The 144,179-nt window shown below is 41.0% G+C and overlaps 1 protein-coding gene across 2 annotated transcripts; it reads left to right on the top strand.

The window, feature by feature from the left end:
- Window positions 1-56,999: 56,999 nt before the first annotated feature.
- On the top strand, window positions 57,000-119,181 carry si:ch211-247n2.1 (calcium-activated potassium channel subunit beta-2). 2 transcript variants are annotated; one of them, XM_060834136.1, is made up of 6 exons: window positions 57,000-57,081; window positions 82,793-82,903; window positions 109,505-109,594; window positions 114,343-114,510; window positions 116,110-116,305; window positions 118,563-119,181. In XM_060834136.1, the coding sequence occupies exons 1-6, from the start codon at window positions 57,029-57,031 to the stop codon at window positions 118,854-118,856; spliced, it is 912 nt and encodes a 303-aa protein (XP_060690119.1). In that variant the 5' UTR covers window positions 57,000-57,028; the 3' UTR covers window positions 118,857-119,181. The 2 variants fall into 2 exon arrangements, with proteins under 2 accessions (XP_060690119.1, XP_060690120.1); XM_060834137.1 differs by lacking the exon at window positions 109,505-109,594.
- Window positions 119,182-144,179: the final 24,998 nt, after the last annotated feature.

Genomic DNA, 144,179 nt, shown 5'->3' with positions numbered 1-144,179 from the left:
AGTCAATGTCTTGTTGTAGCCTGCAATAACCCTCGACACAATCTATAACAACACCAACCCTTGTGAAATCGGCAAACTTACTAACCCACACTTCTACTTCTTTATCCAAGTCAATTATAAAAATTACAAAGAGCAAAAGCCCAAGAACAGATCCCTGCGGGACACCGACCTCCAGGCAGAATACTTTCCATCCTTTACCACTTGTTGTCTTCTTTCGGCCAGCCAATTATGTATCCAGACAGCCAAATTTACCTGTATCTCATACCTCCTAACTTTTTGAATGAGCCTACCATGGGGAACCTTATCAAATGCCTTACAGAAATCCATTTACACCACATCCACTGCTCGACCTTCGTCAACTTGTACCATCATATTCTCAAAGAACTCAATAAGACTAGTGCAGTATGACTGCACTATTCGCTGAGTCCATCATACCAGTGTTATAACGCGGCGGTAAAACCTTCTGCTAATTACACCAAATACCCAGAAAAGCTCACCTTGCTTCATAATCTGTTAAAATGTGAGTGACAGAGAACTCCCAACTTGCACTATTTAAAGAAAAAAAAATCAATTTATTCTTTAACTCTAAAAGTGAACATTAAACAACAATTTTTTACAACTCTAAATCTTCTTTCTTCTAATGGCTTGATATCTGCCTCCAACTCAAAAACAATATACTGTTCCAATAAACGCCCCTATTAAAATTACATCAACTTAATTACATCAATTTGCTAAGATTTGCAAAAGTGCTACATCTACTTTCAGATTGGAATATTTATCGGCTCTCCAAGAAGTCTTAAACACTTTGGAGCTAGGTTTTTCTTGTCCTGTGCACTCAACCAGCAGCTCCCTCTGCCCTCTATCTATCACTCCCACCATCACCATCTGTTACCAATGTCTCATCTACATCATCATGTGATGGATTGCATTTAAAGCATGTTCGCCTGACATGGCTTGAATCTGTTGTTATTTCTGAGTTTCCAAAACTATCATAGGCTAGATTGCTATTTGATGTGGACAACATAATGCAGAGAAGTGGAGGAGGAACATTACCCACAATTGAGATGTTTGTGTCATGACCACACTGAGTATATTCACACAGTAATCCCTGATGCAGCTGTCACCTCCGATGTCTGTCTTCCTCTGTTTGTAGATCTCCCTGGGTCGGCTTCAGTCTTTTGCTGCAAAGATGTTCCATATGAAAAAGTACCTTTGATAAAGAATGTTTTGCTAGCAGTTATTTGGACAGTGGGAGTTGATCACTCTCTCTGGCTAACTCTTGAAATGTCTGCTTCTTTATATACCAAACATCAGATTGTCTCATTGGTTCAATATCATCAAAAACAATAAATTCAAATTCAACTAGGCTTTAGTATCTTGGGGCATAATTTAAACTGATTTGTTAAATTCGAACAGTTATGAAAACATAGCAACCAAAACTCAGGTATTTGTTTCACAGCTAAATGTTACATATTTTAAATTTTCCAGTACACTCTGAGGCTGCTAGTCAGTCAAATGACAGGTGCCTGCAAGCTCTCAGTGCAAAACAACCTTCACTCTCTCTTAGAGGTACAGTACACACCTTCAACTTCATAACACCAGCAACATCCAACTTTTTAACTATGCAGGTATCACTGCTGCTGAATCCAACCTTAAGTTTTCAACTGATTTTCATATTTGGAAAGAGCACCTGCAAGCAAATATCAGATTGTAGTGATATCAGGCTGATCTGTAATATACTAACATTTGATCTTTAAGATGATAATTTTGCTGGCCATTTTTTTTAAACAAGAGCATTCAAGAAACTGCCAGGGGCTAAACAAACTATACAAATTCACAGCTCAGGGATTACTGTGTGAATATACTCAGTGTGGTCATGACACAAACATCTCAATTGTGGGTAATGTTCCTCCTCCACTTCTCTGCATTATGTTGTCCACATCAAATAGCAATCTAGCTTATGATAGTTTTGGAAACTCAGAAATAACAACAGATTCAAGCCATGTCAGGCAAACATGCTTTAAATGCAATCCATCACATGATGACGTAGATGAGACATTGGTAACAGATGGTGATGGTGGGAGTGATAGATAGAGGGCAGAGGGAGCTGCTGGTTGAGTGCACAGGACAAGAAAAACCTAGCTCCAAAGTGTTTAAGACTTCTTGGAGAGCCGATAAATATTCCAATCTGAAAGTAGATGTAGCACTTTTGCAAATCTTAGCAAATACACCTGCCCACACAATTTCAGTGTGAAATTTCAATGTGATAAGGTCTTTCATCTCAAAGCATGCCTTGTATTTGCTTCTATGCTGTTTCTTCTTAGGGATAGTCTTTAATAACTGGGCCCCTAAATTGCTTCCTGGATATCGGACTTTATTTATTGCTTATAATCTTCCAGATCTCCTAATTGCCTGTGTGCTCTGGTCAACTTTAACATTTAATTCCCTGCATATTAAAATATTGTACAAAATGTACAAATTATAATACAAATATAGATTTTAAAAATTGCATAATGACACTATTCATTGACTGCTGGTGTGAGAGGTTGAAGTTTTCAAATTGCTTGTAGGGTACATATTCTTTGGATTGTTGGATGAGACATGGCTGGGCAGGCATTTTGCAATGCAGAGTGATGCCAACAACATGGGTTCAATTCCCACACCCATGAGGTTACCATGAAGAATTCTCCTTCTCAAACTCATCATCTGTGTAAATATTGTTGACCAGCATAAGCATCTTGTATATTATTTGCACTTTTAAATCATGAAAACCCATGATCCAGAAGATCTGACAACAGAATTCATAAGGAGTCACATGACACTCTCCATTTTACCCTAAATTAAAGTAGCCATAGTCATACCAGATCATAGGACTGCTATGTCACCAGAGAGAGAGATGATTGGCGATGGTTTAACCTGGGGGTCACCATGCCTCAGTGAAGAGATTGACAAGGAGATCCTTCATAGTAACTGCAGCCAATGTGGGATTTGAACCAATGTTGTTGATGTCACTCTGCATTGTAAACCAGCCAACTGAGATAACCAACTCCCAAACCAACTGCAATGAAAATAGAAACATGGTCAACCTAGAGGCAAATAACTTCCTTAAAGCTTTCAAAGACCAATCTGCTTCCTGGAAATAGATCGATTATTCACCTCATGTCCTATCTCTGGTAAAACTAGAAGCCTGTGGTTCAAATTGAGTAGAGTTTCTGTTTCAGATTCATTTCCACCAAATTCAAACCCATCACCATTACCTTCAGAACTTACCAAAAGAAGGTTTCTTAGAGGTGTCAGCAACTTACATAATTAGATTTGACATTATATGGAGGGCAATGCTAAACTAGCTTTGAGGGTTTTTTTTTACAGAATCTTTCAGATCTTCTACACATTTTCTGAACAGATTTCCTCATCATTCTGTCTGAGGAGTTGAGTCTGTGCAAGTGTGTCTCATGCTTGCAAGGATCTCTTTGCTTGCCCATAGACTGGAACTTAGTTCATTTATAGCTATGATAGTGACAGCAGTGTTACACACTGTTTAGCTTGTAGCTGGCAGTACAAAGTAACTACAGTGTAATTTATAAAATGCATTTCTTTGTGCTTAAATACAAGCAGTACATTATGATCAGGTTACAACTGAAAAAAAAACTGATTTGCAACAAGTCATTAAATGCAACAAAACCAAGATTTGAATTTTCTGCCTCAGTTGGCAACGATTTTGTTCTATCCTACACAGATCTCTCATGATGATCTAATGTGAAATGTCATAAGGGGATCTACTCATCCTCCTCAGCACCACACACAAACTAATTTATTCTTTTGGTTATTGCTTTCAAACAGGACAGCAATGAGTCGGGATAAAGGTTAATTTTTCCATAAATCTTGCTCTCAATTTTAGGCAAAGATTTTGACCTTTATTGGGAGTGTATGGTTTGTTAAAATTATTGCTTTCTAGATCTGGACATCAAACATAGCCAGTTCTGGCTTTGGATACCATTTATCTAGTCCAGTTTGGCAGGTACTTATTGGTACTTAACATCCTTACGAAAGATTAATGAGATGCTTTCAAATTGAATTTTCCTTAAGTTTAAAACTAATGGTTCTGATATTTATAGGAGCTACTCTTAACAGTGGTGACCACGGTAATCAGCTTTCAGTCAGAAAAAAATGAAACTCCAGAATTGCCTGCTTCCTCAGATAGTGAGGAGTTTGGGGGATGGGGAGTGCTGCATATTATCTCAGTGGGCCAAGGGTGCAATCTGGACTAAGAATGGGGAGGTCTAATCGTAAGGAGTGTTCTGCTCATAGAGAGATCCAACCTTGAAAAAGTCTAATCTTGGGTTGTTCTGATAGTAAGGAGGAGTCTGGTCATAATGGGTTGTGACTACAAGGTTGGGGATGTGTTTACTGTTAGAAGTCAGTTCCAATAACAGGGTGCTCTGACAATTTTGGAGGGTGTGTTTATAGCAGAGTGGTCTAATCATGAGGTGGATATGAGACTCAGGAATTGATTCTTAGGGAGATTCTTCAGGCTCTGATTGTGGAGTCTGGTGTTTTTGCATGGTGTGGCATGATCTCTAAGGAAGGACTCTGACCAAGGATGGCAATTTGATTGCAGGGGCCTGATCATTGGATGGATGCCCCTTCATGATGAGGACAGTTTCAACTGCAGACACATTTGATCATTGATTGGGAGATTTGTGATTATGAGACAGGAGTCACTGATTGCAGGGAGAGACCTATATATTACAGAGAGTGAAGTTGTCAGAGAGGGGCATTTGATGACAGAAATGATCAGAATAGTGTGAGCAGTAGTCTGAACATACAGGTGGATCTCAACTTGTGGGTTTTTCTGATCATAGAGGATCTGATCACAGGTTTTCATCTAATTATAAAGGCTGTAGGATCTTCGGTTGAGATTGGAGGCTGTGACTTTGTTGGCTCTCAGCATGGAGGGTGAAGTCCAAAGGTTGGCAGGGAAGCAGGTTAGCCAGTGGCTTGAGGTAAAGGTGTTTAGCCTTGATCATATTATTGCTGGAAAAACAATTAACTCTTTCTTGAAGCTGTTGGGTTTCTTGAGGATTAGGAAGCCCAGCTGGCCAAGGTTAGACCTGGAAAACAAATGAGAGATGCAGCTACATTATAACATTTAAATGGCTGATCTACTTACCGTGAGCCATTGTTGTTTGCCACCACCCCATCTCATTTCTGCAAAAACCAGGAATATGTTGATAAAAGAAACACCAATTTTCTCCAGTACAGATTTTTCAGAGCTTTATAAAACATATTATCTCAGTGGGCCAATTTCATATGGACATTTAAGCTTGTGTTTGCTACATCTAAGTAAAAGCTCACTTATTTCAGCTGATGTCTCAGCTCCCTCTGATAAACATCTGCCAAAGACTGCATCTGTGAATATAGCTTCTTTTGTCACACGGGAATCTTTCAAATTTACATGATCAAAATAGGGGGATAAATGTGTTTGACAGCATGTCACAAAAGTAGGGCATTCCATATCCAATGCAGTAATATCAGCTGTGATGGAATCAAAAAAAACGTACAAGGGTGAGGTATTCAGCAAACATATCCACAGGAAAGAGGTGCATAGAAGATAGGCTGAAGTCGCAGGGGGTACCACCCACATCACAGGATTTACAAACAATGGTTTAGCTTCTGCAGTCTGCAATGCTTCTGCCAACAGAGTCTTTCACATCAGGAGATAACAAATGGCTGCAGTCTTCAGGAAGGAGATCTGCTCACTGACAGATATGCATTACCAGTGACTGGACATCAGGGTCACCCTCAACTGTTTTGCTTTGGGTTCCCTCCACCGCAAAAGAAACATCAGCCTAAACTTTTCACTGGCCAGACAGTTGTCATTTCCAGTGGAGGTGAGAGTTGTGCGAGGGGACTATGTAGAAATTTTCCACCAGGCAATTCTTCTAAGCTACGATCTCTCTGAAAGTCGACAATTTAATCCAAGAACCCCACTCCTAGTAGCACTTTGATTGGGGGTAGATGTTTGCAGGTAAAGGGACAACTAGAAAATGGGAACCCTTCAGAAATGAGATAACAAGAATCCAGACAAACTATACTCCTATCAGGGTGAAAGGAAAGGCTGGTAGGTATAGGGAATGCTGGATGACTAAAGAAATTGAGGGTTTGGTTAACAAAAAAGAAGGAAGCATATGTAAGGTATAGACAGGATAGATCGAGTAAATCCTTAGAAGAGTATAAAGGAAGTAGGAGCATACTTTAGAGGGAAATCAGGAGGGCAAAATGGGGACATGAGATAGCTTTGGCAAATAGAATTAAGGAGAATCCAAAGGGTTTTTACAAATATATTAAGGACAAAAGGGTAACTAGGGAGAGAATAGGATCCAATAAAGATCAGCAAGGTGGCCTTTGTGTGGAGACACCGAAAATGGGGGAGATACTAAATGAATATTTTGCATCAGTATTTAATGTGAAAAAGGATATGGAAGATATAGACTGTAGGGAAATAGATGGTGATATCTTGCAAAATGTCCAGATTGAGGAGGAGGAAGTGCTGGATGTCTTGAAACAGTTAAAGGTGGATAAATCCCTATGACCTGATCAGGTGTACCCAAGAATGCTGTGGGAAGCTAGGGAAGTGATTGCTGGGCTCCTTGCTCAGATATTTGTATCATCGATAGTCACAGGTGTGGTGCTGGAAGATTGCAGGTTGGCTAACGTGGTGCCACTGATTAAGAAGGGCGGTAAAGACAAGCCAGGGAACTATAGACCAGGGAGCCTGACTTTGGAAAGGCAAGGACTGATTAGGGATAGTCAACATGGTTTTGTGCATGGGAAATCATGTCTCACAAATTTGATTGAGTTTTTTGAAGAAGTAACAAAGAAGATTGATGAGGGCAGAGCAGTAGATGTGATCTATATGGACTTCAGCAAGGCATTCAACAAGGTTCCCCATGGGAGAGTGATTAGCAAGGTTAGATCTCATGGAATAAAGGGAGAATTAGCCATTTGGATACAGAACTGGCTCAAAGATAGAAGACAGAGGGTGGTGGTGGAGGTTTGTTTTTCAGACTGGAGGCCTGTGACCAGTGGAGTGCCACAAGGATCGGTGATGGGCCCTCTACTTTTTGTCATTTACATAAATGAGTTGGATGCGAGCATAAGACGTACAGTTAGTAAGTTTGCAGATGACACCAAAATTGGAGTTGTAGTGGACAGCGAAGAGGGTTACCTCAGATTACAACAGGATCTGGACCAGATGGGCCAATGGGCTGAGAAGTGGCAGATTAAGTTTAATTCAGATAAATGCAAGGTGCTGCATTTTGGGAAAGCAAATCTTTGCAGGACTTATACACTTAATGATTAGGTCCTAGGGAGTGTTGCTGAACAAAGAGACCTTGGAATGCAGGTTCATAGCTCCTTGAAAGTGGAGTCGTAGGTAGATAGGATAGTGAAGAAGGCATTTGGTATGCTTTCCTTTATTGGTCAGAGTATTGAGTACAGGAGTTGGGAGGTCATGTTGCGGCTGTACCGGACATTGGTCAGGCCACTGTTGGAATATTGCGTGCAATTCTGTCTCCTTCCTATCAGAAAGATGTTGTGAATCTTGAAAGGGTTCAGAAAAGATTTACAAGGATGTTGCCAGGGTTGGAGGATTTGAGCTACAGGGAGAGGCTGAACAGGCTGGGGCTGTTTTCCCTGGAGCATTGGAGGCTGAGGGGTGACCTTATAGAGGTTTATAAAATTATGAGGGGTATGGATAGGATAAATAGACAAAGTCTTTTCCCTGGGGTTGGGGATTCCAGAACTAGAGGGCATAGATTTAGGGTGAGAGGGGAAAGATATATAGGAGACCTAAGGCGCAACGTTTTCACGCAGAGGGTGGTACGTGTATGGAATGAGCTGCCAGAGAAAGTGGTGGAGGCTGATACAATTGCAACATTTAAGAGGCATTTGGATGGGTATATGAATAGGATGGGTTTGGAGGGATATGGGCCGGGTGCTGGCAGGTGGGACTAGATTGGATTGGGATATCTGGTTGGTGTGAACAGGTTGGACCGAAGGGTCTGTTTCCATGCTATACATCTCTATGACTCTATGACTCTAATTTGAAGGGTTTTGACAAAATTAAGTGAAATTGCTACTCAGCAAAAGTTAAAGTAGTAAATGCATAATCATAATCCGGAGTAACTGTTTAACTATGCCTCGCACATCTCCAAAAACACGTCCTCTAGATCACTTACACCCTGCAGACCCTGTCATGACAAATATCTTCACCCCACCTGGACCCAACTATCCTTCATTCACTCCAGACCCAAACATCCTTCAGCCTTGGGACGTGTGTCCCATTTAACAATTCTGGTCTTCACCCCCTGGGACCATTCCAGACTGACCCCTCTTCACCCCCTGGGACTGCTCTAGACCGACCAGTCTTCACCTCCTGGGACCTGACACTCCTTCAAACACTCACATAATCCAAACCCCTTCACCCAGTCTGGATCAGACCACCTTTCCCCTGCTCCAGACCCAACCATAGCTTCCCTCCAACATGCCATCCCTTCACCCCCAGGACCAGACCACATCCACACCCATCCCCCTGAGATCCAACTCCCTTTCTCCCACTTTGGACCCCCTTCCTCTGCTCTGAACCAAACCTCCATTCTCCCCAAGGAGTTTTGTTTTCCTGCTGATTAAGAGACTTTTTCCATCAGAAGAGTTTAAAAAGTCAATTTTTGGAAAGCTTTTAGAATTCTTTGTCTTTTGGCTCTTATGATATAGTATGGAAGTAGAGATTTGTTGTTACCTCTCAAATCATAAGAAAGATCTGAAGAGTACAGGAGAGAGCTAAAGATTTGTTCACTTTAAAAACCAAGTATTTAACAAAAATCTTGCAGATTACATTATTGATTAAATATGTTAGCTGATGTTACATTGTTGTTTCTTACCTTGTGGAACAAGAGCATGCAGATTAGAAACTCACATTGAATTTCATTTGTCAATCTAAAGTGGAAACCTTATGTTTCATGGGGTTAGGTAAACATGTGCTTTGTCTGTGTGTGAATGTTGCGGACCAATTTCCACTCACAATAATGTGTCTGTTTTGGCAGAGCTTCTACTTTTAGCATTTTTCCATTAAGTTGTGATTTCTGTAGTGAATTAAAATTGGCTTAATACTTTTACGCATAATGTCCAAAACATCAATTAAATTAATAATTATAGGAGGGGACGAGAACTTAAATAAATAAAAGAGACCTAAGGGGCAACCTTTTCACGCAGAGGGTGGAACGTGTATGGAATGAGCTGCCAGAGGATGTGGTGGAGGCTGGTACAATTGTAACATTTAAGAGGCATTTGGATGGGTATATGAATAGGAAGGGTTTGGAGGGATATGGGCCGGGTGCTGGCAGGTGGGACTAGATTGGGTTGGGATATCTAGCCAGCATGGACGGGTTGGACCAAAGGGTCTGTTTCCATGCTGTACATCTCTATGACTCTCAACCAACTTTCAATTTTCCAAATTTCTGTGTTGCACAATATTGGGAATTATGCTTAACAATTTGTACACATTTCTAATGGATAGTTATAAGCCTGATAAATGCATTTCACTACACATAGAACAAGGGTGATTTACATGATTGAGGTATATTATCAAACTATGGTGTAACAGTGGGAAACTTACGATTTACTATATAAAAATAATCTTTTTTAACAACAATCTGCTATGATTGCATCACAGTTGTCAAGTACGCCCAATTCAAATTTGGTTTGAAATGAAGATTTTTTTAATGACATCTGCAAAGTGTGCCAACAATTATTGAAAAAACAGAGGGCAACAACATGTGCCAAAGCCTCTCAAAAACTAAATATGCAGGACTTTTATCAGCACAAGCTCCTTAATTCTTTAATGTTAGTTTTAAATCAAGAAAAATAATAGAAGAAATATCAAAAACAGTTTTGATCTATAAACAAATAAGCAGAATGGTAAATGACCTGAAGATACTGAGAATGCAGGACATAATATATCAATGGGGCAGATTTTGTCAACGGCAGCGAGTGGATGGTCTTGGCCTTTAATTAACTGTTCAAAGATTTTTTGAAGGTTATAGAGTGATGATTTGCTATCATCAGATACCCATCTCAAATCTGCTCACTTCTAGCTTTAACCAAAGTCAGACGGATGATTGGGAGAATGTGGCTATTTAGACAACAAAACCACTCCTAGGAGTAGGATGATCATTTTAATATAATAGTTGTAGTTATAGTGCATGTATCAGATTTTAGGTTAGAGTGGTGCTGGAAAAGCACAGCAGGTCAGGCACCATCCGAGGTGCAGGAAAATCGACGTTTCGGGCAAAAGCCCTTCATCAGGAATGAGGCCTTTTGCCCGAAACATCGATTTTCCTACTCCTCGGATGCTGCCTGACCTGCTGTGCTTTTCCAGCACCACTCTAATCTAGACTCTGGTCTCCAGCATCTGCAGTCCTCATTTTTGCTATGTATCAGATATGTCTGTCTTCCTGGTTGAAATCTGGACAGACAGATTTCCTGGGCCTCTGAAAGCCTGGCAGGTAAAGGGAGGAAAGGAAAGTTGCACAGAAAAGGTACTGCATGTGGGTCAGGAGAAAGGGTCCAGAATTGCACAGTCACAGAATTAGCTCGCTGATCTTGAAGGTTTGCTTTCAGACGTTTCGTCTCCATACTAGGTAACATTATCAGTGAGAGTCTCCAGTGAGGCATTGGTGGAATGTCCCACCTCTCTATTATTAGGTCTTAGTTTCCTAAGGTAGATGATATCATTTCCAGTTCTTTTTTTTCAAGGAGAGGTAGATAGGATCTAAATTGATATGTTTATTGATGGAGTTCTGGTTAGAATGCCATGCCTCTAAGAATTCTCATGTATGTCTTTGTTTGGCCTGTCCTAGGATGTGTTTGTTATTCCAGTCAAAGTGGTATCCTCCTTTGTCTGTATGTATATAAACTAGTGACAGTGGGCTGTGTCTTTTGGTGCCAGTTGGTGTAAGTGTATTCTGATGGCAAGTTTCCTGCTAGTTTGTCCTATGTAGTGTTTTTTACAGTTCTTGCATGGTATCTTGTAAATGATGTTAGTTTTGCTGGTAGTATCTAATGGATCATTTAGGTTCATTAGTCGCTGTTAAAGTATGTTGGTAGGTCTATCAGCTACTATGATGCCAAGAGGTCTGAGTAGTCTCGAGGTCATTTCTGATATGTCTTTAATGTAAGGTAATGTAGCTATAGCTTTTGGTTGCATTGCATCTGCTTGTTTGGGTTTGGTATACAGTAAAACCTATAATTAACACAGGAGCTAGTGCCAACACATTGTCACTATGCGTCCTGAAAGATGTGTGCTTCAGTAAGTGGCACTCCATGCTACAGTGTGCAAGAGGCTGTCTCATAATGTATGGTGCATCACCAGTTCTGTGAACTGGCAGAATCACAATACAGTGCCACTACACAAGCTCATCTTGGCTTTCTGAAATCTTTCACTAAGGAGATACCAATGGTTCATCAGTGGCAAAAGTACCAGCATACGTCAGTCTCAGTATTGTCACAATTCATGAGATTTAAACCACACCCATTGTGGAGTAACAGATTATGGGTTTCAAATCAGTCAATAATCTCCATGGATATGGCTTTGAAGTGCAACATAAGCCAGATACCAGGATGATTACAGTTACCAGACTGCCATATTACTCAACCTACACCAACTGCCACATTACCCAACTCACAGAAAGACCAAGTAATTCCTTTTGATCTACATTTTAGTGTTCTAGACCATGAAGTTGAAGATGTTCTCACGGTTGATCTGTGGCACTTTGGCCAGTGCCAGAATGAATAGTTGCAATTGACAACAACTGAAGATGAGTGACTACAAGACTTGCAAAAGATCATTAACCAGGGATGATCCGACAGTATTAAAGAGGAGTTTGGGAGAGATTTTCATCTCTTGAAAAAAGGTATGTTGCCTTATGTCTTCTGGTCAGTTTGACAGTCTACCTTTAAGAACCATGCTCATGGTATTTCACTGTTCCATAAAATATGATCCGAGGGTGTTAAGGTCTCATATTCCATCTTACCCCAAGATCACTTGAAACATGATATGCCTTCGAAAGCACACTGCTCAGTTTTCTCTAATAGCTGAATGTTAGCCCAGACATTTTGTGCTTGTGAATATAATGTTTCTCCATAACCATCAGCGGGAATAAATGTCTTTGTATTCTTCAACCACAATACCCCACCCTGTTTCTTGTGTTACAAGGGATAACATAGGCATTGATGCATCCAGAGAACTATCCTGCTGGAGGTAAACTAACGCCACTTATTTGACTTATTTCATAATGATAGTGAGAGCTGTTAACTTTACTTATGCAAATCATTGTGGTTTGATTAAAAATTGCTTCATCTACATTCGAAAAAATGGCCACTACACCTCAACTGCTGTAACTTATAATTGGATAAATTGCATACTTCCTTACAAAAATGGGCATAAACAGTATTATATTGCATGAGATGTTTAATCCAACTACCACTTATTATCTTTGACCTCCAAAGAATACTGTTGAATATAATCAGTGAACTGGTAGAATTCACAAAACAGGTCAGTGTTGTCCATGGCATTCCCTGGCATTACTACATTTAATAGGAAAACCTATTAAACACATACCAAGAACAGAAAATAAAATCAGAAAACAATGCAGTGATCCCAAAATAGTCTGAAGATTAGAACAGTAAGGACATCAATACTTAATGTTACATAAATAATTTAATACACTGGAAGACTATGCAAATGTTTTTCTCAAAAAATGGTCACTTCACACAAACCAAAAAAAAGTCAATGTGACAAATTGAGAATAACAATTATTGATGGGATATACAGAAATTAATTACTTTGGTGAACAAAATCAGTTTCCAAATGGCAGAAGTAGGTTTCCATAGTTTCCAATAGAATGGAAGTGATTGCCCTGGAGATGCGAATGTTTTTCCTCTGGTAAGTGGAGCAAAAAGAAAAATGTCTGGCATTAAACCTCCATTTTAATTCTTATGTTTTAAATATAAAAAGGATGTTAATTCTGAAACGATTGGCTGTGCAGATCAGGTAAGATAATAAGTTGAACAGAACAATTTATATTTTCATAAAACCATGACAGCCAGCCCACGCAATCAGTCAATTCAAATGTCAGTTACACCACATGAATGCTAATTACTCGCCCACCATTCTTACAAAGAACAGATTCCCACATGTACTCTAAAATCGTTAACCCTGAAAAATTGATTTAATGGAGATTTCCCTAGAGAATGAGAGCGGATATGTGGTAGTGCTACAGAGGTTGTAGGAAAGCATGCAAATGAAGTTAAAATCTGTCATAGTTTTCAAACAACTTTCATTTGGGGGATTAAGAACACTGGCTGTGTTGCTAACTATAAATCAGTAAAACCAAGCTAAGAAATACCTCAGACTCACAAAATAGAAATGTTCCTTTTTTGTTTGGTGGTAATAATCAGGAGTAAATTAAATCAACAGTTAGGTTATCAATTATCATTTCAACACAATTTTTAAAAATCAAATGTCTGGAAGTGATATTAACCCTACATGCATGGCAGAATGGACATTTAAAATTTTCTAAAGAACTGATGCACCAAAAAATAGCTAAGATCACAACTTAGAAAATATTTTAGCTTGCTAACTGGAGTTTTCCATGTCCAAAGAAATTTGAAATCTCCATCCTTCCCATCCCCTGAACTCCTCCCTTCCTGAACACAACAAATTTATTTAAGGTCTGAATGTTACAATAGCCTGAGCCTCATTTGTGTAACATCAACTGAGTTTCATACTCACCCTGCTACCACACTTGCCCAGGCTTAAGATTCTTCTCCAATGTGAGAGCCAAGAGCCAACATATGGCATGAGAATGTTGTCCTGATGCAAAAAAAAAGTTCTGTCATTAAATTTTGTAGTCATATCAGAAAGCTGGAGGGAGTGAATATCTGTATTGAATTGAATCGAATTCATTGTCACGTGTACTGAGGCACAGTGAAAAGCTTTGTCTTGCGAGCAATACAGGCAGATCACATAGTTAAGTAGCATAGATAGTAAATAATAGCAGCAAAATCAAAAATACAGGTACAGGCGAATGTTAAGATTATGTGAGTCCAGTCAGTATTCTAACAACAGTAGGATAGAAACTGATTCTAAATCAGCTGGTGCGTGTGTTCAGGCTTCTGTACCTTCTCCAGACAGAATTCTCTCAATGGTGCACCTATAAAAGTTGGCAAGGATATTTGCCGTCATGCCAGATTTTCTCAGCTGCCTGAGGAGGGATGCCATAAGAATGCTTCAGTTCATCCAGTAAAATTTGGTAAGAAAATGGCATATGCAACGTTGGCATTACATTACGAAGTGCTAAACTGTTGAATTCAAGGTACCACAGTTTAAAGAATGCATTACAATCAATGCAGGCCATTAATCTAAATAACTTAAGCAACCGAAACCAAATTATTTACAGCTCAGTCTTAAATCTACCTATAGCATCATGTTAAAATGCAAAACATTTTCCTCTGGAGGGAGTGAATGTCTGTATTGAATTGATCCTTATATTTAAATGCCAGTCATAAACCAGAAGCATTATGATTATGGCTGAACTCCTCCTCTATCACAGGCATTTTGCTTTCCAACTTGGCTCAGTTTGCAGTTACAGCATTGCCAAACCTTAAATTTCTAAACATATTTGTCTAGTCAAGGGCTACAAATCCTCTAGTGTTTCATTTATAGTACACAATAAGCTCCAAGAATATGCATGTGGTTAATGGATACAGTACGTGTACATCCTTTATCAGAACAATTTTGTTCTTCAGGCAGATCATTGCCACCAACCATGAATTTAGGCATCCAAATCCTGGCACTCTTCCAGAGGGCAACAGATGCCTCAGAGATGACTAAGAAGATAATGTTAAAAATACAGTACAAGCTGACACCTAAATTTCCATGTTGGTGAGCTTCTCTTGACTGTAGTGATGTATTGAAGGTAGGAAGAAGACTGAGATATGAATTAATTGTGTTATAGATCAATGAACTATGACATTTTCTAAAAAAATGATACATATGCAGAAAACTAGAGTTTAGCATCAACACTGTAAATGTACAAGCTGATTGGCAGTTTGTGGATGATGTTGCTAAAGAGCTGAATGCAGTTGAGAAAAACAAAGGCCATGCTGTTGACTATGTCAAGAAGACAGAGTTATGATAGTGCATTACAGCCATTGTCACAGTGGATATAATTTTGGACTTTGGGTAGTGCCAATTCTGTGCAGTGGTAGGGATTGAAACCTGAATGGAGATGTTCAGAAATGGAACTGCAAGGAAGATCGCTGTGAATTTAGGAGGCGATAGCATGTACACGAGAGGAAAGGCAGGTTGGCGATGTAGTGGTAATTTCACAAAACAGATGGTAAACAAGCTTTTTTGAGAAAACAATCAAGATGGGATTTGAAACTACAAGGAGATATTCAAGAGTCTGAACAAAGGGAAAAACTTACAACTTGGCCCAGGAAAGGGACAGTCAACAATTTAGTGGGGATAGCATCAAAGAGGCAGGAAATGGAGCTCATGAACAAATTGATCTTGGGTGGGTATCAAGAGAGATCAAAATAAACCAGAGGGAAAGACATTACTTTAAGGTTTAGTTGGTGTTTGGGGAGAGTGGGATGGTGGGTTGAGGTTTCATGGGCAGAAAGATGATTTGAGGGGAAAGCAACAGAGGCAGATGAGCAGCGGGTTCCTCAACAACAGTGTAGGGACTGATTGTGGTGGGTTCAGCAGTGAAGGTGGTTAATGAATTAGCAGCGGCAACAAAGAATGTGGTCGCACAAATTATGAGCTCTCTCTCTCTCACACACATACACACAAATAAATTTATGGAGTGAATTTGCATTTGCAGAATTTTATTTGCAGATAAATTCTATTTTGTTCAAAAAAGGACATGACCTGTAAACAATCAGTTAATGTGGCATTTTACAAATTTGTACTTTAGAAGTAAAATCAGACTGACTCCAGATTAAGATGCAAACAGACTTGAAACATGGCCTCACACCTAAAATGCATTGTCTGACATGGTGTCACCTTATTTTTGGGCAGAGAGTTACATATTAGCCAGATGAAACCTCCATCTCCATTCTAACTGATTGAAGACTTAATAGCATCTAGGTTTGTTCAATACATTCATATAAATTGTATGACCCTTTGATGTTTTGCTTATAAATTCTGTGTCTGATGTATTCTCTCTCACTAGCCACCTGAGGAAGGAGCAAGGGCTCCAAAAGCTTGCAGTTTCGAATAAACCTGTTGGACTTATCCTGGTGTCATGTGATTTTTCACATCTTTCAAGATCACAAATAGTTTACACTAGGTATCGGATAGAGTGAAATTTAACAAACAACAAAAATTGATTGAAGTACAGCAACATTAAAGTAGCACATACGATGATCCACATGTGCTTTTCTGATTACAAGTTTCATATTTAAGTCCCATTTATCATACAATGTTATGCAATGAAAGATGTCCTTGAAATTATGTAGCAGTCAGTTGCACTCAGAAATGTCTCAGTCTGCTTCATGTACGCTGCCAAGAATTAAATCCCCTGGGTGAGAAACAAGCTCAGTGAAAAGCTAGCCTGGCTCAGAGATGCTGGTAGCTGCCCAGCAGATTTTAACCAGCAGGCCTCAGCAACAGAGAATTCCTGCTGGATGTTATTTGTTATTTTAATTTAACTGCATATCAAAAGATTACATTGACATTAAAGCGCACTAAATACAAATTTGTATTTACTTAAAATTGCACATTAGTTGGTTAAATAGGGAGAATAAGTATGTGACTTTACATAAATAGAACAACTTCTAATAAAGCTGGCACCACATGAGCTGAACATCATTGTACGCTATAAATTACCACAACATGTTCCCAGGTTATAACAGCCAACTGAAATGATTGGTAATTAGCCTATGAAAGAGATGCAGGAGAGTGAGCACTGGTACATCTTGTTCTAGATGGGCACAGCAAGTATAATAAAGCTCCACTAAAATCAAAAATTATGGGCTGCCTTTTCTTGGAATTGTTGTAAAGTACTGCTGGTGAACTTCTCATCCCATAATCTGAATGTATAATGCACAAAGATTACATTGGACTGAAACTAAATCATGGATTAACTGCTGTGCTGCCAAATTAGAAATAAGATGTTGATTTTAAATGGTTATTATTATTCTAAAAGTATCATCTGTATCACTCTTCATCTTCTGAATGTATGAATGTAGGATTTAAAGTTTTAGATATCTCATTGTATTATGTTTGATTTATTTCAGTATCTGTTCTACAGATTTGTGGCACTAAAATTCAACATTTATGTTAATCATAAATAATTTAAAAATAATATTACCCTGCTCCATTTTATGAATTGCATTATTTCCCCATTAAATATATGAATTTATAGGAACTTTAAAATCTGCACAACTTAGAAGGATAAGGACATTGCTGAGTATCCCCAGATTCTGTAAGACTGGTCATTTCCTCGACTAATGTTATTCACAAAGAAAATCAAAGAAGAGCAAACATAAATTAAACAAAACTTCAATTTTTCATTTTCCTTCATGCAGTAAAATATAAATATAAAAATGTTGATAACTCATTGCTCTTTCTTATTTAGTCTCTGCATGTTCCAGGAAATGTGGTATCCCATTTAGTATAGTTTGACATTGTAATTATTTATTACACACTGAGACTGCTAATTCATGATGGATGTTGGGCTATGTCTCAGAAGTAGTGTGGTAAACTTTTAAAGAAAAATGTTCATGAGGTCATCAACATATCATGACATAACCTCAGACTCCATCTTACAGGTCTCTTTTCTCTTGCAACATGATAGAAGAAGAACAACAGTAGTTGCAACATGTTTATTTCCTCCTTCCTCACTATTAAAGGCCCCAAACACACCTTCCAAGTGAAGTAACGATTTATCTGCACCTCACTCAATATGGTCTAGACAATAGACAATAGACATTATACAATAGGTGCAGGAGTAGGTCATTCAGCCCTTTGAGCCTGCACCGCCATTCAATATGATCATGGCTGATCATTCCTAATCAGTATCCACTTCCTGCCTTATCTCCATAACCCTTGATTCCACTATCTTTGAGAGCTCTATCCAACTCTTTGCTTAAATGAATCCAGAGACTGGGCCTCCACTGCCCTCTGGGGCAGAGCTTTCCACTCAGCCACCACTCTCTGGGTGAAGAAGTTTCTCCTCATCTCTGTCCTAAATGGTCTACCCCGTATTTTTAAGCTGTGTCCTCTGGTTCGGCACTCACCCATCAGCGGAAACATGTTTCCTGCTGCCAGAGAGTCCAATCCTTTCATAATCTTATATGTCTCAATCATATCCCCCCTCAGTCTTCTAAACTCAAGGGTATACAATCCCAGTCGCTTCAGTCTTTCAGTGTACTTTATTTACTTTATCTGTTGCTCACAATGTGGTTTCCTTGACAATGGGGAGACAAAATTCAGACTAGGTGCCGACTTTGCAGAGCATCTATGTTGTGTCTATAACAATGATCCTGAGCTTTCATTTGCCTGCCACTTCAATACACCACTATATTCTCTGGCCAACATCTCTGTCTCAGGCTTGCTGCAGTGCTCCAGTGACAGGGAGCACAAGCCAGAAAAACCGCACCTCATTTTCCACTTGGGAACTCTGCAGCCTCCTGTACTCAATATTGAGTTCAACAATTTTAGGGCCTGAGCACCTTCTCCCCTGCCCTTACCCCAACACCCACACACCAGACCTTGTCATCACATGGACTGCTGCTACAAACAACCCAGTGTCAACCTCTCATGGCCTCCATTAGCATCTATTCATTCTCCCTGGCTGACCTTTACCCATTCCTTTGTCATCCCAACATGTTGTTCTCGCTCTCTCCCTAAGTTCCATCACCAACTTTCATTTACTCCTCCGCCCCTCCCCCTACCCCATCTTCAGCATATATACATATCTTTTCCAAGATACATATCAGTTTTGAAGAGAGATCTCTGGACCTGAAATGTTAACTCTGCTTTCTCTCCAGAGGCTGACAGACCTGATGAGTTTTTCCAACAATTTCTGCTTTTGTGGCCAATAATTTCCTCCCTCCTTTGTTAAACAGAGATGTTACATTAGCCATTTTTCAGTCAGCTGGGACCCTCTGATTCCTGTGATTCCTGAAAGATCTATCACCCAAGCTTCTATAATGTCTTAATTGAACTCATTTGGAACTCTGGGGTGGGGATAGCCCATCTGGTCCAAGTGATTTATCCACATTCAGACCTTTCAGCTTCTCCTTATTGTCACCTCTGCCTCTGAATCTCTTGTTGTTCTTCTGTATTACTGGTGACTTTCACTGTGAAAACTGATTCAAACTACCTACTCTGTTCCTCCACCATCTCTTCATTCCCCATTATACTTCCCCAGCCTTATTTTCCAGTGATCCACTGTTGTCTCTTGCCTCTCAATTGCATTTAATACATCGGGAAAAAATCTCTTGCAATCTTCATTTATATTATTAGGTAGTTTAGTCTCATATTTCATCTTCTACCCACCTATTTTTCTTTTAGTTATCCTCATCAGGTTTTTAAAGGTTTCCCAATTGTCTGGCTTTCCATTTGTCTTCACCACATTTAAGCAATCCCTGACTTCCTTATTGCCTCATTCCTTAGTAAGTGACTTCTTCTTGGAATGAATTTCTGCTGTTCCCCGAGAAACTTCTGCCATTGCTGTTCTACCATCTTCCCTGCTAAGCTCCTTTTCTAATGAACTCTAGCCAGCTCCTCCCTCATGTCTTTGGGGTTACCTTTACTCAATTCCAATTCCAGCTTCTCCCTCTCAAATTGCATGATGAATTCTATCATATTCAGGATTCTAGTCCCAAGGGGTTCATTCATCTCAAGTTCCCTGATCAAGTCTGCCTCATTATACATCACCAACTCCAGAATTTCCTGTTGCCTATTGTGGTCGACTATAAACTGCTCCAAAAACCATCTTGTAGACATTCCATAGCTTTCTTTTCTTGAGATACAACCATCAACCTGATTTTCCCAGTCCACCTGCATTTTGAAGTTCCATATCATTATTGTAATAAGGTAAAGGCATTACATGCCTTTTCTACTTCCTGACATATGTTCTTCCCAACATCTTGACCACTGCTAAGAAGCCAATACATAACTCCCAGTAGGGTCTTTTTCCCTTTGCAGTTCTTCCACTCTATCCAAACAGATTCTATCTCTTCTGATTGTACATCGCTTCTTACTATCAATTTCATTTCATTTTTGGATTAACAAGGTAATCCCGACCCTTCTTTCTATCTGTCTGTCCCTTCAATAGGACGTATCCTTGCATATTTAGTTCCCAGCCCTGTTCCTTTGCAGTCATGTCGCTGTGGTACCCACAACATTGCATCTGCCAATTTCAATCTGCTCTACAGCTCATTTACATTGTTTCATATTATGCATGCATTTAAGTACAACACCCTCAGTCCTGTGTTGACCTCCTTTTCCCATAGCTCTCCTGTGTTTGCAGATGTCTAAGCTTTTCCATACTCTCTGTCCTATTACTTGTTTTGAAAACTTTAATAACTCTGCTGAGTACCTCCCTACTTTGACTTTTTTCTAATTTTCCATTCAACTGACCCTACCCCCCACTATTTAGTTTAAAGCCCTATCCTCGGTCCGAGTTATGCAATTTCCTAAGACACTGGTCCCAGTGTGATTCAGGTGGAGCTTGTTCCATCGAAACAGTTTGCTCCTTCCTCAGTACTGGTGCCAATGTCCCATGAATTTGAACCCGTTTTCCCCTCATTTTCCTCTTTAATCTTGTTGACCCTGTGCCAATTAGCTTGTAATTCAGTGATTACAACCTTTTAGTTCGACTTTCTAAATTAGCACCTTATTTTTGGTACTATCTGGGCCAAAACAATTGGATCTTTCCCCTCCCACTCCTAATTCTTATGCTGCCCAGATGTAATATCCTGAACCCCAGCATCAGGGAGGCAGCACAGACATCACACTCTCGATCCTGGCCACAGAGAACAGTGTCTATTGACCTGACAATAATGTCCCGGATTAACACTACATTTCTCACTTCTCCCCTCTGTTGAAATGCTTCCTGTACCACAGTGCTTTGGCCCATTTGCTCATCCTCCCTACAGCCGGCTCCACACAGGATCAAAAATCTCAAACCTGCTACATAAGCTCAAGGGCTGAGGCTCCTTTAGAACTACTTCCTGGATCCCTCTACTGGTCTCACTTATAGTCCTTATATTATGAGAGCCAACAAAGGTGTCACAGTGTGATAGTGGTGGATATATCACATCAAATCATGTCATGGTAGCATACCATATCCACGGATGCAAGGTTCTATCTTGTTACAAGTTACACAATTGAATTCTATTTGATATTATTTGTGAATTGCATACAAAGGAAGTCTTGCAATTTAATTGGTCTTAGTCATATCTGTGAAATGCTGAAAATGTGCTGCAGGAAAAGCGCAGCAGGTCAGGCAGCATCCAAGGACAGGAGATTCAATGTTTCGGGCATAAGCCCTTCTTCGGCTTATGCCCGAAATGTAGAATCTCCTGTTCCTTGGATGCTGCCTGACCTGCTGCACTTTTCCAGCAACACATTTTCAGCTCTGATCTCCAGCATCTGCAGTCCTCACTTTCTCCATATCTGTGAAATGCCCCATATCTAATAGACTACTTTGAAGTTCACAGCACAGGAGGATCCTACTGTGAGGAAGGAGAGATTTAATCTTTTTTGGGAATTATGATTGACAGATGTATGTGTCGTCATAGCAGAATTCCCATTCTGATCTGAACAGTGCCAAAGAATCTTTAAGATGTCTTGAATAGATTAGGAAGATGGGCCACAAAATAACACATCTCTTTAAAGTTACATAATCTCTGATAAATGCAAAAGACACCGAGAAAAGTCAGTCTAAATTACTCACATTATGTAATAGTAGATAGCCACCTGGTGGTACAGAAGTTGAGTATTTTTGCAAAAAAGATACAATTTATCAAGGCTTTTCAGCATGTTCTTCAGGACAATTCAGAAAGTAGCAATCTACAGTGTATATCAGTATTTATACCACACCAGGGGGAAGTATTGTTTGGTTGAAAAGTAGACTCAGTGATGTAAGGTGTATGACTTATAAATACTTTAATATTGATCTACAAGATGCACTGCAGAATTTCACCCAGACGTTTCTCAGACCGGACCTTAAAAACCTATAGCAACTGCCATCTAAAAAGACAGAGGCAGCATATACATGGGAACACACTATATGCAAGGTCCCCTCAGAGCATTCACAATACTGACTTGGAAATATATTACTATTCCTTTATTGTCACTGGTCAACTTCCGAGGACTACCTTGCTTATGGAACTGTTGGTCTATCGACACCAAATGGACTGCAGCATTTCAGGAAGGCAGCTCACCACCATCTTCTTAAAGTCAACTATAGATGGACAATAAATATTGGCTTAGCCAGTGATGCTCATAGCTCATGAATGAACAAAAAAGACATTTTTAAGTTTGAATTTTTGAATTTAAATTAGTGACATGAGTTTTCTGTGTGTTTGAAAGTGTTTTATGGTTAATGTGCAAGTATTTCTGTAGCTCTGGGGATTTATTTTAAAACATGGCATGAGATAAATGTTTCCTGGACAGTAATGGTTTGTGCTTACATGAGAAATCACCAAGGAACAAAATAAACAAGTGTATTCAACTCCAGTTCAGAAGATCAGAACTTTTTTGCTTTTGATTGGGCAACTTCCATAGCATAGAAAAAAAAAGACTTTTGGGTACCAATTTAAGCAGTTCTGCAGGGTTCTTGAATGAAGGTGTATGTGTAAACCAGTTGTTCTGAAAAAAGGAAGAAGATACTGGATGTAGGTTTGCTCGCTGAGCTGTAAGGTTCATTTCCAGATGTTTCATCACCCATTCAGGAAATGACATCACAACAGGAGATGACATCACCAACCCAAAGAAACCCAAGCATATAAATAGAAATCAGGAATTAACAGCAGTGCTTTGCCTGGAGGCCCACTGAAGATGTTACCTAGGAGGGTGACTAAACATCTGGAAATGAACCTTCCAGCTCAGCAAGCAAACCTACGTCTAGAACCTCAACCTGAGCTACAAATCTTCCCAAAACTTGCTAAGGAAGAAGATAGTTTTGAATTTTTTAAAGAAGAACTTCCTTGGTAGAAGCTGCTTTGTTAAAGTTCCAGACCAGAAGTGTTTGGATAAAATCCTGAAGGGGTTATTTGAAACTGTAAAATTTAAGCTCAGCTATATGGATTATTAGATTCTCAAGACTTGACATTGAAACTACAATTGAATTATGTCTTATAGGGATGATAGTGAAGGGGATTCTCTCTGGTGGTGTGAGTAGGGTCATAGAGTCATAGAGATGTACAGCACAGAAGCAGATCCTTTGGTCCAACTTGTTCATGCTGACCAGATATCCAACCTAATCTAGTCCCATTTGCTAGCACCTGGCCCATATCCCTCTAAACTCTTCTTATTCATATACCCATCCAGATGCCTTTTAAATAATGGAATTGTACCAGCCTCCACCACTTCCTTTGGCAGCTCATTCCATACATGCACCACTCTGAGTGAAAACGTTGCCCTTTTAGATCTTTCCCCGCTCACCCTAAACCCAGGCCCTTCAGTTTTGTACTCCCCCACTTTAGGGAAAAAACTTTTTTTTTATCCTATCTAGGCCCCTCATGCTTTTATAAACCTCTATGAGGTCACCCCTCAGACTATACCTCATAAGTTAATATCCAAATCATTTATATAAATGATGAAAAATAGCAGACCCAGCACCAATCCTTGTGGCACTCCACTGGTCACAGGTCTCCAGTCTGAAAAACAACCCGCCGCCACCACCCTCTGTCTTCTACTTTCATGCTATAAAGGGATGTTTTCTGGGGTTAATGGGATTATAGCTGTTATATGTTTTATATACATATAAATGTTATTTAAATGCATTTGTTTTGCATCATTTTATTGTTAAAGCCAATCTGCAACTTTGTATACTTAAGGATCAGTGAGGCATTACCTCGCAAAAACCAAAAAGAGTAACAAACCAAAATCTATCAAGTCAGATTCAGAAAAAAAGAGCACAAGTCATGAAACAGGCCTCTAGCTCTCATCTCTTACATTCCCTAACACCTCATACACTCTCCATTCCCCATCCATGTCAACTACGTCCTCTAGTCACCATCCATGCCAACCTATAATCCTCATTTCGGCTCTGCTTTGATTCATCTTTAGCAAACTATGCACCCCCCCACCCCCACCCCCACCTCCACCTCCATGACATATTTATGTCAACTTTTATCCCCACCCACCCTCCCAAGTATTTTACAGCCCCTATTCAACATAGTGTCAATATCATACCAACACACTTAGTATTCACCCCATGCTAAGACTTTATTGTATAAAGTTCTTAATGTCAATTACAATCTTCACTACGCTGAAAAGAACACTTCCTGCATTTTCATTCCTTCAAAAAGGAAAGTTTATATCAACAAATGGTTCTTTCATGTGTATAATTCCTTTTGAAAACAACAACTCGGGGGCTGAATATTATTCAGATTGACAAAAGACAAAAGAAAACTTGGATAATGAAGATTGGGGGCAACAATCAATAATGTTAAAAACATGCAAGATTCCAAGACACTTGCAAGTCGAGGACTAAGTGGGAAAGCTAAATATTGTGAAGTTTATACCACCACCAAATGTGAAAGGATTGTCAAACTACCTGCGCATTACAGACTCTAAACCCAGAGGTAGGACGATCATCATAAAAGCCTTTGGATTCACACTCTAAAACCCTGAACAGTTGGAGCACTTTTCTGAAATTATGCTCAAAACAGACATTGTTTATTAAAGCCCACAGGCATGGGATTCATTCAGTTCTTTAATACTTGACTTATTGTCAAGGCTGTGAAGTTTGGGATTCATCCTTGAAGCCACAAAAAAAATCAAAAATCATCCATTTGGACTGCAAAACATCAAAAGTACAGCAACACAGAGCAGCATCACTGCTATTACTATAACATAAAGTCCCCGAGTAAGAAAAATAAATAATCACATTAGGAAGACATGGCAGAGGAAATAACATTGCCAGAAAGATTTCATGTCACAAATTGGATAAATTGAACACAGTACTGAAAATCTTGGTGGAAACAATTCTTAAGATGCAGAATAGCTTCTAAATTAGATTCTAAATAAGAAATTGAATAAATAAGTACACTTTGATCTACAATTGGGAGTATATTGATGATGTTATAGCTCATCAAGGGGTTAAGAAAATTAGATATCTATAAAGAAGTACTGAAAGACTTTCAGAATTGTTTTAATCTCGGAATTAATTAATTTCTTGAAAGGGCAAGACTTAATAGAAGAATTCAGTATCTTGGTGAATCCACACATGATTCCATTGATAAACTTACAGAAGACTGGTAAAATACAGTGATCATCATTTTAAGTCAGAATTCATAAGTGACAGAACTATTGTTGGAATTACTGATGATTCTTTGTCAGATTTATTACCATCAAAAGATGATTTGTCTGTGGAGAAAGCAGTTCAGATAGTGAATACCACAGAAGTCAAGAAGTAACACAGGTCAATCCTAGGATGAGCAGGTTAACCATGGCACACAAGATCAGCAAAATTATTTCAACTCATAATGTGTAAGACCAAACAACACACACGAGAAACCAATACACCTGGTAGGACAGGCACTAGACCATAAAAGTTCTTGTCAGTGCTGTGGAACAAAGAATTCACACAGACACAGATAGTCTCCAACAATTAAAAATGAATGATTTTTCTGTCACACAATAAAGTTGCTTTCAGAAAATGTGCCAAAATAGGACTCAATCATCAGAAAACAAGAAGCAAATTGGTTATTTACACCATGAAGATAATAAGGTCAATTGATTCAAAACCTAAGATATTCGTAGAGGAAATAAGTGATCAGATCATACATTTTGATAAGCAGTTGTTTATACCAATGATCATCTCATGAATTACAAGTTAAATCCCAAGCAAACATTACTATAATATCAGACAGTGAGCCATTGTTGGGTTGATTTATTGTTGTCACATGTACTGAGATAGTGAAAAGTGTTGTTTTGCAGGCTTTCCAGGCAGATAGTACCATACAAAGTGCATCAGGATGGCAAAACAGAGTGAAAAATTCAGTTTTACAGTTGCAGAGAATGTGGAGAAAGAGAGAGAGAGAGAGAGATCAGAACTAACATTTCAGAGGTCTGCCCAACAGTCTGATAGCAGCGGGGAATATGCTATTCTCGAATCTGTTCATATGCATATTCAATGGTCCAGGAGTTAGGCTATGAGCAATATCCCTATCTGGGCATCAGCATATAGTAGAAATCTATTTGTACTTCACAAATCAAGCGTACTCAGTCTTGAGTAGGAATGTGTATCATGACATCAATCTTGTTAAAATGGCAGAGGCGTTAAATCAGATAAAGCTAATTGGTCAAGGAACAACTGCTCAAGGAGCAACCAGTCAAAGGTAAACCAATGGAAGATTTCATTGAGTTCCCTGGACACATGGCAAAATCCAAACAGAAAGCAGAACAAATTTAGATTGGCTATGTTTCCAGAATAAAAACTTACTTCATGACAGTGAGGTAAGAACTGTGATGATACTGGACAATTTGGTAGAAATGTTTTCCACTGCTGTCAAAACTGAAGAAAATCCAGATTGCAAGAATCAGACAGTTTGTGTGGAAACACAAGTAATGAGATAAGCAATATACAACACATCCCACTGAAGTCAATTGACAAGTCTATACAGACACAACCTGCAGTGCAACACAGCTTTGTAAACAAAAAACTATGGCAGATTCAAGTTTGATACTAAATGCTGAGATGACTTGGAAGTGACAAGTTTAAGCCAAATATTTGACTTCCTTAACTTATCAGGAAGCATCTTTAGTAACTGTAAGTGATAACATAAAAGTATCAATCTACAAATAGCAGAACTGAGGACAGGAATGTGTTGGTTTTACTAATAATGAAATCACTGGAGTAAACGAGAATGTCCAACTAAATCAACAAATTGAATTAAAGAGTCTTCATATTTCAGCACAAATCTACAGGCAACTTGACAATAAATATCTGCTTGCACAGACTAAAGATATGGTGTGTACAATTCAGCATGGCCTCCCAGTTGTTCCTGTCCTCTTTCACTGTTGTCTTGGACAATAGAGATGGGAGAGACATGACCATCCGTTACCTCTGGTTGAGCTGACTAAGGCCCTCAAGTCCTTTGAATAAAATAAAACTCCCAAAAATAATGACATAGAGTCCAAGTTGTAGTCAGTTCTGTTGGATTCGATTGGCCAGGACTTGCTGGAGGTGCACATCAGTATGCTTCAGGCAGGCATCATGTGCACATCTATGAGGAAAGGTATTATCACCCTCATCTACAAGCGCATTGGGGTGAAAGGAGGAAATCAAAAATCGGAGACCAGTTCCACTGCTGAATGCAGATGACAAAACCCTGTCTAAGGTTATCACCAATTGGGTCAGCAGAGGAAGAGACAGAGCGCCGCAGGGAAAATGGAGGGCAGCACCACCCAAACAGGAAAAGACGATCCCTCTGAGGGGATGGGTAAAGATCTCCCCCCAACCGGTGAGAATGAAGAGGTACCCACCAGCCCATAGCTCCAGGTAACTGGGAGCAGCGGTCCTATGACAGCCCTGCTGCCAGTTGGAGAACTGGACTGTGCAGACCCTGGGCCCAACCTGAAGATACCAGAGCGGGGAAATGGCCCCAGCGTGGAGCTGGACAGCTACCTCAGCCCTGGGAGGGTCCAGCAGTTTGCTGTCACCATGGGGATGCACACAGCTACCCAGAGAGGCAAGACCAGCAGCAAATGGACACTGGTAACCTTGTAATCTATTAAAATGGGGATAAGAATTGCCAGCATCAATGTGCGTAGCATCAAATCGGCTACGCGATGTGTCTCTATGATGGCCTTCCTGGCCAACGTTAAAGCCGATGGCCTGTTTCTGCAGGAGTGTGGGATACTGCACCTCAGCAGCTACAGGAGATGATCGTGCTTGTGGGCTTATGGGCCGTCAGTTTGGTCGGGGGGAACGATAGCTGCGCCTCCGACCTGGGTATCCTGTTGCGGGGAGGCAACTTCACCATCTCAGAGGTCAAGGAGGTGGTGGGTGGGTGCCTCATCATCACCGACGTCATGTACAGGAATGCTCCCCTGAGACTGATTAATGTGTACGCCCCAGTGGGTAAGAGTGAATGGTTGGCCGTCCTGCAGCAGCTTCCACTGTTGCTGGCTACGTCTAGGCCGGTCATTCTGGCTGGAGACTTCAACTGTATCATTGATGCAGATGGACGATCCGCCGGGGGGGACAGTAAACTGGACGCCACGTCCAGAGCCCTGATGGACACGGTAAAAGATGCCAAACTGCATGACGTCCTCAGCACCCCTGCAGACGGAGCGCAGCGTAGATACACCTGGTCACGGGCAAATGGGCCTATCCACTCAAGGATAGATTATCTGTTTGTGTCCCAAACGCTCTCGGTCAGATCCACCGATGTCAAGCTGGTGTTCTTCTCTGACCACTGCCTCCTGCTGGCCGACTGTCATCTACAGGACGAGCACCGGGCTGGTAAGGGAATGTGGAAGTTGAACACAAAGCTGTTGACCCAGGGAAACATTGAGAAGTTCAAGAGGGACTACGCAGGTTGGAGAACCGTGAAGCCCCTCTTTGATTCCCCAGCAGACTGTTGGGAAAAGTAAAAGGAAACATCAAGACGTTCTTCATCCTCAAAGGTGTTCAGGAGGCGAGAGCGAGGCGGGGAAAACTGTCCCCGCTCCAGGAAAGTATGCAGAACCTGCTCCTGCTGCAGACATTGGGTGTCGATGTCACGGAGGACCTCCAGGAGGTGAAGGACCAGCAAGCCTCGCTCTTTGCCTTGGAGGCCTCCAAGATAATCTTCCAGTCCAGGGTCCGCCCGGTGGTCACGTTTCTTCTTCCAGAAGGTGCACAAAGAGAGCTCCATGCTCAGCAGCCTGAAGGAAGAAGATGGCTCAGTAACGTCATGAGGATCAGCAAATCTTTCTATGCCAGTCTGTACGACTCAAAGCCAACTGACAGCGTGGCCTCCCAGCCATTCCTGTCGTCTATCACGGAGGTCTTAGACGACAGAACATGGGAGAGGCTGGACCAGCCGCTATCTCTGGACGAGCTGATCAAAGCCCTCGAGTCCTTCGAAAAGAATAAAAATCCCGGAAGCGATGGCTTACTGGTCGAGCTCTATTCTGGTCTGTGGGACTTGATTGGCCAGGACCTGCTGAAGGTGTATGTCAGTATGCTTTGGGTAGGTACAATGAGTGAATCAATGAGGAAAGGCATCATCACCCTCATCTACAAGCGGAAGGGAGAGAGGGAGGAACTCAAAGATTGGAGACCAATATCACTGTTGAATGCAGATTATAAAATTTTGTCAAATTTATCGCCAACCATGTCGGTTCTGCTCTGGACTCGGTGATTCACCCTGCCCAAACCTGTGCTGTACTGGGGCAGGATGATCGCTGAGAGTCTCGCACTCCTCAGGGATACAATCGCCTACATGCAGGACAGAGGGTTGGACACCTGCCTCATCAGCCTGGACCAGGAGAAAGCCTTTGACAGGATATCACACACATGAGAGATGTTCTCTCCAAAATGGGCTTTGGGGGAGGGAATCTGCAATTGGATCTGACTGCTCTACATCAACATTGTCAGTGCAGTCTCAATCAATGGGTGGGCATCAGATAGCTTCCCAGTCAGATCTGGAGTCAGGCAGGGCTGCCCTCTCTATCCTGCCTTGTTTCTGTGCTGCATAGAGCCATTTGCCGAGTCCATCAGGAAGGATGCGAGCCTGAGAGGGGTGACTATTCCTGGCAGCGGGGGCCTGCAGGTTAAGGCCTCCCTGTACATGGATGACGTTGCCATTTTCTGCTCAGGTCTGCTGTCCGTGTGCAGACTCATGTGGATATGTAACCAGTTCGAACAGGCCTCGGGGACCAAGGTAAACCGAGGCAAGAGCGAGGCCATGCTCTTTGGGAACTGGGCCGACCAATCCTCGATCCCCTTCACCGTTCGGACCGACCACCTGAAGGCGCTGGGTATTTGGTACGGGGAGGCCGGGGCATGCGCCAAGTCTTGAGAAGAGCGTATCAGCAAAGTGAGGCAGAAACTGGGCAGATGGAAGCTACGGTGGCTCTTCATCGTGGGAAAAAACCTGGTCATCAGGTGTGAGGCACTGTCGTTGCTGTTATACGTGACACATGTCTGGTGTATTCTCAGAACCTGTGCCGCTGCAGTCACCCAGGCCATCTTCCGATTTATATGGAGGTCAAAGATGGACTGGGTCCGAAGGGACTCGATGTATAAAGATCTGGACAACGGGGGAAAAAATACACCCAATGCCACTCTCACCCTGATGGCCACCTTTGTGTGTGGCTGCATCAAGCTGTGCGTGGATCCCCGGTACGCAAATACCAAATGTCACTACGTACTGAGGTTCTACCTGTCCCTGGTGTTGCGAAGGGTGGGCCTGGCCTCGCTGCCGCGGAACGCTCCGAGTAGTTGGACCGTTCCGTATCACCTGTCCTTCGTGGAGAAGTTTATGAAGAAAAATACCTTTGACCACAAGTCCATCAGGAAGTGGTCAGCACGTTGTGTCCTTGAGACCCTTCGGGAAAAGGAAAGGGCGGATCCAATCAAGCGGTTCCCTGAGCAGACTGTCAAAGCCATTTGGCAGAATGCCTTATCGCCAGAACTTTCCAACAAGCACCAAGACATGGCTTGGCTGGTGGTGAGAAGAGCTCTGCCTTTGAGATCCTTTATGCACGCCCAGACACTCTGCTGCACCGCACGCTGCCCTCGAAGCGGCTGCGGGGGGGACGAGACTGTCACACACCTCCTTCTGGAATGTGCCTACGCAGAAGAATTCTGGAGAGGAATGCAGTGGTGTTTGTCGAGGTTCGTCCCGAGCAGCACCGTGATGCAGGACTCCGTGCTCTACGGCCTGTTCCCCGGGATGCACACCGAGACGAACATCAACTGTGCCTGGAGGATCATCAACTCGGTGAAGGACGCTCTCTGGGTGGTCCGTAACCTGTTGATCTTCCAACTGAAGGAGTTGCCCCCGACTGAGTGTTGCAGACTGGCACATTCCAAGGTCCAGGACTACGAGTTGAGGGACGCATTGAAGCTTGGGGCAGCTGCCGCCAAGGCACGGTGGGGAAAGACCACCGTGTAACATCTGCCTGTCTGAGAAGAACAGGAGGCCCACACAGTCATCTGGGCTCCACTGACGCCTCAGCAGAAGAGTGGATAGTAAATGTATAGACTTGTATATAGGAAAAATAAATTTCAATGTCTGTATGTAAAGCAATATAATATGTGCAGAAGAATGGCATGACCAATTGTATAGAGATCCAAATAATTTTATGAGCAAAGTATATTTTTGAAATTAAAAAAAAATCACCAACTGGGTCAGGTCTGCTCTGTGATTGGTGATTCACCCCAAACAAACCTTTGTTGCACTGGGCAGGATAACCTCTGAGAGCCTTGCCCTACATGCAGGACACTGGTATGGATGCCTACCTCATCTGCCTCAACTAGGAAATGGGCTCTGACAGGATATCACAAACCTATATGTGGGACATGCTCTCCAAAATGGGTTTCAGGGAGGGAATCCACAAATGGGTCTGACTACTCGATACAAACATTAATAGTGCAGTCTCAATCAATGTGTGGGAATTAAAAAGTTTCCTCATCAGATGGGGAGTCAAACAGGCCTTGTTTAAGTGTTGTATAGAGTCTTCTGTCAAGTCCATCAGGAATGACACATGTTTGGAGAGGTAAAAACAATGACTGCAGATGCTGGAAACCAGATTTTGAATTAGTGGTGCTGGAAGAGCACAGCATCAGGCAGCATCCGAGGAGCAGTAAAATCAATGTTTTGGGCAAAAGCCCTTCATCAGGAATAGAGGTTTGGAGAGGTGTCTATTCCAGATAGCGGAGGCCTCCATATCAAAGCCTCCACATACATGAATGATGTTGACACTTCCTGCTCATATCGACTGTTAGTATCTGCAGCCAGTTTGAATTGGTCTTGGGAGCTAAGGTGAATTGAGATGAGAGCAAGGTGATGATTCTTTGGGAACTGTGCCCACCAATCCTTTATCCCCTTCACGGTTAGGTCAGATAACTTGAAGCTGTTGGGAGAGGCCAGGGCACAAACTTGGGAGAAGCGCATTGCCAGGGTAAGGCAGAAACTGGGTTTATAAGAACATGGTCATCAGTTTTGAGGTATTGCCAGTGTTGTTGTATCTGGCACAGGTCTGGCCCATTCCCAAAGCCTGCACCACTGCAGTCACTGAGCCATCTTCCACTTCATCTGGACATCTAATCCGGACCATATCCTTAAGGACACCATACAAAAGTCTAGATAAGTGAAGGACAAACATAACCAATGCTGCTCTCATCCTGATGGCCAGCTTTGTATATGGCAGCATCAAGCAGTACATAGTTCCTCAGTACACAAACACCACCTGTCACTTCATACTGAGGCCTTACCCATCCTGGTATTACAAAAGATGGGTCTGGCCTCAGCACTGCAGAATGCTCCAAGTAGTTGGACAGGTCCAAATCCCCTATCCCACATTGGGAAAGTTGTAAAGGAAAGCGCCCTTGACCACAATTCCCTCATCAAGTGGTCAGTACATAACATCCTCGAGACCCTGCGACAAAATGAAAAGGTGAATCCTGCATGGTTGTACCCTGAGCAGACTGAGAAAGTCATTTGGCAGAATGACATATCACCAGAACTTTATAGCTTGCATCAAGGCATCGCTTGGCTGGTGGTGAGAAGGGAACTTCATGTATGCCCAGTACTTCCATGCCACTGCATGTTGCTCTCAAAGTGGCTGTGGGGTCGGTGGGAGGGTAGAGACTATCACACATCTCCTTCTGGAATGTGCCTTTGCAAAGAAGATCTAGAGAGAGATGCAGTGGTTTTTGTTGAGGTTTGTCCTGAGCAGGTCCTTAACATAGAACTCTGCATGCTACGCTCTGTTCCTCAGGATGCACACCAAGACAAACATTCACTGCATCTGGAGGGCCATCAACTTGGTGAAAGATGCTCATGGTCTGCCTGAAACTTGTTGGTCTTCCAGGGCAAGGAGGTGACCTTAACTGAGCATTGCAGACTGACACATTCCATGGTCCAGGACTGTGTAGTGACAAATGCACAAAAGTTTGGGGTAGCTGCCACTAAGGTGCAGTGGGGAAAGACCACAGTCTAAGGTCTTTGTGCTGAAGTAAAACTAAGGATTAGTTCATAGAATAGAATAGCTATGGTATGGATACAGGCCCTTCGGCCCAACATGTTCACACTGACCCTCCAAAGAGTAATCCACCCAAACCCGCTCCCCGTTTACCCCTGACTAATGCACCTAATCTACACACCCCAGAACACTATGGACAATTTAGCATGGCCAATTCACCTAATATGCACATCTTTGGACTGTGGGTAGAAACCAGAGCATCTGGAGGGCATCCCTGCATACACAGGGAGAATGTGCAAACTCCACACAGACAAACACCCAAGCCTGGAATCAAATCCAGGTTCCTGGCGCTGTGAGGCAACAGTACTAACCACTGAGCCACCACGTCACCCCAATGACAGTTTAGTTATCAGACTCTCTCATTCCTTCAAAAATGAACATGAATAGTTTCAGGCATAAATAGAAAATGCTTTCATTTTAGCAACTGTAGGGAAGCTTTGAGAAATGTCGAAATTCCAATGTTTTATGTGCTTTTTTTCTCATTGCAAAGGCTGTATAGAACTGGCTTAAAACTTTTGTACATACCTTTAGATGAATTTTTAATGAATAAATATATTTCTGATATTTAAAAATCGCCAGTTTATTAAGTCACTGGTTACATGTAAGAACAATCTAATGTAGTTCAGTCAGTAAAGAAGCACTTGTCCTACATTACAACAATGGTGAAGTGTAATTTAAGTTTACACCACAGTAGTTACATTCTTGAGGCCCTAGCACCTGAAAACTCCTTACACGCAGTAGCTGACAGATGGTTACAAACAACACGCTTGTGATTGACCTATAACCTTTCTGTTACATGTGAGGCCCTGCCAATGGCATACAGTCTCAGGATATTTCTCCCAATAGGCAAATAAAAATTCAGTCCAGGATAAGAACCAACATCAAACATGATGTGGAGGTGCCGGTGTTGGACTGGGGTGGACAAAGTTAAAAAAAATCACAAAATCAGGTTATAGTCCAATAGGTTTATTTGGAAGTACAAGCTTTCAGAGCATGCTGCTCCTTCATCAGGAAACTAGTGGGGCAGGATCATAGGACACAGAATTTATAATAAAAGATCAAAGTATCACACAACTGATGCGATCTAGTGCACAAACCCAGATTACTGTTAAGTCTTTAATCACTTAGGATGGTTTTGATTCATTGGTATAGAAATTCGAGAACTTTTTCAAGTCACAGTCCTGAGATAACTTAAGGTTTCGTAAAACAAAAGGGTGACATCTCAGCTCAGACATGCATTAAAAGTATGAGGTTAGAGTCTGTCTGTATCCCAGCCTTGAGTCAGACTGGTTCTATTTCCAAAATAGGAATTTATAAAATGTCACATGGACTGACTGCCTACAGATTGTGTACTTTTTGAGGAAAATAGATATATCTGCAAATATAGATCTTCAAATGCAAATTCATCCCAAAGACTTGTGTGTGCATGTGTGTATGTGTGTGCATGTGAGGGAGAGAGATTGTAATTGTGTGTGCACACGCACGCATATGTGCGTATTTGGGGGAGTGTGTGTGCACCTATGTGCATGCTTAATAGAATGTGTGCAAGAGTGTGAATGAGTATATGCCTGTGAAAGAGTGTGTGCATGTGTGTGTGTGCCTGAGAGAGATCATATGTATGAGAGAGGGTCTGTGTGAGTGTATTATCCTGTCTGCATATGTGTGCTTGTGTATGAGTGTGTGTGTGTGAGAGAGTGTATTGTGCAGTGGGGTCACCTGTTGTGTGACATGAACCCAAGATCCTGGTTGAGGCCATCCTCATGGGAACCAAACTTGGCTATCAGCCTCAGCTTGGCGATTCTGCATTGTTGCATATCATATCCCAGAATCCGCCTTGGAGGAAGGTCAACCAAAATCCGAGGCCGAATGTCCTTAACCGCTGAAGTGTTCCCTGACTGGGAGGCAACATCCCTATCAGGTGATTGTCGTACGATGTCCATTCATCTGTTTTTGTAGCATCTGCTTAGTCTCAACATGCACGTGCACGGCAGGTACTCATGTGACTCGGCTAATGTTGTCTATTTCATACGCTGCAGGCAAAGATGCCCTGAGGCATGGTACATTGTCAAGACCAAGCAGATGCTACAACAATGAATGAATGGACACTGTGCAACAATTGCCAGAGAAGGATGTTCCCTCCCAATCGGGAGGCACTTCAGTGGTCAAGGACATTCAGCCTCGGATCTTCAGGTGACCATCCTCCAAGGCAGATTCCAGGATACACAACAATGTAGAGTTGCCAAGCTGAGGCTGATAGCCAAGTTTGCCATCCATGAGGATGGCCTCAGACAGGATCTTGGACAGGTGACCCTACTGCTGCCTCACAGCGCCTGAGACCCAGGTTCAATTCCCGACTCAGGCGGCTGACTGTGTGGAGTTTGCACGTTCTCCCCATGTCTGCGTGGGTTTCCTCCGGGTGCTCCGGTTTCCTCCCACAGTCCAAAGATGTGCGGGTCAGGTGAATTGGCAATGCTAAATTGCCCGTAGTGTTCAGGTAAGGGGTAAATGTAGGGGTATAGGGTGGATGGCAGGTCGGTGTGGACTTGTTGGGCCGAAGGGCCTGTTTCCACACTGTAAGTAATCTAAGTAATCTAATCTAATCTAATCTACTACACTATATACACACACACACCCCCTCTCTCACACGCACGTACTCTCAGACATACACTCACACTCCCAAACTCATGCACACACCCTCTCACAGACTTATACTCCATTACATTCATGCGCACACACATATACATACACACATAAGTGTATTTGGGTGAATTTGCATTTGCAGATACATTCCAATTTGTTCAAAAAGCACACAATCTGTAGGCAGTCAATTCACGTGACATTTTATAAATTCCTACTTTGGGAATAGAACCAGTCTGACTCAAGGTTGAGACACAGACAGACTCAAACCTCACACCTTTAATACATGTCTGAGCTGAGATGTCACTCTTTTTCTCTGGGATTTACATATTAATGAATCGAAACCTGCAACCCCATTCTAAGTGATTAAAGACTTAACAGCAGTCTAGGTTTGTTCCATACATCACACCAGGTATATGACACTTTGATCTTTTAACTATAAATTCTGTGTCCTATGATCCTGTCCGGCTAGCTACCTGATGAAGAAGCAGCGCACCAATATCAAACATTTGGTTTGCAAACAAATTGGCTAATGTTGATCTTCAGCTGCATTGCTTTAATGTGGTGTGAATATGTGTGCCCAGTTTAAAAAGTTAAAAATCTTCAAAGTAAACCTTAATCTGCTACAGCATGGCTATAAATTCCTTTGATTCTAATTGTTCTTAATGAATCCATGCATGCGAATATAATCCATTTTGAACTTTTGACCCATCAAAAATGGGTCAATACATTAAGCTTGGATTGCAGCCGGCACACATGATTTAATTCTCCATGGTAATATGAATTTTGTTTGTGCAGTTCAGTCCTGGAAAAACAGGTCTGCTTTGAGGACAATGGAGTCAGGGCTAAGTTGTTTACAACAGAATTTGGCTCGTGGCTGTTTTGAAAGGGATCCTGGCTTCAGTCCACATATTAATCTTTTGCTTGAAGGCATCTTTGGACAAACAACTCACTGCTGATCCAGCAGTAATTAGACAAAATGCAAATGTTATATTTAAATTCTCCATTTTTTTGTTATAGTACATGAAAGCCTATTCAGCGGTTTTAGGCATTCAGAATATGACTGGTGTAATTTAAGAGTTACAACTGGAGCAGGATTGAGGCTGGCATGCTCTATCCAGAATCAATCCATCAAAATCACATCAAAAAAAAGGAAACTACAGGGAGCATTGTCCTGATCTCTGAAATAAATTCAATTGCACATCATTTAAAATGATCAGAGGAATATAAAATATCATTTTGTCAACACATAAAAATGGTCTAATTAAATAATATAGTAGGAGGCAATTTTAACTCCCCTTACATGCAGCAAGTAGGCAGGAGAACGAATAAAATGAATGAGTGGAATAGCCTCCTCTGCATCACGGTGAGGCAGCTGTATGCCTGAGTCAGGGCGACATTTATGCATTCATTACACCAATGCAGTCATGAGTAGGGAGACAGTAAGAAACCTACAGCATCCACACTATTGATAAGGTCTAATTTAAATGAGTGTAGAGGCCATTCCAGGACCATTTCTCCAGGACCCAGAGGAAAGAATAGGCCTCTGTCACGTACTTTTCTTTCCTGGCTGGTTGGCCATTCTGCAATGCTTGTCTGCACACTTTCCATTTCCTTCCTGTTGATTCACAGTTGTTTTGATCTGACTTTTGAAATTGTCTAGGTGTCCCACTGTGGTTGCTGCTCATTCACAGAAATACTTTCCCTCTAATGTCTACAGCTGTCCCCAGCAACACAAATGCAATAATTTCACTTCAAAGGAGATTTTTTTTCTTCACTTTTGCTGTGCTTTTTTTTTCTGAAGTCAGGAAAGAACCTGCTTAGAATTTCAATTTGTACATTTGCATGTAAACAGAATTTCAACTTGGGTAATTTGTTTAGGATGACAAACTGTCTTTTAAAAACATCCACCACTGTTACCAGTTGGGAATATAAGAATAGCAATGATGAGGTCAGAATTCTATTATTATTTGGCTCAGCTGCCAGTTTCTAGATGTGGAGGAGGGTTCTGAGAGATATCCAATGATTACTCCCCCTGCCGAGACATATCTGACCTCTGCCCAGCAACTCCCTAATTAGCCTAGCTGAAATTTTAAGAAATCACTATTTAGGAAGTCACAGGGGTAAAATCATATGCAGCATTATAAAGAGCCACATTTTATTCAGTCGGCCATGTTTTGCTGGTTAAAAAGCAAGACAGCAAGTTCTGTGCTGTTAGGCCCAGATTTTCTCGTGGTGCGACAATCAGTAAGCCACGTGCGACACGGTGGCACAGTGGTTAGCACTGCTACCTCACAGCGCCAGAGACCCGGGTTCAATTTCCGTCTCAGGTGGCTCTCTGTGTGGAGTTTGCACATTCTCCTCGTGTCTGCGTGGGTTTCCTCCCACAATCCAAAAATGTGCAGGTTAGGTGATGTGGCCATGCTAAATTGCCGTAGTATTAGGTGCAGGGGTAAATGTAGGGGAATGGGTCTGGGTGGGTGTGCTTCAGTGTGGACTTGTTGGGCTGAAGGGCCTGTTTCCACACTGTAAGTAATCTAATCATAAATGGGAGATGTACATAGGGACCCTGCAGAATGCCCATTGTAGCACACGATGAAGAAATTGCACTGCAAATTGACGATTCCATGAGGTAATTGCCCTCCACTTAGAACCCTCCAAAAGTCTCCATTTAAATCAAAGAATTCAGAGTATTCCAATGAAATTAAGTAAATAGTTACTCAGGAAAATTGGACTAGTAAATATTCTGAGGTAACCTTCTTTGCTGTCCGCTACACAGCCAATTTTGATGTTATCTGCAAATTTACAAATCATACCTCCTATATTCACACGCAAATCATTACATAAATGACAAAAAGCAGTAGGTCCAACACCAATGCCTTCTGTACACTACAGGTCCAAAAAGCAACCCTCCACTGCCACCCTCTTTCTCTGACCTTCTAGCCAATTTTGTATCAAAATGGCTAGTTCTCCTTCTATTCCATGTGAACCAACCTTGTTAACCAGTCTACCTTGTTGAATCCCTCACTGAGGTGCATATAGGTCATGTCCACTGCTCTGTCTTCATCAATCCTGTTTATCACTTCTTTCAAAAACTTAAACAAAAATCTACATTTTCATAGGGCAAATCAAGGCAGAACTTACACACTTAATAGAGTCATAGAGATGTACAGCATGGAAACTGACCCTTCGGTCCAACCCGTCCATGCCTACCAGATATCCCTACCCAATCTAGTCCCAGCTGCCAGCACCCGGCCCATATCCCTCCAAGCCCTTCCTATTCATATACCCATCCAAATGCCTCTTAAATGTTGCAATTGTACCAGCCTCCACCACATCCTCTGGCAGCTCATTCCGTACACCTACCACCCTCTGCGTGAAAACATTGGTCTCTTTTATATCTTTCTCCTCTCACCCTAAACCTATGCCCTCTAGTTCTGGACTCCCCGACCCCAGGGAAAAGACTTTGCCTATTTATCCTATCCATGCCCCTCATAATTTTGTAAACCTCTATAAGGTCACCCCTCAGCCTCCAACGCTCCAGGGAAAACAGCCCCAGCCTGTTCAGCATCTCCTTGTAGCTCAACCCTGGCAACATCCTTGTAAATCTTTTCTCAACCCTTTCAAGTTTCACAACATCTTTCCGATAGGAAGGAGACCAGAATTGCATGCAATATTCTAACAGTGGCCTAACCAATGTCCTGTACAGCCGCAACATGACCTCCCACCTCCTGTACTCAATACTCTGACCAATATAGGAAAGCATACCAAAAGCCTTCTTCACTATCCTATCTACCTGCGACTCCACTTCGAAGGAGATATGAATCTGCACTCCAAGGCTTTGTTCAGCAACACTCCCTAGGACATTACCATTTAGTGTATAAGTCCTGCTAAGATTTGCTTTCCCAAAATGCAACACCTCGCATTTATCTGAATTAAACTCCATCTGCTAATTCTCAGCCCATTGGCCCATCTGATCAAGGTCCTGTTGTAATCTGAGATACCCCTCTTCGCTGTCCACTACACATCCAATTTTGGTGTCATCTGCGAACTTACTAACTGTACCTCTTATGCTCGCATCCGAATCATTTATGTAAATGACAAAAAGTAGAGGGCCCAGCACCGATCCTTATGGCACTCCACTGATCACAGGCCGCCAGTCTGAAAAACAACCCTCCACCACCACCCTCTGTCTTCTACCTTTGAGCCAGTTCTGTATCCAAATGGCTAGTTCTGCCTGTATTCCATGAGATCTAACCCTGCTAACCGGTCTCCCATGGGGAACCTTGTTGAATGCCTTACTGAAGTCCATATAGATCACATCTACTGCTCTGCCCTCATTAATCTTCTTTGTTACTTCATCAAAAAACTCAATCAAGTTTGTGAGACATGATTTCCCAAGCACAAAGTCATGTTGACTATCCCTAATCAGTCCTTGCTTTCCAAATACATGTACATCCTGTCCCTCAGGATTCCCTCCAACAACTTGCCCACCACCGACGTCAGGCTCACTGGTCTGTAGTTCCGTGGCTTGCCCTTACCACTCTTCTTAAACAGTGGCACCACGTTGACCAACCTCCAGTCTTCCGGCACCTTACCTGTGACTATCGATGATACAAATATCTCAGCAAGAAGCCCAGCAATCACTTCTCTAGCTTCCCACAGAGTTCTCGGGTACACCTGATCAGGACCTAGGGATTGATCCACCTTTAACCGTTTCAAGCATCCAGCACTTCCTCCTCTGTAATATGGACATTTTGCAAGATGTCACCATCTATTTCCCTACAGTCTATGTCTTCCATATCCTTTTCCACAGTAAATACTGATGCAAAATATTCATTTAGTATCTCTCCCCATTTTCTGTGGCTCCACACAAAGGCCGCATTGCTGATTTTTGAGGGGCCCTATTCTCTCCTTAGTTACCCTTTTGTCCTTAGTGTATTTGTAAAAACCCTTTAGATTCTCCTTAATTCTATTTGCCAAAGCTATCTCCTGTGCCCGTTTTGCCCTCCAGATTTCCCTCTTAAGTGTACTCCTACTTTCTTTATACTCTTCTAAGGATGCATTCGATCAATCCTGTCTGTACCTGACATATGCTTCCTTCTTTTTCTTAACCAAACCCTCAATTTCTTTAGTCATCCAGCATTCCCTATAGTTACCAGCCTTCCCTTTCACCCTGACAGGAATATACTTTCTCTGGATTCTTGTTATCTCACTTCTGAAGGCTTCCCATTTTCCAGCCATTCCTTTACCTGCGAATATCTGCCTTCAATCAGCTTTTGAAAAGTTTTTTTTTTAGATTAGATTACTTACAGTGTGGAAACAGGCCCTTCGGCCCAACAAGTCCACACCGACCCGCCGAAGCGCAACCCACCCATACCCCTACATATACCCCTTACCTAACACTACGAGCAATTTAGCATGGCCAATTCACCTGACCTGCACATCTTTGGACTGTGGGAGGAAACCGGAGCACCCGGAGGAAACCCACGCAGACACGGGGAGAGTCTTGCCTAATACTGTCAAAATTGGCCTTTCTCCAATTTAGAACTTCAACTTTTAGATCTGGTCTATCCCTTTCCATCACAATTTTAAATCTAATAGAAGTACGGTCACTGGGCCCAAAGTGCTCCCCCACTGACACCTCAGTCACTTGCCCTGCCTTATTTCCCAAGAGTAGATCAAGTTTTACACCTTCTCTAGTAGGTAAATCCACATACTGAATCAGAAAATTTTCTTGTGCACACTTAAGAAATTCCTTTCCATCTAAACGTTTAACACTATGGCAGTCCCAGTCGATGTTTGGAAAGTTAAAATCCCCTACCATAACCACCCTATTATTCTTACAGATAGCTGAGATCTCCTTACATGTTTGTTTCTCAATTTCCTTCTGACTATTAGGGGGTCTATAACACAATCCCAAAAGGATGATCATCCCTTTCTTATTTTTCAGTTCCATCCAAATAACTTCCCTGGATGTATTTCCAGGAATATCCTCCCTTAGCACAGTTGTAATGCTATCCCTTATCAAAAATGCCACTCCCCCTCCTCTTTTGCCTCCCTTTCTATCCTTCCTGTGGCATTTGTATCCTGGAACATTAAGCTGCCAGTCCTGCCCATCCCTGAGCCATGTTTCTGTAATTGCTATGATATCCAGTCCCATGTTCCTGACCATGCCCTGAGTTCATCTGCCTTCCCTGTTAGGCCCCTTGCATTGAAATAAATGCAGTTTAATTTATTAGTTCTACCTTGTCCCTACCTGCCCAGACTATTTGACTCACTTCTGTTCTCAGCTGTACCCGTCTCAGATCGATCTCTTTCCTCACTATCTCCCTGGATCCCACCCCTACCTTACTAGTTTAAATCCTCCCGAGCAGTTCTAGCAAATTTCCCTGCCAGTATATTAGGCCCCTTACAATTTAGGTGCAATCCATCCTTGTACAGGTCACTTCTACCCCAAAAGAGATTCCAATGATCCAAAAATGTGAATCCTTCTCCCATACACCAGCTCCTCAGCCATGCATTCATCTCTCCATCCTCCCATTCCTGCCCTCACTAGCTCGTAGCACTGGGAGTAATCCAGATATTACTATCCTTGAGGACCTCCTTTTTTAAAACTCTCTGTAATCTCCCTTCACAGTCTCAACCTTTTCCCTTACAATGTTGTTGGTTCCAATGTGGACAATGACCTCCTGCTGGCCCCTCTCCCCTGTGAGAACATTCTGCACCCTCTCTGAGACATCCTTGATCCTGGTACCACAACACACCATTCTGCTTTTTCTCTGCTGGCCACAGAAACGTCTGTCTGTACCTCTGACTACAGAATCCCCTAACACAATTGATCTCTTGGAAGCCAACATACCCCCCGTTGCATTCGAGCCAGTCTCAATACCAGAAACTTGGCTGTGTTCCTCTGAGAATCCATCACCCCCTACATTTTCCAAAACAGCAAACCTATTTGAAATGGGTATATCCACAAAAAACTCCTGCTCTAGCTACCTACCTGTCTTACCCTTCCTGGAGTTAACCCATTTATGTGACTGTATCTGAGACTTTCCCCCCCTTTCTATAACTGCCATCCATCACTTGATCTGATAAGATTTGCATCCAACAGCATTTATGGCAGATATAATCCACAGTAACCCTTTAACTCTCTTTAAACTCCCACATCTGACAAGAAGTACATATCACTGCAAAGGCCATTTTTGCTCCTTCACAATCTACAGACCCAGAAAATAACACCATCTTATTCCTCTACAAATACTGCCCCAGGTTAAATTAATATCTATGGCTTATATTTTAAGTTTAATTAAGAGATTTATCTCCAAAAACATATAATCAAGAAAGAACCCACTATACTCACTACTGCAGTCTTTCTCTTGGACAGACTTAAAACAACAATTAACTTATCTGATTCTGTGCTGTGAACTTTGCCCAATAGTTCCTCCAAGATTAGTTGTGAATTTCACTGTTTGTTAATTTTCCCAGATGCATTTCGATGTCCAGCGATACACGAATTCAAACAGCAAAGGCAGTAACTGTGCAGGCTGCACTGTCCTCACCATATTCTTCCTTTGTCTGCCCTTCTCCCTTTTAAACTGCTGTTGTTTTGACTTTTTTTTCCCAAAGTTCCAAAACAATGCAACAGCATATAAAACAGTAATTGCTGCTCCTGGAATTCAAGGAAATCACTTTCAACCTTAAAATACCTCAAAAAAAAAGGAGCAGCTCTTACAGCCAGAAATTTTTCCCGTCCTCCATCTTGGATTACCCAGAATCCTCTTCCCTCTTCCGAATGATAAGGTCCTGGGGAGTGTTGCTGAACAAAGGTCCCTTGGAGTGCAAATTCCCAGTTCCTTGTTAGTGGAGTCATATGTAGACAGGATAGTGAAGAAGGTGTTTAGTACGCTTGCCTTTAGATTAGACTTACAGTGTGGAAACAGGCCCTTCGGCCCAACAAGTCCACACCGACCCGCCAAAGCGCAACCCACCCATACCCCCTACATTTACCCCTTACCTAACACTACGGGCAATTTAGCTTGGCCAATTCACCTGACCCGCACATCTTTGGACTGTGGGAGGAAACCGGAGCACCCGGAGGAAACCCACGCAGACACGGGGAGAACGTGCAAACTCCACACAGTCAGTCGCCTGAGTCAGGAATTGAACCCGGGTCTACAGGCGCTGTGAGGCAGCAGTGCTAACCACTGTGCCACCGTGCCGCCCACTAACACTTGGTCAGTGTTTTGAGTATAGGAGTTGGGATGTCGTGTTGAGACTGTACCGTACCTTGGTTAGGCCACTTTCGGAATATTGCGTGCAATTCTGGTCTTCATCCTATCAAAAGGATGTAGTGAAACTTGAAAAGGTTCAGAAAAAATTTCCAAGAATGGTGGCAGGGTTGGAGGGTTTGAGCTGTACGGAGAGGCTGAATAGGATGGGACTGTTTTCCCTGGAGTGTCAGAGGCTGAGGGGTGAGGTTTATAAAATAATGAGGGGCATGGATAGGATAAATAAGCAAAGGGTAGGGGAGTCCAAACTAGAAGGCAGAGATTTAAAGTGAAAGGGAAAGATTGAAAAAGGGACCTAAGGGGCAATTTTTACATACAAAAGGTGCATGTATGGAATGAACTGCCGGAGGAAGTGGTGGAGACTGGTACAATTACAAACTTGGAAAGGTATTTGGATGGGTATATGAATAGAAAGGATTTAGAGGGATTTGGGCCAAATGCAGGCAAATGGGACTTGAATTTTTTAGGATATCTGGTTTAGGGATGAATTGGACCAAAGGCTCTATTTCTATGATGTTTATCTCTATGCCTCTGTGAAATACATAGACTCGTTCCTGAGTTGCTATTCAACTGTCACCACACTTTGCTCACACACCCCTAACGACACCTTTCCTGGATTTGTGTGGCCCTCAGACCCTGACCAAGATCAAACACCCCCTTTATCACATTCTGCTTCTGTGTCCCCTCCTATTCCCACTGCTGGGCATGCTACCCCCACCCATTCCCAATTCTATATCAGACCCCCATTTCTCCATTTTTAAATCTGACCCCCATCCAGCAATGCATCCCTTTCTCCTGCTCAATACTGATCCTCTTTCCCCAACACTGGACAAAATCACCTCTTATTCTGTGTCGCACCAGACAGTCCCCACCTTGGTACCACCACCAAACCCAATACCCATCTTCCCTACCCAATGGCCCGACCCAAATTCTCTCACCCACCTTGATCTACCCTAAACGCTATACCACTTGCCTGGTGCTCTTGCCTCCGTATACTTTGACATCCTACCCGTTTGGCATCCTGTGCACTTGTCACCCTATTTCTTGGACTCTGCACCATACATAGTGACACACTACTCAGCTAGCACCCTACTTACCTGCACATTGGCTTTCTGCTCACTGGGCATCCTAATCCTTACTCATCTATATCCTTACCTCTAGTCCCCTATCGTTCACCCACATGGCACCTCAGTTGCTCAATACCTCATCCACCTGGTAACCTACTTACCTGATACCCATTCCCCCATTCAGTTGCTACCTAAACTTTACACCTACCTTACATGCATGGTATTTGACAGCAGAAGTATAGCTCCACGTTTTTGCAGGAACTATGATTAGAATTTTCTCTCAGAAGTGCAGGACTCCCTTGTTTCATAAAAATAAAGTGTGACGTGGCAATTTGCATAAGATTGCTGCTCCTCAGAAAATTTGACCTTTTGTTTATATAGGGTCCCTTCAGTGTGGATAGAGGTCATTTTGTCCATTGAATTTTCATTAACCTTCTGAAGAGCATTCCACCCACTCTGCGTAAGCCTACATTCGCTATCGCTAATCCAGTTAGCGTGCACATCTTTGGACTTTGTGAGGAAGCTGGAACACCGGAAAGAGCAGACATAGCTTTGAGCAAATGCCTTGGAAGACTTTTTCGGTTCCATTTGATTTAGATTTTACTTCAAACATGTTGCAATTGAGGAAGATCAGGTTCCAGGAAAAAAATGTTTGGTCAATCTTAATTTCAGTGAAGGAGAAAGACCAAAATCACAGATTTTCTATTTCTGTTATCCAGAATTGATGGGATGTAATGTAACCTTATTATAACACTGAGCTTTAGTGACTAAAGAGGGGCATGTTTGCAGGTAAAGGGACAGCTGGAAAATGGAAAGCCTTCAGAAATGAGATAACTAGAGTCTGGAGACAGTACATTCCTATTAGGGTGAAAGGAAAGGTTGGTAGATGTAGGGAATGCTGGATGACTAAAGAAATTGAGGGTTTGGTTAAGAAAAAGAAGGAAGCATATGTCAGGTATGGGCAGGATAGATCGAGTGAATCCTGAGAAGAGTATAAAGAAAGTAGGAGTATACTTCAGAGGGAAATCAGGAGGGCAAAAAGGGGACATAAGCTAGCTTTGGCAAATAGAATTAAGGAGAATCTAAAGGTTTTACAAATATATTAAGAGCAAAAGGGTAACTAGGGAGAGAATAGGGCCTCTCAAAGATCAGCAAGGCAGCCTTTGTGTGGAGCCACAGAAAATGGGGGAGATACTAAACGAGTATTTTGCATCAGTCTTTAATGTGGCAAAGGACATGGAAGATATAGAATGTAGGGAAATAGATGGTGACATCTTGAAAAATGTCCATATTACAGAGGAGGAAGTGCTGGGTGTCTCGAAACACATAAAAGTGAATAAATCCAAGGTCCTGATCAGGTGTGCCTAGAACTCTGTAGGAAGCTACAGAAATGATTGCTGGGACCCTTGCTGACGTATTTGTACCATCAATAGTCACAGGTGAGGTGCCGGAAGACTGGAGGTTGGTTAACACGGTACCACTATTTCAGAAAGGTGGTAAGGACAAGCCAGGGAACTATAGACCAGCGAGCCTGACATTGGTGGTGGGCAGCTTATTGGAGGGAATCCCGAGGGACAGGATGTACATGTGTTTGGAAAGGCAAGGACTGATTAAGGATAGTCTCATGGGTTTGTGTGTGGGAAATCACGTCTCATGATCTTGATTGAATTTTTTGAAGAAATAACAAAGAGGATTGATATGGGCAGGGTGGTAGATGTGATCTATATGGACTTCAGCAAGGCGTTCGACAAGATTCCCCATGGGAGACTGATTAGCAAGGTTAGATCTCGCGGAATACAGCTGCTGGGAAATGAGCTAGGCCAAATGTCAGATTTCTCGGTGGGAGAGCATTTTGGTGACAGTGACCGAAACTACTTCACCTTTGCCATAGTCACGGAGAAGGATAGTAATAGACAGTATGGGTAGGTATTTAATTGGGGGAGCGGAAATTATATTGGTACTAGACAGGAGCTGTGGAGTATAAATTGGGAATAATTGTTCTCCAGGAAATGCACAACAGAAATATGGAGGATGTTTAAGAAGCACTTGTTGTGAGAGTTGGATAACTTTGCCCCACTGAGACAGGCATGGAATGGTAAGGTGAAGGAGCCTTGGATGACAAAAGCTTCTTGCCAAGAGGAGGAAGGAAGATTACTTAAGGTTGAGGAAGCAAGGATCTGACACAGCTTTGGAGGATTACAGGGTAGCTAGGAAAGAACTCAAAAATGGACTGAGGAGAGCCAGGAGGAGGCACAAAAAAGCCTTGGTGTGAAGGATTAGGGAAAACCCAAAGGGGTTCTACACTTACATGAAGAATAAGAAATTGATCAGAGAGAGTGTAGGGCCAATCAGGGATCGTGGAAGGAACTTGTGCCTGGATTCTGAAGACGTAGGGAAGACCCTAATTAAGTTTTTCGCTTCAGTATTCACTAGACAGAGGGACCTTGTTGATAGTGAGAATACCCTGGACCAGGTTAATAGGCTTGAACAGTTTGATATTAAGGAAGTGGATCTGCTAGAAATTTTCAGAAGCATCAAGAGAGATAAGTCCCCAGGGCCGGATATATCTAAGGTTACTACAAAAAGTGAGAAATGAGATTGTTGCGCCTTTGGCGATGATCTTCACATCCTCACTCTTCCCAGGTGTAGTACCAGATAATTGAAAGGAGGAAAATGTTATTCTGCTGTTCAAGAAAGTGAATGGGGAAATCCCTGGGAATTACAAACCAGTCGGTCATATGTCTGTGGTAAGCAAAGTACCGGAAAAGATTTTGAGAGATAGGATTTATGACTATTTGGAAAAACCTAGTTTGATTAAGGATATTCAGCATGGCTTTGTAAAGGACAGGTCATGCCTCTTAAGACTTATTGAGTTCTTTGAGGATATGAGACAAGTTGACAAAGGTACCACATATGGATGTGGTACATATGGATTTCAATAAGGCATTTAATTAGTTTCCCCATGGTAGGCTCATTCAGAAAGTTAGGAGATATGCGATAGAGAGAAATTTGGCTATCTGGATACAGAATAGGGTGACTGAAAGAAGACAGTGATTAGTAGTGGATGGAAAGTATTCTGCCTGGAGGTCTGTGACCAGTGGTGTCCCGCAGGGATCTGTTCTTGGGCTGCTGCTCTTTGTAGGCTTTATAGTTGATTTCGGTGAAGAAGTGAAAGTGTGGGTTAGTAAGTTTGCTGATGACACAAGGGTCGGTGGTGTTGTAGGTAGTGTCGGGGGATGTTGCAGGTTACAACATAACATTGACAGGATGCAGAGCTGGGCTGAGAAGTGGCAGATGGAGTTAACCTGGATAAATATGAAGTGATTCATTTTGGAAGGTTGAATTTGAATGATGAATACAGGGTTAAAAACAGGATTCTTGGCAGTATGGTCGAATGACAGGATCTTGACGTCTATGTATATAGAATATGGTGTATTGGCTTGCATTAACAGAGGGATTGAATTTAAGAGGCGCAAGGCTTTGCTGCAGCTCCATAAAATCCTGGTTAGACTACACTTGGAAAATTGTGTTCAGTTCTGATCACCTCATTATAGGAAGGATGTTGATGCTTTAGAGCGGATGCAGAGGAGATTTACCAGGATGCTAACCTGGGTTGGAGGGCTGTCTTATGAAGAGGGGTTGAGTGAGCTAAGGCTTTTCACACTGGAGGGAAGAAGGAAGAGCCATGACTTGATAGATGTTCTAGATTAGTTTCCCTACAGCGAGGAACCAGGCCCTTCAACCCAACAAGTCCACACCGACCCTCCAAAGTGAAACCCACCCAGACCCTTTCCCTCTAACTAAAGCACCTAACACTATGGGCAATTTAGAATGGCCAATTCACCTGACTTGCACGTCTTTGGACTGTGGGAGGAAACCAGAGCACCCAGAGGAAACCCACACAGACACAGGGAAAATGTGCAAACTCCACATAGACAGTCACCCAAGGCTGGGATCGAACCTGGGTCCCTGGTGCTGTGAGGCAGCAGTGCTAACTACTGAGCCACCATGCTGTACAAAGTAACAAGAGGCATAGATAGAGTAGATAGCCAGAGACAAATGGATGTCATGAGGAGTCATAATTTTAAGGTGATTGAAGGAAGATATAGGGGAGCTATCAGATGTAGGTTCTTTACGCAGAGAATGGTGGGTGTGTAGAATGCACTGCCGGCGGTGGTAGTAGAGTCAGATACGGTAGGGACATTTAAACGACTACTGGACAAGCACATGGATGGCAATAAATTGAGGGATGTGTAGGTTACGTTGACCTTAGATGAAGATAAATGCTTGGCACAACATCGTGGGCAGAAGGGCCTATACTGTGCTGCACTGTTCTATAGCTGAAAAATGTGTTGCTAGAAAAGCGCAGCAGGTCAGGCAGCATCCAAGAAGCAGGAACATCGATGTTTCGGGCATAAGCCCTTCTTCACTGTTCTATATTCTATGTTCTAATTTGAAGTTAATGAGAAAACCAAATACTTTTGACAACCAAAAGCCAAAAGCAGGCATATAATTTGTGCTAGGACTCTGATAGGAAGAGTGCACTACTCATCAAGCCCCACTAACACAGAAGCTGCACCAAAAGAGTAAGTGTATAATGTTATCACCAAAATACTCACTTATTGAAACAAATTTAATATTTTCCTAAGTGCCAAAACTGGTTAGCAACTAATCTACTATCCAGAATTAAACTATATCCTGTTAGTCCTAAACAAACACAATTGTTTACAGGACAAGACAACACAACTGTGATGATATCGGACTTTTATACAAAAAGAGAAATGGGAAAATATTCCACTGGACCCAAGGTTCCAAGCTCAGAAGATTATAAAAGAACAACTTCTTGTTGGCCAGACAACTTCCTGTCATCAAGATTTCAATGCTGCCAGTTGTAGAATCAATGAGATTTTCATCTCAGAATTCAGTTCAGTTAACAGTTAGTTAGGAATCTTGAGAGTTGACTTTACCAGATTCTCACAATATTTCAGCAAAGTGGAAGTTGATTGTGCTATAGCATTTCCTGCTATTTTTCATAAGTGTCAGAGAATGCTCTTTCCAGCTTGGAGATTTTCTTCAACTGACTCAATACAGTTAACTGGAAAATACAATAACTGCAGACCAGTTGCTGTTGCTAGGCAACATTCAGTAAAAGTCAAAACGTGTGGTACTGGAAAAGCACAGCTGGTCAAAGCCAACACCACTGAGCCCAAATCAGGTTGGGCCAGATCCGTATCTAATGAGACGTCCAACCATTCTTAAATGATCCAATGCCCTGCACCTGAAGTGCTGGAAATCTGCTTGTTTCTGATTGGTCAGCATCTCTCAGTTGGGATTCCGTGATCCAGAAGGTCCTGCTTCCAGCTTTTTAACTGTCAATTAAACTTTAAATGGCTGCATGACACCTTCCAAATCCATGACCACTTCCATCTAGAAGGACAAGGGCAGCAGGTAATTGGGAACACCATCACCTGCAAGTTCCCTTCCAAGCCACTCACCACGCTGACTGAGAAATATACCCCATTTCTTCACAGCCATTGGGTCAAAATCCTGGAATTCCTTCCCTACCAGCATTGTGGATCAACCCACAGCAAGTGGATTGCAGTGATTCAAGAAGGCAACTCATCACTACCTTCTTTGGCCAACCAGAGACACCCAAATCCCACAAGTGAATAATAAAAAAATTACAGTCACTATTCCCCTCATCATGCTCCTCCCAATCATGAAACTTCACCTAGTGTCGTTCAATCATTTGAAACTATTCAGCTAACAACTATGTTGATAACTAACAAGCTGAAACGTTTTATAAATTCCTTCACAAGATGTGAACATTACTTTCTCCACCGACATTTTTATGTTCGGCCCTAATTGCCTTTGAGAAGATGATGGTGAATGTTTAAGGTGATGTCAATCAAGTAGCTGCTTTGTCCTGGATGGTGTCAAGCTTCTTGACTGCTGTTGGAGCTGCACTCATTCAAGCAAGTGAGAAGTATTCCATCACCTCCTGATTTGTTCCTTGGACAAAATGGTGGACAGGATTTGGAGAGTCAGAGATGAGTTACTTGTCACAAAGCTCCCACATCTGATGTGTCCTTGTAGCCATGTATTAATATGGTTAGTTCAGTTCAGTTTCTGGTCAATGGTATCATATGTTCAAATGCAACAGCAACAGTATGTGGTATCCTAATTTGGTTAGTTTGTTGCCACCTATATTTTTTTCACTGTACTGACTACCTAATTATCAGTGGTAAAGGACAGAGCACAGACAAGACAAAAATAGAGGAGGCACTTATTTAACACAAAAAAACTAGTTTATTGCATGACAGCAATTGGTATAAATTTACAATACCAGTCATCAGGCATAGTTTTAAGTACAAAATACATCTGTTCCCTTCTAGTAACTAGGCAGAAATCAAGAATTCAATTGTCTCCACCCAAAGACTGTGAGATATCATCAAATTAGGTAGAGTTCAACGTAACATAAACATTGACTCCTTCAGAATCATTACCTAAAAGAATGAGTATTGACCTCCTCTCCCAGAATTAGTTAGTGGGAGGTTCCATGCTGGCAATGTCATCTAATGCAAAGGGGAAGTGCTTAGATTTTCTCTTGTTGGAGATGATCATTGTCTACTTCATGTATGGCATGAATGTTACTTGACACTTAACATCCCAAGCCTCAACGTTATCCAGCCTTGCTGAACATTGACACAGTAGCTGAGGAGTCGTAAATGGTATCGAACTTCGTGCAATTGTCAGTGAACATCCCCATTTCTGACTTTGTGATGGAGGGCAGATCATTGGTGAAGCAGTTGATGATGGTTAGGACCAAGGCATTGCCCCAAAGAACTGCCACAGCAATGTATTGGAATTAAGATGATTCACCTCCAACCATAGTCTGCTTCCTTTGTGCAAGATATGTCTCCAATCATTGCAGTGCTTTTCCTCTGATTCCCATTGTGAATTCAAATAAACTAGACCAAAGTGCAAATGCTATAAAGCTGATGATTTTAATTCCAAGCTGCACATTATAGTGAATTATATTATGACATAAATGATTATTGTTCAATAACAGAAAATTCTGAAAACCAGCTTCTGATTAAGGACAGATCTTGTTTTTGTTCAAAAATACTGCCAGTCTTGCTGAGCATTTTCTGTCTATATTTTATTTTTTAGAGAAAAGGAACAAGGCAGTAGTTCTGAAAGGCTAGATGGTGGCAGATGGTAAACTTACAAAGTGAAGCTGTCTAACAGTAGGTTTCTACTGTGCTTCATGAAATTATGCCAATAATGTTCATAGAACTTGTTCAGATAAGTCCTTAGTCTCAAATCTTTCAACTATTACTGCTCAAGCGCCATTGATTTTCATTGCTTGCAGCTCCAAGTGAAACAGATTCATAATGTTACTTGATCCTCCAGTCTTAGTCATCTCTCACATGTTGTTTGAGAGTGAGTGAATGTCTTCTGTAAAGGAAAATGCAACGTGCAGGGAATCTGCTTGTTGTGACATGCAGTGTATATTACCAATTAGAAAATATAGTTAGAGATCAAAATGAAAATAATACCCAACAGTAAAGTTTAAGTAAGGTTTAGAAGAGAGACAGGAAGATAGTTGGGAAGGCAAGTTGTAAAGATAACAATAGGTGGCTACAAAGAAATATAACTGGGTTAAGAAAGTGGGCAAAGATCTGTCAAATGGAGCATAGTGTAAGAAAATATGAATTATGCTATTTGACAGGAAGAATGTTTTAAAAACATACCATCTAAATGGAAAGAGATTGCAGAATTCTGAGATACAGAGGGATCTGAATGTCTGAGTGCATGGATTGCAAAAGATTAATATACAGATACAGCAAGCAATTATGAAAGCTAATAGAATATTATCATGCAATGTGAGAGGAATTGAGTGTAAAAGTTATACAGGACACATGTGAGGCCATACCTGAAGTTCTCTGTATGTTGCTGGTCTTCTTATTTAAAGAAGGGTTTAAATATGTTAGAAACAGTTCAGAGAAGATTTACTAGATTCAAACATGGAATTGGCAAGTTATTCTTATCAGGAAAGGTTGGACAATCTAGACTTCTACTCGTCACAGAGTAAGAGGCAATTTGATTGAAACATACAAGATCTTGAGCAGCCCTGACAGGATAGATGTGAAAGCAAATTTCCTTTAGTGGAAGAATCTGGAACTGGGTATTATTTTTAAAGACAAAGATAAGAGAAAGTGTTTCCTTATGGAGTCTTGTGAGTCTTTGGAACTCTCTTCCTCAAAAGGCATTGAGAATATAGTCTTTGAATATTTTTTATGACAAAGGTAGATAGATCCTTGAGAAAGAGAGTGAAAGATTATCAGCGATAGTTGGGAAGTGAAGTAAATAGATCAAGCATGAACATAGTGAATGATGGATCCAGCTCAAGGAGCCTATTTCTGCTACTAATTGTACGTTCTTAAAAGTTAAATGACAAAAGACTGTCAAATTAAATTTTCATTAGCTAGAGGTGCTTTGCTAAAATGAAAAACATGGAATGGTTAGCTTTAGCCTGGATGGCTATCAACATGATTAGTGCCAAGAATGATTTCCTAGTGCTTTCTAAGCACATGAGAAAAGCACAATCTTGCACCAGTTTGGCAGGAAATGAACAGTGTTTCTCTCACTTGGAGGATAGGGATTTTGTTACAACTCATAATCAATACTTAAAGAAGTTAAGTCTTCTTTAGAAAATTTTATATAAAATAATGTGGGCTGTAACATGAAGAAGGAAGAAATTCTCAGAGCAAAATTCAAACCACAACTGCAAGTTATTATTGTCACAGGGAAAAATACCTGCAAAGTGGAAGCCTTCTCTTTAAAAAAGGCTGAGGATTGAATCAACAAACAGGTAGCCTTATGGAGGGTGAAAATATATATGCATTTTATTTCACAAATTTGTGAGCCAAGAGGAAACTATTCCTTTGCAAGTAATACTACTCAAAGCCACACATTTTCTCTTTGTCTTTTTTATTATATTGCATTGCTATTAAAATCTGACATGAATGGTTCTATTTTGGCACTGAGTGACTGGCACTTGAGAGAGAAGGAAGATTAAATTCCTGCATTCCTAGATATAAACAGTAAGTCATCACTTGCATTATACAGTAAGTCCTCACTCACAGTTACAGTTGCAGTCGTGGAAATTGTGACAGTAAATTAAATGACATCTGTGACATGTTTCCCATAGTTATCAATGTTATTTGTTACCTGTTCAGTATATTTATCTAGTTATTATTGTTTATTTTTGTTTTGTTCAAGTTTTTAATAATAAAGAAGTTTTGCCATTTCAATCCAACCCTGGAATCCTGCTGCTTATTTTCTTCCATTTGATCCTTCCATGCATACTATTCTTTCAATTATTTTGTTTGAGAGTGTGGTGCTGGAAAAGCACAGCCCGTCAGGTAACACCCAAAGAGCAGGAGAATTGATGTTTTGGGCAAAAGCGCTTCATCAGGAAGAAGTCTTTTGCCCGAAACATCGATTCTCCTACTTCTTGGATGCTGCCTGACCTGCTGTGCTTTTCCAGCACCACTCTCTCGACTCTGAGCTCCAGCATCTGCCATCTTCACTTTCGCCTAGTTTAAATAAATAGTGTCTATCAAATCAGATCATAATGCAGGTCCTGATTTGTCCATTATTTTCATAATTAGAATCATAACAACATTCTAAATATTTTGTTTTTGAAATATTATACATGTTAGCAAAACAATTTTTCACAATTTATGATCCTTATCCATTTGAAAGTTGTAAATATTCAAATTCATTAACTACAACACAAATTGTAAAATGTTCTAAGAAGATGAATACATTGCCATTTCACAATACACTGCCTTGATGCTTGTGAAAATGTGAAAACTTTGACCACATATTAAAAGTGCTGCTGCAGACCCTATCCTATGCAGTCATCCTTCCCTATTTCCCATACCAGAATGACAAATTGCATGTTGACAACATATTTTGTACTGGCAGTTCACCGTTCATATGGCAATAATGACATCAAAGCAAAATGTTTCAGGACCTCTAGCTGAGTTTTCCAGGCAGGCACCATGCACACTCTTCTATTACCTGCTTAGCTTCTGGAAATCTGCCCATATTACGTCCAAAGGACAATTTTAAAAATGGCAATACACATAGTGAGAATTCCTTCCTTTTGATTTTTAAAGGAACATTTTTTTTAAGCATTTTTAATGTTAGCACATAGTTCTTACAAATTGTTATGTTTATAAGCATCAAGATATTGGCTTTCAGAAAAGTGAAAGCATAAAAACTGTCACAAATTCCTGAAAACATACCAACATAATAACCTGAGGATTTCTAATTGGCACAATTTTATCACCTTCAGAGACATAATTTTATTCATTTATAGCATAACACAGTTCCTTCCCTGAATACTTATGCAGTAATACTTGCATTTTATGGAAACAGAGACATCTGCTGGAGTTATCCAAAAACAATAGTTTCGAATAAATGTTTATTATGATATAATAGCCTGACAAAATTCACAGTAAACATTGATTACATTGATTATTTTGTTCTAACACAGTAATTACTGAATTCACAAGACTAATATCTGATATCTACAGCTATTGTCATTTACAAAACTATGATCTCATGTGAAAATTTTTAATGCAAATTTCTTGCAGTCTCAGATAGTGAGCAAAGATTTGAGTATTTGTACAGGAGAGGTCATGTTAATAGATTAGTAATCCAGAGTCCCGAACTAATATTTCAGTGCATAACACTCCAAATTCCAAAATGGGAGTTTGACAAATCAAATTTGGTTTAAACATCTAAACATAAAAAGGTTGGTTTCGATAGAATAACTGCATATAATTGCCATACTGTTATAAAATCCCAACTGTTAATTAATGAGCTTTAGTGTAGGAAGCCTGCTGGCCTTCCCTGCTATACATGATTCCAGTTTGCACTAATGAGGTATGAAATGGGTATGAAATCACTATAAAGAATAAGAAAAAGGCCATCTCAGCCTGCTGAGGGTCTTTTTCACCAACCTGTATGGTTGCCTATATCCAATAACTTATTTGTTAAAATATTTATACTGAGGCTTACAGGCTATCAATCATACACACTGTCCTGAAATGATACATTAAAGTAGGTTTGTAAAGTAAAATTATCTAAAATAATATTTCATTCAAAAAAAGTGGAATGCCCGTATAAACGTTAATTAAAATGACAACTGGAAACTCAACTATTATTTGATAAACTTTTGATTTCCTTTGTGAGTCTGTAGGATATTAATGTAAATATTTTCTTGTGGGGTGGAACAAAAAGCATGGTCACTCAACTTAGTCAAAATATAATGAGTGTTGAAAGTAGTTTGGTTATAACTACACAGAACAGTTCGTTAACATCTGTACTGAGAAAACTTCCTGCTTTTGTTTCTGATTGTAATGATGCCCAAATGCCCACCCTTCCTTCCTTTGCAGATTTTGAGAGCAGCAAAGTTGAAACCAGAGACAAGTTACAACATGCTGAGAGATAAAACAAACTTCTTTCTTAAGGACCCTCAAAAGAAACTAGGGTAAGTTTAAACCTTATTTTTTTTCCAAAAATAACCTTCTCCTGAGGTATGTTTGTGGCTTTCTGATCTGTTTGTGGATTTTAAAAAACTTCTCCCGAGATACGTTTGTGGGTTGCTGATCTGTTTGTGGACAACTGTAATAAACTTCTGAGTTTTGATAGATTTAGAGCCAGGTTCCAACGGTCTGAACTGACAGGAAGTCAAAGAAACCTGTGTTTTTAGTTGATTATCCTGTGGAGGATGTGGGGAAACAGAAGTGAAAAGCCTCGTGAGATGAAAGCATGCACCATTGAGAAAAATCATATTACAAAATATGATTGATGGTTACCACCTAATGTTAAGAAAAAAACTGTCTATTGCTTGGTCATAGCTTCATTTATTATTTGCATTTCTTGGAAAGTTGTGCTCTAGAATTTGTAAAATTAGGTTTACCAATACCTGCCAAGTAGATTATTTGTATTTCAACTTTTACAATATATTCTTGAATTCAGTATAAAGCTGAATTATAGGTGAACATCTTATTTTAGGGATTGTTTTGACTGCAAGCCATACCTGTGTAACTAGCACAGATTAAAAGAAAATATTTTTCTTCCTGCATTCAATGCCATAAAACACATTTAATACGATTTACAGTATAGTATCCAGCTATTCAGTCCAACCAGTTCTGGTTCTTTCTCTCTATCTCTATCTCTACCTGTCTATCCTATTTCATTAAGCCACTCCTTGTGCTTCCTCATTTTCACCTCGCTTTGTGTTGAGACGTTTCTTCTGAATTCTCTAGTGGAGTTCTTACAATTTATTTTAGCAGCCTCTCAAAATGCTCTTACCCACAAGGGAGAACATTATTTCAGTAAACATTTGATCAAAAAGCTTTCATGATGTTAAATACCTCTTTAGAGATTCCTCCATGTTTCGTCAAGAGAATCCTGAAGGAAAAACCAATGAAACTTGTATTGATTGTAATGTGGTCAGCCAGATGAATATGAGCTGTTAATCTGGTCCAATCAGAGAGCTATATGGCTGACAGATATAAATAGGATTGTCAGAGGTACTGTTCACTCTGAGAGCTGGCTCTGAGGGAGCTCGATCAGTGTAAATAAAGGGTGACTTGGTGATCGGATACTGGCTAATGTGGAGTTATTTCACTTGTGAATGACACGTACTGGTTCAACAAATATTGTGCATTTTAAAATTGAGCTCCAGCAGGACCAGTATGTTCATTCCAAGTATTATGGGTTTTTACTGGTAGAGAACTAGCCTGTGGTGTTAGCCTTGTAATTTTCTCTAGTCCCTTTCTGAAATATGATGAGCAGAAATATATACAGTACTTTAAGTGTAGACTAACAACAGTTCAATACAGATAAATTACCATTGCCTACTCTCTTCATTAAGGCTAATCAAGCAAAATTTTCTCTTTTGAACTTCATATTGTCTAATTATTTTAGATTTTTGTTTTTAAATATAAGGTAGTTTTTTAAATTTTATCAGATTTATCTGATTTTACCTTCACAATCATTCTAAATATGAAGACATTACAAATACTCAAACAGCTAAACCAGTATTTTTACCTCTTCTTGCGCAACAAGTTCAGACAAGGAAGCTTCTGGTAATAAAAATCATTCATCCAGAAGCAAAACACAGCATCCACTACACTGGGATGGTGTGATATGTGGCGGCCTCCAGCATGGAATGGCATCCTCTCGACTCGGTGTGACAGTCTCTTAGCCTGTCATGGCTTTAGCATGATCTCCCAGTCTTGAGGTGATACCGGAACAATCTCCCGGCATCATGAACCTCAAGGTGAGGCCCTGTGCGGACTGGAGCCAAGGCCCATTGAAGACTGGAGTCTAGGTGCCAACATGATCTGTGTTTGAAATCAGCTGCTCTGGACTTTTATTTCTGCAATGCTGACATTTTATCTCTCTATTTTCTAAAATCTTGCAACTGAAGAAGCCGTACCCGGGTATCTTTGTACCTAACATGGCACTAAAGGTGGTGACTTATAAACGTTTCACAGTTCTCATTTGAGTACATGTGACAACAAAGCCAATTCAATCCAATTCACCATCCAACTATTTCTCAAATGACTTTGGGGATTTTCACCTTCACTAGCCACTTCAAATTATATTCTTACGTTGAGTGCGTTTATTCTTTTGGTCACAACTTAGACATGTGGGATTTGGATGGTATCAGCTCACTCCTTTAGTATAACATTCTCCTCAGCATCAGAATGTTATCAGCTCAACCTCAGCACATGGTTAAGTGTACAAGACAAATAGAATATTATATCATCCCTGGTGCAGTGCATGAGCGGCACCATTGCAGCTTCCCTGCTGCAAAGATCTTAAATGTGCATTGAGTCCATTGCAGTATTTGAATAAGAACAGGTATGTGAGGGGGCATAGGCTTAGGATTTTCATTAGAGGAAATGCGTTAATGGAAAAAGTTATGAGAGCATAGAAATATAAAGACTTGAAAATTAAGAATTTTTAGAATGTGGGGAAAGGACAGGGGAACTATTGTAAAGTTTATACGATTGAATTCAGTCTATTCATCTGCAGAAAATCAGGTGGAACAGAAGCAGCTCTAAGGGATTTCCTGATCTATTTTAAGCATTTAACTGCTAAAGAATAAGAGGATTCTGCAGTTAAAAATATCATTGCAAAATGCCTTCATGAAAATAGACCTTGAGGATACCATAAACTGAAGATACTTTTATTGTAAATATTTCATTTAAAATTGAGTACAGGCAATAATGTCATTTAAAATTGTCTGCAATTAGCTGAGACAAAATGATATTACCTCTGTTTTTAGCAAAGTGGCACAACAGGCTTTCTAGAGAAGGCCATTAATTTTGTGGGAGACACGAGACTTTGTTTTGCTGTTGTGGTTTGATCAGAAAAGAATCATGTTAGTTTATTTGGCCAGTACACATGGGCATCAATTAGCTGCTCACATTAGCTATTAAGAATAGATTACATTGTAACCAAATGTCAGGACAAGAACCTCCGAAAAGGTTTTTACCATTTAATAATTCATTAGAGATTCATAAGATTATGGAGAAAAAAACATGAATTATTTATTATTTTGGAACAGTTTAAGTATTTTTTAATTTGAGTACTGAAATTATGTTCCGTGTTGTACATTTCCTTTTCCACGTAATTGGCTTGCTCGCAAATAAATTCGGTTTAATTTTAGCTTGGATAAGTATGTTTGACCAGCTCATACTTAACTACAATTTGAAGACAGAAGAGTGTACTAAGTATCCTGTTAAGAGCAATCCAACGTAGTCTGATATGTGGGGCAGTTCTTAGACTTGTGATATATAAGCCTTTTCATAACCTTTACAAAATTATAAATTTCAGCTCATATGAGACCTGGGTCTGTTTATGCAAAGCGGTGCTTTTAGTTCAAAAACTGATTGGGAGTGGATGTTTGCAGATAATGGGTCAGCTGGAAAATGGGAAGTCTTCAAAAATGAGATAATGAGAGTCCAGCCACAGTAAGTTCTTGTTAGTGTGAAAGTCAAGGCTGGTAAGGAATACTGAATGAATAGAGAAATTGAGGTTTTCCTTAAAAAAAATGAAGGAAGCATATGTCAGGTAAAGACAGGAGAGACCAAGAGAATCATTAGAAGAATATAAAGGCAGTAGGAGGATACTTAGAGGGAAACGAGGAGGGCAAATAGGGTTAAGGAGAATCCAAAGGGATTTTATAAGTAGATAAGGACAAAAGGGTTGCTGGGAGATGATAAGGCCTCTCATAGATCAGCAAATTAAACCAAATTTATTTACGAGCAAGTCAATTACATGGAAAAGGAAATGTACAACACGGAACATGGTAGACTGGTTAGCAAGGTTAGATGTTATAGAATACAGGGAGACCTAACCATTTGGATATAGAACTGGCTTAAAGGTAGAAAACAGAGGGTGGTGGTGGAGGGTTGCTTTTCTGACTGGGGGCCTGTGACCAGTGGAGTGCCATAAGAATCAGTGCTGGGTCCCCTGCTTTTTATCATTTATTTAATTGATTTGGATGTGAACATAGCAGGTATTGTTAGTAAGTTTGCAGATGACACCAAAATTGGAGGTGTAGTGACAGCTAAGACACTTACACTAGAGTACAACGAGATTTTGATCAGATCAGCCAATGGGCTGAGGTGTGGCAGATGGAGTATAACTTAGATAAATGTGATGTGCTGCATTTTGGAAAAGCAAATCTTAGCAGGACTTACATACTTAATGGTAAGGTCCTAGGGAGTGTTGCTGAACAAAAAGACCTTGGAGTGCAGGTTCATAGCTCCTTGAAAGTGGAGTCGCAGGTAGATAGAGTAGTGAAGAAGGCATGCTTTCCTTTATTGGGCAGAACATTGCATATAGGAGTTGGAAGGTCATGTTGCAGCTGTACAGGACCACTTTTGGAATATTGTGTGCAATTCTGGTCTCCCTCCTATCGGAAAGATGTTGTGAAACTTGAAAGATTTACAAGCATGTTGCCAGGGTTGGAGGAATTGAGCTATAGGGAGACGCTGAATAGGCTGGGGCTGTTTTCCTTGGAATATTGGAGGCCGAGGGGTGACCTTATAGAGGTTTACAAAATTATGAGGGGCATGGATAGGGTAAATAGACAAAGCCTTTTCCCTGGGGTGGGGGAGTCCAGAACTAGAGGGCATAGGTTTAGGGTAAGAGGGGAAAAATTAAAAGGGACCTAAATGGCAACTATTTCATGCAGAGAGTGGTGAAATGAGCTGCCAGAAGAAATGGTGGTTGCTGTGGTATAGTTACAACATTTAAAAGGCATCTGGATGAATATATGAGTAGGATGGGTTCAGAGGGATATGGGTCAAGTGCTGGCAAATGGGACTGGATTAGGTTGGGATAACTGGTCGGCAATGATGAATTAGACTGAAGGGTCTGTTTCAGTGCTGTACATCTCTATGACTCTAGTAAAATTGAGTTAATCTTGTCCTAATGTTGTCCTCATCAGTAAGAGTCATGTTATAGGGTTGGGGTCTTGATTCTCTGTAGTTCCATCACATGTCATCATGGAAGGCAAGTACATTTGCACACAAAGCAAGGTAAACAATCAAACATATAGCCACACTGCATGCTCTTCCAAAATGTATCTAATATCTGGGTTCAGAGTCAGTTTGGCAGATGGCTGCAAGCAAGTCATCGATCCTAACAACATGGATGGCTCATAATATGAGAGAACACAAGTGAAAAGAAATGTGCAAATGATTTTTTTAATTAACATCTAAATCTGTGGTTTATTGCTCAGGAGGACATCCAAATATTTTAATGAAGGCGCAGGTGAGTAATGAAGTTGAGGAATAATCACCCTGCATAAAAGAATACTATTTACTGAATTAAAATCAAAACCCATTGGCCCCAACATTGATTTATGTGTGTTTGGAGCAAATAGAAAGAGATAGAGAGAGAGAGAGATAGTGTGAGGGGTAGTGAAAGAGTGCAAGAGACAAAGAAGTAGAGAGAAAAATAGAGAGTGATAGACATCAAGCAAGAGATCGAGGGTGAGATCTTTGACCCAGCAGGGACATGTCAGGATCAAAGATTATAACATCACCAATACTCACCAGTAAGCCTGTTGAGGTCAGAGAAACCAAGTACTGTAGGAGAGAGTGCTGACTGTATGATCACAAGATCAATGGCCAGATAAGCTCAGCCAGTGGAGACTGAAGTGGTTTGCATGGAGGGGAGGCGATGATCTAGTCGTATTATTGCTGGATTGTTAATCCAGAGACCCGGGTAATCTTCTGGGGACCAAGTTCAAATCCACCACAGCTGATGGTAGAAGTTGAAGTCAGTAAGAAAATCTGGAATTAAGATATCAGTGATGATCATGAATCCATTGTTGATCATCAGGAAAAACCCATATGGTTCAATAATGTCCCTCAGGAAAAAAAGACTGCCTTCCTTACCAGGTCTGGCCAACGTGAGACTCCAGACCCGCAGCAACGTAGTTGACTTTTAACTGAACTCTGGGCAATTAAGGTTGGGCAACAAATGCTGTCCCAGCCAGTGATGCCCACATCTCGTGAAAGAATTTTAAAATATTTTATCCAGAACACCATATTGGACTCAAGACATTATTGCTGTTGCTTTATCCACAGCTGCTGCCAGACCTGCTGAGTTTCATTTCCATTTCAGTTCTCCAGCATGAACATTACTTTGCTTTTATCTACTAGATATACTAACTCAGGCCGTTCACACTGAAACTGAGGCAGAAGCAGTTCCTGCAAGCTACTACTTTGAAAATGAGGTATTTATGAGGAAAGGGAGACCCCATCACAGCCCTACAAATGAGGAGTGGATAGTGAGTGGTGTCACCAGGATTTTGTAGAGAAATATTGTGGTCAGTTCACAAGATTCCAAAGGCTGGGCATATGGATAGGCTTTGCCTTTGAAACACAAGCCAGTATTCTTACTGGCCACAGCTTCACAAGGATGGAACATAGAAACATGGGAAAACAGGAGTTAGGAGAGGCACTAGGCAATTCAGCTCTTTAGTACTGCTCTGCCATTTAACATGATCATGGCTGATCATTTCCTGGACTCAACTCCACTTTCCTGCCTGCTCCCCACAGCCATTTATCTTGCTTTTTCATCAGAAATATATCTATCTATTTCGTTCTTGAATCTGTTGGTCAGTTTTACCTCCACTACACTCTGGGGCAGAGGGTTCCACAGATTCACAACCCTTTCAGAGAAGTAGTTTCTCCTCATCTCAGTTTTGAAACTACCTCCTCTCAGTCCATAACTCTGACCTCTTGTTTGAGACCATCCCCTGAGAGGGAACATCTGATATCATGAGACCTTGCAGAACCTGCCATATCTGGAAAAGCCTCAACCTAAGATCTGCACCTCTATGATTCCTGGTCTAATTTTGGGGAACTGTTCAGCAAGGTGCTATGGCCTGTGTGGGATACCTTATCATTATAGATGTGGTATCTATTTATCAGGAGCTGCCTGTGAAACATATCTAGGAGAAAGTGAGGACTGCAGATGCTGGAGATCAGAGCTGAAAATATGTTGCTGGAAAAGCGCAGCAGGTCAGGCAGCATCCAAGGAGCAGGAGAAGGGCTCATGCCCGAAACGTCGACCATTCCTGAAGAAGGGCTCATGCCTGAAACGTCGCCTCTCCTGCCCCTTGGATGCTGCCTGACCTCCTGCGCTTTTCCAGCAACACATTTTCAGCTGTGAAACATATCTGCCAAAGCAGTGCTGACCCAATATAATTCCCTCCCCACCCCTATCTGCATTCCGCACAGACCATTCCCCCGTGACTCTCTCGTTAAGCCTACACCTCCCATCAACTCACCCTCCAAACCCGGCACCTTCCCTTGCCACCGCAGGAGATGTAAAACCTGCACCCACACCTCCCACCTCACCTCCATCCAAGGCTCAAAGGATCTTATCACATCTGGCAGAGATTTTCCTGCGCATCCACCCGCCTCATCTACTACGTCCATTGTTCTTGATGTGGTTTCCTCTACACTAGGGACATTGGATGCCAACTCCCAGAGAGTTTCAGGAAACATCTCTGGAACGCACACCAAACAACCCCACTGCCCCGTGGCCGACCACTTAAACTCCCCCTCCCACTCCCCAAGGACATGCAAGTCCTGGGACTCCTCCACCACCAAATCCAAGCCACCCAACAACTGGAGGAAGAACACCTCATCTTACGTTTTCGGACCATTCAATTACACAGCAACAACATTGACTTCACTAATTTCCAAATCTCCCCTCCTCCCACCTCATCCCAGATCCAACTCAGCACCACCCTCTTGACCTGTCCTACTTGTCCATCTTCCTTCCCACCTATCTGCTCCACCCTCCCCGCCAATGTATCACTATTACCCCCCACCTGGATTCACCTACCACCTTCCCAGCTATCTTCTCCCCCACCCCTACACCACCCTCCTATTTATCTCTCCACCTCCTTCCCTTCCACATTCCTGATGAAGGGCTTATGCCCGAAACGTCAACTCTCCTGCTCCTTGAATGCTGCCTGACCTGCTATGCTTTTCCAGAGCCACACTTTTCAACTCTGACTCTCCAGCATCTGCAGTCTTCACTTTCACCCAGTATGGTTAACCCACCAAACTCCAGTTGGATTAGGGTTCAAATACCATGTCCGAAATATCCCTGGATTTTATGGATAAAACCTGGGCATGATACAACAAGGGTCACAGAGGAATGTTAGAATGTTTCTAGTAGACCCTAAGAACAAAAATCAGGACATATTGTCATGAGTACCTTAATCACTGGATGGAGGACTTGAGTTTGTTCTGTTCGCCACCAGGAATTCATCCAATGAGTCCATTGGTCTTATTCCATTTGAATTAGGTTACAAGCACCATATGCTTGGGCCTTTCAAACTAATCAAAGCGAGGTTTTTAGAACAAAAAGAGAATGTCTTCACATTAGACTACACTCCAAGAGTGACTGTCCTGTGAAAACCTGGAAATCTCCCAGACAGTAATAAAGGAGCAGGCAGACATCATTCCAAAGTCCACACATTTCAGCTCTGAGACTGTCAGTAAGTACTTCTATCAATGATAGAGGAAGCTTTAAACGTCTGATGTCAGTGGTTCGGATAAAATAAATATAATGCCCAGGGAAGAGAATTATCTTTTTGAGGCACCAGATTGGGGAGTAAATCAAAGGGTGTGTCATGTCAACATGAGGAAAAAAACACCACAACCGAGAACAAGTAGGTAATAATCTGTCCCATCACACTGTCACTGACCTATAGAATGAATGCAGCAGAAGGGATGAGTTGGAAGGAAAGTGGGTGAGGCCCATGTTGAACTCTTTCCCCCTGCACCTTAAGGGTGGCTAACCAATATAGAAATAGTGGCAAATGTAGATTCCGTATTAGCTTACTTAGGTGCAGATCAGTGAACGGACTCAATATTGTTGCTCGTTACATTTAAGGCCATTTGCTCAGACAAGTCAGGCTATAAAACCCTCACTCCACATAATGTGGATATGAGAAGGCCCCTCCCATAAAGCGAAATCCCTGGTGTTTTCAGGGCTAGGCCTAAAAGAACTGGTCCAGTTCTGGGAGGAGATTAACTACATGCTGATGTACCAACTAATAATGCTTCTGAGCCGCAGAGGGAGTTGCCCAGTTGTGTTTACACTCAAGCTGGGTGGCTTCACACTGCTCTGCATTTCCCGGTGAAAATTTAATGGAACCAATATCACAGAAATGGATTTATTCATGAGGTATTGGCAAGTTCCTTTGACTGTTCATGCAAGGGAATTTATCATTGTATCTCGGAAAGATTATATGAGTGTCTGGTCATGCCATTTAGGTTGTGAAATGCCCCAGTCACCTTTCAAAGCCTGATGAACCAGATAGCAACAGGGTTATCTAACTACAAGGTGCATCTAGATGATCTCCTCATCAATATCTGGGAAATGCATTGGAGCAACTGCAAGCCCTCTTCCAGAAAATACAATCAATTGACTGAGTCATCAATCTGGCAAACAGCAAGCTCTTTAATGCTCAAATGAGTCCTCAGGTGACATTTAATTAAAGGACAAGTAACGCTGAGGGCCTGAAAGGTAGTAATAATACCATTGTTCCCAATTCCCACAACAGAATTGGAAATTGTGAGGTTCTTGGGAATGTATGGATTCTACCAAATGCTTATCCCAAACTTAAGAACAGTAACTGTGCTGCTGATAGACATATAACAGGAAAAAGCGAAGACAATATGGCTGAGAAATGTCAGATAACTGTTGGAAAGCTGAAGATTATTTGAATAACTGAGTCTATGCTAGCTGCTAAATTTTATTGAAATTTTTAAGATTCAGAACATATGGTTATTCTATTAGGATTTATTCCTTCAACTGTACCACTTTTAAAAAACATAAATATTGCTGGGAAATCAAACGTAATCACAACTGTCCTGTCCAGAACTTAAAGGGATCTACTTAGAACTGAAAAGATAGTATTGACTGAGGCTAGGAGAATGAATGTGTCTGTGAATATGGTTTTTTTTAAATCTACATTTCCCTTTGTAATGAATCATGAATGATTCACATTTCATTTGTCATTTGGAGTAACTGTGAAGATGATGGAAGAACTCTGAAGTACTTAAAGACGTATTGAATTTTAATTAAACATTTGTTTCTTTAATAAATGAACATGTAGCCAAAATATGACCAAATTCATTGGCTTTCTTGAAAGAGCGAGATCTTGGAATGTCAAATATGACAAGATATCAATGAACCTTCAAATGGATGGACTTGAAAGAAGAGAAATGCACTACAAATGAAACTGTAACCTCTTGGAAGTTAACTCAGATATGAACATGATGAGAGAAAGGATAGCAGTCTGGTCACAAGATATTTTGTGTCTTTCCCTTTCAAGAATACATGTGAATAGGGGTTGAAAGCCAGTTCAACTCTTGTCTGTATGTGCTGGTGGAAGAAAGCATGCTAATGAGTTGAAGTATTTGGGTGAACTAGCCTCTGTTCGAGTAACACTGTGCTGTGAAGGTCACAGTTAAAGAACCACCCTGTATTGGAGGAAAAGACTCTATCATGGAGCGCCAGAACCAGCCAGTTAGCAAGCCAGTCAAATGGATATAGGTGAAAAGAATTTCAACTAATCTTCCAAAGTGGGGATCCTGAGAGTTCTTGTGATACAGTGTTTGTGTCCTATCTCTGGGCCAAGAGATCTTGGTTCAAAAGCCCAACTGCTCTGAAGGTATGTAATAACATCTCTGAACAGGTTGATTAGGAAATATTCAAGCCAGGAATCCTGAAACCAACTGTCCCACTATCTGTGCCACCTTTGTGCGCTCACAAGGAGGTTGAACAATTCATGGCACCACCTAATGCTCCCACATGGAGGTTGAACAGTTCATCAACTTCAATAACATGTTCAACCCTGACCTTATGTTCACCTGGACTATCTCAGAGACCTCCCTTCCCTTCCTGGACATCTCCATCTCCATCAATGGTAACCGACTCAACAGGGGACGTTCTTCTACAAACCCACCAACTCCCACAACTACCTGGATTACCACCTTGTAAAAACGCTATCCCTTATTCCCAATTCTTATGTTTCCACCACACCTGTTCCCACGAGAACCATTATTATTATTTCCGACATTTAACAACTCACTTCTATGTTAAATAACACATGTGATTAACATGGCTCCTTTTAAAATTAAAGTTATTTGCTTAGAGAGAAAGGTATTCATATCAGAGGGCATCCTCTGTTCTGAAGACCTGTAGAGTTTACCATACCCTTAGCCAAGCTGTTCCAGCCATAAGTACAACAGTAGCATTTACCCAACAATGTGGAAATTTGCTCAGGTGTGATCTGTACACAAAGAACAGGACAAATCTAAGTTGACTAACTGCTACTCAGTCAGTTTACTTTCATCATCACTAAAGTAATGGAATGGGTAAACAACTGTTCAATCAAGCAGCACTTGCTTAGCCATAACATGCTCACCAACGATCAGTTTGGGCACTCAGCTCCTAACTTCATTACAGCCTTTAAAAAAGAACTGAATCCAAGTGGTGGGGTTAGAGTGATTGCCCTTGATATCAAGGGCAAGTTTAGTATTGAGAGGCCTGAGCAAATCTACAGTCAATGGCAATCAGGAAAAAAAACTCTCAACTGGCTGGAGTCATGCCTGTTGCAAGAGAAGATAGTTGTGGTTGTTGGAGGTCAGTCAGCTCAGCTCCAGGACATCTCTGCATTTACCTATTGCATTTCCAATGCCCCTCCCCCAAGTCCCTCCTCCCTACCTTTTATCTTAGCCTGCTTGGCACACTTTCCTCATTCCTGAAGAAGGGCTCATGCCCGAAACGTCGATTCTCCTGCTCCTTGGATGCTGCCTGACCTGCTGCGCTTTTCCAGCAACACATTTTCAGCTCTGATCTCCAGCATCTGCAGTCCTCACTTTCTCCTAGTGTGATAGGTCCAACCATCTTCTATTGCTTCACCAATGACCTTCCCTCCATCATTAAGTCAGAAGTCAAATATTTGCTGATGATTGCACAATATTCAGTATCTCTCATAACTGCTGAACATTTCAAGCATTCCATGTTCATCTGCAGCAAGATCTGGACAATGTCCAGGTTTGGGCTGACATACAAGTGCAGGGCAATGACCAACCATTACCTCTTGGCATTCTATGCTCAGTCTCCCACTATCAATATCCTGGGTGTTACCATTGATCTGAAATGGATCTGGAATAACTCCATTAATACTATGCTACAAGAGCAAGACAGAGACTGGGGTGCAGTGAGTAACACACTTTCTGAAGCTCCAAAACCTATTGATAATCTACAAGGCACAAGTCAGAAATATAGTGCAGGTGTTAACAACTTGTCCAGGTATTAACAACTCCAACAAAAATCCAGAAGTCTGACACCAAAAACCAAAACAGCCATTTAACTGGCTGTTAAATCCACAAACCTTCACCCCCTCCACCACTGACATTCAGTAATTGCAGTGTGTACCATCTACATGAGGCATTGCAGGAATTCACCATAATTCTTTTGACAGCACCTTCAGCAAACGTGCCGAATCCCGTCAGTTGAACATCAAAAATTACAGTCACAAATAGATCTGTTCTTTCCCCTTTTGCAGTAGAGAAAGAAAGGTTTAGAGATGAGCCACCATTGATTTCCCAGTTTACAGCTTCAGAGAAGACATTGAAAATCAGTGATATTTCAGAGTTATTGAGCATCAGAGGTAAAGAGCTTACATTACCTGGTGACAAAATTAAATATCAGCAACTTAAATGTAACATCACAATGAATCACATTGATCTAATTACAGTAGCGTGTGAAATATAATCATCTTCATAACGCTAAGTTACAATAAAGTTATCCTGCCAATATTAATGTATATGTTTCCCCTCCATTGGAGCCTGCATCTCTGCAAGGTAAATAAATTCTTAGAGAAGCTGATTTTGCCAGGAGTGAACGATTAGATTGCTCATGCCTACCAAGCGCTATCAGACGTGTTCACTTTGGTTGGTCCAGTTAGAGAAATAGTTGGAATTTCACCTGGTGGTATATACTTTACAAGGGAGCAAGATGGGTGCTGGTGGCAGAGACAGTGAAGGCAAGGCCATTTCAGAGGGGGCAGTCTTCTTCAAATGTTTTCAAACTACTTAATGTGAAACAGGTGCTGCACACCAAAATCAGAAAGTGAAGGATTAACCGTCAGGGGGATTTGGAAAATTCATAATGTACTAATAAGACTTCTATGTATACTGTCCACAGTTACAGGAATCTAACTCAAGCATGAATGGTTGACTTTGAAAGAGACTGTGAGGATGTCTTCTTCCATGGATAATTATTTAGCTCCATGAGAAATTAATTGTGGAATTAAGGGATTCATAGCAGCCTCGACCACAGCCATGCAGACACTTTTGCCAACATGCGTCTGGCACATTTAATATAACAATAAACATCTTAGCGTTGGCCCTCCAGCATGTTCCAAACTGCTCTCCAGTAAAGTTCACTGAATGTGACAGATCCATAAGAGGGATGATGGCATTGGACACTGAAGTGATGTTTCCATTCAAAGCACACACACTGGTTACCCATTGCCCAACACCCTTACTGCCACCATCACACAGCCCAATATGGTGTGTTATGATCTAATGACCTAGTGCATCCCCTGAACAAACACAACTTCAGTGAATGAGATGGGTGGATGGATTGGGTAATTGCGATAATGTCTGATGATGAAACAGGATGTGAAGTTCTCCACTCCTCGATCAGAGGTCAGCCCCTTGGCCATGAGTGGGGCCCTGATCGCTGGAAGACAAAGCGAGAGCTGCCCCTTCCTGTGCTGCTCTCTTCTCATCGATGAGTCAGGGTAGTTTCAAGGGGAGAGATGGCTCTCTCAGTGCAGTGGGGTCAGCTGTGGGTGAATCACCAGGGTTTGGTTTGTAGACATCTGTGTGCCCCTCACACTGCCCACCATGAACAATGCTCTGCTTCTTCCTGAGGCAGGAGGGTGACTCCTTGCCAGTGATTGGTTGCAGTTTGGACTGGCAGTCAAAAGCTGAAAATGGATACAAGCTAGGAGCTGGAACCAGCCAATTTGTAATTCAGGATTTGCCAAACCTGGAGCATTGCATGTGATTTTGGGGTCTCTTTCTATAAGGAAGGATGTTTTGGCTTTGGAGGTAGGACAGCGTCGGTTTGCCAGTCTGCTTCCTGGGACGGCAGGACTGACGTATGAAGAGAGACTGGCCTGGTTTGGACTATACTCACTGGAAGAACAAATTACTGCAGATGCTGGAATCTGTACTGAAAAAACTAAGTGCTGGAGATCACAGAGCTCTGATGAAGAGTCATCAAGATTCAAAATGTTAGCTTGCTCTCTCTCTGTGGATGCTGTTGAACCCCCCGGTGTAGTCTCCAGCATTTGTTATTTTCAGTATTATATTCACTCGAGTTGAGAAGAATGAGGAGGGAGGGACCTCATCAGAAACTTATAAAACTCCAGCAGGAGTAGACAGTGTAAACATAGGAAAGATGCTTCCGATGACCAGGGAATTCAGAACCAGGGGTCACAGTCTAAGGATGTGGGGCAGGACTGACATGAGGGGAAATACTTTCACCAAGAGAGTGGTGAGCCTGTGAATTCACTGCCACAGAAAGCAGTCATGGCTAAAAACATTGAGTGTTTTCAAGAAGGAGTTAGATCTAATTCTTAGAGGTAAAGGAATCAAAGGGTATGGGGAGAAAGTGGAAGAAGGGTTGGACAATCAGCCATGATTATATTGAAAGGCAGAGCAGATTTGAAGTGTGAATGAAGCTTGAAGTGTCTACTGCTGCTCCTAGTTTCCATGTTTCCCCAAACAAATCCATGCTGTCTTCCCTTAAGTAGCCTGCATTGACCTAAGCGACTTAATTTTATCCCAAATTATCAATAAACTAACTGGCCTGTAGTTGCTGGTCTTACACCTTAATTTTTGGTCATGGGAGCAAGTGAGTCTTCTGCCTCTCTGTTTACTCTAATGAGATATGAATGGGCAAGGTCCTGGGCTGCCCAATAATTCTACTCTTGTGCTCTAATAAGATCTCATCAGAATTATCAACAGCTAAGTGTTGACATGTGTTCCATTGAGATCTATGAAAAGCTCCGAGAAATGAGAGACACAGGTAAGTGATCCAGGAAGGCATTAACTACAAATAGCCATTTCACAATGTCACAATATCAACTAATCATTGAACAAAATTAAAGCAAAATACTGTGGATGCTGAAAATCTGAAACAGAAGAAAATGCTGGAGAAACTCAACTGGTCTGGCTGCAGCTGTGGAGAGAGAAAAGAGCTAACATTTTGAGTCCATATGACACTTCTTCAGAACTGAAAGAGGTTGGAAAATGTTTTGGTGTTACATTTTTGACAGAGCTGAACGAGATGTGATACAATCCAGCAATGCCTGTCACTTTGTGGGGTATGTGGAACATTCCTTGTACCAGTCCTAGTTAGGCTCCCACCCACAACTCTTTCTCTTAAATATCGATGTTGTCTTCAGTACTACCCTCTGCTCTCACCTGGAACTGGAATAATTAATCAACTTCACTTCTGATTTCCACCCTTCCTTGACCTTTATCTCATCCATTCCTGAGACTTCCCTTCTCTTCCTTGACTTCACTGTTTCCATTTCTGGGGATAGGCTATCCATTAATATCCCCTACAAACCTACAGACTCCTCTGTTTAACTCAACTACACTTCCTCACACCCTGCATCCTGCAAGAATCCCAATTCATTCTTCCAGTTTCTGTCTTTGTTGCATCTGTTTCAATTATACCACTTTCTACTGGGCGCCTCCAATATGACCTTTTCCCTCAGTTGAAGACCCATCCCCCCACCACACTGTGAGTGGCCAGACCCTCAGCCACATCCAATCCATCTTATGCACTTCTGCTTTTGGCCTTCTCCTTCTTCTCAGAACAATAGCAGAGTTCTCCTTGTGCTCACTTTCCACCCCACCAGTCTCTGCATTCAAAAGATCATCCTCAACCATGTCTGCTATTTCCAGCAGGATACCTCCACCAAACACGTCTTTCCCTCCCTTCCACTGTCAGCATTCCACAGGGATCATTCATTCTGAACACACCTCACTTCCCGTTGGCATTATGCCACATGATGACAGAAGATGTAACATTTCCCCCATTCACCACTTCTCTCCTCACTGCCCAAGGTTCCAAATGATGAAGCAGCATTTCACTTATATTCTTTCAATCTAGTCTACCATATTTATACCTGACAGTGCGATTCACATTGTGGTCTGTGGTCTGAGTGCCCGCTTTGTGAAATACCTCCACTCTGTGCTTAGGAATGACTCCACATTGCATTTGCTTGCCATTTCAATAAACCACCTTGCCCACATGCTAATATTCTGGACCAGCTGAAATGTTCCAACAAGTCACAACATAAGCTTGGATAACAACCTCATGTTCTGCGTTGATATTTTATAGCCTTTGTGACCAATAGTTTAAAGATGTTTGTTCTCCGATTTACCTACATTTTCTCTTCACCCCCTCAGAGCATCCCCAACCCTGCAGCTTTGTTTTGTCTCTGGCTTTTTTCTATTTTCCTCTCAGCAACATTCTCTCCCTTTCTCACCTTAATTTATACCCATTTTACATCTCTTTTTCTCTTTCACCACCATTAATAACTCCTTCGTCCTTCGTACCTTGCCTCCACATTATCTGTCTCCTGCACCACCTCTCTGCCTCTTACAAAAGTACATTAAAACAATTTCCAATCCCCTTTCGTTCCGAAGAAGAATCACACTGGATTTGAAGTGTTCACTCTCTGTTTTAACTATACTCAATGACGTGGCCTCCACAGCCTTATGTCGTAATGAATTCCACAGATTCACCACTTTCTGGTGAAAGAAGTTTCTCCTCATCTCCATTCTAAAGAGTCTTCCCTTAACTCTTAAACTGTGCCCTCGGGTCTTTGTCTCTCCTGCCAATAGAAACATCTTCCCACATCTACTCTGTTCAGACTTTCAGTGTGCTGCAACTTTCAATCAGATCTCCCCTCATCCTTCTAAACGTCATGGAGTATACTCCCAGAGTCTTTAAACATTCCTCATGTTAACCCTTTCATTTCTGGGATCATTCTCGTGAATCTCCTCTGGACCCACTTCAGGGCCAATACATCCATCCTGGATCAACATTTTTTATCCTTTCAGGAGGACAACAATCAACCATATGAAAGTGAGGCTTGTGAGATAAAATGGTACAGGCCTCAAGGCAAAAACATTATAGACTTGCTGCCTGCCCTGCGTGCTTGTATTATCCTCAAGTTAAAACTGATGAACCTGTGAGCAATCTACTAAGCAGAATGAGTGACATAACAAATTAAATCTTCATTTGCCCATGGCTAATTTTGTCTGAAATTATTGTTTCTGGAAGCTTACCCACCCCAAGTTAATCTTTCCAGATTTAATTACAATTATATTTCCAGAAATGTTTTTTATTATATATTAATGACTATGTTCAGTAAATGAGTTTGAAATTTAGAAAGAGTGCTTTATCTGCCCACGGGTAAGTACCACATGTCTTAAACATTGTACATCTGCATGGATTCAACACACGCATTTCACATATCCCACTGAATATACATTCTTGCAAGTCGTCTGCCTATCTGTTGAGAATGTAAGTACATTTCTGTTTTTGATCCAGTTTCATTAACAGTGCTGCAGAATTATTTGTTTGTGAAATCCAGTAACATGGTAGCTAAATTTAAAGATATAATTCTAAATAAATAATATAAACAAAATAATAGGCTTTTAAAATTTTAATTGTACTTTTCAAGGTAGCCCTTTGAATGAAAAACTGTATAGTCTTTCCTTGTCCACTAAGCTCAATCTCATTGACATTTACAAGCAAATCAACAAAGGAACTGAACTCATGAAAAATGCACCACAAAGGGAAAAAGTAATGTTTTAGGAATCTATATCAGGTATGTACACATAAAATAGACAGGGATAAATCAAGTCAAAAAGAAACAAGCTAATGGAAACTGATATTGTGCCAAATTCTCATTATCCTCCAGGGTTAGGGGAATAGACTTTCTACAGATAACAGAAGATGCCAAACTGCTCCAATGTAACTCTCTTAAGTATTGTGAAGGACTGCAAGATCAGAACAGATGAGCCAATGAGAAAAGAAATGTGATTGAGCACACAGAGCTGCAAATAATTAATCATTGGAAAATGAGGAGTGGGTATATGGATACTGCATGAGTACAGTATTAGTCTGCTTGCTTAGGGAAGGTTGTAAATGTGTTGCAAGCAGTTCAGAGAAGGTTTATTAGATGAAAACCTGAATGGGCAGATTGTCTTATAAGGAAATGATGGACAGGCTAGGCTTGTATCCAGTGAGGTATAGAAGGTAAAGAGATGACTTGACTAAAAATAAGTCATGAGGAAAATTGACAGGATGCATGTGGAAAGAATATTTCCTCTTAAGAGACAATCTAAAACCAAGAGTCACTGTTTAAAATAAGAGGAAGACCTATTTAGGATAGGCATAGGGAGTAATTTTTTTCTCACTAACGGTCATGAGTCTTTGAATCCTCTTCTAGAGAGGTGAAGGAAACAGAGTCCTTGAATATTTTTTTGATAGAGGTAGAAAGATTCTTGATAAGCAAGAGATTGAAAGATTATCAGGGTAAGCAGTTAAGTGGAGTATTCTGAACAGCCACAATTTTAATGAATGATGGAGCAAGCTTAAGAAGTTGAGGGGCCTACCTGGTTCATATTTTTATGTGCATTTAAGGTTCCCCAGTTTGTTACAGTTCCAAAGGTATATCCAAAATCGTTAAGCTCTCAAGTGAGAAAGGATGAACTGGCTTCATTGCTTTATTCATGTATCCACTCAGTTGGTCACAAGAAAGATGATTTAAATTGATTCTTTCCCTGGAGTAAATATTTTCCCAAACCCAAATGAATTGATGCTTTTAAAGGGAGCTAATTTAATCAGGCTTTCCTGAGTGAAAAAGAGTATATTTATTAATAACTAAATGTGAGCGCATGCACACACAAACACACACACAAAATACAGTTGTATTGGTAGTTGAACAATCAGTTTATCAATTCTCAGTTTTGCGGATTGGTTGAGATTCTGTAGATTCGATTCTATTCACGATTGAATTCTAGCATTCAGGATGTGACAGAAAGTCCTTTTGTGACCTGTTTCTCTTTTACAGGCACTCAGAGTGATACAGTTGTTATTTGCAGTACAAGGTGACTAGGGGATACTGCGACTGTCACAGCACACTAACACTCAAACCCAGGCTGGTTTACAAGAGAACATTCAGAGAGAGAGCATTTTATTGTGTTGCTCACCTCTTCTGGGTTGCACTGAGGATGGACAAAAGAGAGAGCAACTATTGCATTTGCAAGAAATAGAGCACATCAAATAGGGTCCTATCAGATTGTAAGTTGTATGTTTCTACTGGCGACTGATTAATGGAGTAGCATCAGCCCATAGTGAAGTATTTTTCTTTGTATTCTCACAGCACAGCTCTCTGTGTCACTTTCTTTTGTCCATTAATACTATAAAAACAGCAGGTCTATGCTCTCACTTCCAATTACATGTGGATAAATTGGAATATTTCTCTATTAACCAGCTAAATGTCAAATCTAAACTACATATCACATTTCACAATCAAACCATCAGTGTGGACTTATGCACATTAGCTCAGTATGGCCACTTTTATGATGTGATTTTGCAGCAACAGCTGCTGTTATCACATTACTAGCAGTACCAGTGTACACAGAACCTGACTATTATTTTATTCTCTTTGCCATGATTGAAAACCAACTATATGCTAGACATTTATTTTGTGGCATTAACATTGATGCATATTTCTTAAGATAATTACTACTATCAGGTTTTTCAACAGATACAGAGACAGACAGATAATAAAGAGTGTAGAAGCAAGTCCATTCACATTTTCATAAAAACCTAACTGGTAAAAAGGTGGAATCTATTTAAAATACATTCATACTTGCTAGTTCTTATTTTATTATTTTCCTTTTCCTACTACTGTGTGGGTGTTCTTGTGGTGCAATAGGTAGCATCCTTGCATCTGAACCAGAGCTCTGGATTCAAATCCCACTCTGGGGTGCAATGGCCAAGCAAAGTGCATGCATTATATGGCCATAATATCAAACAGCACAGAAGAGGTCCTTCAGCCCATTGACTCTGCACTGACCTGTCTATACTAGTCCACTTTTTAGCACTTTGTCCTTAGCCTTGAATGTTATGACACTTTAAGCGCTCACCCAAGTACTTTTTGAATGTTGTGAGGTTTTCTGCCTCCACTATCCTCCCAGACACTGCATTCCGGATTCCCATCATTCTCTAGGTGAAACCGTTTTCCTCAAATCCCCTATAAACCTCCTGTCCTTCACCTTAAAATTATATCCTCTTGATTTTGAATCTTCAACTAAGGAGAGCAGCGGCTTCCTATTCACCTTGTCTATGCCCTTATAATCTTAAACACCTCAATTAAATCCCCTTTGAACCTTCTCTGCTCTGATGAAAACAACTCAAACTTACATAAGCTCTCTTCATAGCTAAACTTATCAATCCCTGGCAACATCCTAGTGAATCTCCTAACCAAAGTGTTGTACAGCTACAGCTCCAACATAATCTCACTACTCTTATAACCCATTCAGTGGCTGAAGTCACACAACACTAAGTTATGGTCCAACAGGTTTATTTCAAATCAGAAGCTTTCAGAATGCTGCACCTTCACCCGATGAAGGAGCAGCACTCTGAAAGTTTGTGATTTCAAATAAACCTGTTGGACTATAACCTGGTGTCATGTGACTTCTGACATTGTTCACCCAGTCCAACACCAGGACCTCCACATCATATATGAGACCGATAAAAGCAAGCATCCCGTATGCCTTCTTAACGTCCCTATTAACCTGTCCTGCAATCTTCAGGTATCTATGTGCAAGCACCCCAAGATCCTTATGGTCCTATGAGTTTCCTAGTGTCCTGCCATTCATTGAGTACTCCCTTGTCTTTTAACTTCTTCCAATGAGCACCACCTTACACTTTTCATGGTTAAATTCCATCTTCCATTGATCTGCCCATTTGAGCAATCCATCTATATCTTCCTGTAATGTAAGATCTTCTTGCTCACTATTAGCCACTTAGTCAATCTACATGTCATCCCACAATCTGACTCATCACCCACCGATATTTTCATCTATATCACTGAAATATATCACAAGCAATAAGGGAACCAGCACTGATCCCTGTAATACACCACTGGAAACCAGCCTCCAGTTACACAAACAGTCATCAAACAACACCACAGGTTAAGTAATTACTGACAAATCCTACCAACACACACCAATGACAGGCACCAAGAAAGGGAGACTCCAGGTCAGCCATGTAATAGAAATAAAGTGGAGTTTCTACCACCATTATCTGTAGGGCCAGGTTACAACATGCATGCCAAAATATATGTTGCAACAGCAAGTTAGTCTCCTTGGGGGACTAATTGGTTGTGTAGTCAGTGTGGATCAATCGTTTTTCTAGTTGGCATTCAGGAAATACCTCCCTTCTCTACCCAACATGGAGATTGTAACACTCTGATGGACATGACTTTAGACGAGAACTGAAGGCAATTCATTTTGGTTCACCAAACAGAAGACACAATCTCAATATATCATTGATTGTTTGACATTCAGTTTGGAGTTTTTTTTAACAGGATCATGTCATATTAAGAAAATAAACACTCATTTTAGTACATTATTAAGTGTAAATGTTATCTTTGTTTACATATTTTATCAGTTGCTCATAACATATATAATTATAGATTACAGATATTTTAGCAAACACAACACATCAATTTCCTCTTCTCAACCCTCTCTCACCCATACAGGCAGCACAACACATGCCAGTGACAGAAATGGATGTTTTTTTGTAGATTTCTGCTGCCAGGCTGATGGTTAGTCACACAGTGGTGAGGTATTCCAAACATACCTGTCATGGAGCAGGCCTGGATAAAGCCACAATTGGGGTTATAAGTACTTGCGTCACACGTCATCAGCAAGCAAAAACTGTAGCAAACTCTGGGCATTCAACAAACAGCTGAGAATTCACTCAAAACATGTTACACGGCTGTTACCACTTTACAACAAAACTTTGTAACTTAGAGGAAATCGTGTGGTATAGTGATAGTGTCCCTCACTTTGATCCAGGAGGGCCAAGTTCCTCTACCCATAGGTGTGTAATAACACATCCAGACAGGTTGAATAACAACATCTACTGGCAGGATGGCTCAGTGGTTAGCACTGCTGCTTCACAGTGGCAGGGATCTGAGTTCAGTTCCAACCTCGAGTGACTGTCTGTGTGGAGTTTATGCATTCTCCTCGTGTCTGTGTGGGTTTCCCTCAGGTATTCTAGTTTCTCCTACAATCCAAAGACATGCAGGTCAGGTGAATTGGACATGCTAAATTGCCCATAGTGTTCAGGGATGTATAGATTGGGTGCATTTGTCAGGGAATGGGTCTGAGTGGGTTACTCTTCAGAGGGTCAGTGTGGACTTGTTGGGCCAAATGGCCTATTCCATACTGTATGGATTCTTCTATGTTAGTGATTAGACAACTACAAAGACTGACACAGAAGTTTCATAAATCTGATGTTTTGATTCCTTTTGGTGCAATCACTGCTGTAAGTATCTGAATTGCCTGGAAAAGACAGTTTAGTTTGCACCCTTCAGCAGTAAACCCGGCGGTAATCAGGTAAAAGAGGAGGAGTGCTTCATTTTCTAATTGCTTTCCACCAAAATGCCCAATCACTGTCCTCCTATTTCAAGAGAATTAAATTGTCAAGGATCAGTTTTCATCTGGTAAATTTACACTTGTGAATGTGAGAGCAGCAAAATGAAAATTGAGGAAAGAATTTGCTCAATTATGACATTTGGACAGATTTCATCTTGATCAGCACTCCTGCCAAGGCGAAGTACTGCCCAGTTAAAATACTAAGCAGATGTTTACTTAAATAATTAACTGCCCATACAAACATATGAACGAGGAGCAGGAATACTTCATTCAGCCCCTCCAGCCTGCTCCACCATTAAATAAGATCATAGCTGTTCAGATTGAGAGTTCAAATCCGCATTTTCACCTTTTCCTGGCAATCTTTCAAGCCCATGCTTAACCTACCTTAAAAACCTGTCAACAAAGACTCCATGCTGTGAAACTTGAAAGGGTTCAGAAAAGATTTATGAAGATGTTGCCAAGGTTGGAGGATTTGTGCTATAGGAGAGGCTGAATAAGCTGGAGCTGTTTTTCCTGGAGCGTTGGAAGCTGAGGGGTGACTTTATAGAGGTTTATAAAATCATTAGGGGCATGGAGAAAGTCTTTTTCTTGGGGTGGAGGAGTCCAGAATTAGAGGGCATAGGTTTTAGGGTGAGAGGGGAAAGTTATAAAAGGGAACTAAGGGGCAACATTTTCACGCAGAGGGCTATGCGTGTATGGAATGAGCTGCCAGAGGAAGTAGTGGAAACTGGTACAATTGCAGCATTTAAAAGGCACCTAGATGGGTATATGAATAGGAAGGGTTTAGCGGGATATGGGCAAAGTATTAGCAAATGGGGCTAGATTGGTTTGGGATATCTGGCAAGTTGAATCGAAGGGTCTGTTTCCATGCTGTACAACTCCATGATTCCACTTCATCCGGCTTTTCAGGAGGAGAGTTGCATAGACTCAGGATTCCCTAAGAGAAAAAGTCACCTATCTCTATTTTAAATAGCAAATCTGATTTTTAACTGGTTATCCCTAGATCTAGATTTCCGAAAAGCGAAAAGCTTCTCCACATCTATTGCGTAAGACCCCTCAGGATCTTATGTTTTTTAACCCAGTTGTCTTTTGCTCATGTAAACTGCAGTGTGGATACAAGACTGGCTGTTCCAACTGTTATTTTCATTTCAATTAGCGTTGTCATTGCTACTTGCTCAACCTATCCACAAACTATGGGTACTACAGATTGGAAGACAGTTATTGCACTACTAATTAAAATCATCAATAGTTGTTGTCAGGGAAAACTGGTAACGGTGGTATTTATTTATTTTTCTTCATTTTCTTGAAAGTTTTGAGTGGCTTTTTTTTCATAAATTCACCATTCTTGCAGCTATGAATATACATTAAATTTCCCTGCCATATATAGCTTGCTGTGTTTAACCACCAAAGATTTCTACTGTTAAATTTCATATCCTCCCAAAGGTCAACCTACCTATCAACAGCATGATAAGCAATGAAAATTAGTCTGTTGCATACAATGACCTCAATTCTGAAATTCTAGTTGGTCTCTCACTGAAGTTATTGTACAGGTGGAATGGACACTCAACCTGGCACCTAACTGAGCAGCTTTCCAAAACCAAAGTGAACCACAATCACTAAGGCTAGTTTATGAGGCACTCCAATTGCTGACAACAGCCAGGAACAGCGTGCTCTGAAAAGCTTTAACTTTCTGCTGGAACAAGGGCGGGTGCAATAATTGTGGACTATCAAAGACTTTTATTTTTCTATAGCTGTAAAATTACAAATACAATCTGTTTTTATGTGATAGGCTTGTGCCTGTTATTCTGATCATTGGGAATTGTAAAAATTCTAAAATTTTCTAATCTATTTTTATGGATACTGCATTTTTCTATTTGGTCACTGTGTCTCACTGTAATGTCTTTTTCAAAATACCAGGCTTACTGGAGCCAATTAGCTCAGTTGGCTAGATGGCTTGTATTTGGCTCAGAATAAAACCAACAACATGGGTTCAATTCCCATTTTGTCTGAGGTAGATTTGGGACCTGACTTATTGCCCTGCAACTGAGACTAAAAGACAATGGCAAACTGCCATGACAAAACCTATCAACAAAACAGATTGGGATTACAGAATCATCAGACAATTAGCAAAGGACCTGCCTTCAGGCAGAGCACAGATGAATGAACAGCTTAATATTCATTGTATTGTCCCTCATGATATAGACATCATTGCATTCAATCCGGTGATATTGCATGCTATCAAAAAGGAGTTGAAGCAGTGTGCCACACATGACATCATCTGTTAATTAGCTTGTCCCTGTTGGAAAATATAACAAAGCAGATTCATGAACTATTACAATATTACATTTATACAGTAACTGCTTTGGTTTTATTCCACAAACTCATGAGAAACACAGTGATTTCCTGTCTCCAACCCTTTAGCTGTTTTCCCACTGGTCCTCATTGTAAACCAGAGCTCTTAATCAACATGAGGGAGCTTAAGCCATAAAGTTTACTTTCCACATGAGCAATAATTTGTTGCATAGAAGCACCTGTGTGCCTCAATACGTTGCTATGGATTCTCCGGTCAAGACCAATCAGGAACCCTGTGTAGGATGGGGCTTTAAATCATAATGAAACTGCAGTTTTATGGTAGCAAACTGGTGGTTCCTAATAAACATATTGTATCAAATAATCAAGCAACAACTTATGGGTTATGCTTTATAAGCATAATCCATTAAGGGAGATGAGGATGAGAAATTGGCAAAGAGTATTGCCTGTTACAGTCCCTTAGCTGCAGAGAGATTGCAAAACTCTTGAGTCTTTAAACTGGTCTGTTCTAATGGATTTCAGGGATTTTCCCTTCAATAGGTCCCTCCGGCACAATGTGATTTCCTCCTCTTCAGTGAGATATACTAGTAGTCGCTCCGAGCCTACGATGTTTCTGTGGTCCAGTAAACAACACAGAGAGCAACAAGAAAGGTAAGAGCCAATTACTGTATTTCCTCTTTCCTGTCATGTAAATCAGTGTGTGACACAATAGCGTTTTAAGGGAACAGCATCTCAACAAATTTCAAAACTTTCAAATATCTATCCCTTTTACAAGTTTAATGGCATCAAAATTCACTTCCAGCAGATTCTGTAAAGAACATCTTTCCATCTGAAAGCTTCTGTCAGGTTAATCAGATTAAGAGGTTTACAGTTTACAAGTACAGTTTAAAGTTGCAGAGTAGATATATTTAGAAATTCTAGGCTGGATTTTGATCTTCAGGATCTGAGGTGGATGAGTATGGAATCTTCCATATAGATGAGGCATACTGGCTCTGTAACATAGTCCCAACTCGTCACCATTTTTACAGCAGGCATTTTAGCAGCTTAGTGCTTAAGTATGGATCTGAGGCAATCAACGACCAATTAAAGGACTGGAAGTGTTACAATGCCTAGTTGGAACCCCAAAATATTCTGGGTATTTTTAGCCCTTAATCCTATTTTTTAAAAAGAGGACTGCTACAGAATCAAAATGACTGCTGGTATAAAATCAGTGGCTGGCTAAGATTTGTGTGGCACTGATGACATATAACAGTTAAAGTGCCAAAGAAACTTCAAACAGACTGGACTGTGATCATTTAGAACTACAGAAATAAAAAAAAGTTTGACGATCTTTTGCTTAACAGCAAGCCATTCCTGACAGATTATGCCCCCAACATTTTTGTGTGACTTTTTTTTAACTTTCGATGAATAGACAAGCTATTAAAAAACAAGTTTTAACTTGGCTCGAGTGTACTAGTGAGACTTGTGAGTACCAACCTGGGTTTGAGTGTTAGCATGCTGTGAAAGACACAGTTAAAGAACTATCCCCTTGTCACCTGTGTTGCAGGTAAAGGTATTCTCTCATACTAAGTGCTCGAGGTCAGCTAGTTAGCAGCCAATCAAATGGGAAACAATATGACTCTTGAATGCTGGAATTCAAACATGGTCAGAACTACAGAATCTCAACCAAACTGCAAATCTAAGGAACATGAAACTAATTGTTCAGCCAAATGTGAAGATGTGGCTGAGCTGCTTAGATTTAAGATGGAAAGCAATGAAAAGGAGTTCATACAGTAAGTACAGGTCAGTGGCACTGAAGTTTGCTGAGGTGATTGGCAAACTGGTGGGACAGAACAAAGGCAATATCTTCTACATAGGTTATAACAACTACAAGTTTGCACTCTGAATCTAGAAGGGTATCAAGGTAAATGGTAGCAGAACTGGATGTAGTGATGGAGAGTCATCACTTTTTAAATTCATTCAAAGGATGTGTGTAGCACTGGCTAGACCAGCATTCAGTGCCCATTGTGCAGAGGATAGTAAATAGATAGGTAGACCGGGCAAGGTTTGGCACATTTCCTTGCCTTTAAGGACATTATTGAACTAGATGACAACAATTGACAATTATTAGACTCTTAATTCCAGACATTTTATGAATTCAAATTCTACCATTTGAGGTGGTGGGACTTGAACCCAGGTCCCTAGAACATTATCTGGGTCTCTGAATTAATAGCCTAGTGACAATAACACTATCCCTAATATTATAAGCATGTCCTGCCAGTAATACATTGCCTCTGGTTCATTCCTTTGGGCAGAAGCTGACCACACTGCATGTCTCATTCGGATGACCACCACAGACAAAGTAATGGATACCTTGTGGATGGGGCACCAGGTCACATTGAGTTAATCACCAACGGCACTACATAGGCACAGCAATCACTAGGATTTACCTTCATCACAGTACTTTCTCAAGTGGAAAGAACTGTCAAGCAGGCCCAGGACATCAGGGCCCAATATCCAGGGCATTCAGCACTAGGGGGGCTACTGTCCTCAAGTTTTTAGGATTTAGGTCATAGTGGAGCAGTTGTTCTTGGGTTGGGGGAAGAGCTGGGACCAGAAACAGTACAGAGTCCATTATTTCTACCCTTGTACTTGCTGTCAATTGAATCCATGTGGCCATCAGGCCCACAGATAAAGTAGCCAGGGCATTCAGTGATAGGAAGGAATTCCACTCTATCGATGTTTAGCCAGAAGTGTCTCCTCCAGATCTATGTATGGCATTCAGCAGCTGCCATGATTCTGTCCTCTTGAGAAAATTGCAGGTGTTGTATCTTTACATGCCCCTTGATAGACTATATGGATGGACGTGAGGGACAAAGGGAATTGAAGGGAATCTGTGACAGGTGATTTAAACACAAGTTTAAAGATTATAAAAGAGGAATTCTTTATTCCACTGTCTAGAATTATTTTTATAAATGTTAATGGAAAAATGTAGATTAGATGATGAACTATTTCTCATGAATATTCCCTGGATACTACAGATCAATCAAATTATGGTTTTAGAGTTTAATTCCTGATCCCTGAGTAGCCTGGTTGAGTTGGAAGAATTTCTAAGATTAACTTTTCTCACGACCATGTAACACTGCTTCCTTTACCTCTTAAACAGAAAAATGAACCTTTCTCACAGCTTCTTGAACTAATTTCGCCCAGAAAGTCACCTGCAGCTGTTGGCTCACTTCAGAACCACCTCTCAGCTTTCTTGTCACTCTCAGTGATTATGATCTGTGATATCCATGGCCCTGGCTCTTCAATGCTGACCAACAAGTTCAGACTCTGCTTCAACTCCTAGCTGCTGACCTGCTGTCTGTGACTTCTGCAGCTTAGGGGTGATGCCAGTCAATCTGGCTTGGTATTCAGCAACTGCATGCTTGTTCTAATCCTCTTCCTGGTTCTCTAGCCATAGGCTTCCTACACATGTGACCATACTTTCTGTACCTTCTTTCTTTGCATCTAGCCCAAAGCCTTTGTTTTCCAGACTCACCACTCCCCTCCCCACCCCCCCGTCGGCAGGCCAAAGTCATTGCTTTCTTCAGGAAGGGCTCAGAGGAACGCCGGTGCACTCCCCTACCAACACCACCTTCTGTTGGAGGCTCACTACACTCCACTCTTCACGCCCACACACAATCCTATGATCAAGGCACAGAAGCATTGCAACTACTGATATCTCCACTTAAAGACTACAATTGAGTAAGTCATTGAAATGCTCAAGATGCAGTTCACTACTTTGACCAATAAGGGAACACCAAAATGTCAATTCTGCCGCTCCTCCGATGCTGCATGAACTGCTGTGCTTTTCCAGTGCCACATTTTTCAATTGCTCTCAGCATCTGCAGTCTTCACTTTCTCTCAACTGGGGAACAACCTCCCATATGTTGTCTCAAATGTTACTACAATCATTATTACTTGGAGGTTCTGGTGTTGGACTGAGGTGAACAAAGTTAAAAATCACACAACACCAAGTTATAGTCCAACAGGTTTATTTGGAAGCGCTAGCTTTCGGAGTGCCGCTCCTTCAATCACCTGATGAAGGAGCAGCACTCCAAAAGCTAGTGCATCCAAATAAACCTGTTGGACTATAACCTGGTGCTGTGTGATTTTTAACTTTGTCCAATCATTATGTTATGTAGAGATCCAGTTCAAGCTTCAAGACACCTATCAGGATGGAAAGATGTCCAAACACATTTTTTCTTAAAAGCTCTTCATTCTGGAGAATTGTAGATCATAACCTCATATTTTCATGAAAAAGAATGTGAATCCACCACAAGATGAGTCATGAAGGTTTCACTGCTCCCTATAATGGAAGAACAGTCTCAAATGGTCACACTATGAGAACTAACACATACACATGCACCTGTTCCCTATCTCATAATTAATTTACCTTTAATTTATCAGTCATGCTCATCATGGCTGCTATTATGATTCTGTTATTTGAAATAAATTGATTTGTTTAAACATATAAAAAGTATAAAATGATCCCATAATGAGCAAATTATAAGATTACCTTGCAAAGGCTGTATGTATAAGGAGTTACCTGTATGACTGAAGACAAGTCATGAGTGCATTTGAGATGGTGATGCCTATGGCAGTCATCCTAGGTGTTGGGATAGGTGCCTCATCAGGTTGCCCACTTGCAACAATGTACAGGGAGCTACTACCACAGGATCTTTAAGCATTGGTAGTTTCTCCATCAGAAGTGCCAAGGGGGGCATCTGATGATGCAGGATCCCCCATGAGGGATGTCCTTTTCACCCATCTCTGCCTTTTACGTGACTTTTGAATGTTAAAGTGGACAACTAACATTTATTTCATATATTGTTCACCATCAATGATTGAATGCTACTTTGTTGCATTGACCAGTGTTTGGCAAACAGGGCGCTGCAACATTGACCTTGATGCTTCATTTGACTCTCTTAGATGTGGACCTTTTTCTCCTTGGATAAACATTTGTTCAAATTCTGAGACATGGTGGTGCAAATTGTGACAAAACTGTTCCTTTAACAATGTTATGTTGTCCTTCTTTTGTTCAGAGAAGTCATAAAAGACAGATGCTGAAAAGTCTAAGTTGAAGTGTTCTAGGGCCAGTTTGATCATAGCTAATAGATACTGCTTCATGCAGCAGGCTTTCAAGTTCTTGAAAACAAAACACTTGTACAATGAAAGGGCCAGTTCTCCCAGCTCAACTTGTCTTTGATTTGGTTTGGTTTTTAGCAGTAGAGTGGAAAGAAGATGCTGGACCCAAAGAAGCAGATCCAGGCTAGTCCTCTCTCCCTGACTTCTCTCCTGTAATACCCTGTGTTTGATTTTTACTTTTTGTTTAAGGGGATCATTGCGAATATTTGGAACAGCATCATTATGTGGGAATAGTCTGTTGAGTTTTCAGATAGTTTGTTATTCTATATTCTGTGACCTTTCATTTAGGTTTCATTTGGTAATCTGGTAAATAAATTCTGTTTTGTTTAAAATCAAGTGATGTGGCCAGCTGCATCCCTCCTGAAATATCCTTGTTACACCTGCTTAAAACAGTTAGCAAAGTTAGTGTCTGGGTTACTTTCTTGAAATGTTTTGAGGGGGTGTGGTGTGTACTGAAACAACATCTCATGAAAAGCTTTGAAGAAAAGTAATATTGACTCAAAGAGTTAACTTTATTTCTCTCTTCACGAATGCTGTCAGACTTGTTGCGTTTCCTCGGCACTTTTCTGTTCTTATCACACATATTTGAATGTTTTGGAGGACTATGCCCCTCAGGTTACATATACTTATGACTGTGGAGTTGAAATCTATCATATGAGTGGGGTGCTGCACTTAACTTGCCCGTCTAGAAAAAAGTGTTTTGAAGCCATACTTAGAGTCATAGTCATAGTCATAGAGATGTACAGCATGGAAACAGACCCTTCGGTCCAACTTGTCCATGCTGACCCGATATCCCAACCCAATCTAGTCCCACCTGCCAACATTCGGCCCATATCCCTCCAAACTCTTCCTATTCATATACCCATCCAAATACCTCTTAAATGTTGCAATTGTACCAGTCTCCACCACTTCCCCTGGCAGCTCATTCCTTACACGTACCACCCTCTGCTTGAAAAGGTTGCCCCTGAGGTCTCTTTTATATCTTTCCCCTCTCACCCTAAACCTATGCCCTCTAGTTCTGGACTCCCCGACCCCAGGGAAAAGACTTTGTCTATTTATCCTATCCGTGCCCCTCATAATTTTGTAAACCTCTATAAGGTCACCCCTCAGCCTCCGATGCTCCAGAGAAAACAGCTCCAGCCTGTTCAGCCTCTCCCTGTAGCTCAGATCCACCAACCCTGGCAAATTCCTTGTAAATCTTTCCTGAACCCTTTCAAGTTTCACAACATCTTTCCGATATGAAGGAGACCAGAATTGCACGCAATATTCCAACAGTGAACTAACTAATATCTTGTACAGCCATAGCATTTGTATCCTGGAACATTAAGCTGCCAGTCCTGCCCATCACTGAGCCATGTTACCGTAATTGCCATGATATCCCAGTCCCATGTTGCTAACCATACCCTGAGTTCAGGTAAAAAAATGAGGTCTGCAGATGCTGGAGATCCTCTACAAGGATTTCAGTGAGTCTCTCTCTCACTGCACCTCCCAGGTCATTCTCCAGTTTCCTCATTTCCCCTCCTCCCACCTTGTCTCAGTCGGTCCCCTCAACTCAGCACCACCCTCCTAACCTGCAATCTTCTTCCTGACCTCTCCGCCCCCACCCCACTCCAGCCTATCACCCTCACCTTGACCTCCTTCCACCTATCACATCTCCATCGCCCCTCCCCCAAGTCCCTCCTTCCTACCTTTTGTCTTAGCCTGCTTGGCACACTCTCCTCATTCCTGATGAAGGGCTTATGCCCGAAACGTCGAATTTCCTGTTCCTTGGATGCTGCCTGACCTGCTGTGCTTTAACTAGCAACACATTTTCAACCATACCCTGAGTTCATCTGCCTTCCCTGTTAGGCACTTTGCATTGAAATAAATGCAGTTTAATTTATTAGTCCTACCTTGGCCCTGCCTGCCCTGACTGTTTGACTCACTTCTGTTCTCAGCTGTACTCATCTCAGATCGATTTCTTTCCTCCCTGGGTCCCCCCTTCCCCCCCACCACCTTACTAGTTTAAATCCTCCCGAGCAGTTCTAGCAAATTTCCCTGCCAGTATATTAGTCCCCTTCCAATTTAGGTGCAATCCATCCTTCTTGTACAGGTCACTTCTAAACCAAAAGAGATTCCAATGATCTAAAAATGTGAATCCTTCTCCCATACACAAGTTCCTCAGCCATGCATTCATCTGCTCTATCCTCCTATTCCTGCCCTCACTAGCTCATAGCACTGGGAGTAATCCAGATATTATTACCCTTGAGGACCTCTTTTTAAATTTCTGCCTAACTCTCTGTAATCTCCCTTCAGAATCTCAATCCTTTCCCTTCCAATTTCGTTGGTTCCAATGTGGACAATGACCTCCTGCTGGACCCTCTCCCCCGTGAGAACATTCTGCACCCTCTCTGAGACATCCTTGATCCTGGCACCAGGGAAACACACACCATTCTGCTTTTTCTCTGTTGGCCACAGAAACGTCTGTCTGTACCTCTGACTACAGAATCCCCTAACACAATTGATCTCTTGAAAGCCGATGTACCTCTCGTTGCATTAGAGCCAGTCTCAATACCAGAAACTTGGCTGTTCGTGCTACGTTCCCCTGAGAATCCATCACCCCCTACATTTTCCAAAACAGCATACCTGTTTGAATTGGGTATATCCACAAAAGACTCTTGCACTAGCTGTCTACCTCTCTTACCCTTCCTGGAGTTAACCCGTCTATGTGACTGTATCTGAGACTTCCCCCCTTCCTATAACTGTCATCCATCATATACTGTTGCTGTTACAAATTCCTCATCGCTTCTATCTGTCTTTCCAAACAATCCACTCGATCTGATAAGATTCGTTATTTAATCCATATCCTCTTTAATAGGCTATATAGAACATAGAACACAGAACAATACAGCGCAGAACAGGCCCTTTGGCCCTCAATGTTGCGCCGACCTGTGAACTATTCCAAGCTAGTCCCTCTACACGATCCCATTATCATCCATGTGCTTTTCCAAGGATTGTTTAAATCTCCCTAATGTGGCCAAGTTAACTACATTGGCAGGCAGGGCACTCCACGCTCTTACCACTCTCTGAGTAAAGAACCTGACTCTGACATCTGTCTTAAATCTATCACCCCTCAATTTGTAGATACGTCCCTTCGTACAAACTGACGTCATCATCCTAGGGAAAAAACTTTCACTGTCTACCCTATTCAATCCTCTGATCATCTTGTATGCCTCTATTGAAACCCCTCTTAGTCTTCTTCTTTCCAATGAGAACAGACCAAGGTGTCTCAGCCTTTCCTCATAAGACCTCCCCCCCCCACACCCAGACCAGGCAACATCCTGGTAAATCTCCTCTCCACCTTTTCCAATGCTTCCACATTCTTCCTGTAATGGGGCGACCAGAACTGTAACAATATTCCAAGTGTGGCCGCATTAGCATTTTGTATAGTTGCAGCATGACATTGCGGCTCCGGAAATCAATCCGTCTACCAAAGAAAACCATATGCCTTCTTAACAGCACGATCAACCTGGTGTGGCAACTTCAGTGATCTATGTACATGGTCTCCAAGATCTCGCTACACATCCACACTATTAAGAATTTTTCCATTAACTCAGTACTCTGCCTTCCTGTTATTCTTCCCAAAGTGAATCACCTCTCATTTAGCTGCATTGAACTTCATTTGCCACCTCTCAGCCCAATTCAGCAGTTTATCCAAGTCCTTTTGCAACCTGTCACATTCTTCCACACTGTCCACTACTCCACCGACTTTAGTATCATCTGCAAACTTACTAACCTATCCACCTGTGCCTGCGTCTAAGTCATTTATAAAAATGACAAAAAGCAGTGGGATATTTGTGGCACACCACTAGTAACCGGACTCCAGGCTGAATATTTTCCATCATCCACCACTCACTGCCTTCTTTCAGAAAGCCAGTTTCTAATCCAAACTGCTAAATCATCCTCAATCCCATGGCTATGCACTTTTTCTAACAGCCTAATATGTGAAAACCTATCAAAGGCTTTACTGAAGTCAATGTTTACCATTAAGTAAAAAATGAGGTCTGCAGATGCTGGAGATCATAGCTGCAAATGTGTTGCTGGTCAAAGCACAGCAGGCCAGGCAGCATCTCAGGAATAGAGAATTCGACGTTTCGAGCATAAGCCCTTCATCAGGAATGAGAGAGAGTAGCCAAGCAGGCTAAGATAAAAGGTAGGGAGGAGGGACTAGGGGGAGGGGCAATGGAGGTGGGATAGGTGGAAGGAGGTCAAGGTGAGGGTGATAGGCCGGAGTGGGGTGGGGGCGGAGAGGTCAGGAAGAGGATTGCAGGTTAGGAGGGCTGTGCTGAGTTGAGGGAACCGACTGAGACAAGGTGGGGGGAGGGGAAATGAGGAAACTGGAGAAATCTGAATTCATACCTTGTGGTTGGAGGGTTCCCAGGCGGAAGATGAGGCGCTCCTCCTCCAACCATCGTGTTGTTATGTTCTGGCGATGGAGGAGTCCAAGGACCTGCATGTCCTTGGTGGAGTGGGAGGGAGAGTTAAAGTGTTGACCCACGGGGTGGTTGGGTTGGTTGGTCCGGGCGTCCCTGAGGTGTTCCCTGAAGCGTTCCGCAAGTAGGCGGCCCGTCTCCCCAATATAGAGGAGGCCACATTGGGTGCAGTGGATGCAATAGATGATGTGTGTGGAGGTGCAGGTGAATTTGTGGTGGATATGGAAGGATCCCTTGGGGTCTTGGAGAGAGGTAAGGGAGGAGGTGTGGGCGCAAGTTTTGCATTTCCTGCGGTTGCAGGGGAAGGTGCCGGGAGTGGAGGTTGGGTTGGTGGGGGGTGTGGACCTGACGAGGGAGTCACGAAGGAAGTGGTCTTTGCGGAACGCTGATAGGGGAGGGGAGGGAAATATATCCCTGGTGGTGCGGTCCGTTTGGAGGTGGCGGAAATGACGGCGGATGATACGCTGTATACGGAGGTTGGTGGGGTGGTAGGTGAGAACCAGTGGGGTTCTGTACTGGTGGCGGTTGGGGGGGGCGGGGCTCAAGGGCGGAGGAGCGGGAAGTGGAGGAGATGCGGTGGAGGGCATCGTTGATCACATCTGGGGGTAATCTGCGGTCTTTGAAGAAGGAGGCCAACTGGAACTGGTCCTCCTGGGAGCAGATGCTGCGGAGACGAAGGAATTGGGAATATGGGATGGCGTTTTTACAGGGGGCAGGGTGGGAGGAGGTGTAGTCCAGGTAGCTGTGAGAGTCAGTCGGTTTATAGTAGATGTCTGTGTTGATTCGGTCACCCGAGATAGAAATGGAAAGGTCTAGGAAGGGGAGGGAGGAGTCTGAGACAGTCCAGGTGAATTTGAGGTCGGGATGGAAGGTGTTGGTAAAGTTGATGAACTGTTCAACCTCCTCGTGGGAGCACGAGGCAGCGCCGATACAGTCATCGATGTAGCGGAGGAAAAGATGGGGGGTGGTGCCAGTGTAGTTGCGGAAGATGGACTGTTCCACATATCCTACGAAGAGACAGGCATAGCTGGGGCCCATGCGGGTGCCCATGGCAACTCCTTTAGTTTGGAGGAAGTGGGAGGATTGGAAAGAGAAGTTGTTCAGGGTGAAGACCAGTTCAGTCAGTCGAAGGAGGGTGTCAGTGGAAGGGTACTGGTTGGTGCGGCGGGAAAGGAAGAAGCGGAGGGCTTTGAGTCCTTCGTGATGGGGGATGGAGGTCCTCAACACGGTTCTGTCCCCATTAGTCCAAGAACTCCCCACCTACGTTCGGGACATCACCCACACCCCCCACCTCCTCCATGATTTTCGCTTCCCCGGTCCCCAACGCCTTATCTTCACGATGGAGGGACACACTTTCCTCATTCCTGACGAAGGGCTTTTGCCTGAAATGTCGAATTTCCTGTTCCTTGGATGCTGCCTGACCTGCTGCGCTTTAACCAGCAACACATTTTCAGCTCTGATCTCCAGCATCTGCAGACCTCACTTTTAACTCTGTTCTTTTCAAATGGTGACTTACACAGACTTGACATGGGGCTAGGACCCTGAAGATGAATCTATTTCCAGCTCCCCAACCCTGAAATAAAAATTCAGCCATCGCGTGAGCACTTTTCATGAAACTATTAAGCCATAAAAGCCAAGGAATAAATACCTTGGATAATTTCAATGTTAAATATCATTATACTGTAACCTCTGAAATCTAGAAATGCCAGTCCGGAACTTGCCTTGAGCACTGGTGCAACTCTGGGACCGGCCACTTGTGGCGCTGCAGGAGGGAAGCAGGGGAGCTTCAGGCTGTTGGTGGGAAATAGTGGGAGATTTTTACAGTCACCACTTTAATAAACTTTCTCAGGTACCAGGCTCTCTATCATCTCCATTCAGGACAAGAAGAAGGTGCTGTCAAATATGTGTGTGTTTAGAATGTTTCTGAGGATGGGCTTGGTAGTTAAAAACTAATTTCAGAGTTGACAGTTGTACCTAGTATGTGAGGGCCTGATTACCTTTAACTCACTTGGAAAGGCCATAATTGTTGGCTGAAAGTTCAGGCATCAGTGCAGATGGAGACTTGTCGAAATTGTTGCTTAACCGGCTGTTCTGTCGAAGTTTCTGACGGATAACTGTACCCTCAGTGGACTATTAGACAGACAAATTCAAGTCAATGTGACTGAAATGATTTGTAGAATTGGATTAAATCTGCCCTGATGTTAAAAGCGTGTCCTATTTTCACCTTCGGCTGTTCTTGTTCTGATTTCCCTCTACAACATATTGGTCTGAAATTGCCAGCCTGTTTTAATTTGTCAGTTTCAAGAGTATATACTGCAATTCCCAAATACTCAACCTACAGATCATTATATACGAGAGAATATGGATTCATAATGTAGCTAAATCATGGTCTGAAGATTTGTTGTTTGATTTGGCTTTAAGGTATTAGTGTGACAAATGATTCATTTCTCAATGTGTAAGGCTTATTAGCTTAAAATTATCTATCGTGCTGTAGTAACGTTAAGCGTTGTAAGCACTGTGTGATTGTGGTTTTTCATACCCATCTGAACAGCAATTTCAGATTTGTTGTAACATCTCACCTGAAAGATAGCATCTCTGATACTGCAGCATTCCTTTAGTGCTAAACAGAAATGTTAACCCGGGTTATATGATCCAAATCATATTACACTTTGGATCACTAACTTCTGATTCAGAGGCAAAAGTGTTACCACGATGGATTCAAACTCTTAATGGTTATTTGCCTTGATAAATAGATGGCGAAGAAAAATAAAATTCTTGACAATTAGATGTGAGATTCCACAATGCCTGTTGAGTGAGATGGCAATCGTAGACATTAAAAACATTTTTTAATTGACTAATTTTAAGTGAGAAAAACAATCGAGTTAATTTATAAGTAAAATCCTGATGTTGCTGGAAATCTGAAATAAAACTGTGAAGTGCTAGAGAATCTTAGCAGGGCTGGCAGCATCTGTGGAATGAGAAACATTTCTTCAGAATTGGAATTCATTTATTACACAGAATACTTTCACCAGTCATAACATGGTAGGAATTTATAGCATTGTATTGCTACATTAAGTTTCTCATTCATAATAGCATAAAATATATCATTTTGGGTTTGCAAGATCTCTTATTTGTCTCTCTGTAAGCATTGCCCTTAATGAAGTGCTGCTGAGTTTATCACATGGGATAGTGGCAGCTATGAATAGCACAAATGATTTTCATCTTTCTTTTGCTGTCAGTAATGAATTCACGAGGATATGTAATGCACTGTTCGTGCAATCTTGGCAGAAGTTTAGTAGAATAGTATTTCTATGACAGAAATGCAAAATAAATTCCCCCCCTTGCTTTAGAAAAAGCAGAAACAAGGTAGTTTTATTTCAGTTTTTACCCTGAGACAATAAATGCCAGAATTGCATGCTTTGTAGATTCAAATCCCTTAATAGACCAGAGGAAACCAGATAGAGTAGTCAGTCATCCTTCACATTGCAAGTACTTGAGGTTTCTTGTAACCTGGTTTCAAGTAGGGAAAATGCGCTTTGCTTTCTCTGGTAAATCAACCACCATGACACAGCAGACATGTTTCCTAGCAAAACCTTCAATTAGTAGTCAGACTTTTATTACTTCATCCTCGGATATGAATGTCGCCGGCTAAGCCAGAGTTTATTGCCTATCCCTATTTGCCCTTAAGGTGTTAATGAGCTGCTGTTTTGAATCGCTGAATTCCATTTTGTCATGACAACTGATCACAACCCTTGATTACATCTGGATACATTGAACTTTAATTACAACATTTGTTTAAAAAGAGGACATACAATTAAAAGCTCACTATAGTAGTAAATTCCGTTCCTTTCCTGAGAGGAACTATGTGATGTCACATTTGAAAAGGTGCCAGTGGAAATTCAAATGGCAACCCTTTAGAGGAAGAGGAACATTTCAAAACATGCTGAACGGTGATCTCCTGTGGCTGCAGAGATAATAAAAGACTGACTAAGCCTTTTAGCAGGAACCATCTCCTTTGGATTTTAAGCTTAATTGCAGACATGGTTTGAGCTTTACCCTTTGCGGAATATACGAAAAGGGAATTAAAGATCAGCTGCAACCCCTTTCCTCTATATGTCAGTAAGCTGATGTTCAAGTGTAGGATAGTGTGCTGTGAAGTCACAATTTAAGGAGAGCTGTTAGATACCCCCCATTGCATGTTTTAAAAAAAAATGGGGAGAAATCAGATTTATCATTTTGGATCTAGTGACCCTTCCTCAGAACTCAAGAAGGATCACTTGATCTGAAATAAACTTCAATTTCTCTTCACAGATGCTACCAGACCTGCTGAGCTTTTCCAGCAACTTCTGGTTTTGTTTCTGATTGATAGCATTCCTAGTTCTTTTGTTTTTTTTAAAAGAAGAGTGCTATAAGCCAGGCTAGCCAGTGAAGTTGGTGTCAAAATGGAAACAGGACAAAAACCTAAGGGCAAATTTGTAAAGCTAAGAATCTCAAAATACATTGCCTTGTAACCAATGACATAGCTACCAGAATCATTCACCTTCCTGGCTGCAATGTTCTGCTACCTACTTTTCAGAAAACCAATAGATTTATTCATATATCTTTTCAACGTATCTTTTTACTCAATTCAGATCTCTAATTTGTGTCTGTGTAGTGTTATGTTATCTTTCCTCATGTTTAATAACTAATAAATTCACCCTTTCTTTAAGTCAAGAAAGCTGGTTAATTTGGCTTCTTTTAGAATATAAACACATTTAGACTGGAGAAAGGTATCTATGAGGAAAAGGATCCTTTCTATGACCAACCAAGGGAGGAGTTGAATTAAGAAGGAAGAATACTTTGTTCCTTCCCACCTAGGAACATAACTATTTAGGAATAACAATAACAGGATTGGACATGGGTGTGGTATTTGCAATATTTTGACCCAATGACTAGTTCCAAGTCAGGATATTGTGCAGTTTAGAGGAGAATTGTTGGTGTTCCCATTCATTTTATTCACAGGATGTGCATGCCACTGGCTGGGCTCACCCCTAATTGGCCTTGAAAAGGTAGTGGTCAGCTGCATTCTTGAACCACTGTAGTTCATTTCGTGTAGGTATACCTGCAATGCTGTTAGAAAGGGTGTTCCAGGATTTTGACCCAGTGACACAAAAGGAATGGTGAGTGGCTTGGAGGAGACATTACAGAAGGTAGTGGTGTCATATATCTGCTACCCTTGTCCTCCTTGGTTGGAGACATCATGGGTTTGGAAGGTCCTGTTGAAAGAGGCTTAGAGTTATCAAGTCATATAACGCAGAAACAGACCATTTGGCCCAACTCATCGGTGCTGACCAAGTTTCCCAATCTAAACTAGTTCCATTGCCTGCATTTGGCCCATATCCCTCTAAACCTTTCCTATTCATATACCTGTGCAAATATCTTTTAAATGTTGAACTCCAGAACCCTTGGGAAAGGATCTTTGCAATTCACCTTATCTATGCCACTGATGATTTTATAAACCTCTAAGGTCACCCCTCAATCTCTTATGAAAAAAGTACCAGCTTATCCAGCAACTCCCCTCCATCCTTGTTAATCTTTTCTGCATCTTCTCCAATTTAATCATATCCTTCCTATAGCAGGGTGACCCAGAACTGCAACAGTATTCCAAAAGCAGCCTCACCAACATCCTGTACAACCGTAACATAACATCCGAACTTCTGTACTCAGTGGTCTGAGCAATGAAGGCAAATATGCCAAATGCCTTCTTTACCATTCTGTCTTGCTGTGAGGCAACTTTCAATGAACTATGTACCTGAATCCCTAGGTCTCTTTGTTCTACAGCACTCTTCAGGATCCAGTCATTAACTGTTTAAGTCCTGCCCTTGTTCATCTTGCCAAAATGCCATACCTTGCATTTAACTTTCTGCCACTCCTTGGCCCATTGGCCCAATTGATTAAGATCCCTTTGTAATCTTAGATAATCCTCTCACTGGCTATTATACCACTAGCTTTGGTGTTTTACAATCATGTGGAAATTATAGACTTCTGCCACAGTGCATTTAAAGTGAAAGGACTGAATGATGAAGGTGTGTAATAGGATATGTGATTAAAGGTGTACAAATTATATGTATGTTGAGATCATTTTTGGAGTTTAGCTTTCAAAATGGTAGCATATGATGTTGGTTGCTTTTGTGAAAGGTTCTTTTGAAATAAAAATAAGGGACGAGTCCTGCTGGAACAGTGCCCTATTAGAATGTTTGTAAGTGAACGAGTGACTGCAAACCTCTGTGATGTTAATAGAAAAATGGTGCTTGCAACAGATCATTCATTCATATAATGTCATTAGCTTTGTTTTCAGTGAAAGAGAAACCAGAATCTAGAATCAGCAAATTTTGCTTTCCTTAGTTTAGAGGCAAGCTTTTCTAATTCATTTCAGAAGCAAATCGAGTTTCTCACCACGAAGCAGTTGAGAAAAAAAGGTGTCTCAGCAGAAGGATTTTAATTAGTGAAACTTTCAAGCCAGGAGAGCTTGGTTAGAAATCTGCAGGCTGATAGCACTCAGAACATTTACACTCTCTCAGATTTGTAGAAAATTCATGTTGACAGATTTAGAAAGAACTCATCAAACTGTGTCCATAGGAAAGAACTAGCGAGGGTCGATTGACTAGATCTATAAAGAAATGTTGAGAGCACAATCTCTCTGGACTTTTATATCTGGTATGCATAGGAATCAGGTGAACATATTATTTTGAGATCATTTTTGAGTTTCATTTATATTCAGATAACTTGTTTTTTTTTATGATTCTTCTTATGGGTAACAAACTTTGTTCAAGAAAATCTGCACCCTCATACCTCCGACTAACTGCAGCGTTAACTAAAAGTCTAATGAGCCATGTTTTATTCTGGGACCTAACTTATCTGGTAGTGCCAACAATTAGGATCTAAACAGGTGTCAATTAGCGGACTGCTTTAGTCTAGATGGAGTTGAGTTTTTCCAAGTTTTCTTGGAGCTACACTGATTCAGGCAGGTGGAGAGTCTTTCACCATATATCTGACTTGACTTGTAGATAGTGGGTAGACTTTGAGAAGTCAGAAAGGGAGTTACTCTTGCAGCATTCCTAGCCTCTGACCTGCTGTCATAGTGACACTACTTAGAGTCATAGAGATGTACAGCACGAAAATAGACCCTTCAGTCCAACTTGTCCATGCTGACCAGATATCCCAACCGAATCTAGTCTCACCTGTCAGCATCCGGCCCATATCCCTCCAAATACTTCCTATTCATATGCCCATCCAGATGCCTTTTAAATATTGCAATTGTACCAGCCTCCACCACCTCCTCTGGCAGCTCATTCCAAAACATCCCACCCTCTGTGTGAAAAAGTTGCTCCTTAGGTCTCTTTTATATCTTTCCCCTCTCACACTAAATCTATGTCCCCTAGTTCTGGACTCCCCAGGCCCAGGGAAAAGACTTTGTCTATTTATCCTATCCCATGCCCTTCATGATTTTATAAACCTCTATAAGGTCACCCTTCAGCTTCGATGATCCAGAGAAAACAGCCCCAGCCTATTCAACCTCTCGCTATAGCTCAAATCTTCCAACCCTGGCGACATCCTTGTAAATCTTTTCTGAACCATTTCAAGTTTCACAACATCTTTCCGATAGGAAGGAGACCAGAATTGCATGCAATATTCCAACAGTGGCCTAACCAATGTCCTGTACAGCTGCAACATGACCTCCCAACTCCTGTACTCAATACTCTGACCAATAAAGGAAAGCATACCAAATGCATTCTTCACTATCTTATCTACTTGTGACTCCACTTTGAAGGAGCTATGAACCTGCACTCCTAGGTCTCTTTGTTCAGCAATACTCCCTAGGACCTTACCATTAAGTGTATAAGTCCTGCTAAGATTTGCTTTCCCAAAATGCAGCACCTCGCATTTATCTGAATTAAACTTCATCTGCCACTTCTCAGCCCATTGGCCCATCTGATCAAGATTCCTTTGTAATCTGAGGTAACCTTCTTCGCTGTCCACTACACCTCCAATTTTAGTGTCATCTCTTTTATGGCTGATTCAGATAAATTTCTGGTTAGTGGTAACAACTAGGATGTTAACAGTGGGTAATGTCATTGAATGTCAAGGAGAGATGGTCAAATTCTCCCTTGTAGGATATGGCCATCTCTCGGAACTTGGGTGACACAAATGTTACTTGCCACTTTTCAACCCAAGTCTGAATGTTATTCAGATCTTGCTGCATTTAGACACTGACTGATTCAGTATCTGAAGAGTTGGTAATGGTGCTATACGAATATCAGTGAAAATCCCCACTTCTGACCTTACAACAGAAGGAAGGTCACTGATGAAGCAGCTGAAGATAGTGAGGCCTAGGATACTGCCACAATTATGTTGATGGACAGTTAACTCATGTGCTTAGAGCAAATAGCTAATAAAGCCAAGGTTCCAGGTTCAGTCACTATAGCGACTAATGTTGTTAGCTATGACCAACTTTAATTCCTGGGGTTCTTGTGGGGTAGTGATAGGCCCCTATCTCAGAGCATGAAGGCCTGGGTTCAAATCCCACCTGCCCCAAATGGCCTGTCCGAGTAGGTTTATTGAAATATCTAAACTGTCTGTCCAGTCAAAAGAAAAGAACTTACCACAATTATCTTTGTGTTAAATATGACTCCAGTCAGTGGAGAGTTTGCCCCTCCAATTCCCATTGACTCACTTTTGATTGGGCTCCTTAATGCTATACTTGGTCAAATGCTGCCTGGATGTTAAAGGTAATCGGTCTCACTTGCCCTCTGGAGATTACTTCTTTTTCCATTTTCATCCAAGGCAGCCATGACATCAGAAGCTGAATGTCCAGGTAAAACCAAAACTGAACATCAGTGAGCAGGTTATTATTGACGAAGAGCTGCATGGTAGCACTATTGTCAATCTCTTTCATCACTTTGCTTCTAGACTAATGGCGTAGTAATTGACCAGATTGGATTTGTCCTGCTTTTTATCAAGAGGACATTCCTGGGCAAATTTCCACATTGCTAGGTAGATGGATTGTTAAAGCCATTGACATTTTCTAGCATTACTATGAAAAGTTGTGATTTTTTTTCCACACCTGCCCACACAATAAAGAAATGAAAATAGCGTTCATTGTAGATGTATTTCAGAAATTGCATCTCTTATGAAAGAAATTAATAACAACAGGGTAAGCTTGCCAATTGGATACAAAATTCACTTAACAGCAGGAGACAGGGTGATAGTGGAGGATTGTTTTCGGACTGGAGGGCTGTGACCAGCAGTGTTCCACAGGGATAGGTGGTGGATACACTTTTGTTTATTATTTATATAAAACGATTTGGATGTGAATATAGAAAGCATGGCTAGTAAGTTTGCTGATGAAAACAAGATTGGTGATATAGTGGACATGGAGAAGGTTGTCTAAAATTACAAAAAGATCTTGATCAATCGAGTCAGTGGGCTGAAGAGTGCCAGATGGAGTTTAATTTGGATAAATGCAAGCTATTGCATTTTGGTTAAACGTATACAGTCGTTCCCCCTGTACCCATGGGGGATACGTTCCAAGGCTACCACGAATAGGAGTGAACCCATTCTTTTCAATGGAAAATTTACCTTCCCGGCTGCCTCCTAGTCCCTGGTTCCAGAAGGTTCTCTATAATATGTTCAGGCTGTGGTAAACCGCGGGTAACTGAAACCGTGGAAAATGATTCCACAGATATGGGGGTTGCCCTGTATGTTTAAATGTAGGGCCTTGGGCAGTGCTGTAGAACAGAGAGACCTAGGGTTCAGCCACATAATTCTTTGAAGTTTGCATCACATACAGTCAGTTCTTCTATAATGTGGTAGTTCTATTCTCGTGCATTACTGTATTATAAGAAAATCACATAATAGCAGCATCATTTAAACTAATGGGGCCAGAATCACATTATAACAAAATGCATTTTAAAAGTTTGCACTTTAGCAACAGTGTCCCTAATTTGTCAGCCATGTTATAGCAAATATGTGTTAACAATAAGCAAGCTGTAGCAGAAGAGCGTGTGTAGATAGGTTGGTTAAGAAGGCATTTAGCAGCTTGTCTTCATTGCTCAAACCTTTTGAGTGTGGGAGTTGGGACATTATGGTGAGGTTGTACAGGATGTTGGTGAGGCCTCTTCTGGAGTACTGTGTCCAGTTGTGGTCTCCCTATAATAGGAAGGATATTATTAAGTTAGAAAGAGATTTTCCAGTATGTTACTAGGAATGGAGGGTTTGAGTTATAAGGAGAGATTGGATAGGTTGGGAATTTTTTCACTGGAGTCTAGGAGGTTAACAGGTGACCTTCTAGAGACTTATGAAATTCTAAGAAGAATGGCAATTGTCTTTTCACAAGAATAGGGGATTTCAAGACGAGAGGCCATATTTTTAAAATGAGAGGAGAATTTTTTTAAAACGACACAAAGGGCAACTTGTTTTTACACAGTGGTTCGTGTGTGGAACGAACTTTCAGAGGAAGTGGTGGATGCGGGTACATTAAAGTTCAAAAGGTAAGTTCATGAATAAGAAAGGTTTGGGTGGAAATGGGCCAAGCACAGGCAGGTGGGACTAGTTTAGTTTGGAACTACGGTCAGCATGGATTGGTCAGACAGAAAGATCTGTTTCTGTCCTGTATGACCCTGTGACTTTATGACTGAAGTTTAGTCAGGCATATGGAGTCATAGAGTCACAGAAACAGACCCTTCGGTCCAACTCGTCCATGCCGACCAGATATCCCAATTCAATCTAGTCCCACCTGCCAGCACGTGACCCATATCTCTCCAAACCCTTCCTATTCATCTACCCATCCAGATGCCTTTTAAATGTTGCAGTTGTACTGCCTCCACCACTTCCTCTGGAGCTCATTCCATACATGTACCATCCTCTGAGTGAAAAAGTTGCCTGTTAGGTGCCTTTTAGATCTTTTTCCTCTCACCCTAAACCTATGCTTTCTAGTTTTGGACTCCCTCATCGCAGGAAAAAGACTTTGTCTATTTATCCTATCCGTGCCCCTCATGATTTTGTAAGCCTCTATAAGGTCACCCCTCAGCCTCTAACGCTCCAGGGAAAACAGCCTCAGCCTGTTAGCCTCTCCCTATTCCTCAAATCCTCCCACCCTGGGAAAATCTTTGTAATCGTCGATTTCGCTGCACTTTGGATGCTGCCTGAACTGCTGTGCTCTTCCAGTACCACTAATCCAGAACATCTTTGTAAAACCTTTCTGAATCCTTTGAAGTTCCACAATATCTTTCCGATAGGAAGGAGATCAGAATTGCACGCAATATTCCAACAGTGGCCTAACCAATATCCTGTACAGCCACAACATGACCTCCAACTCTTGTACTCAATACTCTAACCAATAAAGGAAATCATACCAAATTCTATCTTAGTGACTCCACTTTCAAGGAGCTATGAACCTGCACTCCAAGGTTTCTTTCTTCAGCAACACCCCCTTAGGGCCTTACCATTAAGTGTATAAGTCCTGCTAAGATTTGCTTTCCCAAAATGCAGCACCTCGCATTTATCTGAATTAAACTCCATCTGCCATGTCTCGGCCCATTGGCCCATCTGATCAAGATCCTGTTGTAATATGAGGTAATCTTCTTCGCTGATAACTACACCTCCAATTTTGGTGTCATCTGCAAACTTATTAACTATACCTCTTATGCTCACATCCAAATAATTTATATAAATGATGAAAAGTAGAGGACCTGAGCACTGATCCTTGTGGCACTCCACTGGTCACAGGCCTCCAGCCTGAAAAACAATCCTCCACCACCACTCTCTGTATAAACCAGCATATCCAATGCCATTAATATGGTTAGCAATATTTCCATAGTAACTAGGAACTACAAAGGTTTTAGAAGTAAAGCAATGACTTGCACTGCTTCATTTACAAAACGAAGCTTTGTTTATCAAATATTGCTTTTAGTGACAAAAAGTAGAGCTGCAGTGTGGCATATCATGAACAGAAATAATAAACTTCAACGGGAGAAAAAGTGTGACGTTTCACATGTTTCACACACAGCACTGTCTGCAGGAATTGCTGGTTTAGTTCTCTTGTTTATAATTGAAGAGAAAGGATTATTACAACCAGGTGAGGAGTGAAAATTTGCTCACCCCTTTTTAAACCTCTCTCTGTTGGTCACAGCAAATATTTATTTCTTTTTGCACAGTTTTATGAATTAAAGATGTAGTTACTCCTTCAAAATGAAGGAGCCAATTAAAAGGTTTTCTTGAGCAAAAGAAAGAGAAATATTATCTACTAACCCTGAAAATGGTAATGTGACATCAAACACACCGATAAGCGAAGGTAATAAGCCTAAAAAGATGAACGTCTGGTATAGCTAAGGACAGTAAAGGTTGTACACTTTAAAATTCCTTTGAATTCTTGAGCTGTTGGGTTTTTAACTTCAGCTAACCTTTAGTTGTGTAATTGTCAACTGATATCAATCCTTAGCAGATTTGTAGATATCTTTTCAGTTCTCAGTGGATGGTTGTTTTCTCAACTTGTTTCTTTTACCAGGCATTCTCTTTCAAAAGATGAAGAATCAGGCACAGACAGCATCTTCCAGGTCTTACAAATCCATTTTCCTTCTCAAAAGCAGTTGATGTAACATAGCCCAATGTATATTCCTGGAGTTAGGTTCCATTATGTTTCTAAACTGGCTAACTGATAGAAAGCCTTTGGTCTCCCTAATGTTCTAAATTATCATACACGGGTGATTTAAAAACAGGAGATACAAATTTCTTGATGGTGACTCAGTTGCCTGATTTCAATGTATATGGTAATTTCAGTGTAGAAGATTTTGTTTATTCCGCATGCGTCTTATGACATTTGTTTGAGTCTGTGGTCGAGTTACCACTGCAGCCATTTTAGATCCATGTCTATTCCTTTCTAAAAATTATTTTTGCCCATGTAATGTTATAACAATTGGAAATTAAAATTTGATAGCTGATTATTTACTGCAATTGTAACAACATTATATTTAAAATATATTTTTTTGTAGGGGCTTGGTTAGCTCAATTGGCTAAATGGCTGGTTTGCAATGTAGAGTGATGTCAACAACATAGGTTCAATTCCCACACCAGCTGAGGCTATCATAAAGGGTACTCCTTCATAAGCCCTTCCTTCTCCTCTGCTGCGGTGATTCTCCACCTAACATCAGATGTCTCTTTCTTATGAGAAAGCAGATCTGTGGAACCATGGCAACATTTTATTTTTTTATACCTTTATTCAGTCATTTTGTTAATGGTATGTCCATATAAGCTTTTCGCAAAGCAAAAAGGTTTAGTCCTGGTTATCAGTCAAATTGATTCCTGATTAGACCTCATCTTCTGCTCTTTTTAAATAATTAACTGAAGTGGCTCAGCAAAATGTTTTCTGGCTAAATAAATCTTGGAAAAATATATACAAGGTAGATAAGATATAATGTAGATAAATGTAGAATACAGCATATATGAGAGAAAAATGCTTGCGAGAAATAATCCATGATAGTGCAATTGCTAAAAATGAAACAAACGTTTTGACTCAGGGCGATAGAACTACACAGCCAAGATGCTAGAAATTAAATCAGAAAAAGTAATATTAAAATTGTATAGCTCTATGGTCAGACTCCCCTCCAATTCTCTGTGTTGGTCTAGACATTATGAAACAAGGGAGACATTCAAATGCTGGAATCAGCACATTGAAGTTCCATGTGGTGAATTCCCAGTGACAAGGAGCTGATGTATAGGAAAAGGTTGGATAGACAATTTAGTCTTTTCAGCTTGGAAAGGAGAACTCTGAGAGACTTTGTTTTTGTGTAGCTGGCTAAGCAAGTTAGAGTTTGATGTCAAAATTGACAATCCATTCAAAGATTTCATTGTTGCAGACACAGGAAGAATGTTTGTGAGGCTGCAGGAGTGGATCTGTCAGCACACAAGTTCAGTATCTAACCACAGTCACAACTTGAGATGTTCATTGTGGATGTGTCTGTTCTGAAATTGCTGAGGATTGTCCACATCCTCTGTGTAAGCTTGAAACCTGAGAGTTTATCACTCAGATCAGTTACTGTGTTGTGGTATTTGGTTGGTGATATTTGCAATCAATCATGGGGAGCACTATTAGGACTTCATCAATTTGTTGGGCATGGATTGTGCTTCAGACGGGACTGCAGAGTTTCAGATGGGGTTTCTGTTTTGATTTGAAGATGTGTTAGGTAGAGTTCTTTATTAACTCCCAGCAGAGGTGTTCCTCAAGGAAAACTTTTCTTTTCCCACATGGGAGACCGTTTATATTTTGCTGCATTCAACATTGCATGTTCATAACCCTGGCAGTGGTTGGGCAATACAGTCTTCAGAGCTCATCCTCACAGCTACAATGAACAATATCTATCTCCATAATTATACTGTCCCCCAACATTACTATGTTTTTATTTCCTACCACAACCCCCACCCCCTCTCCACAACTGAATATTTTTTTTGCACCTTGGTGCTGTGGTCAGTTTGCTCATCCTCCCTGCAGTTACCACTACAGTCTTTCAAGAACCTCATAAATGTTGCACAATTGTCTGGGCTGAAGCCCGTCGGGTGCTGCTACCTGGGTCCCAAGATTCCTTTACCTGCAGTCACACCCTCCTGTTACTGATCACTGACAAAATTCGTATGCCTTAATCTGAGGGATGTGACCACTTCCTGGCGCAAAGTGTCCAAGTAACTTCCCCACTCTCTGATGTGCCGCAAAGTCTATAACTGAGCTGCAACTTCTCAACTCAAGATCTGAAGTTCCTTGAGGTACAACACTTAATACATATGTGTTTACTCTGGATCATCGTGGTATTCAACAGCTCTCACATGCTGCAGCAGTAACACATCCCCCATCCTGCCATCACTATTGTATTTTATTTAATAACCCTGCTTTTTACACTTTGTCAATATTTTTATACCAGTATCAGTCTTTTATGAGTAGACAGAAAGAAAAACTGGAGACCTAAACACAAACTTAAAGACCAGAAACAATCACCAATCAGTTGCTTTCCCCCACTAACATGACATTGTGGTGTCTGATGTCTCTTAGCTACAGATTTCACTGTAAGTAGACGTCTCTATCTATGATTTTTATGTTCTCCTACCCACCACTTGCTCAAGATATACTATTTTGATCCTTAGAGGTAGAATAAACTATAATCGCTTACTAGTTACTGATGAACCAGCCTCTTCTGTAGTTGGACAAGGACTATTTCTTGGAAGTGGATAAAGCTCAGGCAAATGCAACCAAATACCCCTTTCCCTTCCTGCCCCAAACATCTGAAGCACTCAACTCTAGCATTCTTTTGTAAGTTGGAATCGAGTGCTATGTTGCATCAAGTTGCCTATTTATATATGCTGCGAACACAATGTAGGTATTTGAGTCACTCTGAGGACTCCATTCATCTGGTCCTCTGGCTCGCTGTGGAAGCAGTGGCCTGGTCATATTATCGCTGCACTGTCAATCCAGAAACTCAGTTAATGCTCTGGGAACCCAGGTTTGAATCCCGCCATGGCAGATAGCGTAATTTGAACTCAGTAAAATCTGACCATGAATCCATTGTCAATTGCTGGAAATGTCCTTTAGGGAAGGAATCTGCTATCCTAACCTGGCCTGGCCTACATGTGACTCCAGACCCACAGCAATGTGTTTGACTCTTAACTGCCCTCTGGGCAATTAAGGGTGGACAATAAATGCTGGCTTGGCCAGCAACTCCTTCATCTGAGAATGAAAAAAACATATTGAGCTGCTCTATCCCTGGCTAAAACTGGCAACTGCAGAATTTAGAATCATAGATTCCCTACAGTGTGGAAACAGGCTCTTCCGCCCAACAATTCCACACTGAAGAGTAACCCACCCAGACCCATTCCCCTACCCTATTACTCTACGTTTACCCCAGATTAATGCGCCTAACCTACACATCCCTGAACACTCTGGGGAATTTCGCATGGCGAACTCACCTAACTTGCACCCTCTGGACTGTGGGAGGAAACCCGAGCACCCGGAGGAAACCCATGCAGACACAGGAGAACATGCAAATTCTATACAGTCGCCTGAGGTGGGAATTGACCCCAGGTCCCTGGCGCTGTGAGGCAACAGTGCACTGAACCACCATACAAACTGTAGCTTGCAGGTTAATACTAACCACAAAGTACAAACTAAATTAGAATTATGCAAAATAGACACTTAAACTTTCTCACCCACAATGCATGCACACAGTCTTTGGTTAGCCTGGGTTTGCTCATGTAAGCCTGAAACAACAATTTATCAGTGTTTGGTTGAAGCTTCCATTTTCTGAAGTAGGCTTCTGGAGAACATTGATCTTTATTGAATCTTCTTCCAATATCCTGAAGCTGCTTAGTATAAAAGCAAGGGTCAAATCAAGCATTTGTAAAAAGCTTTCCCTTTGTGGTATAGGGTAACATGTATATGAAGACAATTGGAGATAGGACTAAAATGTGATTTTATACACATTTTGCACATTTGGCCAGTGACTCCTACATCCTGTGAATGAATTAAAAATATTGAGCTGCCCTATCACTGGCTAAAACTGGCAACTACGGAATTTAGATTTCCGATAGTGTGGAATCAGGCCCTTCGGCCCAACAGGTATATTAAATTGTGAAAGTTATAGAAAAAATTGTTGGAATATGTGAGGGTGAAGATTTGGATGGAAGTGGACTCAAAGGGCAGCAAAAGACAATTAAGGGGGGAGATTAAAGGATAGAGGGGTTGGAAGAGGAATGGAGAAGGGAAAGAGGCTGAGTAAGCTCAGATTGTTTTGTTGGAGCAGAGAATGTTGAGGAGAAACCTGACAGACGTGTATAAGATTATGGGAGACTTTGGCAGGGTGAATGAAGGCAGTTGTTGAGTTGAAGGGTCAGTAAGAAGGGGACGTAACTTTCAAGTGAAAGGCAGAAAGTTTTGAAGGGACTTGGAGAAAACATTTTGCTCCCATAAGGTGATGCAGGTTCTGGAGTGTTTTGCCTGGGAGACTAGCTGTGGTGGGAAACTTTCCAACTTGAAAAATTACTCCAATGAGCACTTTAAATTTTAAATTGAAGCATGGGAGGATAGAAGAGGTGTCACAAGTTCAAACCAGTAAAAGATGATTTTTGGACCCATCTTAAGAAACTTTTGTACAAACCATGATGAATTTGTGCATTAACCTTCCAGGTAGAGCAGTGGTGACAAACATGCCTGATTACTTTTAGAATCCATTTATGCTATTGGTGGAAAGTGTGCCATCATACTGTGTAGATGAATTTGAATTAATTGGAGTTTTTGAAGCAGCAGGAAAGATAAAAGAGCAGGGTGTAGGCTAATATTTGCAGAGGCGAGGAAGCTGACAGTGCAAGCAAACAGATATAGGGAAAGAAGTTCGGCTTAAGGTCAGGCCATCAATCATGGGCTAAGTTTGAGCTGGCAACTAGGAAGGAAGATAAAATTAAAATTAAACAAAGGGTGCATCCAGGTGTAATCTAAAGAGGATGGTTGAAAAACAGAACATTCTTTAATATTAATCTGAAAATATTATTTTCTGATTTACAGTCAATATTACACTTTATCTGTTTATATTGGCAGTGATGTAACTATATCCAGACGTGCAGAATTACAGAATTGCCACTGCACAGTAGGAGGCTATTTGGCCCACCGTGTTTGTGCTGGTTCTCGGTAGGAGCAATCTATCTATATTCATATATTGATATAAAGTAAAAAGATTTAATTACCATTCAATCTATCAGACGATATTCAGATTTGCGACCTTAATATACATATGCTTTTCAGACTCTGCAGAACTATGGGAAGACCAGAAAGGCCAAAAAGTGGCCTTTGCCGTCTGTTTGGAGTGTGAAATTTTGTTTCTTCGTTCATGGGAAATTGACATTGCCAGCTGGATGTACATTTATTGGCCATCCCTAATTGTTCCTGAGAAGGTGGTGGTGTAATGCCTTCATAAACACTGAAGTCAGTGTGGTGTGGGTACAGAGCTGAAAATGTGTTGCTGGAAAAGCGCAGCAGGTCAGGCAGCATCCAAGGAGCAGGAGAATCGACGTTTCGGGCATGAGCCCTTCTTCAGGAATGAGGAGAGTGTGCCAAGCAGGCTAAGATAAAAGGTAGGGAGGAGGGATTTGGGGGAGGGGCGTTGGAAATGCAATAGGTTAAGGTGAGGGTGATAGGCCGGAGTGGGGGTGGGAGCGGAGAGGTCAGGAAGAAGATTGCAGGTTAGGAGGGTGGTGCTGAGTTTGAGGGTTGGGACTGAGACAAGGTGGGGGAGGGGAAATGAGGAAACTGAAGAAGTCTGAGTTTATCCCTTGTAGTTGGAGGGTTCCTAGGCAGAAGATGAGGCGCTCTTCCTCCAGCCGTCATGTTGCTATGATCTGGCGATGGACGAGTCCAAGGACCTGCATGTCCTTGGTTGAGTGGGAGGGGGAGTTGAAGTGTTGAGCCACGGGATGGTTGGGTTGGTTGGTCTGGGTGTTCCAGAGGTGTTCTCTGAGATGTTCCACAAGTAGGCCCACAGTGTTGTCAGGAAGGGAATTCCAGTGTGTTGACATAGTGACCGTGAAATAGCTGTGATATGGTCCCACATCAGAATATTTTGTGGCTTCGAGGGAAACTTGCAGATGATGATCTTTCCATATATTGTCTATTGCCCTTGTCCTTCTAGATTGTACAGATTGTGGGTTTGAACGTTGCTGTCCAAGGAGTCTGAGATGAGGAGAAACTTCTTCAGCCAGAGGGTGGTGAAGCTGTGGACCTCATTTACAGAGAAGGCGATGGAGGCCAAGTCATTCTCTGTCACTAAGACAGAGATAGATAGGTTCTTGATTGAGGGTTACAGGGAGAGGGCAGGAGAATGGAGTTGAAAAATATATCAGCTATGATCAGAAGGGTGGAGCAGAGTAATAGGCCAAGTGGCTTAATTCTGCTCCTGAATCTGTTGTCTTATGGTCTTGAAAAGATACGTCTATGTTACACACTGCCACTGTGCATTGGTGATCTAGTAAGTGAATGCTTAAGGTTGTGGATAGATTGCCAATCTAGTGAGTTGCTTTGTTCTAGATGGTGTCAGGTTGTTGTGTAGGTCAGAACTCCAATCATCTTGGCAAGTGGAGAGTATTCCATCACACTCCTTTTTTGTGCTTTGTAGCTGATACAGAGAAGTTGAATTAGGAGTCAGGAGATGAGTTAATTGCTACTAAATTCCCACAGCCTCTGACCTGCTTTTGTATTATGCAGTATTCATTTGGCTGGTTCAGGTCAGTTTCTAGTCAATGAAGGAATGTCATTTGTGAAGCAGCTGAAGAAGTGCCGAAGCTGCTATTCTGAGCTGATGGACTCCAACAACCACAAAAACATTCTTTTGTGCTAAGCATGACTGCAACTAATGGAAAGTGTGACCCAACTTCCACCAAGTTCAGTTTTGCTAGGGCTCCTTGGTGCTACACTCATTTTTATGCTGCCTGATATCAAGGATGCTTTGATCTTGTCTCTTGAGTTCAACATTTGTTCATGTTTGAAAAAATGCTTGAGTGGCATTGGCAGAATTAAAATTGAGCATTAGTGGGCAAGTTATTGTTATGCAAATGCCACTTGATAGCACTATCAACAACACTTACCATCATTTTGCCGATGATCCAAGAGTGGACCGAGGAGGCAGCAATTCAATGAAGACATTATAAACAGGGACCCAGTAGGTATGGTGTATCTCGATTTCCAAAAGGCATTCATTCCTAATGAAGGGCTAATGCCCGAAAAGTTGATTCCCCCTACTCCTCGGATGCTGCCTGACCTACTGTGCTTTTCCAGCACCACACTCTCAACTCTGATCTCCAGCATCTGCAGTCCTCACTTTCTCTGCATTCAACAAGGTGCCGCACAAAAGGCTGCTGCATAAGATAAAGGTGCTTGGCATTACGGGCAATGTATTAGCATGGATAGAGGATTGGTTAACTAACAGGAAACAAAGAGTGGGGATAAATCAGTGCTTTTCTGGTTGATGATCCCTGACTAGTGGTGTGCCTCAGGGATCAGTGTTGGGATGTCATTTGTTTACAATTTATATAAATGCTTTGGTGTTGGGGACCATGTATAGTGTCTCAAAGTTTGCAGATGACACAAAAATGAGTAGTAGAGCAAAGTGCGCATAGGACTCTGAAAGTTTGAAGTGGGACATAGATAGTTTAAGTGAGTAGACAGAGGTCTGGCTGATGGAGTACAATGTTGATAAATGTGAAGTAATCCATTTTAGTAGGAATAACAATAAAAATGACTATTATTTGAATGGTAAAAAGTTGCAGCATGCTGCTATGCAAAGGGTGTCCTTGTGCATGAATCGCAGAAGGTTGGTCTGCAGGTTCAACAGGTAATTTCGAAGGAATGGAATTTTGTCCTTCATTGCTAAAGGGTTTGCACTTAAAAGCAGGGAGGTTATGTTGCAGCTGTATAGGGTGCTGGTGAGGCCACACCTGGAGTACTGGATGCAGTTATGCTCTCCTTACTTGAGAAAGAATGTACTGGCACTGGAGGGGGTGCAGAGGAGATTAATTAGGTTGATTCCGGAGTTGAGAGGATTGGTTTATGAGGAGAGGCTAAGTAGACTGCGATTATGTTCATTGGAATTTAGAAAAATGAGGGGCATTCTTATAGAAACATATAAAATTATGAAGGGAGTAGTTAAGATAGAAGCAGGGAGGATGTTTCCATTGGCGGATTAAACTAGAACAAGAGGGCGTAGCCTCAAAATTAGGAGGAGCAGATTTAGGACTGAGTTGAGGAAAAACTTCTTCACCCAAAGGGTTGTGAATTTGTGGAATTCCCTGCCCAGTGAAATATTTGGCTTCTTGTCAAATGTTTTTCGAGCTAAGATAATTTTTGAATTGTAAAGGAATTAAAGATTATGGTGAGAGGGTGGGTAAGTAGAGCTGAAGTCACGAATGGTGGAGCAGCTTGAAGGGCCAGGTGGCCTACTCCTCCTCCTGGTTCTTATGTTCAAATGTTTGTCATTTCTTTCCTAACAACGTTGTAGTTGTACCTAAACCACATGGACTACAGCAGTTTGCGAAGGTTGCTCACCACCACCCTCTTGAGGATAATCAGGCATGTGCAATAATGCTGGCCTAGCCAGCAATGCCAACATCACACTCAAAGAGTCTGGATTGTATTTGCCCTGTATTTTGTGGCTAGGACATGCCTAAGCAATTTTTCACATTGCTGGGTAATGCTAGTTTTGTAGCTGGCCTGAAACAGCTTAACCAGTGGGTGTAGCTAGTTCTGGAGCAGAAGTCTTCATACTGTTGCCAGGGCCCTGCCTTTGCAGTATCCCGTGCCTTCAGCTATGTCATGTGGAGTGAATCGAATTGGCTGCGCATCAGTATCAGTAATGCTGAGGACTTCAGGAGGAGCTGAGAAAGATCATCTCCTTGTCATTACTGGCTGATAATAGTTGCAATTGTTTTTGTTTTGTCTTTCACAATGATGTACTGGGCATTCCCATCACTGAGTTTGGGGATAATTGTGTAGCTGCTAGATATTAGATTTAATCAGGTATTGGGTTCTCTTGGTAATTTTCCTGAGCAGTGTCCATCATGGACTCTCATAGAATCATAGAATCCCTACAGTGTGGAAAGAGGCCATTCAGCCCATCATGTCTGCACTGACCCTCTGAAGAGTATCCAACCCACACCGAGTCCCCATCCCATCCCCAGAACCCCTTATTCACCCTTGGCTATCCACCTGGCCTACACACCGATAGATACTGCAGCCAATTTATCATAACCAAGCTAGCTAACCTTCACATCCTTGGATGAGCTGTCCATCCATGTCTGCAGGATAGCAGAATTAGGAAAGAAATAGCTGTGAGAAGGCTTTTAATTTCCCAATTTCCAACCTAGGAAGAGAGAAATCAAGTGATATAGTGAGGGAGAATGTCCATTTCAATTCACTTGGGTCCCTGCACCCCAAAAGTGCTTTGCTTTATTTTATGGTCTCATTAGAACAAGGGCTGATTCACACGTTCTGGACAACAGTTGGAATGGACGAAGAGGAAAGAGAATGTTATCCAAATCTTCCTCCCCTCACCTCCAGCATCCACCAATTGTATCATTACTCCTGGCAGGAGTCTGAAATGTACCTTATTGCAATGCCCTGACTTTTCCTTCTCCCCTGCATATTTTGGTGAGGTCAGCAGTTGGTGAATCTTGGAATTTGTGTTTGGATTGCTTGGAATCGCTATCCTTATGTCTCATTGATGTGTTAATTTTCAATTGACTTTTTCAATTGTGAACCAAAACTCTGATCTTGCCTTCCTATATTTGTGGCTCAACAGGTAATAATGCAAATCTTCAGAATGACCCTCACCCCAAGTTTTTATTTAATATTTAGATAATCAATACTAACACAGTTGGTTTGCATTTCAGAAATTACAAAAAGGCAACAGGACATGAAGCTCAGGAGAAATGTAAAATGGTGTCTGCCCTGAAAGCAGGAGAGGACAGGGCCATATTTCTGGGCCTGGGAATGCTGGTCTGCTCGATAGTGGTTGCATTCCTTTTAGGATCAAGAGTAGTCCAATCCCGCAAGGACAGGTACTGGAGAAATATCTATTTTATTATATATGTATATATTGATTTATTGTGTTCAAACTAATAAATATAGTTTGCCGATTTTTGAACCAAACAAGCTAAATTATTGTATTTATTTTTAATTAAAATGTCTTTTAGAAAGGAGTTCTAGGATTTCAACAATGGTACTATAGAAACAGCGGTATATTTCTAAGTCAGGATTGCAAGTGGTGTGGAAGGAAACTTTCAGATGTTGGTGTTCTCATGTACTTGTTGCCCTTGTCCTTCTAGATGTTAATGGTCGTGAATTTGGAGGGAGATCTGTAAAGAGTCTTGCTGAATTTCTGCAGTGCATCTTGAAGATGGTACATGTCACTGCTAATGAACATTGGTGGTGGAGGGACTGAATGTTTGTGAATGCGGTGCCCATCATTTGGGCAACTTTGTCCTGGATAGTGTCAAGCTTCTTGAGTGTTGTTGAATCTGCATTCATCCAGGCAAGTGGGGAGTATTCAATCACACCCTTGGCTTGTGCCTTATAGATAACGAATAGGCTTTGGGCTGTTAGAATATGAATCACTAAGAGCAGAAATCATAGTCTCTGTCCTGTTCTTGTAGCCACAGTATTTATATGGCCAGTCCAATTGAGTTTCTGGTTAGTAGTAACCCCAGGATGGTAATGCCCTTGGATGTCAAGAGGGAATGGTTAGATTACTACTTATTTTAAATGATCTTTGTCTGGCCTTGTGTAGTGTGAATATTACTTGCCTGTTGTCATCCTAAACCTGGATATTGTCCAGGTCTTGCTGCATTTGGACATGGACTTCTTCATTGTCTGTCTGAGGAATAATGAATGTTGTTGGACATTATGCAGTTGTTAGCAAGTATTTCTGACTTAATGATGGTCATTGATGAAGCAGCTAGAAATGATTGAACCTAGGAGACTCTATCTGATGAATTCCTGCAGAGATGTCCTGGAGCTAAGATGACTGACTCTTCCGACATCCTAAGGATGAATGAAGTTATAATAGTCAAGTATTGCTCATTTATCACAATGACTCCTTGACTATAAATAGCCTCAGATGTGAGGAATGCTTGATCTGTAATTTTGATAACTCCAGCCAAGATGTTGCATTTTAATACGGACAACACGGAGGTTAAAGCAATCTTTGCTCTTTCTGGGATCACACTCATTGATCCCATAAAGCTTGATCCCCTGGATCTACATTTCCAACTTCCAAGGGACATTTTTCTGGGTCAGGTTTGTGGAGCCAAGAGTTGTCCCAATTCAGAATTCCCAATCCAAGAGTGAAATTTCACGCCTTTAATTGTGTTTGTCATTATGATTTGCAGAGTGACTGATTTTTAAAAATCATTGAAAATTTCAACTCTGACTATTTCGTTCTTAATGAACCTATAAACCCTGAAATAAAAGTTTATTTTTACATGTTTTACAGTTAGAAAAACTCTGGGAATTATTGGTGTTGAATATGGTTTACAAGAATGAAGTGAAGAAGTGGATTTACAATTTCTTACTAAAAGCCTAACTGGAAAATAATATGGTTCTTAAATCTGTGTTTTTCTCACAGTCAACTTCTTAAAAATTTTCTTTCATATTCCCAGTGTTTGGACAGAAGAATCAACATGTACTGTCCTTGAAACCAGAATTGCAAATTGTAAGAAATGCATACACAACTGCATATCAAAATGTTGGAAGCCATCAGAGTATCCTTGCGTGCAGATATATGTCAATCTATCCTCAACAGGGTCAAGGGTTCTGCTACACCACACACAAGAAAGTGTACATTTTAATCCTGAGGTGAGAAGCTGTAGTATGGAATTTCATTCCTATAATAATGAGGCAGCCATTCCTATAATAATGAGGCAGCCAAATGCAATATGAGTGACAAAGTTGCTGGGGGTTTATGGAGACGGATGGTAATATCGCAGTGAAGAGATCTGGGCCTAGAATTTGTGATGCTTAAATCAAATTAATGGGGTGTGTAGATAGCTTCTTTACTGAATGTAAAGATATTTTTATTTCATGTCATGAATCAACTTATAAGTAATAACTCATATCTAATTGTCTAATGTCACACCACCTGTAAATATCAGAAAGTGTCCACCCATTAGGATTAATGCTTGGAAAGTCATGTACAATATTCATGTTCATTACTGAGGGTAATGCTGTTGATGTTCTGTATGTGGACTTTCCAAAGCATTTGATAGAGCGCTGTACAACAGATTAAGGAGAAACCTTATAGTTCATGAAATAAAGGGGACAGTAGCAACATAAATACAACATTAGTTGATGATTAATAGGAAACAGAGACTAGTTGTCAATGAATATGTTTTAGGATGAAAGAAGGTTTGTAGTGGAGTCACCCGAGAGTCAGCACTGAGACCCTTGCTTTTCCTGATATATGTTAATGATTTAGATCTTGGAATGAAGAAACAGTTTCAAAGTGTGTGGATGAATGAAAACTTAGAAATATTGTAGATATTTTCAGTCAGCCTTTTCAGAAATGTTATTACACATCTCTGGAGCATGTGGGACTTGAAGCTGGGATTTCTAGCTCAAAGATAGGGACACTACCACTGCACCACAAGAGCCCCTAAAATGCCCATCAGCCTAGGTCTCTCACATGGGAGACAGGAATTCAAACCAAGTATTGTAAACTGAAAGGAGGGCAATGTAGAACCCCAAAAGAATACAGGATTGATGGAGTGAACAGATAGGCTGCTGGTGAAGCTCAATGCGGACAAGTGTGACGTGGACAGGGAATACAAAGTAAGGGGCACAGATACACCTGGATGCATATGTGTACATTGAAGGTGGCAGGACAGGTAGAGAGAGCTGTTAGTAAAGTGTACAGTATCCTAGGTTTTATTAATGGGGCATAGAGTGCAAGAAACAGATGTGATGTTGAATTTATATAAAACATAGAGCTGAGTGGAAATATTGCTTGGAGTTCTGGATTTCACATTATAGAAAGGATGTGAATTCATCAGTGAGAGTACAGACGCAATTCACAAATGTTTACAAATGACACAAATAGATTTGAGGGGTTTGGATTGTTCTCCTTGGAGAGGAGAATATAAGAGGAGATCCAGTAGAGGTTTCCAAAATCACAAGAGCTACTGAAGCAATTGTTACTGTTCTTAAAAAGCTTGAGAATGGGAGGGCACAAATTTAAATTGATTTGCACATATAGCAAATGTGAGAAAAAAAATGTTCACACAACTGTGCCTGGAACTGTGATGGAGGCATAGTCAGTTGAGGCATTCAAGAGGGTATTGGATGATTATTTGATTGTTTTCCCCTGAGACTTGAACTATTAGTTGGCTTGTCATAAGTACAGGAATGGGACTGATTGTTCTTGTTGAGAGCCAATGAGTTGAAAGATTTCCTTCTGTACTGTAGCTAATATGTGATACTATAATTTTATGCCCCATGATTGGTAAAGCTGCAGCATTTTGCATCTAAAGCTCATGAAATGACATTCCACTGACCTCCAAATCTGAAATTTGTTCGGACTCCCTAGCACCATGTCTGATCTAATGATAAGGGAGGAGCAGATAATTGCAGAGCTCTGATGAAGCTTGCTTTCTCTCTTTGGATGCTACCTGATCCGCTGTGATCTCCAGCATTTTTTTTTTGTTTAGTGGCCTAGTGATGAAACAGCTTTGAGAATATCCCTTTGAGAATATAGGGCAATGCTATGGATTGGCAATTCTGCATTTGCAAATAACATACATTGTTCTAGAGGGTCAGTTGGACAACTGGTTTGCAATTTAGATTGATACCAACAGCTTTGGTTCAATTTCCACATTATTTAAAGTTACCATAAAGGACTGTCCTTCTGAAACTTTCCCCTCAGCTGAGGCATGGTAACCCTCAAGTTAAACCACTGCCAGTTGCATCTCTGTTCGTAATGAAAGAGCAGCCCTGTGGTCTGCAAAGACTGTAGCAATTTTAACTTTTTATTGTTGTAAATTGTTGTAGATGTTCTGATCATCATGTTTGCAAAAAACTCACAGGATAAAAGTGAATCATCTTTCTTTTTCTTTTTCAGTGTTTCTGTGCTACAAAGTGTAGTAGGAATCGTTCAGAAACTGAAAGGCTCATAGCTTCTATTACAGACAATAGCACACAATTCCAGCCTATTTCTTTTCCTTGTTACTATGACCCAGAAGGACGACAAACTAATGTTCTCTTGACAAGGTTTGATTTGTCTAAAGCTGTGTTACATTCATCTTTTTGGCCTACTTGTATATTTCTTGGTGGAATTGTAATTATTGCCATGGTAAAACTGACACAGTATCTGTCTCTGCTTAATGAACAGTCACAGGTGAGAAAAAAATGCTAATTTTCTCCAAAGTTTCTTAAGAATTTACATGTCAAAATGTTACCAGAAAAAGAATTTATTTTCTCTGTTACACATTATTAAATACATTTTACTAGAATGTCTGTTGATTAAATATGTAAAGTACACTTAAAGTATTTCCATAATTAAATAATAATTTAGAAATGTATTACTAATTTGCACAGTGATAACTGAAGTCACAGATACTGATTAGCAAAACAAGAGATGTTAATACGTGAAAAAGAGTCACACTCTTAGAATGAGCTAAGGTGAAAGCAGTGCCTGCAAACACTGAGTTAAAGCTGATGTATTAAACCTAATAATTATCTGTCTGTTTACTCATGATTATCATGTGGTTCCTGAACTTTCACAGGGGAATAGGGGATTTTTTAAACTACATATTTTTAAATAATATACCTTCCACCCATTTTGTTTCTAAGGCTGAAATATAAAGTATATTTTTATTTGAATAACTGATTTTTATTAATCAGCTGAAGTAGGTAGAGAAATCAGTGAGACTATGTCAACCGAGTATGATTAGCAGGGTGTAATTTCTTTTTAACGGAAACGTTATAGTTTATTTTAGAAATTCTGCCTTCTTAAAAAAGAAAGTTAGTGTGTTAATTAGGCAATTTGCTTTGTCCTGAAGGGTGTGCTAGGACTGAGTGCTGTAGCTGTTGCACTCATCTAAGCAAGTGGACAAATGCCATCCCATTCACTGTGTGCCTTCGAGCTAATGGAGGACATTTGGGGAGTCATCGGCTGAGCCATTCAACACCGAGTACCCAGCCATTGACTTATTCTGTTGAATATCCCAGGAGGTGGTTAGGCTCACTACTGTTAGATGGTCATTACCTGTGTGATGTGAATGTTACTTGTCACTTGTCAGACAAAACCTGGGTATTGTCAAGGTCTTGGCAAATCCAGGCATCAACTACTTCGTTATCTGAGGAATTGTTATTGAAACTGAAAATTGTAATTATCAACAAATATAACCAATTCTGACCTTACATTGGAGGGAAGTAACAATGTTGAGCTCCAGTGCTATCCTGAGAAACTCCTGCACTACTGTTCTGAAGTTTAGGTGATCTTCCTCTAGCAGCCACAATCATGACCAAAAACAATGTAAATAATTACTGCTGCCGTAGATTTAAGATCATCACAAGAATGAAAAGAGAGGTTAAGAAATCCTTTTTTTTAATGCAGTGGATTGCAAAGAAATGGAATATCCTCTCTGAAATAGAGATGGAAGCAAAATTACAAACAAAATAATTTCCATTTCTGTAATGTTTTTCATGATCACTGAATATCAAAAATGCATGACAGCAAATGAAGAACTTCTTTTTCAAAAATGAGAGAGGATGGATAAAGAGGAGTTGAAGTGAACAGTCTGCGCAGACACCTGCACAGGCCTGATGAGCTGCAAAATTATACAGGTCAGAAGCAGACCAATTCATTGTGTATGTTGAAAATGTGTTGCTGGTTAAAGCACAGCAGGTTAGGCAGCATCCAAGGAACAGGAAATTCGACGTTTCGGGCATAAGCCCTATCCTGGTAAAGATTTTCCTGTAAACATTTGGCTCAAATATTCTTTGTTACTGTAAACTTCTGGAATAAGGAGATGATAACAATATGGCAACAAAGTATTTAGGACATTAGTAAATGACAGCACCAATAAGGTATCACCTTAGCACTTGAGATTTAAGGATTGAGCATTAAACTGAAAGTACTAAGAAAGAGGTTGTATTAGAATGAATGTCAAATCAAATGCAGAAGAAGAAATCAAAGGAGAATAATTGGATTAAACATGAGGGGAAACTGAAAGGAAAAGTAATAAGACCTGTTTTCAAATTTAAAAATCTGCAGTAACAATCTTATTAAAGGAATGAGACTTCATCCTTATAATTTTCCCTTTCTGGACCAAATACAAACCACTGTCTGTGCTTTAAAAAAAAGTTGCCCCTCATAACCTTTTTTAAATGTTTCTACTCTCACTTTAAAAATATGCCCACCAGTTTTGAACTCCCCCGCCCTAGGAAAGAGATCCTTGCTATTCACTTTATCTACACCCTTCATGATTTTATAAACCACTCTAAGGTCAGCCCTCAACCTCCTACGCTCCAGTGAAAAACGTCCCAGCCTATCTAGACTAATTTTATAACTCAAATGTTTCATTCCCGGCAACGTCCTGGTAAATCTTTTCCCGAATCTTTTTGAGTTTAATAATATCCTTCCTACAGCAGGACAACCAAAACTGTGCACAGTACTACAGCAGAGGCCTCAACAACATCCTGATCAACCTCAACATGATAACCCAACTCCTATTCTCAAAAGGTCTGCGCAGCTAAGGCACTTGTCCTGCCTTATTTCCCAAGAAACATTCAAGTTTTGCTCCTTTTCTAGTAAATAAGTTTATGTACTGATAAACAAAATTATCTTGAACACATTTAATAAAGTCCTCACCATCCAAGCCTTTTAATGCTATGGCACTCCCAGTCAATGTTTCAAAAATTAAAATCCCCTATTATTACGACCTTATTATTCTTATATACATCTGCAATCTCTCTACATACATGCAAATATCTCTACAATTTCCCTCCAAGTATTGAGAGTCTTACATTACAATCTCATCAAGGTGATCATCCCTTTCTCTGCAAGTTCTACCCAAATAGCTTCACCAGACGAACCCTCAGACATATCCTATAAGTAGAGTAGTAATGTATCCCTTCATCATAAACACCACTCCCTCTCCTTGCTTGCCTACTTTCTACCCTTCCTATAACATCTAAAACTTGGAATATTGAACAGCCAGTCCTGCCCTTCTCTCTGCCAAGTTTCTGTGATAGCTATGACTCCCAGTCCCATGCTCCTATACATGCCCTGAATTCATCAGCCTTACCTGTAAGACCCCTTCCATTGAAATAAATGCAGTTTAATTCTTCAGTTCATCATTCTCTGAATTGCTCTTGTTTGTCTTTTCTAATTAACTTCCTCTGGTTTGATTCAGAAACATCCTCATCTGTCTTTCAATTTTGACAGCTATGCAAGAACTCCCCACCACCTCTCCCTACTAGTTTAAAGACTCCACCAGGATATTGGTCCCTTACAGTTCAGGTGAAACCCATCCCTTTTGAGCAGGTCTTTTCTGCCCCAGAAGAGATCCCAATGATCCAAAAATCTGAATCTTTGCACGTTGCACCATCTCTTCAGCATTAATTTATCTACCTCATCTTTATATTCCTACTGTCACTAGAATGTGGCACCAGGAATATACCAGAGATTAATATCTTTGGGGTTCTGCTTTTTAAACTTCTACCTAACCTCCTATATTCACTCTGCAAAGCCTTAACTCCCTCCTCTAACTATGTCATTCTTACCAATGTGTGCAACAACTTCCGGCTTCTGACTCTTCCCTTCAACAATATGCTTCAACCATTTTGAGACATCCTTGAACCTGAGACCAGGAAGGCAGCATACTATCTTGGATTCACAGTCCTTGTCGCAGGATCCCATGGCAGTGCCGCTGATGGGAGAGCCATCTATAACACTTACTTTTATAAATCTTGACAAACCTCATTTAACATAAGATTCATTCTTAGTGCCCAAGATCTGGCTGCCACTTCTGTTTTACTCTGAGTGACCATTCCCTTCAACAGTACCCAAAACGAATATCTGTTTGAAAGATGATTGGCCCTAGGACACTTCTGAACAACCTTCTTACCATGTCTGTCAGACACCCATCCATCTGATTGATCCTGTTATATAACCACCTCTCTAAATCTCCTCACCATCACACTGTGTCTCCTGTAAAGCCTCCATAGCATTAAACCTCAACAGAAGCAGCTCTTAAAAGAACCTTAGATATTAAAAAAAGTATTCTTCTTTACCCATGTATTTTAATCTTAAGCATGTAAAAGAGAAAAATAAAATCAAACATTTAAAATCTTTAAAAAACAAGTCAACCACTTAGATGAAACTCCCATCAACTGGAAAAAATCCTCCTCTTCAAACCTTCCATCAGTTAACTTTCAAATCTCTGGGTCTGAGAAAAGAAATGCTGATCCCTGTCATTATTTAAGAATCTACAACAAATGAGTTCAAAAGGAAAATCTCCAGTTCCATCCACGCACACAGAGGGAAAGAACTCCCTCTGGAGCTGTCAACAATCAATAAACATGTGATCAGGCCTCTCTCAAAAACTCCTTGTCAAAAGCAATCTCTCTTTTCTCATGCTTTTTTTTCAGACGATATAAATCCTAAAAATAATTTTGAATGAAAATTTTCTGCTATGTAAAAACCAGGGAAAATTCACAGGAAAAACTGCAACTCAGGTTTTAGGAGTAGCTGCAAGTTTCACACTGCTCTCGTTTCATCATTTTTTTATACGTGTGTGGCCAAGGTCAGATAACACTGACATCAAAATAGCTGTCCAATTTGTCCAACACCTAATGAAAACATTTCCCCTCAATTATATTCAAGATTGTTATTTATCAGATTGTTTAGAATTGGAGGTGATCTTTACAAAAGTGTCAATGTAACTTTCGCTTTTGTCAATATCGGCTCTTTAAAGCCTCTTTAATCTATTGGGCCTTCAAACCTTACGTCAGCATTCCTGGCTTGCAGAATATCTGATTTAAACAAAATTTATAGGTGAGTATCCTGAGAAAGGGAAGTACTTTAATTGTGAAACAATGCTAAAAAGAGCTAAGGTTTCTTGCCCAGAGGATGGATTTCCACTTGGTTTGATCCAAGTTTTATTAGATTTGCTATGTTAGGTCCCATAGCCCAAACGTACTTGGCTTGGGAGAATTATTAAATTGGTCTATTCAGTTACTTAGTGTGATAAGCAAGAAAAGCTTTCCCTTGTTCTCAGCTGCTAAGTTTTAATCCTCAAATGCAGGTTTCATTTGAGAAGATAACAGGAGGTGTATTCTATTTACCAGTACTTTCTTAGAATTGACTTGGGGGGTGCCAGTGTTGGACTGGGGTGTACAAAGTTAAAAATCACACTACACCAGGTTATAGTCCAACAGGTTTATTTGGAAACACGAGGTTTTTAAGCGGTGCTCCTCCTCAGGTGGTTGTGGAGAATAAGATCATAAAACCCAGGATTTATAGCCAAATGAGTGCAGTGTCACATCTCCATGACTCATTTGGCTATAAATCCTGGGTTTTATGATCTTATTCTTCACAACCACCTGAGGAAGGAGCAGCGCTTCGAAACCTCATGTTTCCAAATAAACCTGTTGGACTACAACCTGGTGTGTGATTTCTAACCTGCTTAGAATTGTTTAAGTTAACTACATTAAATAAACAATGCAAAAATTTGATTTTAATTTATTGTTAAATAAAACAATAACTTGTCCTTTTAATTGTTATGAAGATGTGGGTGTACGTACCTTTAAGAGCTAGCAGAACTACCAGGCACAGCACCAAATGTTCTAAATAAGATAACAATGTAATACTTACTCGAAAGCTAGATTAGACGGCACGGTGGCACAGTGGTTAGCACTGCTGCCTCACAGCGCCGGAGACCCGGGTTCAATTCCCGACTCAGGCGACTGACTGTGTGGAGTTTGCACGTTCTCCCCGTGTCAGCGTGGGTTTCCTCCGGGTGCTCCGGTTTCCTCCCACAGTCCAAAGATGTGCAGGTTAGGTGAATTGACCATGCTAAATTGTCCATAGTGTTAGGTAAGGGGTAAATGTAGGGGTATGGGTGGGTTTCGCTTCGGCGGGTCGGTGTGGACTTGTTGGGCCAAAGGGCCTGTTTCCACACTGTAAATCTAATCTAGACAGCTGGTTGCCTGGAAACGACAAAACAGATTCGAATTAGGCCACTCAGTTTAAATTATACCCCAAATAATACCAAATTCCAATCAAATTTGAATTTAGTATATTGACAATTGTAAAAGCCAATGACATAATCTGATGCTTTGGGGGCATAAGACTGGGGAAAATTGAACAGTTGGGAGGAGACTTGCCAATTGCCTGGAGCATAGCTCTCTTAAAGGTACCTTTATTGATCTGTGAAACAGAAATCCCAAAGAAAAAGAAAAGAAGATTAAACATCTTGCTGGTTTTTGAAAAGTTGAAGATTGGTAAATCTTAATCTGGGGTTTTATCAGACTAGAATCATAGAAGAGACAGTAAAAGATAGGTTAGAGGTAGGAGTTGTAAATAGTTGTTAGTTAAGTATTCTCTGTTATACTTTAAGAAATAAAGCTGTTAAATTTTACTTAAACAGTTCTTGGCCTCTCGAATTTTCACAGATTACTGCACAGGATGAATCTTTTCTATGTTTCTGGTTTAAATTAAGCAGGAGGGTTTACCCTGTGTCATAACATAATGTTTGCTGGTTTGGCAGGATCCAGTCAATGTAATCTGAACTCTGACTAATCTAAAGAAAATCCATGGGAGTTAAAATTGGGAAAAATGGTTAATGAATGGCTAATCTTATGTCATCCTTTTAATGCAACTATATTGTCCAAAGTCAAAATAACCTATGTAGACTCATGACCCACTGTTTGCTTTAAGTGAATTGGATAAAGAATGAGAATAATTGGATCAGAATACATAGATGTAATTCAGTCCAAATGTTAAAATAATGTATTGCATTGTTGTAGGAGATGACTTATTTCATTATTTATGGTTTAATTGCAAGCCTCACACTAATATGGGAAAAGTATTTTATGACAAATTGTGTACGGGTCCAAGGATCTACTGATTCAATCAGTGGAAGATTTAGAAATGTTGGTTTTCAAACATTTCTGGAGGTTCTTGTTCTTGAACCACAATGTTAAAATGCAAATACAGAAAATCAGGAATATAGTATGTTAGTCTTTATTACAAAGTGACTGGTGTATTAGAGGAAAATCTTCCTACAATTGTATAAAGCCTTTGAGACCATATCTGGAGTACTGTGTGCAGTTTTTGTCTCCTAGTATGGAAGGATAAACTTGGCTCAGAGGGAATACATCAAAGATTCACTAGACATTATTGAATTGAGGGATCGTTCTATAAAGAGTGATTAAGTAGACTTGGCCTCTATTCCCCAGAATCTAGTAAAACAAGATATGATCTAATTGAAACATATGTGATTTTCAAGGGATATAACAGAATAGATGCTGGGAACGTAGGTAAAGTACTTTGGGTCACAGTCTTAGAATAAGGGATCAGTATTTAAGATTAACATAATGTTCAATTTGTTCACTCAAATGGTTGTGAAACTTCGGAATTCTCTGGTAGTACACACTCAACTTTTGAATATATTTCATTCAGAGCAACAGATCTTCAATACAAAAGAAAACAAGAGTAGGTGGGGTTTTGGAAATATCATGGACTAGTAATCCCAATGTCTGGAATAATATCAGTAACCTGGAGATGTAGGTTCAAATCCTACTACAGAAGATGGTGGAATTTGAATTCCATGAATAAATAGAAACATAGAAAACAAGCAAGAGTAGGCCATTTGGCCCTTCAGACCTGGTTGTCGACTCCAAGATTATAGGGAACATAATCCCTGCATTTACCCTGTTTAGTCATGTTATAATTTTGAAGGTTTGTAATGAGATAGCCCTTCATTCTTCTAAACTCCAGTGAACACAGACCTAACTGATCTCGTGTCTCCTGCTATGTCAGTGCTGCCATCCTAGCAAACAGTCTGGTAAAAAGTTTGTTGCATTCCCTCCATAGCCAAAACAGATTTCCTCAGGAAAGGAAACCAGAACTACACAAAATATCCCAGGTGTGGTCTCACCAAGTCCCTATGCAATTGCAACAAGACAATGCTGCTCCTGTGCTCCAATCCTCTCGCTATGAATGCCAACATAGCATTTGTTGTCTTCACCACTTTGCTTAGTGACTAGTTTATGTGGACAGTCAGGTCTCACTGCACCTTCCCCTTTCCAAATCTATTGCCATTCAGATAATAATCTGCCCTCCTGTTTTTACTATGAAAGTGGATAACTTTATTTATCCACATTATGATTCATCCGCTATACATTTGTTCGCTCACTCAACTTATCTAAAACACCGAATTATCCCTGTTTCCTCTTCACAGTATACTGTCTCACCAGGCTTTGTGTCATTTGCAAACTTCGCGATATTAGATTTAGTTCCGTCTTCTAAATCATTGGTGTATATTGTAAATCTGGAATGTAAAGCTAGTCTCGGTAGTTGTGACCATGAAACTATAATCAATTGTTGTAAAAACTATTCTAGTGTAGTAATGTCCTTTAGGGAAAGAAATCTGCCTGGTCTGGCCTATGTATGACCCACAGCAATGTGACTGACTCTTCACTGACCCCTGAAATGGCCCAGCAAACCAGTTTGTTTGAGGGGCCAGTTAGAGACCATCAAATGCTGGTTCAACTGGTGATGCTCTTATCCACAAGAATCAGGAGAAAAGGGGATATTGGAAGAAGGTGTATCTGAAATGGAAGAGCAGCCAGTTTTTTTTAATTGGTGGTGGGGCCTTTCTCTACTCCTGTTTCTTATGTTCCAGTAATAATAGCTTTTGCTGGACTACTTTGAAAGTTGAGAATTAATAGATGATATGTAAAATGTCCTAGTTGAAACATGGTATTTAGCAGTTCTGGGTAGGGATCTTTGCCATTCTAGTGAAGGAAAACTTAAAGTTTAGGTTTTTGAGGATTGATTTACATTCCTTGCAGGAAGCTAGGGTGTGTGGTTTAATGCTACAATTTGAGCTGGAAACCCAATAAATTATAAATGCCAGAATGAAATTCAACTGAATGCTGGTGGTAAGCTTTCTCACTTTTAGTGCAAAGTGACAGCTGGAAAGTGTTGGCTACAACAAGGCTGCAGTTCCCTGCCCCATTAAGAAGAACCGTGCAATTTTAGCTACACCCCCACTTTGTTTTCACCGATCAGGCCGAATTAAACTTACTCTGCTGGTCCCTGTAAAACTGTGTGGGTGCTGGGAATGAGCTTGACTATTTATGTTCTTGGAGGTTGGGGAAAGGAGGAATCCACATCTGATAGTGATTGTTATCTCTGCAAATATTGACTTCAGTATTTTGTGATTGGTTCATATGACTTAATTTTACAGTCTTGAAAGAATTTTGGGAAACATCCAGATGATGGTAAATTGTTACTCTGATATGCCCCCAGGTTGTGTCGTTGGTACTTTGCATGAATTATGCGCAATTGCAATAATATTGAAAGGTGTTGGCTCCTCAGGCCTGTCCTCCATTGAATCATATCGTGGCTGTTCTTCTTTTTTGAATAGACCATCCTGCACTGTCGCCATATCTCTTGATTTTGTTAGTATCAAAATTCCTGCTGCTGTATGACCTGGATATACTCAACAGCTGAACATCCTCAGCTCTTGTGGAGAACTTCAAAGATTCACAACCTTTTCTGTGAAGCAATGTCTCCTCTGCAAAGCTCTTTTTTTAAAAGTCAGAGGAAATCGGCACAGCCCATAATAAGTTGAGAATATCATTAATGTCACATGTTAGTGGTGCTCATGGTTTCGTAATGTATCATCCTAATGGTTAAATAATACAACACATATCAAAAACACATTTCTAAATGGTACCATTGAGCAGTAACCATTGATTCATTGAGAGTGGCTGGAGACAAAAAGCTTGAATCTATTCACATAGTGAGGATGAACCACCACTTCCCAGGGTACAGATGTGACCCCTGGATACGCCAGAAGACCTTGAATCACAGCTATTCTAACATAGCATAGCTTAATTGGCTAGTATAAGGCGAGGATCTCAAGTTTGAGCAACCTGTGTGCAGGTACCTTCATTCTATTTTTCATCTGCAAAAAATGAACATGAAGCTACTGTTATTTAAAGGGCCAGGTACCCAATTTGATGTGTTAAAGTCCTGGAATTCACTCGCTAACAACTTTGTGGGCTGCCTACAAAAAATGGACGTCAATGATTCAAGATGGCAGCTCATCACCACTTTCTCAAGACCAACTATGGATGGGCAATAAGTAAATAAATGTCACCTAGTGGCACTCATATACCATTAATGAAATGTTTTAAATGCCAAGGAAAGTAACTCTTCCTGTTACTCCATTCTAATTGGTCGGAGTGTTGCGGAGAGACAAGTAATTAACGTGTCCATATAATGGTTATAACAAGCATAGAAACATCAAGGACAGTGCCTCTGGGTCTGCAGGATGACTATCTGATATAGCAGAGGCTGCAGATTGAGGCTTCAAACTCAATAACATGCCCCCTGCCAACTTGGAGTCAGGCTCCTCCATGGTGATTGAGACAGATTGTTGTTTGGCAGCCAGCCAATGCAGACAGCATCTTTGTGCATGCTCATCAACAGTCTCTTGTGTGCTGCTACACCATGGTCCTTATCGAGTTTGATGTGGCAGAAAAACCTCTGCAACCATTCTTTAGTGAACTGATAAATCTGCCAGCCTTTACCCAGCCTGCAAACCAGTGGACCTCATAATTTATTCATGCTGCTCACAACTCTGTACATGCTGCACAATATGTGCAGTGCCAGTGTCTGAGTTGGCATTTGTGAAAGCCATTTAAAATGTTTCCTCATTATTGTTACACTGTTTCTACTTCTGATTCTCCTAGGGCTTCTGTGCCTGGGCAATTCTTGGGAGCCTGAAAGCTGAAATTGGGCTGGGACGTCAGAGGTCCATGTTCACACACATCATCAGTAACTTGCACTATGCCTGATAGTGTGGTGAGGATGAGCTGAGAGCTAAGAAGGGGCATAAAGCAGAAACATGTCGTTTCTCCCAATGTTCTCTGGCCCTCTCACAGCTTTATTCAGAAGATGCACAGAATATCAGACATTATACAGCACTGTTCTTGGATGGTGCCTGTTGTGGCCTAAGACCAACAGGTATAAAATAGACACACTGTATTGCAAAGACCCATAGCAAAAACTTATGGCCTTGAGTCATTCTCATCTTGATATGCACACGATATCAACACATGATATGCATGCTATAGGTGCACAGTTGGAGGTGTGTGGAACCAGAGAGAGCTAAGTGGAAGGCTGGAAGCACTGGTAGATGTGAGGGTGTCTTGGCCATTAAGTATGAATCATGAGTGTCAGGGTTTGCTGCTGGGTGAGTGTTTGGGGTGTTGTGGTGCTTTGAGCAACATGAGAAGCTGATCTGATGGGAAGATGCAGTCACTGATCTTGATCATTAGATGTCTTGTGGCACTGTGGCCAGGTCTTTAGGTCAAGCATCCAGAGGTTGGCTTCTGTGGCCACTTACATTGCATTCTGACGGTCATCCTTTATGACCTCCTTGCCCTTTCACACCCCACAGAAACACTTCATATCTCTCTCTCTCATCTTCAGTGTAATATGTCACTCAGAAACCCTCTACGTACTCTGTTGTTCAATTTATTGTAAATTCAAATACAACGATGTCATCCAGTGCAAATTCCCTTTGAAAGAGACAGCCTACTTTTAAGAAGGAGCAGGTTATTAGAACCGTTAAGTCTGTAAACAGTGCCCCCTGCTGAGTGCAGAGAGTGTAGGCATCATGGAAGAATAAGAAGCAACATGGCCCTGCCCAGCCAAATATCAAAAATCATGCAGGTATGATAAATAAACCACTTTGATGTGTTGCTCATCTTTATCTGATTTTGCAACAGTCAAAGCAGGCCTATGTAATTTCTAGTCCAAAATCTAATCTGTTTATATATCTCAAGCTCAATGACAAAGTCTTAAATATAATGACTACCTCGATTAGATGTCATTAACATGAATGATTCCCAATGCTGGCTACATTTACATGGAAGTATTTTGATCTGAAAAGCACCCTGATGATACAACATCACAATTTGTTCATCATGCCATTATCTATAAATCATGTATGACATTCATTGAGTTCTGTTCCTACTATTATCATTGAGCATAGGAACACAGTATTAAGTCATATTGCCACTATTTGTCAATCATTGGATTTGACAAAAATCAGTTAAACGGAGGCTAATTGATTCTTTTTAGGTTCCAGACTAATTGTATGTGATCATTCAACATTTGTGATTTGTAATACTTAATACTGTTCAAAACATGTCTCTCTCCAAATAAGCAAGCAAATCATTCCTGTATCCCTGCAGATATATTGGGTTGTTTGTATTTTTTTTTAAAAAATCACTAATGCGAGCATCAGTGGCTAGGCCAGCTTTTATCCCGAATTACCCAGAGGACAGTTAAAAGTTAAGCACATTGCTGTGGTTCTGGAGTCACATGTAGGCCAGACCAGGTAAGGATGGCAGATTCCTTCCCTAATGGGCATTGGTGAACCAGATGGGACTTTCCCCTAACAGTAGTTCATGGATTCAAATTCCACCATCTGCTGTGTCCAATGTCCAGGACATTGCATGGGTCTCTGGATTAATAATTCAGCAATAATATTATTGGGTCTCTCCTACTAGTGTATTAGGGTGAGAAATACTGAAGAAAAATGAGGCAGCCAGTTTATTTTGTTTTACACTTTTGTCCTGATTAATTTTACTATCTTGTCATGAACAAAGAGTAAAAATAGAACTCCTAATCACTAGAACATTGTTGGCATCCAAACTTCTTCTTTCAAAGAACATTGGCAACTTGGCAAGCCACTTTCCACAGCATCTTACCAGGTTTGTATGTGGAGGGCTGTACACTTTGTATGATGGTGTGACAAGGTCATTCCATCATTGATCACCAAGGCTTTAATGACTGTATTTCTTTAAATAGAATTGATTGTCCTAAACTAAAACGAAGCATCACACTTTTACAGGATGACATTTTAGTCATCAAACTAGAGATCTCCATATCAAAAAGAAAGTCCTTCTGGCTATTTGGGCTGATCTAGCTTGAACACTCCTTTAAACGAATCTCAATGCTTTTATCGCTGTCTTAATTTGAACTGCACGTCCTCCAATGTTTAAAGTTATTCATTTCAGGCTACAGCAGCCAGATAGTACAATAGAGGCTGACAACATGATCCTTCCATCAGACACATGCCAGATGGTTTACTCACTTGGGAAAATGTAAGACTGTTTTCTCAGAAATTGATTAGTCTGCCCGAAGGGACTGGTATAAATAATCTGAGAAATCACAATATTTTGCCAGTGTGTTAGAGTTCTTGGCACTCTGCTACTGTCTCAACTGTGTGCTTCTGGGCATATCATCAATGCGTAAAGTAGAAAGGAACAGTTGGTTTTAGTTGCATAATAACAGCATTTTTCCAGGGAATAAATAATCCAAGTTTAATCATTAGAGAGAAAAACAACTTTTCAAGAACTACAAAAAGTATTGGAATAAACTGGAAGCTGTCATTGAAGTAGTGAACAACTCATTTGTGAGTGCTAGTTTATAGAATGCTCTATTAAAACCTGTAGCTCTGACAACATTAAATTCACTTGCAAAATTTCTTAATTATTACTTTAATGTCAGTTTTTTTCAAAGTTTATTAAATGAATTATTACATTTTACAAAACCATGGTTTCACATCTACAAAAACAAAACTACTGGCAAGTTTGTTGGCTTTTAAATGATGAATTCCACTTACCACCCTGCTAACTGATGTCGTGTGTGCAAATAAACGAAGCCAAAGCCAGAATACTAAATCTGATTTTCATTTACATTCCTTTACTACAGAGATTTTGTTATTTTGTTGTTAAACATTTTCTCTTATTCCTTCTACCAATTTGACATTGCCACTTCATTATTTAATAATTATTAGATTTGACAAAAATCAGTTAAGCCCCTACCTCCTTCCCTGAAGATATTAATTCACTTTTGGGGTTTGGTTCCAATAGTCCAAGCTATTGTCCAGTATTTTGACATGACTTCCTTGGTAACCCTTGACAGTGATTGTCAGTGGGAAAAAGTGAGGACTGCAGATGCTGGGGATCAGAGTCGAGAGTCTGATGTTGGAAAAGCACAGCAAGTCAGGCAGCATCCGAGGAACAGGAAAATCAATGTTTCAGGCATAAGCCTTTCATCAGGATGTTGCCTGATCTGCTATGCTTTTCCAGCACCACACTCTCAACAGTGTTTGTCAGTGCAACCACAGTAGACCTCACAGTCAACCTGATATTCTGTATTTATTTGAAGTACTGTATATAGATGTGTAATTTTAACATAGATCACTGTCTAATAGTCAAAAGCCCTGAATTTTTTTTTAACAGGACCACTGAACAAGTGCAACACACAAATCTAAATAGCTAATAAAAGTGATGTCAGCATTAAAATTTGAGAAGTTTTCTGAAAGGAGAGAAAGGTGGGAATCAGAGCCACATGTCTGAGAGGGGGACAGTTGCAGATGGGGCAGTGACAGGTTGTATTGAATCTAACGGGAAAGTTTCTACTCGATGAAACAAAGGGATCGGTGAAAGTGTGTAAGCTTTAACGCAAGGAGTGTCCAGAATAAGAGTGACGAACTTAAAGCGTGGATCAGTACTTGGGGCTACGATGTTGTAACCATAATGGAGACATGTGTTTCACAGGGGCAGGAATGGTTGCCTGATATTCCAGGATTTAGAACATTGAAAAAGAACAGGGAGGGTGGAAAAAGAGGAGGGGGTGTAGCATTGCTAATCAGAGAGTGCATCACAGCTACAGAAACGAAGGTTGTTGAGGAAGGTTTGTCTACTGAGACAGTATGGGTAGAAGTTAGGAACAGCAAGGGAACAGCCACCGCATTGGGGCTTTTCTACAGACGCCCTAATAGCAGTAGAAAGATTGAAGAACTCATAGGCGGATGGATTCTGGAAAAATGAGTAGCAGGGTTGTTGTTATGGGTGATTTCAACTTTCCCAATATCAACTGGAACCTCCTAAATGCAGATGGTCTAGATGGAGCCATTTTTGCCAGGTGTGTTCAGGAGGGTTTCCTTACTCAGTATGTAGACAGACTGCTAAGGGGAGATGCCATTTTGGATTTGGTGCTCGGCAGTGAGCCAGGACAGGTGTCAGATCTTGTGGTGGGAGAACACCTTGATGACAGTGATCACAACTACCTCACATTTACCATAGCCTTGGAAAGGGAAAGGAGCAATTACCGAGGGAAGATATTTAATTGGAGAAAAGAAAATTATGCCGCTATCAGACAGGAGTTGGGAAGTACAGACTGGGAGCAATTGTTCCACAGAAAGGGCACAGCAGACATGTGGAGACTGTTTAAGGAACAGTTGTTGTGAATGATGCACAAATTTGTTCCTCTGAGATAGTTAAGAAGAGGTAAGATTAAGGAACCTTGGATAACGTGAAAAAGATGACAGATGACAGCAGATGACAGCAAAAGGAAGAAGGCAACTTGCATAAGGTGGAGGAAGTAAGGATCTAGCACAGCTTTAGAGGATTACAAGCTTTCTAGAAAGGAGCTCAGAAATGGACTGAGGAGAGCCAGGAGGGAGCATGAAAAAGGCTTGGCAAGAAGGAATAGGGAGAACCCAAAGGCATTTTACTTATACGTGAGGAATAAGAGAATGATCGGGTCAAGGTAGGGCCGATCAGGGATAGCGGAGAGAACTTGTGCGTGGAGTCTGAGCAGACAGGGGAAGCTCTCAATGAGTTTTTTTCTGCATCAGTTTTCACCAAGGAAAGGGACCTTGTTGTGAATGAAAGCTTTGAGGAGCTGGGATATAATCTTGACCAGATCAAGATTGATGAAGTTGATGTGCTGGATATTTTGGAAAACATAAGATTGATAAGTCACCAGGGCCAGACCAGAGTTATCCTAGGCCGCTCCAGGAAGCGAGAAAGGAGGTTGTTAAACTGCTAGCGAGGATATTTGCCTCCTCCGTCTCCACGGGAGTCATACTGGAGGATTGGAAGGAGGCAAATGTTGTTCAAGAAGGGTAATAGGGAAATCCCTAGCAATTATAGACCAGTCAGTCTTATGTCTGTGGTCAGCAAAGTTTTGGAAAGAATTCTGAGGGATAGGATTTATGAATATTTGGGCTGAGAAATGGCAGATGGAGTTAACCTGGATAAATGCGAAGTAATGCATTTTGGAAGATCGACCTCAAATGCTGAATATAGGATTAAAGACAGGATTCTTGGCAGTGTGGAGGAATAGAGGGATCTGAATGTGGAAGTGCATAGATCCCTCAAAGTTGCCACCCAAGTGGATAGGGTTGTTAAGAAAGCATATGGTGTTTTGGCTTTCATTAACAGGGGGATCGAGTTTAAGAACCGTGAGGTTTTTCTACAGCTCTGCAAGTCCCTGTTGAGACCACACTTGGAATGTTGTGTCCAGTTCTGGTCACCCTACTATAGGAAAGATACGAAGGCTTTAGGGAGGGTGTAAAGAAGGTTTACCAGAATGCTGCCTGGACTGGAGGGCTTGCCTTCTGAAGAAACGTTGAATAAGCTTGGACTTTTCTCTCTGGAGAGAAGGAGAAAGAGAGGAGACCTGATTGAGGTGTACAAGATAATGAGTAGAATAGATAGTGTCAATAGCTAGAGACTTTTCCCCAGGGTAGGATTGACTGGTACGAGGAGTCATAGTTTGAAGATATTAGGAGGAAGATATAAAGGAGACATCAGAGGTAGGTACTTTATGCGTTGCCAGCTGTGGTGACGGAAGCAGAGTCATTAGGGACATTTAAGCGACTGCTGAACATGCACATGGATAGCAGTGAGTGGAATACTTACCTATTTATGGAGGCTTTAGTGTTATGTTAGAGAACAGGAGCACCATGCTACTATATTCCAATCCTCTCAACTTTTCAAAATCCCAACACTACAACATTGCATATTTCTGTTATGTTGCAACAGAAAGTTTCCACATCCTTCCTATAATATGGTGACCAGAACTGTACGTAATACTCCAAGTCTGGCCACATTAGAGTTTTGTATGGCTGCAACATGACTTCATGACTCTGAAACTCAATTCCTCTACCAGGTGGCAACTTTCAGAGATGGACACTGAAATCTCTCTGCTCAACTACAGTACCAAAAATCTTACTGTTACCCCAGTACTCTCTGTATTCCTGGTACTCCTTCCAAAGTGAATCACCTCACACTTTTCTCCATTAAACTCCATTTTCCACCTCTCAGCCAAGCTCTACAGCTTACCTATGTCCCTCTGTAGCCTGAAACATCATTCCACACTGTCCACAACTCAATCGACCTTAGTGTTATCCACAAATTAACTAACCTATCCTTTTATGCCCTGATTCAGGCCATTTATAAAAATGACAAACAGCAGTGGCCCCAAAATCCTTGCAGTACACTACAACTAACTGAACTCCAGGATGAACATTTCCCATCAACCATCACCCTCTGTCTTCTTATGGCTGGCCAATTTCTGATCCAAACCACTGTATCACCCACAATCCCATGTCTCTGTATTTTCTGCAATAGCCTACCATGGAGAACCTTATCAAACACCTTACTGAAATCCATATAAACCATATCAAGCACTTTACCTTCATCAACCTGTTTGGTCACCTTCTCAAAGAACTCAATAATGTTTGTGAGGCACAACCTACCCTTCACAAAACCATGTTGACTGCCCCTAATCAAATTATTCCCTTCCAGATGATTGTAAATCCTATCTCTTACAATCCTTTCCAACACTTTATCCACAATTGAAGTAAGGCTCACTGGTCTATAATTACCAGGGTTGTCTCTACTCTCTTTCTTGAACAAGGAGACATTTGCTATCTTCTGGTCTTCTGGCACTATTCCTATAGACAATGACAACATAAAGATCAAAGCCAAAGGCTCTGCAATCTCCTCCCTAGCCTCCAGAGAATCCTAGGATAAATGCCATCTGGCCCAGGAGACTTATCTATTTTCATATTTTCCAGAATTGCTAACACCTCCTCCTTATGAATCTTAATCCTGTCTAGTCTAACACTGTGTATTTCAGTATTCTTCTCAACAGCATTGTCTTTTTGTGAATACTGACAGAAAAAATATTCATTTAGCACCTCTCCTATCTCCTTGGACTCCATGCACAACTTCCCTTTACTATCTTTGACTGGCCCTAATCTTATTCTAGTCATTCTTTTATTCCTGATATACAATTAGAAAAGTTTAGGGTTTACGTTGATCCTGCCTGCCAAAGACTTCTCATGTCTCCTCTTAGCTCTTTCTTTAGGCTCTTCTTAGCTCTCTCTTTAGCTCCTTCCTGGCTAGCTTGTAACTCTCACACACCCTAACTGAGCCTTCATGTCTCATCTTTACATAAGCCTCCTTCTTCCTCTTAATAAGAGATTCAACTTCTTTAGTAAACCACGGTTCCCTTGCTCAACTACTTCCTCTCTGCCTGACAGATACATACGTATCAAGGACATACAGTCGCTGTTCCTTGAACAAGCTTCACGTTTCAATTGTGTTCATCCCCTGCAGTTTCCTTCCCCCCTCCTATACATTCTAAAACTTGCCTAATCGCATTATAATTGCCTCCCCCCCCCCCCCCCCCCCCCCCACCAACTATAAGTCTTGCCCTGCAGTATGTACTATCCTTTTCCATCGCTAAAGTTAAAATCTTGATTCTTCTGCTAGGAGGAACCAGCTGTTGTGAACTGAACTCCTGATACTGCTGAACTGAAGTCAAACCTAAACGAATGGCCTCTGCTTTTTCTCTGTATGTCATGGAACTCAGCAATATAAACATTCCCATCAATTCCACCACCGAAATCCTGTTAGGCCATTCATTAGATATATTCTTCTTTGGAAATGATATATTTAGGTCACTGTTTCAAAGTTCCTTTCTCTGAACTGAAACCAAATCCTTCAATCTCTGAGTTAAAAGCCGAAATGATAATCGTATATATTATATACATTTATCTCAATGCTTCACTGGAGGTTGCCCATTATTATCTATGTTTGTCTAATTTCTTGGTTAAGACTGTGCTCAACATTACTACCACCAAATAAAGGTAATTACCATCAATGTTTGCTGCTCCTTGCTATTTTTTAATTCCATACATCTTGATTCTTTGACCTAAGATACCTTCTTATTAATGAGCTCATCTCATTCCTTATTACAAGTGCTACCTAATTTATTTTTCTTTTTGCCTATCCCTCCTAAATGCTGCATATCCTTGGATATCTAGCTTTCAATCTTGGCCACCCCCTATCTACATCTCTATAACACAGTTAAATGAAATCCATTTCTCTCAATATGTGCAAATCAACCTTTTTGTGAATGCTATGTGCATTCAAATAAAGAACACTTAATTCAACTCTTATAACATCATTCTCTATTCTGATTCTATTTGCTGCTTGCCTATACTGTGTCTGTCTTTTGTGCTTGCTTTCTAGTTTTCTACTTTTGCCATTTTCACTGCTTGATTCATGGCTCCCTCTTGTATTCCCAATCTGGTTTAAATGCACCCCACTAGCAAATGTTCCAACAGGGATTTTAGTTTCAACCTTTTTAAAATAGCGGGTGAAAGTGAGGACTGCAGATGCTGGAGTTCAGAGTCAAGATTAGAGTGGTGCTGGAAACGCACTGCAGGTCAGGCCGCATCCAAGTAGCAGGAAAATCGACATTTTGGGCAGGAGCCCTTTATCAGGAATAAGGTTAGGCGCCTCCAGCGTGGAAAGATAAATGGGAAGAGGTGGGGCTGGAGAGAAGGTAGCTAAGAGTGCAGTAGGTGGATGGAGGTGGGCGTAAAGGTGATAGATCGGAGAGGAAGGTGGAGCAGATAGGTGGGAAGGAGGATTGGCAGGGGTAAGGTGCGGGAGAGGGGAAATGAGAAAACTGGTGAAGTCCACATTGATGCCCTGGAGTTGAAATGTTCCGAGGCAGAAGATGAGGTGTTCTTCCTCCAAGTGTCAGGTGGTGAGGGAATGGCGATGAAGGAGGCCCAGGATCTGCATGTCCTTGGCAGAGTGGGAGGGGGAATTGAAATGTTGACCCACAGGGCAGTGGGGTTGATTGGTGCAGGTGTCCTGGAGATGTTCCCTAAAGCACTCTGCGAGAAGGTGTCCAGTCTTCCCAGTGTAAAGGAGACTACATTGGGAGCAACAGATACAATAAATGACATTTGTGGAAGTGCAGGTGAAACTTTGATGGATGTGGAAGGCTCCTTTGGGGCCTTGGATGGAGGTGAGGGAGGAAGTGTGAAAGCAGGTTTTGCAATTCCTGTGGTGGCAGGGGAAGGTGCCAGAAGGGGAGGGTGGGTTGTTGGGGTTTGTGGATCAGACCAGATAGTCACAGAGGGAATGGTCTTTACGGAAAGAGTTGGGGAGGGAAATATATCCCTGGTGGTGGGGTCCATTTGGAGGCGACGGAAATGTCGGCGGATGATGTAGTTTATTCGGAGGTTGATGTGGTGGAAGGTGAGGACCAGGGGAGTTCTGTCCTAGCTGAGGTTGGAGGGGTGGGGCTTGAGGGCGGAGGTGTGGGACGTGGATGAGATGCGTTGGAGGGCATCTTCAACCATGTTGTTATCTCTGGTTTGTTGCCCATACCACATATTAATGAAGCGAGGAACAGGGAGAGAATGGAGCTGAGCACATGGCTGCAGGGATGGTGCAGGAAAGAGAATTTTGGATTTTCGATAATTGCAGCTCTTTCTGGAAAGGTGGGACCTCTACAAACAAAATGGTCTTCACATAAACCAAAGGAGTACCAATACCCTGGAGTGGGCGGGGTGGGGGGGGTAGAAGTGGGGATATTTGCTGATGCTCTGTGGCGGAAGGGGGTGGGAGTATGGTTTAAGACTCCTGGACCAGATGGGATTTATCCTCAGATTCTCTGGGAAGCCAGGGAGGAAATTGCAGTACATTTGGCTTTGATCTTTATGTCATCATTACCGACAGAGTAGTGCAGAAGACTGGAGGATAGCAAATGTTGTTCCCTTGTTTAAGAAGGGGTGTCGGGATAATCCTGGTAATTATAGGCCAGTGAGCCTTACTTTGGTTGTGGGTAAGGTGTTGGAAAAGTTTATAAGAGATAAGATTTATAATCATCTGGAAAGGTATAATTTGATTAGGGATAGTCAACACGGTTTTGTGAAGGGTAGGTTGCGCCTCACTCACCTTATTGAGTTCTTTGAGAGGGCGACAAAACAAGTAGATGATGGTAAAGCAGTTGATGTGGTGTATATGGACTTCAGTAAGGCGTTTGATGAAGTTCCACACAGTAGGCTATTGCACAAAATACAGAGTTTCGAGATTGAAGGTGATTTAGCAGTTTGGATCAGAAATTGGCTCGCTGAAAGAAGACAGAGAGTGGTGGTTGTTGGGAAATGTTTACCCTGGAGCTCAGTTACCAGTTGTGTGCCACAGGGATCTGTTTTGGGGCCACTGCTGTTTGTCATTTTTATGAATGCTGAAAATATGTTGCTGGTTAAAGCACAGCAGGTTAGGCAGCATCCGAGGAACAGGAAATTCGACGTTTCGGGCCAGAGCCCTTCATCAGGAAAGGCTCTGGCCCGAAACGTCGAATTTCCTGTTCCTCGGATGCTGCCTAACCTGCTGTGCTTTAACCAGCAACACGTTTTCAGCTCTGATCTCCAGCATCTGCAGACCTCACTTTTTACTCGAACATTTTTATGAATGATCTAGTTGTGGGCTTAGAAGGCTGGGTTAGTAAATTTGCGGATGACACGAAGGCAGGCAGAGTTGTGGATAGTGCCGAAGGATGTTGTGGGTTACAGAGGGACATAGATAAGATGCAGAGCTGGGCTGAGAAGTGGCAAATGGAGTTCAATGTGGAAAAGTGTGAGGTAATTCACTTCGGAAGAAGTAACAGGAATGCAGACTACTGGGCTAATGGTAAAATTCTTGGAAGTGTAGATGATCAGAGAAATCTCGTTGTCCTGATGCATAAATCCCTGAAAGTTACCACCCAAATTGATAGGGTTGTTAAGAAGGCATATGGTGTGTTGGCATTTATTTGTAGGGGAATTGCATTTCAGAGCCATGAGGTCATGCTTCAGCTGTACAAGACACTGGTAAGGCTGCACCTGAGGTATTGCGTGCAGCTCTGGTCACTGTATTATAGGAAAGATATGGAAGCTTTGGAGAGAGTTCAGAGGAGATTTACATGGATGTTGCCTGGTATGGAAGGAAGGTCTTATGAGGAAAGGCTGAGGGAACTGAGGCTGTTTTCATTGGAGAGAAGAAGGTTGACAGGTGACTTAATCAAGACGTATAAGGTAATCAGGGGGTTAGATAGGGTGGACAGTGAGAGCCTTTTTCCTCAGATGGTTAAGGCTAATATGAGGGGAGACAGCTTTAAATTGATGGCTGATAGATTTAGGACAGATAGTCGGGTTGGTTTCTTCACTCAGAGTTGTAGGGGCATGGAACAGCCTGCCTGCAACCGTAGTAGGCTCGCCGATGTTAAGGGCATTTAAATGGGTATTGGACATACATATGGGTAATAATGGAACAGCGTAGGCATCAGAATATTTTCACAGGTCGGCGCAACATTAATGGCCTGTTCTGTGCTATTATGTTCTATGTTCCTATAAATTGAACCTTTAAAAATAGTCTTAAAAAATTCAACTTTTACACAAATGTATATGGTATTAATAAACATTACAAACATTGATAAATTGAGCTAATGCTAAATACGCTTTACCAGCTGTAATTAATTTGATGCCTCTTTATTGATGCAAAGAAAAATATAAATGATTGGTGTTTTGCAAGGTAAATGAGCTAGATATTTACCAAATAATTACCTAACCAGTTCCTTGAGATCTCACTCTTATTTTTCTCTAATCACAGTTGGTCCATGGCGAGACAGTTGTTCAAAGTACAGTTGGGTCACTCACCTCTTTTTTAAACGCTGAATGAGTTTTCTGACTCTTCTCAAATAGCTTAGATATTGAACAAATCTCATTGTGGTGTTTTTAGTAAACAAAGACAATAGCATAAAATTGGTTGGCAGGAAATTAATGAAAAGGATTCACTGCTCTTCTCTTTGTCGAATGGTGCCATGGGAGTCTTCCCTGAGGGGGAAGATGGGGTCTTAAGTTTCATCCAAATGATACCACTCCCTCAGTGCTGCATTATATTCTCATGTCTCTGGAGTTGCACGTAAACCCACAATGTTTTAACTCAAAGGCAAAAGTGCTATTACTCTACCATGGTTAACACTAGCGACATAATTTAAATATCAAGTTCAAGATCTCATTGCCCCTTTAAACATTACACTAGAAATATGCTGGATGCACAAAGTATGGAAATAACAACAGTTAAAAACCAGCTACTATCAATTGAAAGGTCTCCACTATGTTGAGCTTTCTCATAGCTTCGACCACAACTTTTTGTAAGTTCTCCCTGTTTTAAAATAATGAATTATTCAACAACAGACACACAAAGATCTGGAAAACAGAAGAAAAATACCTAAAATTTAACCTAACTGCTTTTCTCCCAGAAATACCAGAAAATGGCATAACTTCCATTTCATCTGTTTCCATAAAGAATATGTTACAAAAGTAAAAATGTGTTTGAGTTTCCTTAATGCTAAGCACAGACCATTTTGTCCTTTATGAATAATTATTCACTGCGAAACACAATCAATTTCTATTGGATAGTATTCTGTAATGGTTAATGGTTCATCGACTGCTTCTTTCTAGTTGGTATACTGTAGTTTGTATATTTTATTTGCTGAAAGAAAAGGTTAATTTTATTGTTGAGTAATCAAAACATATTTTCTGGTCAAAATTTTTGTCAACATTTTCGTTGACATGTTCCAAGGATTGTCAGGGGAATTTAACAGAATACTGAGTTAACAAAACAAATAGGTTATAAAAGCCATTTTGGCATCAGTAACTCCAAAGAAGAAGGCATCTATTCAGCAGCACAGAGAATCTGTGCTAATTTATTATTCATGTGAGACAATGTCGTCATCGAAGACCTTACTTGGCAAGAATATTCTTTGTCTGCTGTTGCTGCTCATGACAACTATCCTGGAATGTAACCAAGAGCTCACAGTGTACAGCTGTCTAGTAACTTCCTGACTGTATGCAGGATACAGACTCTCCCATTGTTTGCTAAATTTAATGACTAAGTTTTTACATTTCAGACTGGATTTTTGTCTTATAGTTGCAGTATCATTTGGAAACACTAAACACAAAACTAAGCAAAGGGAAGGATATAAAAGATTGTTTTACATGTGGTTTATTGAAATGGTTTTCTTTGCAACTGAGCATAATAACATCATAAAATGGCCTGATATATCCTTTGGAGAATAACAAGAAACATTGGGATGTTTTAAACATCAAATTAAATCAATTTGCAGTAATATTCCTTCAACAGAAATGAATATTATTGCAGAAAATGCATACTGAAGTATACCAGAATAACTTTGAAAGTAGCTGGAAGACATAGATTTTGAGGAAGCTTCTAAATATGGAAGGAGATAGAACAAGGCAAATAGTTTAGGGAAGGAGTTCCAAGGATAATGCAGTAGTGGTGGAAGACTTGGCCACTGATGATGGAGATGGGAGGAGAAGAATCTTAAGAGTTGAGTATCTCAAAGGAAAGTAGGACTTGGTAAAAATTAAGCAGTTCAGGTGGGGAAATTCCATGGAGAGACCTTCATTAAAATAAATTTAAAGCACTGGGATTCAAGGGAAGCAATGGAGATGGCCAGTGTAAGATACTGAACAGACAGAATTAAATGAAAGCATGTAAACAGCAGTGATTTTGACAAATTCTGCAAGAGAACTCCAGGCTTGGGCTGACAAGTGGCAAGTAACATGCGAACACACAAATGCCAATATGAGATAATCTAACCACTGCCCCTTGACATTCAATCATGTCACTGAATTCTCACCATCAACATCCTTGGGATTACCATAGATATAAAACTTAGCTCGAATTGCCACATAAACCCAGTGGCTACAAGAGCAAGTCAGAGGTGAGCAATACTGCAACAGATAACTCACCTCCTGGTCCCCAGAGTCTGCCAAGACACAAGTCAGGAGTATGATGGAATAGTCCTCATTTGCCTGGATGGTTGAAGCTCCAACAACACTCATAACACTTGACACCACCCAGGACAAAGCAGCCCACTTGACTGGCACTTCATCCACAAACATACACTCCCACCATGACTGTTTCTCAGCAGCTGTTTCTCTCCCTTTGCAAGCCTGACAAAATGAAACAGGACAACAAAAGAACTCTCTCTTATCCTGAGTGCAAGAACCTCATCAACATTGAAAGGAATCAGACTAACAGGATCTCAGCCAATCTGCAAAACTAAGAATCTTGATATTGTCTGTTCAATTACCAATGTCCGTACTGCCACTGCAACCGCAGCAATGTTCGACTATCCGATCTTCATGAAAAATTCAGAGACTGATCTGTGTACGATTGTTGAGTACATGGTGGCAAAGTGGCTGGTGAGCCCAGAGTGGAACCCTGGCAGCAGCATCGATGAGGC

The sequence above is a fragment of the Hemiscyllium ocellatum genome, chromosome 13, assembly GCF_020745735.1.
Source record: "Hemiscyllium ocellatum isolate sHemOce1 chromosome 13, sHemOce1.pat.X.cur, whole genome shotgun sequence".
Taxonomy (NCBI): Eukaryota; Metazoa; Chordata; class Chondrichthyes; order Orectolobiformes; family Hemiscylliidae; genus Hemiscyllium; species Hemiscyllium ocellatum.
Note: the sequence above shows the minus strand (reverse complement) of the source record. Positions and strands in the feature narration are given on the sequence as shown.

Bases quoted from the DNA above. Each gene is read 5' to 3' on its own strand.
- si:ch211-247n2.1 (XM_060834136.1), top strand. From the start codon at position 57,029: ATGCTGAGAGATAAAACAAACTTCTTTCTTAAGGACCCTCAAAAGAAA. The intron at 82,904-109,504 runs GTAAGAGCCAAT...TTATATTGGCAG, and splicing joins CACAGAGAGCAACAAGAAAG to TGATGTAACTATATCCAGAC. The intron at 116,306-118,562 runs GTGAGAAGCTGT...TTTCTTTTTCAG, and splicing joins GTGTACATTTTAATCCTGAG to TGTTTCTGTGCTACAAAGTG.